General features: G+C 37.4%; 1 protein-coding gene across 3 annotated transcripts; it reads right to left on the reverse strand.

Moving 5' to 3' along the window:
• Nucleotides 1-44,357: 44,357 nt before the first annotated feature.
• Nucleotides 44,358-111,810, reverse strand: LOC124172875 (protein dissatisfaction-like). Of its 3 annotated transcripts, XM_046552378.1 has the most exons (10): nucleotides 111,610-111,810; nucleotides 111,254-111,529; nucleotides 105,953-108,571; nucleotides 80,956-81,150; nucleotides 78,487-78,540; nucleotides 78,327-78,389; nucleotides 74,851-75,025; nucleotides 53,151-53,552; nucleotides 49,881-50,363; nucleotides 44,358-45,652 (listed from the first exon to the last, which is right to left on the reverse strand). In XM_046552378.1, exons 3-9 carry the CDS (start codon nucleotides 106,195-106,197, stop codon nucleotides 49,917-49,919), a joined length of 1,581 nt encoding a protein of 526 aa, XP_046408334.1. In that variant the 5' UTR covers nucleotides 106,198-108,571; nucleotides 111,254-111,529; nucleotides 111,610-111,810; the 3' UTR covers nucleotides 44,358-45,652; nucleotides 49,881-49,916. The 3 variants fall into 3 exon arrangements, with proteins under 3 accessions (XP_046408334.1, XP_046408333.1, XP_046408335.1); XM_046552377.1 differs by having other exon boundaries at nucleotides 111,254-111,810; XM_046552379.1 differs by lacking the exon at nucleotides 78,487-78,540 and having other exon boundaries at nucleotides 111,254-111,810.
• Nucleotides 111,811-114,988: the final 3,178 nt, after the last annotated feature.

Here is a 114,988-nt window from a genome sequence, read left to right on the forward strand (position 1 = left end):
TCATGCATTTTTCTCACATCGCATTGAAATTCTCTCTCTAGTAATAAAATAGAATTCTTTAGTGACATTTTGCATTTTTCTCACTCCGGACTGAAAATCTGTTTCTAGAAATAAAATACATTCTTGGACTGTATTTTTGCATTTTTCTCACATTGCACTGAAATTCTCTCTCTTATAATAATATATAATTCTTTAGTGACATTTTGCATTTTTCTCACTCCGCACTGAAAATCTGTTTTTAGAAAAAGAATACAGTATTGGACTGTATTTTATCACTTTTCTCATATCGGACTGAAAATCTGTTTCCAGAAATAAAATATATTTTTGGACTGTATTTATGCATTTTTCTCACATCGGACTGAAATTCTCTCTTTAGTAAAAAAATATAATTTTTTGCTGACATTTGGTTTTTTTCTCACTCCGGACTGAAAATCTGTTCCTAGAAATAAAATAAACTCCTGGACTGTATTTATGCATTTTTCTCACATCGCATTGAAATTCTCCTTCTAGTAATAAAATATAATTCTTTAGTGACATTTTGCATTTTTCTCACCCCGGACTGAAAATCTGTTTCTAGAAATAGAATACACTCTCGGATTGTATTTCTGCATTTTTCTCACATCGCATTGAAATTCTCTCTCTAGAAATAAAATTTAATTCTGGTGTGACATTTTGCATATTTCTCACTCCGGAATGAAAATCTGTTTCTAGAAATAAAATACACTCTTGGACTGTATTTATGCATTTATCTCACATCGCACTGAAATTCTCTCTCTAGTAATAAAATATAATTCTTTAGAGACATTTTGCATTTTTCTCAAATCGCACTGAAAATCTGTTTCTTGAAATAAAATACACTCTTGGACTGTATTTATGCATTTTTCTCACATCGCACTGAAATTCTCTCTCTAGTAATAAAATATAATTCTTTAGAGACATTTTGCATGTTTCTCGAATCGGACTGAAAATCTGTTTCTAGAAATAAAATACAGTCTTGCACTGTATTTATGCATTTTTCTCACATCCCATTGAAATTCTCTCTCTAGTAATAAAAATTATTCTTTAGACATTTTGCATTTTTCTCAAATCGGATTGAAAATCTGTTTCTTGAAATAAAATACACTCTTGGACTGTATTTATGCATTTTTCTCACATCGCATTGAAATTCTCTCTCTAGTAATAAAATTTAATTCTTAAGTGACATTTTGAATTTTTCTCACTCCGGACTGAAAATCTGTTTCTAGAAATAAAATACACTCTTGGACTGTATTTATGCATTTTTCTCACATCGCATTGAAATTCTCTCTCTAGTATTAAAATATAATTCTTTAGTGACATTTTGCATTTTTCTCACATCGGACTGAATATCTGTTACTAGAATTAAAATATATTCTTGGACTGTATTTATGCATTTTTCTCACATCGCACTGAAATTCTCTCTCTAGTAATAAAATTTAATTCTGGTGTGACATTTTGCATTTTTCTTACTCCGGACTGAAAATCTGTTTCTAGAAATAAAATACACTCTTGGACTGTATTTATGCATTTTTCTCACATCGCACTGAAATTCTCTCTGTAGTAATTAAATATAATTCTTTAGTGACATTTTGCATTTTTCTCACTCCGGACTGAAAATCTGTTTCTAGAAATAAAATACATTCTTGGACTGTATTTATGCATTTTTCTCACATCGCACTGAAATTATCTCAGTAGTAATTAAATATTTTTCTTTTGTGACATTTTGCATTTTTCTCACTCCGGAATGAAAATCTGTTTCTAGAAATAAAATACATTCTTGGACTGTATTTATACATTTTTCTCACATCGCATTGAAATTCTCTCTCTAGTAATAAAATTTAATTCTTTAGTGACATTTTGCATTTTTCTCACTCCGGACTGAAAATCTGTTTCTAGAAATAAAATACACTCTTGGACTGTATTTATGAATTTTTCTCACATCGCATTGAAATTCTCTATGTAGTAATTAAATATTTTTCTTTGTGACATTTTGCATTTTTCTAACTCCGGACTGAAAATCTGTTTCTAGAAATATAATACACTCTTGGACTGTATTTCTGCATTTTTCTCACATCGCATTGAAATTCTCTCTCTAGTATTAAAATATAATTCTTTAGTGACATTTTGCATTTTTCTCACATCGGACTGAATATCTGTTACTAGAATTAAAATATATTCTTGGACTGTATTTATGCATTTTTCTCACATCGCACTGAAATTCTCTCTCTAGTAATAAAATTTAATTCTGGTGTGACATTTTGCATTTTTCTTACTCCGGACTGAAAATCTGTTTCTAGAAATAAAATACACTCTTGGACTGTATTTATGCATTTTTCTCACATCAAACTGAAATTCTCTATGTAGTAATTAAATATAATTCTTTAGTGACATTTTGCATTTTTCTCACTCCGGACTGAAAATCTGTTTCTAGAAATAAAATACATTCTTGGACTGTATTTATGCATTTTTCTCACATCGCATTGAAATTCTTTCTCTAGTAATAGAATATAATTCTTTAGTGACATTTTGCATTTTTCTCCCATCGGACTGAAAATCTGTTTCTAGAAATAAAATACACTCTTGGACTGTATTTCTGCATTTTTCTCACATCGCACTGAAATTCTCTCTGTAGTAATTAAATATTTTTCTTTTGTGACATTTTGCATTTTTCTCACTCCGGACTGTAAATCTGTTTCTAGAAATAAAATACATTCTTGGACTGTATTTATGCATTTTTCTCACATCGCATTGAAATTCTTTCTCTAGTAATAGAATATAATTCTTTAGTGACATTTTGCATTTTTCTCCCATCGGACTGAAAATCTGTTTCTAGAAATAAAATACACTTTTGGACTGTATTTATGCATTTTTCTCACATCGCACTGAAATTCTCTCTGTAGTAATTAAATATTTTTCTTTTGTGACATTTTGCATTTTTCTCACTCCGGACTGAAAATCCGTTTCTAGAAATAATATACACTCTAGGACTGTATTTATGCATTTTTCTCACATCGCACTGAAATTCACTCTCTTATAATAAAATATAATTCTTTAGTGACATTTTGCATTTTTCTCACTCCGCACTGAATATCTGTTTTTAGAAAAAGAATACAGTATTGAACTGTATTTTATCATTTTTCTCATATCGGACTGAAAATCTGTTTCTAGAAATAAAATATATTTTTGGACTGTATTTATGCATTTTTCTCACATCGCACTGAAATATTCTCTCTAGTAAAAAAATATAATTTTTTACTGACATTTTTTTTTCTCACTCCGGACTGAAAATCTGTTCCTAGAAATAAAATACACTCTTGGACTGTATTTATGCATTTTTCTCACATCGCATTGAAATTCTTTCTCTAGTAAAAAATATAATTCTTTAGTGACATTTTGCATTTTTCTCACTCCGGACCGAAAATCTGTTTCTAGAAATAAAATTTACTCTTGGACTGTATTTATGCATTTTCTCACATCGCACTGAAATTCTCTCTCTAGTAATATAATATAATTCTTTAGTGACATTTTGCATTTTTCTCACTCCGGACTGAAAATCTGTTTCTAGAAATAAAATACACTCTTGGGCTGTATTCATGCATTTTTCTCACATCGCATTGAAATTCTCTCTCTAGTAATAAAATAGAATTCTTTAGTGACATTTTGCATTTTTCTCACTCCGGACTGAAAATCTGTTTCTAGAAATAAAATACATTCTTGGACTGTATTTTTGCATTTTTCTCACATTGCACTGAAATTCTCTCTCTTATAATAATATATAATTCTTTAGTGACATTTTGCATTTTTCTCACTCCGCACTGAAAATCTGTTTTTAGAAAAAGAATACAGTATTGGACTGTATTTTATCACTTTTCTCATATCGGACTGAAAATCTGTTTCCAGAAATAAAATATATTTTTGGACTGTATTTATGCATTTTTCTCACATCGGACTGAAATTCTCTCTTTAGTAAAAAAATATAATTTTTTGCTGACATTTTGTTTTTTTCTCACTCCGGACTGAAAATCTGTTCCTAGAAATAAAATAAACTCCTGGACTGTATTTATGCATTTTTCTCACATCGCATTGAAATTCTCCTTCTAGTAATAAAATATAATTCTTTAGTGACATTTTGCATTTTTCTCACCCCGGACTGAAAATCTGTTTCTAGAAATAGAATACACTCTCGGATTGTATTTCTGCATTTTTCTCACATCGCATTGAAATTCTCTCTCTAGAAATAAAATTTAATTCTGGTGTGACATTTTGCATATTTCTCACTCCGGAATGAAAATCTGTTTCTAGAAATAAAATACACTCTTGGACTGTATTTATACTTTTTTCTCACATCGTATTTAAATTCTCTCTCTAGTAATAAAATATAATTCTTTAGTGACATTTTGCATTTTTCTCACATCGGACTGAAAATCTGTTTCAAGAAATAAAATACACTCTTGGACTGTATTTATGCATTTTTCTCACATCGCATTGAAATTCTCTCTCTGGTAATAACAATAGTTCTTTAGAGACATTTTGTATTTTTCTCACTCCGGACTGAAAATCTGTTTCTAGAAATAAAATACACTCTTGGTCTGTATTTATGCATTGTTCTCACATCGCATTGAAATTCTCTCTCTTATAATAAAATATAATTCTTTAATGACATTTTGCATTTTTCTCACTCCGGACTGAAAATCTGTTTTTAGAAATAGAATACACTATTGGACTGTATTTTATCATTTTTCTAACATCGGACTGAAAATCTGTTTCTAGAAATAAAATACACTCTCGGACTCTATTTATGCATTTTTCTCACATCTCATTGAAATTCTCTCTCTAGTAATAAAATATAATTCTTTAGCAAAATTTTGCATTTTTCTCACTCCGGACTGAAAATCTGTTTCTAGAAATAAAATGCACACTTGGACTATATATATGCATTTTTCTCACATAGCATTCAAATTCTCTCTCTATTGATGAAATAAAATTCTTTAGTGACATTTTGCATTTTTCTCACTCCGCACTGAAAATCTGTTTTTAGAAAAAGAATACAGTATTGGACTGTATTTTATCACTTTTCTCATATCGGACTGAAAATCTTTTTCCAGAAATAAAATATATTTTTGGACTGTATTTATGCATTTTTCTCACATCGCACTGAAATTCTCTCTCTAGTAAAAAAATATAATTTTTTGCTGACATTTTGTTTTTTTCTCACTCCGGACTGAAAATCTGTTCCTAGAAATAAAATAAACTCCTGGACTGTATTTATGCATTTTTCTCACATTGCATTGAAATTCTCCTTCTAGTAATAAAATATAATTCTTTAGTGACATTTTGCATTTTTCTCACCCCGGACTGAAAATCTGTTTCTAGAAATAAAATACACTCTCGGATTGTATTTCTGCATTTTTCTCACATCGCATTGAAATTCTCTCTCTAGAAATAAAATTTAATTCTGGTGTGACATTTTGCATATTTCTCACTCCGGAATGAAAATCTGTTTCTAGAAATAAAATACACTCTTGGACTGTATTTATGCATTTTTCTCACATCGCATTTAAATTCTCTCTCTAGTAATAAAATATAATTCTTTAGTGACATTTTGCATTTTTCTCACATCGGTCTGAAAATCTGTTTCAAGAAATAAAATACACTCTTGGACTGTATTTATGCATTTTTCTCACATCGCATTGAAATTCTCTCTCTGGTAATAACAATAGTTCTTTAGAGACATTTTGTATTTTTCTCACTCCGGACTGAAAATCTGTTTCTAGAAATAAAATACACTCTTGGTCTGTATTTATGCATTGTTCTCACATCGCATTGAAATTCTCTCTCTTATAATAAAATATAATTCCTTAATGACATTTTGCATTTTTCTCACTCAGGACTGAAAATCTGTTTTTAGAAATAGAATACACTATTGGACTGTATTTTATCATTTTTCTAACATCGGACTGAAAATCTGTTTCTAGAAATAAAATACACTCTCGGACTCTATTTATGCATTTTTCTCACATCTCATTGAAATTCTCTCTCTAGTAATAAAATATAATTCTTTAGCAAAATTTTGCATTTTTCTCACTCCGGACTGAAAATCTGTTTCTAGAAATAAAATGCACACTTGGACTATATATATGCATTTTTCTCACATAGCATTCATATTCTCTCTCTTTTGATTAAATAAAATTCTTTAGTGACATTTTACATTTTTCTCACTCCGGACTGAAAATGTGTTTCTAGAAATAAAATTCACTCTCGGACTGTATTTATGCATTTTTCTCACATCGCACTGAAATTCTCTCTCTAGTAATAAAATTTAATTCTGGAGTGACATTTTGCATTTTTCTCGCATCGGACTGAAAATCTGTTTCTAGAAATAAAATACACTCTTGGACTGTATTAATGCATTTTTCTCACATCGCACTGAGATTCTCTCTCTAGTAATATAATTTAATTCAGGTGTGACATTTTGCATTTATCTCATTCCGGACTGTAAATCTGTTTCTAGAAATAAAATACACTCTTGGTCTGTATTTATGCATTTTTCTCACACCGCACTGAAATTCTCTCTCTAGTAATATAATATAATTCTTTAGTGACATTTTGCATTTTTCTCACATCGGACTGAATATCTTTTTCTAGAAATAAAATACACTCTTGGACTGTATTTATGCATTTTTCTCACATCGCACTGAAATTCTCTCTCTAGTAATAAAATTTAATTCTGGAGTGACATTTTGCATTTTTCTCGCATCGGACTGAAAATCTGTTTCTAGAAATAAAATACACTCTTGGACTTTTTTTTATGCATTTTTCTCACATCGCACTGAAATTCTCTCTCTAGTAATAAAATTTAATTCTGGAGTGACATTTTGCATTTTTCTCACTCCGGACTGAAAATCTGTTTCTAAAAATAAGATACACTCTTGGTCTTTATTTATGCATTTTTCTCACATCGCACTGAAATTCTCTCTCTAGTAAAAAAATATAATTCTTTAGTGACATTTTGCATTTTTCACACTCCGGACTGAAAATCTGTTTTTAGAAATAAAATACATTCTTGGACTGTATTAATGCATTTTTCTCACATCGCAATGAAATTCTCCCTCTAGTAATAAAATTTAATTCTGGAGTGACATTTTGCATATTTCTGGCATCGGACTGAAAATCTGTTTCCAGAAAAAAAATACATTCTTGGACTGTATTTATGCTTTTTTCTCACATCGCACTGAAATTCTCCTTCTAGTAATAAGATTTAATTATGGTGTGACATTTTCCATTTTCCTCACATCGGAATGAAAATCTGTTTCTAGAAATAAAATACATTCTTGGACTGAATTTATGCTTTTTTCTCACATCGCACTGAAATTCTCTCTCTAGTAATAAGATTTAATTCTGGTGTGACATTTTGCATTTTTCTCAGTACGGACTGAAAATCTTTTTCTAGAAATAAAATACACTCTAGGACTGTATTTATGCATTTTTCTCACATCGGACTGAAATTCTTTCTCTAGTAATGTAATTTAATTCTGGTGTGACATTTTGCATTTTTCTCAGTACGGACTGAAAATCTTTTTCTAGAAATAAAATATACTCTTGGACTGTATTTATGGATTTTTCTCGCATTGTACTGAAATTCTCTCTCTAGTTATAAAATTTAATTTTGGTGTGACATTTTACATTTTTCTCACGTCGGACAGAAATTCTGATTCCAGAAAAAAAATACACTCTTGGATTGTATTTATGCGTTTTTCTCATATCGCACTGAAAAATCTCTCTTTAGTAATAAAATTTAATTCTGGTGTGACATTTTGCATTTTTCTCACTCCGGACTGAATATCTGTTTCTAGAAATAAAATACATTCTTGGACTGAATATATGCTTTTTTCTCACATCGCACTGAAATTCTCTCTCTAGTAATAAGATTTAATTCTGGTGTGACATTTTGCATTTTTCTCAGTACGGATTGAAAATCTGTTTCTTGAAATAAAATACACTGTTGGACTGTATTTATGCATTTTTCTTACATTTGACTGAAATTCTTTCTCTAGTAATATAATTTAATTCTGGTGTGACATTTTGCATATTTCTCAGTGCAGACTGAAATTCTATTTCTTGAAATAAAATACACTCATGGATTGTATTTATGCATTTTTCTCGAATCGCACTGAAATTCTCTCTCTAGTTATAAAATTTAATTCTGGTGTGACATTTTCCATTTTTCTTAGTACGGACTGAAAATCTGTTTCTAGAAATAAAATACACTCTTGGACTTTATTTATGCATTTTTCTCACATCGGACTGAAATTCTATCTCTAGTAATGTAATTTAATTCTGGTGTGACATTTTCCATTTTTCTCAGTGCAGACTGAAAATCTGTTTCTAGAAATGAAATACACTCTTGGACTGTATTTATGCAGTTTTCTCACATCGCCATGAAATTCTCTCTCTAGCAATAAAATTTAATTCTGGTGTGACATTTTATATTTTTCTCACTCCGGACTGAAAATCTGTTTCTAGAAATAAAATACACTCTTGGAGTGTTTATGCATTTTTCAACATCGCAATGAAATAATCTCTCTAGTAATAAAATTTAATTATGGTGTGACATTTTGCATTTTTCTTACTTTGGACTGAAAATCTGTTTTTAGAAATAAAATACTCTTGGACTTTATTTATGCATTTTTCTCACATCGCACTGAAATTCTCTCTCTAGTAATATAATTTAATTCTGGTGTGAAATTTTGCATTTTCCTGACATCGGACTGAAATTCTTTCTCTAGTAATAAAATTATTTCTGGTAGGACATTTTTTATTTTTCTTACTGAAGACTGAAAATCTCTTTCTAGAAATGAAATATACTCATGGACTGTATTTATTCATTTTTCTCGCATCGCGCTGAAATTCTCTCTCTAGTAATAAAATTTAATTCTGGTGTGACATTTTCCATTTTTCTCAGTGCAGACTGAAAATCTATTTCTTGAAATAAAATACACTTTTGGACTGTATTTATGCATTTTTCTCGCATCGCACTGAAATTCTCTCTCTAGTTATAAAATTTAATTCTAGTGTAACATTTTCCATTTTTCTCAGTGCAGACTGAAAATCTTTTTCTAGAAATGAAATACACTCTTGGACTGTATTTATGAATTTTTCTCGCATCGCACTGAAATTCTCTCTTTAGTAATAAAATTTAATTCTGGTGGGACATTTTCCATTTTTCTCAGTGCAGACTGAAAATCTGTTTCTAGAAATGAAATACACTCTTGGACTGTATTTATGCAGTTTTCTCACATCGCCATGAAATTCTCTCTCTAGCAATAAAATTTAATTCTGGTGTGACATTTTATATTTTTCTCACTCCGGACTGAAAATCTGTTTCTAGAAATAAAATACACTCTTGGAGTGTTTATGCATTTTTCAACATCGCAATGAAATAATCTCTCTAGTAATAAAATTTAATTATGGTGTGACATTTTGCATTTTTCTTACTTTGGACTGAAAATCTGTTTTTAGAAATAAAATACTCTTGGACTTTATTTATGCATTTTTCTCACATCGCACTGAAATTCTCTCTCTAGTAATATAATTTAATTCTGGTGTGAAATTTTGCATTTTCCTCACATCGGACTGAAATTCTTTCTCTAGTAATAAAATTATTTCTGGTAGGACATTTTTTATTTTTCTCACATTGGACTGAAAATATTTATCTAGAAATAAAATGCACTCTTGGACGGTATTTATGCATTTTTCTCACATCGCACTGAAATTCTCTCTCTAGTAATAAACTTTAATTCTGGAGTGACATTTTGCATTTTTCTCACTCCGGAATGAAAATCTGTTTCTAGAAATAATAAACACTCTTGGACTGTATTTATGCATTTTTCTCACATCGGACTGAAATTCTATCTCTAGTAATGTAATTTAATTCTGGTGTGACATTTTCCATTTTTCTCAGTGCAGACTGAAAATCTGTTTCTAGAAATGAAATACACTCTTGGACTGTATTTATGCAGTTTTCTCACATCGCCATGAAATTCTCTCTCTAGCAATAAAATTTAATTCTGGTGTGACATTTTATATTTTTCTCACTCCGGACTGAAAATCTGTTTCTAGAAATAAAATACACTCTTGGAGTGTTTATGCATTTTTCAACATCGCAATGAAATAATCTCTCTAGTAATAAAATTTAATTATGGTGTGACATTTTGCATTTTTCTTACTTTGGACTGAAAATCTGTTTTTAGAAATAAAATACTCTTGGACTTTATTTATGCATTTTTCTCACATCGCACTGAAATTCTCTCTCTAGTAATATAATTTAATTCTGGTGTGAAATTTTGCATTTTCCTCACATCGGACTGAAATTCTTTCTCTAGTAATAAAATTATTTCTGGTAGGACATTTTTTATTTTTCTTACTGAAGACTGAAAATCTCTTTCTAGAAATGAAATATACTCATGGACTGTATTTATTCATTTTTCTCGCATCGCGCTGAAATTCTCTCTCTAGTAATAAAATTTAATTCTGGTGTGACATTTTCCATTTTTCTCAGTGCAGACTGAAAATCTATTTCTTGAAATAAAATACACTTTTGGACTGTATTTATGCATTTTTCTCGCATCGCACTGAAATTCTCTCTCTAGTTATAAAATTTAATTCTAGTGTAACATTTTCCATTTTTCTCAGTGCAGACTGAAAATCTTTTTCTAGAAATGAAATACACTCTTGGACTGTATTTATGAATTTTTCTCGCATCGCACTGAAATTCTCTCTTTAGTAATAAAATTTAATTCTGGTGGGACATTTTCCATTTTTCTCAGTGCAGACTGAAAATCTGTTTCTAGAAATGAAATACACTCTTGGACTGTATTTATGCAGTTTTCTCACATCGCCATGAAATTCTCTCTCTAGCAATAAAATTTAATTCTGGTGTGACATTTTATATTTTTCTCACTCCGGACTGAAAATCTGTTTCTAGAAATAAAATACACTCTTGGAGTGTTTATGCATTTTTCAACATCGCAATGAAATAATCTCTCTAGTAATAAAATTTAATTATGGTGTGACATTTTGCATTTTTCTTACTTTGGACTGAAAATCTGTTTTTAGAAATAAAATACTCTTGGACTTTATTTATGCATTTTTCTCACATCGCACTGAAATTCTCTCTCTAGTAATATAATTTAATTCTGGTGTGAAATTTTGCATTTTCCTCACATCGGACTGAAATTCTTTCTCTAGTAATAAAATTATTTCTGGTAGGACATTTTTTATTTTTCTCACATTGGACTGAAAATATTTATCTAGAAATAAAATGCACTCTTGGACGGTATTTATGCATTTTTCTCACATCGCACTGAAATTCTCTCTCTAGTAATAAACTTTAATTCTGGAGTGACATTTTGCTTTTTTCTCACTCCGGAATGAAAATCTGTTTCTAGAAATAATAAACACTCTTGGACTGTATTTATGCATTCTTCTCACATCGCACTGAATTTATCTCTCTAGTAATAAAATGTAATTCTGGAGTGACATTTTGCATTTTTCTCACTCCGGACAGAAAATCTGTTTTTAGAAATAAAATACACTCTTGGACTGTATTTATGCATTTTTCTCACATCGCACTGAAATTCTGTCTCTAGTAATTAAATTTAACTCTAGTGTGACAATTTGCATTTTTCTCACATCGGACTGAAAATCTCTTTCTAGAAATAAAATACACTCTTGGAGTGTACTTATGCATTTTTCAACATCGCAATGATATAATCTCTCTAGTAATAAAATTTAATTATGGTGTGACATTTTGCATTTTTCTTACATTGGACTGAAAATCTGTTTTTAGAAATAAAATACACTCTTGGACTTTATTTATGCATTTTTCTCACATCGCACTGAAATTCTCTCACTAGTAATGAAATTATTTCTGGTGTGACATTTTCCATTTTTCTCACATTGGACTGAAAATCTTTATCTAGAAATAAAATGCACTCTTGGACGGTATTTATGCATTTTTCTCTCATCGCACTGAAATTCTCTCTCTAGTAATGAAATTTAATTCTGGAGTGACTTTTTCCATGTTTCTCTCATTGGACTGAAAATTTTTTTCTAGAAATAAAAAAAACTCTTGGAGTGTATTTAAGCATTATTCTCACATCGCACTGAAATTCTCTCTCTAGTAATATAATTTAATTCTGGAGTGACATTTTGCATATTTCTCGCATCGGACTGAAAATCTGTTTCTAGAAATAAAATACACTCTTGGACTGAATTTATGCATTTTTCTCACATCGCACTGAAATTCTCTCTCTATTAAAAAAATATAATTCTTTAGTGACATTTTGCATTTTTCTTACTCCGGACTGAAAATCTGTGTCTAGAAATAATATACACTCTTGGACTGAATTTATGCATTTCTCTCACATCGCATTGAAATTCTCACTCTAGTAATAAAATTTAATTCTTTAGTGACATTTTGTATTTTTCTCACTCCGGACTGAAAATCTGTTTCTAGAAATAAAATACACTCTTGGAGTGTATATTAGCATTTTTCTCACATTGCACTTAAATTCTCTCTCTAGTAATATAATTTAATTCTGGTGAGACATTTTGCATTTTTCTCACTCCGGACTAAAAATCTGTTTCTAGAAATAAAATACACTCTTGGAGTGTATATTAGCTTTTTTCTCACATTGCACTTAAATTCTCTCCCTAGTAATAACATTTAATTCTGGTGTTACATTTGCATTTTTCTCAGTTCGGACTGAAAATCTATTTCTAGAAAAAAATTACTCTCCTGGACTGTATTTATGCATTTTTCTCGCATCGCACTGGAATTCTCTTTCTAGAAATAAAATTTAATTTTGGTGTGACATTTTCTATTTTTCTCAGTACGGACTGAAAATCTGTTTCTAGAAATAAAATACAATCTTGGAATGTATTTATGCATTTTTTTTACATCGCAATGAAATTCTCCCTCTAGTAATATAATTTAATTCTGGTGTGACATTTTGCATTTTTTTCACTCCGGACTGAAATTCTTTTTCTAGAAATAAAATACAATCTTGGAGTGTATATTAGCAATTTTCTCACATGGTACTTAAATTTTTTCCTAGAAATAAAGTACAATCTTGGAGTGTTTTCTTTCATTTCTCTCACATCGCACTGAAATTCTCTTTCTAGCAATAGAATGTTATTCTGAAGTGTCAATTTCCATTGTTCTCATATCTGACTGAAAATCTGTTACTAGAAATTAATAACAATGCTTGAGTGTCATTTTGCACTTTTCTCACATCGAACTGAAAATCTGTTACTAGAAATAAAATAAAATCTTGGAGTGTATTTTTTCAATTGTCTAACATCGCCCTGAAATTCTTTTTCTAGCAATAATTTTTAATTCTATAGTGTTATCCTGCACTTATTTCACATAAAAAAGAAAAGAAGTATAGAAATATAGCAAGAAGGAAGTAAAGAAAAAAAGAAATAAGGAAATAAGTTAAAAAGGAAAAAAGGAAATAAAGAAATGAGGAAAAAACGAAATTTTGAAAATTGAAAAAGGAAATATATAGAAAAGAAGAAAAGAAATATAGAAATGAGGAAAAAAGGAAATAAAGAAATTAGGAAAAAATAAAAAAAGGAAATAAAAATTTAGAAAAATTGAAATAAGAAATAGGGAAAAAAGTCAGAAAGGAAATAATGAAAAGAGGGAAAATGGTAATTAAAAAAATATGGAAAAAAGGGAATAACAGAAATATGGAAAAAAGGAAATAAATAAATAAAGAAAAAAGGAAAAAAGGAAATAAGGAAAAAAAAGGAAAAAAGGAAATAAGGAAATAAGGAAACTAGGAAAGAAAGGAAATAAAGAAATAAGTAAAAAAGGAAAATAAGAATTAAAGTAATAATGAAATAAGGAAAAAATTAAATAAATAAATGAGGAAAAAAGCAAATAAATAAGGAAGAAAGGAAATAAAGAAATGAGGGAAAAACGAGTTAAGGAAAAAGGAAAAAAGGAAATAAAGAAATAAGTAAAAAGGAAATAAAGGAATAAGGAGAAAAGGAAATAAAGAAAAAAGGAATAAATAAAGGAAAAAGATAAATAAGGAAATTAAGAAATGAGTAAAAAAGTAAATAAGGGAAAAAGGAAAAAAGGTTATAAAGAAATAAAGAATAAAGGAAATAAAGAAATTAGGAAAATAGTAAATAAGGAAGTAAAGAAATAAGGAAAATAGGAATTAAAGAAATAAGGGAAAAATGAAAAAAGGAATTAAAGAAATGAAGAAAAATGGAATAAAGGAAAAAAGAAATAAAGAAAAAAAGGAAATTAACATATAATGTAAAAACGAAAATAAAGCAAATAAAAAAGGAAAAAAGGAAATAAAGAAATGAGGGAAAAACGAATTAAGAAAAAGGAAAATAGGAAATAAACAAATAAAGGAAAAAGGAAATCAGGATAAAAGGAAAAGGGAAATAAAGAAATGATGAAAAAAAGGAAAAAATAATTAATAAGAAATGAGGAACAAAGGAAATAAGGAAATAATGATAAAAAGGAAAAAAGGAAAATAATGATAAAAAAATAAGGGAAAAAGGAAATAAATAAAAATAAAAATAAAGAAATGAGAAATAAAGGAAAAAAGGAAATAAAGAAATGAGGAGAAAAGGAAATACATAAATAAATGAGGAAAAAAATAAATAAAGAAAAAATTAAATAAAGAAAAGAGGAAAAAAGGAAATAAAGAAATAAGGAAAAAAAAGAAATAAAGGAATAAGGAAAAAAGAGAAAAGGAAATAATGAATTGAGGAAAAATGGAAATAGGGAGAAAGAAGAAATAAAGGAATAAGGGAAAAAGGGAATAAAAAAATAAGGAAAAAAGGAAATGTGGAAAAAAAGAAATGGGGAAAAAAATAAATAAGGTAAAAAGGCAATAAAGTAATAAGGAAAAAAGGGAATAATGAAAGAAAGAAGAAATGAGTAAAAGAGGAAATAATGAAAGAAAGAAATGAGGAAAAAAAGAAATAAGTAAAAAAGGAAATAAAGGAATAAGGAGAAAAGGAAATAAAGAAATAAGTAAAAAAAGGAAATAAAGGAATAAGGAGAAAAGGAAATAAAGAAATAACGAAAAAGATAAATAAGGAAATTAAGAAATGAGTAAAAAAGTAAATAAGGGAAAAAGGAAAAAAGGTTATAAAGAAATAAAGAATAAAGGAAATAAAGAAATTAGGAAAATAGTAAATAAAGAAGTAAAGAAATAAGGAAATAAGGAAAATAGGAAATAAAGAAATGAGGAAAAATGGAATATAGGAAAAAAGAAATAAAGAAAAAAAAGGAAATTAACAAATAATGTAAAAACGAAAATAAAGCAAATAAAAAAGGAAAAAAGGAAATAAAGAAATGAGGGAAAAACGAATTAAGAAAAAGGAAAATAGGAAATAAACAAATAAAGGAAAAAGGAAATAAGGATAAAAGGAAAAGGGAAATAAAGAAATGATGAAAAAAAGGAAAAAATAATTATTAAGAAATGAGGAACAAAGGAAATAAGGAAATAAAGATAGAAGAAAAAAAGGAAAATAATGATAAAAAAATTAGGGAAAAAGGAAATAAATAAAAATAAAAATAAAGAAATGAGAAATAAAGCAAAAAAGGAAATAAAGAAATGAGGAGAAAAGGAAATACATAAATAAATGAGGAAAAAAATAAATAAAGAAAAAAGTAAATAAAGAAATGAGGAAAAAAGGAAAAAAGGAAATAAAGAAATAAGGAAAAAAAAGAAATAAAGGAATAAGGAAAAAAGAAAAAAGGAAATAATGAATTGAGGAGAAATGGAAATAGGGAGAAAGAAGAAATAAAGGAATAAGGGAAAAAGGGAATAAAGAAATAAGGAAAAAAGGAAATGTGGAAAAAAAGAAATGGGGAAAAAATAAATAAGAAAAAAAGGTAATAAAGTAATAAGGAAAAAAAGGAATAATGAAAGAAAAAAGGAATGAGGAAAAGAGGAAATAATGAAAGAAAGAAATGAGGAAAAAAGAAATTAACAAATAAGGTAAAATTGGAAATAAAGGAATGAGGAAAAAAAGAAATAAAGATATAAGGAAAAAGTAAATATGGAAATAAAGAAACGACGAAAAAACGACGTAAGAAAATGCTGAAAAAAGAAAATAAAGAAATAAGAAGAAAGGAAATGTGGAAAAAAGAAATGAGGAAAAAAGGAAAAAAAGGTATCAAAGAGATAAAAAAATGGAAATAAATAAATGAGGAAAAAAGGAAATTGAGAAATGAGGAGAAAAGGATATAAGGAAATAGAGAAATTAGGAAAAATATAAAAAAGTAATAAAGAAAACAGGAAAAAAGGAAATGGAAAAAGAGGAAAAAAAGAAATAAAAAATTAAGGGAAAAAGGAACAAAAATGAAATAAGGAAATAAGGAAATAAAGGAAAAATGAAAAAAAGAAATAAGGAAAATAGGAAAAAAGAAAAAAGGAAATAATGAAATAAGGAAAAAAGGAAATAAACATTTCCTTTTTTCCTTATTTCTGTATTTTCTTTTATCCTCATTCCTTTATTTACTTTTTTTCGTCATTTCTTAATTTCCTTCTTTCCGTATTTCCTTTATTCCTTTTTTCCTAATTTCTTTGTCCTTTTTTCTTTTTTTTCTTATTTTTTTATTTCCTTTTTTGTATCTTTCCGTTTTTCCTTTTTTCCTCATTTTTTTCTTTTTTTTTTTTACTTATTTCTGTATTTCCTTTTTCGTTATTTCTTTTTTTTCTTTCTTTTCTTTTTTTTAATTCCTTTTTTCCTTATTTTATTACATCCTTATTTCCTTGTTTCTTTTTTCCTTTTTTCGTTTTTTCCTCATTTCTTTATTTACTTTTTTTCATATGATTCTTTTTTTCTTATTTTTTTATTTACTTTTTCCTTTTTTTTTATTTCTTTATTTCCTTTTTTTCTTTTATCATATTTCTTTATTTCTTTATTCCCTATTTCTTTATTTCCTTTTTTCCTTATTTATTTATTTCCATATTTCTTCATAACGTTATTTGCTTTTTTACTCATGTCTGTTCTTCCTCTTTTTTTCTTATTTCTGTATTTCTTTTTTCATCATTTCTCTATTTCAATTTTTCCTTATTTCCTCATTTCTTAATATCCTTTTTTCTTTTTTTCCTTATTACTTGTTTTTCCTTTTTTTTCTTTCCTTTTTTTCTCCTGTCTTTATTTCCTTTTTTCTTCATTCCTCTATTTCCTTTCTTCCTTATTTCTTTTTATCATTTTTCCCTTCTTTCCTTTTTTCCTCATTTCCTTTTTCCCTCATTTTCCTTTTTTCCTCATTTCCTTTTTTTCTTCATTTCGTTATTTCCTTATTTAATTTTTTCCTTATTTCTTAATTTTTTTTCCTCATTTCTTTATTTCCTTATTTAAATAATTCCTTATTTCCTCATTTCCTTTTTTTCCTCATTTCCTTTTTCCTACTTTCCTTTTTTCCTTATTTCCTTTTTTCCATCTTTCTTTATCTCCTTATTTCCTTTGTCCTCATTTCCTTTTTTCTTTTTTTCCTTTGTAATGCGTAAAGTGCGTCCGGGAAGGTTGGAGGTCGAAGAGCAGGTGGGAGAAGTTAATGTATAAAAAAAAAATATGTATATATATTATGTATGGAAATAATGTAAAGAGATTATTAATTGAAACTATGAATATGTATGTTCTTTTTGGGACTTCAATCCACTTTACTTTCATTATGTAATTAATCATTACACTTGTTTCTTTTGTTCTTCGGTATCGTCTCGCGTGTCCCAAAAGGGGGGAACATTGAGGCCAGATTGCCACTTATGTTACGTGTGTGATGTGTGTTAATGTGTTTTCTTTGTTTTTTTTTATGTGTTTGTGGAGCATGAATGTTGAGAGGAGAGGGAGATAAATTGGAAGTTTACAGGCATGCCGCAGGACTGCAGCGAAGAGATTGGTCCTCTCTGAGGGCAGTCTTAAGGAAGATCGCCACTTTACTTCCGCGGCTGACCACGGCGGAGTAACCTTGGCGACGGGCGGCCAGCGGTCCAACTGCGATGCCAGTTTAAAGACCCGCGCGTAAGGAGAAGAGCGCGCGCGGGCCGAACAGATGACAAATTGTGTCGTCTGCTACGCGGTGTTGGGAAAAACGGCAACACTGTGGGTGCTAGGTAGTCAGCGTGGCGAAGGAAACCGTTCTCTCGCTCTGCAACCTTCCCGCTGGACGCACCTAACTTGAACTCTCCTGACTTGAGATAATTCTCAGTGATGAAGCATGGACTTCGGAGTATGTGGGTTGTAGGATTGTGTGTGTGTTAGCGTAAGGTATGTGGCTGTTGGTTTCATTTTGGTTTAAGGGGAAAGATCAATTTATTGTTGTAATTTTGGGGGAACCCATATTTGGGACTATTCAGTGGACATTGGTCTCCAATTTATTTATTCATGTGTGTGAGGTTCGTCGAGTGCAGGGGTAATTGTGATGTCAGTGAATTGGAGTCGTTAGTGTGGATCAGGGAAAATCTTATTTTGTTTAATGGAATTGTCATTTTGTAGAAAACTCAAAAGGTGCAATTGTCAAATAAATGCCCAAGTTGTGGTACGATTTGTTTTATAGAAGTGATTCTCTTTTCTTTTGGTTTATTGATCCCTTGCGTGAGGTGTCCCGGACGAATCCTCGTGGTTCTTTTAGTTTTAATTAAATGATTTCTCCACTGTTAGCTAGTCGCGAGCAAATTTATGTAACGCGGTACTACCCTCGTCTTTTGGGGTTCTGAGATTTAGCTTGGGTAGTTGTAAGAGGGTACATTATGGCGTTACATATGGCGCCCAACGTGTGGAGCCTCAGGGGTCCTTAGGGGCCCGAGGGTCTCGAATTTGATTTTTTTTGTAGAATGGAGCTTTGCTATTGTTTTGTCGTTTGGAGTTGTTATATTTCTACGTGCTACGAATTGTTGGCGTAATGTCGGAGGGTGGCGTTAGGAGTTGATTGATTTAGATGGGCGTGCGTCGGCCCAAGTAGGTCCAACTCCTCAAGTTAGTTGGGTATATCACCTGCGTAAAAGTGGGTTAGTAGCGGAATTGTTGGAAAGGAATTTAGTTGCAACCGGAAACGTGCCAGAATTGAGGGCTCGTCTTATTGCTCATGTGAGGGGAGAGTTGGGTGAGACTGAGGGTGAAGTAAGGTCGTATGGAGCAAATAGTACCTCAAATGAAATCGTGAGTCAGAACCGACACGTTATGGATATTGTTAGGCGCTGGAATGTGAAGTTTTCTGGGGTAAAAGGGGATAGTGTTGGAAACTTTCTTATCAGAGTGCAAGAATTGCGGGAAGGTTATGGAGTATCGCAGGATCAGTTATTGAGGGGTTTACCAGAACTTTTGAAAGATACGGCTCTTTATTGGTTTCGTTTGAATAGATCCAAATTCACTTCCTGGTCCGAGTTTGAGTTCGCGTTGAAAGATCGGTTTACCGATTATGATTTCCAAGAGCAGTTAGAACGCGAGATAAGGGAAAGGACTCAGGGGCCAAGTGAAGCGTTAGCAGATTATTTGACAGGGCTTTGTACACTGTTAAATAGGTTGGAGCACACGCCCAGCGAGGCGCAGCAGTTGAGGTGGGCGTATCGTAATATGAAACCCGAGTATAAGCTACTCATAAGGCGGGGTGACTTCAATACACTAGAGGAGCTATCTTGTTTGGGGAAGGAATATGAATACATTCAGAAGTTGAAAAGCACTTTTCGTTCCCCACCGAATGCTTCTCAGTCTGTGGTTCCGGAGGCCGCTTATAAACCTCCCACTGTGAGGAAAAGTGCTTCGTCGGTGCGAGAGGTCGAGAAAACCTTTCAGAGTAAGCATGATAACCATGCTATTGAGGCAGTCGCTCTGAATAGGGCAAGTCCGGCCGTGAATCAGGATTTGACCAGGCAGCGATCGCTAGTGAGGGCTAACTCCACGGAGGGGTTGGGAGGCTCGACGTCTTCGGCCACATTAGAGTCTAACCGGCTGCTATGTTGGAACTGCGGTCGAGTTGGTCATAGATTTTCTCGGTGTTCTTTACCTCTCAATCGTTTCTGTTTTGGTTGCGGTCGTCGCGACGTGACGAAAGCTTCTTGTAGAGATTGTCAGTCGGGAAACGGGAAAGGAGTTTCGATAGGAAGGGAATTAGGAGCTCCAACCCGTGGTGTCCCTTCGCGTCATCACAAAGAAAAAAAATAATTAATACCTACTTTCGCAAGGCTCGGCAATTTTCCAATTCGTCTGTTTCGAGTGATGGTAGATGGTATCTGGATTTAGTTATTGGATCCAATAGGTTAAGGGCCTTGGTAGATACGGGTTCCGGAAAAACGTATTTGGGTCTTGGAGGTTTGAGCCTAGTGAAAAATTTGGGGTTATCAATCAACTTGGTGCATGATACGAAGGTAACAGTAGCGAATGGCACTACAGCGCGTGTTCTAGGGTCAGTGAACTTGGCTATTAATTTAAAAGGAAAGACGAAGGTGATGAAAGTCTATATTTTGCCATGTTTATCGGTGCCGTGCATAGCTGGCAAGGATTTTCTTACGCGATTTGCTCTTCTGATAGATACGAGAGATAACGCGTGGAGTTTTAGTTCAGATCCTGGCGTGCGTTATACCTTTGAAAGGGAGATTAAAATGACGGAGCGAATTCAGGGGGTATTTGCATTGAATGAATGGGAAAAGGAAATATTAAAACAATTTTTGGATAAGGAATTCAAGTTGTTTGATCCAATTTCGGGTTGCACTAATTTGGTATCACATCATATTGATGTTGGCACTAATATTCCGATAAAGCAAAGGTATTATCCCGTTAATCCCCGAATGCAGGAAGTAATAAATCAGGAGGTTGACCGATTGTTGAGGGAAGACATTATTGAACCTTCGCAAAGTTCTTGGTCTAGTCCCGTAGTAGTAGTACGCAAGGGAGACGGGAAGTATCGTTTTTGCCTTGATTTTAGAAAAGTGAATGCGGTTTCAAAAAAAGATGCCTATCCCTTACCTTACATGTCAGCTATTCTAGATAAATTGCGAAGTGCGAAATATCTCACGAAAATTGATTTGCATCAGGCTTACTTTCAAATTCCCTTGGATGAGACAAGTAAAGAGATTACAGCGTTTACCGTTCCGGGAAGAGGGTTGTTCCAATTTAAACGGATGCCTTTTGGTCTTACGGGTGCACCGGCAACCTTTCAAAGATTATTAGACAGACTAATAGGTCCGGAGATGGAACCCCATTGTTTTGCATATTTAGATGACATAATATTAGTCACGGAAACTTTCGAACATCACCTTAGGTTGTTAAGCAAAGTTTTTCAGAAATTGAGGAGCGCGGGATTGCAGATAAATAGGGACAAATGCGAATGGTGCTGTCCACAAATTAGATATTTAGGCTTCATCATCAATGAACATGGTTTGTCCGTTGATCCGGAAAAGGTGGGTCCGGTGGTAAATTATCCTGTCCCGCGAAATATACAACAGTTGCGCAGATTTTTAGGAATGGCTTCATGGTATCGGCGCTTTGTGGGTAACTTTTCTTCGATAATCGCGCCATTGCGTCAATTACTGAAGAAGGGAGTGAAGTGGAGGTGGGGTCAGGAACAGCAACGTTCATTTGAGAAAATAAAAGAGTACCTGACTACCACGCCTGTTTTGGCTAGTCCAGACTTTAAAGAAACCTTTTATTTGCAAACAGATGCCAGCTCTGTTGGTTTAGGGGCTGTGTTAACCCAATTTTTAGATGGAGCCGAGCGGGTTATCGCGTACGCGAGTCGCTCATTGTCAGCGCAAGAGCAAAAATATTCGGTGACAGAGAAAGAATGTTTAAGCGTTCTATGGAGCATAGAAAAATTTCGTGTGTATCTGGAAGGCTATCATTTTGTGGTTATAACGGATCATAGTAGCTTAAGGTGGCTACATAAGTTGAATAATCCCAATGGCCGTCTTGCACGCTGGTCATTATCTCTTCAGGGGTATGACTTTGAGGTCCGACATAGAAAAGGATCCGAGCATGTGGTACCGGATGCGTTATCGCGCATACCGGAGTGTATCGATTTAGTTAATTCAGGGGCTGTGGAGTCACTTAGTGCGGACCCATGGTATAATAAGCGTTTTAGGCAAGTGCAGAATAATCCAGCCAATTATCCCGACTCGAAAATTGAAAACGGGGAGTTATATGTCCACCGTGCACAGGCTATAGATCATTTGTTAGAGGGAAGTAGTTGTCCATGGAAATTGTGTATTCCAAAAGAGAGAGTCGGAGGAGTATTGAAAGAAAATCACGATACAACGCAAGCAGGTCATCAAGGGGTAGAAAAGACTTGTTCACGGATTAAACAACTTTATTACTGGCCCGGGTTGGTGTTGGATGTTGCTCGTTATGTCCGTAGGTGTGACATATGTCAAAGATGCAAGGTGGAACAACGAAGACCCGCGGGTAAGATGGGAACTAGAGAGGTTCAGGAACCTTGGCTAGTGGTAGCTACAGATATTATGGGGCCTTTAGTTCGTTCGTCAAAGGGAAATCAGTATATTATCGTTTTTCAGGATTTATTTACTAAGTGGGTGGAGTTAAGGGCAGTTAGGCATGCTACGGCTGAAACAGTCAAGGCTGCGTTTCGAGAGTTAGTGATTTTGCGTTGGGGAGCACCCAAATTTTTAGTTTCGGACAATGGTCCGCAATATGTTAATCGTATTATGTCGCAGCTGGCGGAAGATCATGGCATTTTATTATCATTTACTCCCCCATATCACCCGCAAGCCAACCCCGTTGAGCGGGTTAATAGAGTTTTAAAAACGATGATATCGTCTTTTGTTAAAGAAAATCACAAGAAGTGGGATATACATTTGAATGATTTTTGTTATGCAATGAATTCGGCGGTTCATTCTTCCACAGGATATTCCCCCGCATTATTAAATTTTGGGCGAGAATTGCACATTTGCAGGTCGGAAAGGAGTACCCGAGAAGTAACGGATGCTGTTGTAGTACGTCCAGTTAAAGAGTGGGTTGGGCGTTTAAGGAATTTAAAGGAGTTGCACGATTTGGTGCAGCGTAATCTAACGGAGGCCTACTGTCGGCAGGGTAAATATTATAATTTACGTAATAGAGATCGCGAATATTTCCCTGGTGATTTAGTACTGAAGCGAAACTTCGTTTTGTCTTCAGCCGCACAAAACTTTTCGTCTAAATTGTCGCCTAAGTTTGTGGGACCCTATCGCATTTTACGATCAATCTCTCGCAATGTGTATGAATTGGAGACAGATCAACGTCAAAGTATTGGAAAATGGCATGTAAAAGATTTGAAGCCATACCTGACCCCTAACACATAATTTTTTTTTTGTTAAGTAAGGGGGGGATTTGTAATGCGTAAAGTGCGTCCGGGAAGGTTGGAGGTCGAAGAGCAGGTGGGAGAAGTTAATGTATAAAAAAAAAATATGTATATATATTATGTATGGAAATAATGTAAAGAGATTATTAATTGAAACTATGAATATGTATGTTCTTTTTGGGACTTCAATCCACTTTACTTTCATTATGTAATTAATCATTACACTTGTTTCTTTTGTTCTTCGGTATCGTCTCGCGTGTCCCAAAAGGGGGAGCATTGAGGCCAGATTGCCACTTATGTTACGTGTGTGATGTGTGTTAATGTGTTTTCTTTGTTTTCTTTTATGTGTTTGTGGAGCATGAATGTTGAGAGGAGAGGGAGATAAATTGGAAGTTTACAGGCATGCCGCAGGACTGCAGCGAAGAGATTGGTCCTCTCTGAGGGCAGTCTTAAGGAAGATCGCCACTTTACTTCCGCGGCTGACCACGGCGGAGTAACTTGGGCGACGGGCGGCCAGCGGTCCAACTGCGATGCCAGTTTAAAGACCCGCGCGTAAGGAGAAGAGCGCGCGCGGGCCGAACAGATGACAAATTGTGTCGTCTGCTACGCGGTGTTGGGAAAAACGGCAACACTGTGGGTGCTAGGTAGTCAGCGTGGCGAAGGAAACCGTTCTCTCGCTCTGCAACCTTCCCGCTGGACGCACCTAACTTGAACTCTCCTGACTTGAGATAATTCTCAGTGATGAAGCATGGACTTCGGAGTATGTGGGTTGTAGGATTGTGTGTGTGTTAGCGTAAGGTATGTGGCTGTTGGTTTCATTTTGGTTTAAGGGGAAAGATCAATTTATTGTTGTAATTTTGGGGGAACCCATATTTGGGACTATTCAGTGGACATTGGTCTCCAATTTATTTACTCATGTGTGTGAGGTTCGTCGAGTGCAGGGGTAATTGTGATGTCAGTGAATTGGAGTCGTTAGTGTGGATCAGGGAAAATCTTATTTTGTTTAATGGAATTGTCATTTTGTAGAAAACTCAAAAGGTGCAATTGTTAAATAAATGCCCAAGTTGTGGTACGATTTGTTTTATAGAAGGGATTCTCTTTTCTTTTGGTTTATTGATCCCTTGCGTGAGGTGTCCCGGACGAATCCTCGTGGTTCGTTTAGTTTTAATTAAATGATTTCTCCACTGTTAGCTAGTCGCGAGCAAATTTATGTAACGCGGTACTACCCTCGTCTTTTGGGGTTCTGAGATTTAGCTTGGGTAGTTGTAAAAGGGTACATTATGGCGTTACACCTTATTTCTTAATTTCCTTCTTTCCTTATTCCTTTTTCCTTATTTCCCTTTTTCCTCATTTCTTTCTTTCCTTTTTTCCTTATTTCTATATTTCTTTCCTTATTTCCTTTTTTCCTTCTTTCCTTATTTTCATTATTCCTTTTTCCTTATTTTCCTTTTTTCTCATTTCTTTATTTCCTTTTTTCCTTATTTCTATATTTCCTTTTTTCCTTATTTCCTTATTTCTTTATGTCCTTTTTTCCTTCTTTCCATTTTCCTTTTTTTCTCATTTTTATTTCCTTTTTTCCTCTTCTAAACATTTCTGTATTTCCTTTTTTTCCTCAATTCTTTATTTCCTTCTTTCCTTATTTCTTTATTTCCTTTTTCCTCTTTTCTTTATTTCCTTTTTTTCTTTGTTCCTTTTTTCTTAAATTCCTTTTTTCGTTTCCTCCTTATTTCTTTTTTCCTTTTTCCTTATTTATTTATTTCTTACTTCTTCATTTCTTTATTTCTTTTTTTCCTCTTTCTGTATTTTCTTTCATCCTCATTCCTTTATTTCTTTTTTTTCGTCATTTCTTAATTTCCTTCTTTCCGTATTTCCTTTATTCCTTTTTTCCTAATTTCTTTGTCCTTTTTTCTTTTTTTTCTTATTTTTTTATTTCCTATTTTGTATCTTTCCGTTCTTCCTCTTTTCCTCATTTTTTTCCTTTTTAACTTATTTCTGTATTTCCTTTTTCGTTATTTCTTTTTTTTCCTTCTTACCTTTTTCTTTAATTCCTTTTTTCCTTATTTTATTACATCCTTATTTCCTTGTTTCTTTTTTTCCTTTTTTCGTTTTTTCCTCATTTCTTTATTTCCTTTTTTTCCTTTTCTCCATATTTCTTTATTTACTTTTTTTCATATGATTTCTTTTTTCTTATTTTTTTATTTACTTTTTCCTTTTTTCCTTATTTCTTTATTTCCTTCTTTCCTTATTTATTTATTTCCTTATTTCTTCATAACGCTATTTGCTTTTTTCCTCATGTCTATTCTTCCTCTTTTTTTTCTTATTTCTGTATTTCTTTTTTATCATTTCTCTATTTCAATTTTTCCTTATTTCCTCATTTCCTATTTTTCTTCATTTCTTTATTCCCTTATTTAATTTTTTACTTATTTCTTTATTTTCTTTTTTCCTCATTTCTTTATTTCCCTATTTAATTTTTTCTTATTTCCTCATTTCCTTTTTCCTTTTTTTTATTTCCATTCATCCTTATTTCCTTTTTTCCTCCTTTTTTAATTTCCTTTTTTCCTTAATTCCTTATTTCTTTATTTTCTTTTATCCTCATTTCTTTATGTCCTTTTTCTTTTTTTTCTTATTTATTTTTTTTTGTATCTTTCCGTTTTTCCTTTTTTCCTCATTTTTTTCCTTTTTTACTTATTTCTGTGTTTCCTTTTTCCTCATTTCTTTTTTTTCCTGTTTTCCTTATTTCATATTTTTCCTTTTTTCCTTATTTTATTACATTCTTATTTCCTTTTTTCCTTATTTCTTTAATTCCTTTTTTCTTTATTTCCTTTTTTCCTTATTTCATATTTTTCCTTTTTTCCTTATTTTTTTTCCTTTTTTCCATATATTTTTTTATTACCTTTTTCCCTATTTCTTTATTTCCTTTTTTCGTTTGCTCCTTATTCATTTATTTCCTTATTCCTTCATTTTCTTTTTTCTTTTTTTCCTTATTTCTTGTTTTTTCCTTTTTTCCTCATTTCTGTATTTCCTTTTTCTTTATTTCTGTATTTCCTTCTTTCCTACTTTCCTTATTTCTTTCTTTCCTTTTTTCCTTTTTTCCTTATTTCATATTTTTCCTATTATCCTTATTTTTTATTTCATTTTTCCCTCATTTCTTTATTACCTTTTTTCCTATTTTCACTATTTCTTAATTTCCTTATTTCCTTTTTCCCTATTTCTTTACTTCCTTTTTTCCTCATTTCTATATTCCCTTTTTTCCTTATTCCCTCATTTCTTTTTATCCTTTTTTTCCTTATTTCTTTTTTTCCTTTTTTTCTTTCCTTTTTTCCTTATTTCTTTACTTCCTTTTTTCCTCATTTCTATATTTCCTTTTTTCCTTATTTCTGTATTTCTTTTTTTCCTCATTTCTATATTCCCTTTTTTCCTAATTTCTTTTTATCCTTTTTTCCTTATTTCTTTTTTTTGCCTTTTTTTCTTTCCTTTTTTCCTCATTTCTTTATTACCTTTTTTCCTATTTTCACTATTTCTTTATTACCTTTTTTCCTATTTTCACTATTTCTTTATTTCCTTATTTCCTTTTTCCCTATTTCTTTACTTCCTTTTTTCCTCATTTCTATATTCCCTTTTTTCCTTATTCCCTCATTTCTTTTTATCCTTTTTTTCCTTATTTCTTTTTTTCCTTTTTTTCTTTCCTTTTTTCCTTATTTCTTTACTTCCTTTTTTCCTCATTTCTATATTTCCTTTTTTCCTTATTTCTGTATTTCTTTTTTTCCTCATTTCTATATTCCCTTTTTTCCTAATTTCTTTTTATCCTTTTTTCCTTATTTCTTTTTTTTGCCTTTTTTTCTTTCCTTTTTTCCTCATTTCTTTACTTCCTTTTTTCCTAATTTTTTTTATTTCCTTTTTTCCATATTTTTTATCATTTTTTCCTTATTTCCTTCTTTCCTTTATTACTCATTTCCTTATGTCGTTTTTTCTTCATTTCTTTATTTCCTATTTTCCTTATTTCGTTTTTTCCTCATTTATTTATTTCCGTTTTTACCTTATTTCTTTATTTCCTTTTTTTCCTTATTTCTTTATTTCCTTTTTCTCCTTATATGTTTATTTCCTTTTTTTCTAATTTCTTTATTTCCCTTTTTCTTTGTTCCTTATTTCTTTATTTTTTTCCTTTTTTCCTTATTTCCATATTACTTTATTCCTTATTTCATATTTTTCCTTTTTTCCTTATTTTTTTATTTCCTTTCTTCCATATTTCTTTATTTCCTTTTTTCCCTATTTCTTTATTTCCTTTTTTCGTTTGCTCCTTATTTCTTTATTACCTTTTTTCCTTATTTATTTATTTCCTTATTTCTTCATTTCCATTTTCCTCATTTCTGTATTTCCTTTTTTCTTATTTCTGTATTTTTTCTTTTCCTCATTCCTATATTTCCTTTTTTCCTTATTTCCTCATTTCTTTATGTCCTTTTTTCCTTATTTCTTCTTTTTCCTTTTTTTCTTTCCTTATTTCCTCATTTCTTTATTTCCTTATTTCTGTATTTCCTTTTTCCTTATTTTTTTATTTCCTTTTTTCCTTATTTTTTATCATTTTTTCCTTATTTTCTTCTCTTTTTTATTCCTCATTTCCTTTTTTCCTCATTTCCTTTTTTCCTCATTTTCCTTTTTTCCTCATTTCCTTTTTTTCCTTATTTATTTTTTTCCTTATTTAATTTTTTCCTTATTTCTATATTTCCTTCTTCCTCATTTCTTTATTTCCTCATTTCTTTATTTCCTTATTTAATTTTTTCCTTATTTCCTTTTTTCCTTCTTTCCTTTATTCCTTATTTCCTTTTTTCTCATTTCCTTATTTACTATTTTTCCTCATTTCCTAATTTCCTTTTTCCCGTTTTTCCTCATTTCCCTTTTTTCCCTATTTCTTTATTTCCATATTTCCTTTTCCTTTTTTCCTCTTTTTCTTTTTTCCTTCTCCCTTTTTTTCTTTTTTCCTTGTTCATTCCGAAATATGTGAATCTCCGGAGCTACACTTATTTTCACCATATGCCCGGGACCCAGAAAGAGCCATTATAATCTCAATCAAGAAATCATTTAAAGCAGCGAACGTGGTAGCCATTAAAGCAGACAAAGGGAACGCAACAGTGATCATGGACCAAAGGATTTACATTGACAAATGTTTAGAATTTATTGCAAAAAATCATGTACAACTGTTCGAAAATGATCCCACCAAGAAATGCCAAGCAGATTGTAAAAGTGCTATTTCCAAAATAAAAATGAACCTCACGCCAAGTGAAAAGTGAAATGTAACAGAGATGAATCTTACTGCCCCCAGATTTTGTGGCATGCCCAAAGTGCACAAACCCTCCATTCCCATCCGCCCGGTGGTTTCAGGCATAGGCTCCCCAGCGCATTCCCTATCCATTGTTGTGAAGTGCAAATTCATGGAATATTCCAATTTCCTTGCAAAACACAGTATTAAGAATTCCATAGAATTGACAACATTCTTATCAAAAATAACACCGCCTAAAAATTCTATGCTAGTTTCCTTTGACATGGTGAACTTATTCCCGAGTGTTCCAAGAGATGAAGTGGTGCTCCTGGCCAAGGAAATGCTACACGAAGCTAAAACGCCACAACTCATTTGCGACGAACTAATATCTTTATTGAAAGTGTGTACAAATCAAAATTATTTCATGGTTAACGGAAACTTCTACCTACAAAGGGACGGTTCATTTAAAGCAGCGAACGTGGTAGCCATTAAAGCAGACAAAGGGAACGCAACAGTGATCATGGACCAAAGGATTTACATTGACAAATGTTTAGAATTTATTGCAAAAAATCATGTACAACTGTTCGAAAATGATCCCACCAAGAAATGCCAAGCAGATTGTAAAAGTGCTATTTCCAAAATAAAAATGAACCTCACGCCAAGTGAAAAGTGAAATGTAACAGAGATGAATCTTACTGCCCCCAGATTTTGTGGCATGCCCAAAGTGCACAAACCCTCCATTCCCATCCGCCCGGTGGTTTCAGGCATAGGCTCCCCAGCGCATTCCCTATCCATTGTTGTGAAGTGCAAATTCATGGAATATTCCAATTTCCTTGCAAAACACAGTATTAAGAATTCCATAGAATTGACAACATTCTTATCAAAAATAACACCGCCTAAAAATTCTATGCTAGTTTCCTTTGACATGGTGAACTTATTCCCGAGTGTTCCAAGAGATGAAGTGGTGCTCCTGGCCAAGGAAATGCTACACGAAGCTAAAACGCCACAACTCATTTGCGACGAACTAATATCTTTATTGAAAGTGTGTACAAATCAAAATTATTTCATGGTTAACGGAAACTTCTACCTACAAAGGGACGGTTTAGCTATGGGCTCCCCATTGTCACCTCTGCTATCCGAAATATTTTTGAACAATTTAGAAAAGAAACTTTTCAATGGTGACCACCCCCTCCTAAAGAATGTTCGTTATTGGTTCAGCTATGTCGATGACATACTTTGTTTATGGACGGGAACGAAGAGGCAACTAAGAAATTTTTTACACCTTATCAATGCTTTAAATTCAAATATCAAGTTCACTATGGAGTTACAAGAGGGCAGCACTCTAAATTATTTGGATCTAAATATTTCCATTAAAGACGGCGAGCATAAGTTCTCCATTTACCGAAAGTCAACTTATACAGACCATGACCACCAGACCATAAACGCTGTGAAATCGCATTTATAACAAGGATTTCCAATTCCAAATCACATTTTTAATTTTTTATCACTACGCAATGAAATCGCGTTTATAACAAGAAATTTCAATTTCAAGTCACATTTTTATTTCTTTTATCTCTATTTGGGGAATCGCTTTCATATCAAGTATTTTGAATATCAAATCACATTTTAAATTTTTATTTTTATCTCTACACTGTGAAATCGCGTTTATAACAAGGATTTTAAATTTCAAATCACATTTTTAATTTTTTATCACTACACTGTGAAATCGCGTTTATAACAATGATTTTCAATTCCAAATCACATTTTTAATTTTTTTATCTCTACACTGTGAAATCCCGTTCATAGGAAGGATTTTCAAGCTTGAATCAAGCAATCTAGTCTCCACTGGTCAAGGTTGCTGCAAGCTATCCTATAGGAACACAAGAGTTTTCACCATTCCTTCCCTGAATCAGGTTGAGCTAACAGCTATTCGTATGGTGTGTAGAAGCAGCTGTGTCTGTAGAGAAAAACTTTTGATATTGTCCATTGGCATTTTCTCCAACGCGAGCCCTATCATGCAAGAATACTTATCAGAGTAATCTCCATCGGATATTTTGTAGTCCTTTTATGGGATTGTGACGTGGAGAAATTCAAAAGCTAACTAGCACACTGCTTTGGGCACAATAGATTCATTACCGGAGAAGACTATCTGAGAGTACCACAAGACTCACCATCAATATCAAAGTGTATTGCGGGATGCAGATGAACGGTCCATACATAGAGTCAAACTCACCAGCAGAGGTTGTGAAGAGGCTTGTAGGATCAATAGAGGCAACTAATCCTAATCGTACCACAGATAACTGGTATACTGTTTATCCGCTTGCTAAGCATCTCCTTAGAAAAATCATTACAACCATTGGTACACACAAATAAGCTCTTATAAAAATTTTTTTTTTTTAAACCAGCCTTTATATTTAGATTACAGGGGATGAGCAACGTTTATATATGACACAAAGCAAAAAAACTCAGTAACCCCGAAAAACCAAAAGTGACGTATTAAAAAAGTCACTATATTTATTAAATTTTCAGTGAATGGTAAGCCCCCTATGTTTTAAAATGCCACCCCTATGCTTTTAAATGCCTACCCCTATGTTAAAAATGCCACGAAACACGAAAATCGACCATTTGGAACTTCTTAGATCAAAAACATGTTTTGGGGGGCTATAGGTTGACTGGGGGGTGGTTTGGGGGGTGGTTGGAGAGAAAAAGTTATATTTTCATGTATTGTCATCGGAAATGAAGAAGTGTGCAAAATTTCAGCGTTTTTGCTTCACAGGAAGTGAGTCAAATTTCAGTTACAAGATTTGTACCAGACAAACAGACAGGTTGGTGAGTTGATATAAAGGCTGGAAAAAAAGAGAGATATCACCTGAATTTTTACCAAACAAGACAATAGAGAATGGGGGGGCTAGGGCCCCCTCAGGCCCCATGGAGTTGGCGCCACTGAATGTCTTTCTGAAACCCGTAGAGAGATGACCCTACAGTTTTAAAATACAAAACATCAGATGCAGGAAAACTCTCCAGGCCACCAATACTCATAGTAACATTATTAGGTATCCTTGCAAAGCAAATGGTGAGCCAATAAGAACCTTGTGCATTGTGGTCGTTACCAACAGCAAAGGTAAACTTGAATCCAAATAGAGTTCCAATGGTAACAGCAACCCATACGTTAACAGCTCCAGCTTCAACACAGTATAATCGTAGATGATTTTCTCCACAGGTCTCCGTGGAGACCCTCTTCTTATAGAACGACGTAGAAAAACAATCAAATGTGGTAGGTGCAATAACTTTTCTTGCGGATAGCAAAGTGAAACAGTTACTACCTGCAAAAAGTGTACGTAAATGACGTGACAAAACCTTAAGACATACAAACTGTCAAATATTTTAATTGAGTTTTTGGCATTGTTTTAAAAAATGTTATAAAAATGTTTGAATTGTAAAAGTATTTTAAAAATCTGTACTGTAAGTCTAAACTATGTAAAATTTTATTTAAAAAAAACAAAGTAATGGATCTTTAGTACACTTCTTAATTCGAGCTTTTTGTTATTAATATCAACGGAAAGCCCAGTGTGCCACTGAGTTCCGTGGGTGCCCGCTAGTGTCGGAGAAAATGGCATGCCTGCTGGAGGGTTGAGAAATGGAAAGAAAATAAGATAAGATTCCCCATTAAAGAGGTCTTATTCATAGAATTTAATTAGAGTTCTTACCTATTCCATTGAGTTGATCTTTATCCTGCATTCACACCTCAATCTTCTATATTATTTCTACTGTATAGATCCCTTTTTCTCAACTTTTACGCAACCAAACTCTACAAATGAGGTACCAAAATGCAAAGAATTTATCAGAGAACATGCGACGGCATATATCACTTCCCAAATATAGCTATTGTTTCCTAAAATTGGTTTTTAAATTAAAAAAAAAAAAACAAAAAAACTGTAAATATTCCTGACGTTAACGGCGCAAAAACTGATACATTTGTTCATTTGCAACAATATCTCGCATTCTTTAAATAACTTTTATGAAAATGTGGCTGATTCCACATTCAAGTCTCCTGTTGATACGTAAGTATGAGTCATCATGTGCGTTTAACAGAGAGGATAGTGTAATTACTTCCAATGTTGTGTTTAAAGAGGTCCTCTGACCTCAATTTGTACATGAACATTCCAATTAAATTTGTACATAAGACCCTGCCTTTTTTCTACATTTTAACATTACAAACGCGCCTATCCCTCCGTGGACCTGCATTGAAAAGAGCGGGGGAAGCCTGCTGGGAGCGGGCGCAGCACGCACGCTCGTGTGGTAGAAGTTGAAGAGCATTTTTCAATAGAAGACGCCGATAATCACTTAACTAGGTCCACCACACAAATCCAATGCCTCAGGCTATACGTGGTTGATAAATTATAGCATATATTCCACTGTGAAGAAAAATAAGAAAAAACGATAAGATTCCCAATCATAGAGGTCATATTCATAGAATTCGCCGGGCCCTGCGTTCGTGAAAAAAAAATTAAAATATACGATAGTTTTGAAAACGCAATTTCAACTATTACTGTATTGTTAAGTCCGTGCTAGACAAAAAATAATATTATGAAAAAGGAATAATTACGGCGTAATACGAAGTCTGAATTTAGCCTGAGAGTGGTAGGGACTCAAAATGCTCGAGTTTGTAGATGGGGTATAAAGTTTAATATTTTAAGTGAAGGGCCCCACACTGAAGGTTCGCCCCTAGCCCCGCACCTGCTAGGGCCGGTCCTCCATCCAACATTCACACCTCAACATGATAGAAATTCAATTCAAGTGCCACACGTCTTCTCTTTCCCAAATGATGACTTCTACTAATCTTCAAGCTTTAATTGTCCAGATAACTGACTAATAGCAAAAGCAAGATGAATGTTTCTGTCAACAATTACATCTGCAATTGAAGCAACTGCACAATATTCGCATAGTGCAATGGCGTTGGTTGCTTTTGCACAAAATGTATTAATCCGTACAAAATATTGTTCACACATATCCACAAATAACATGAAGCTATTTTTAAATATTTTTTTCTGCTGCACTGCTCTTTATTTTATCAATGCATGAAAAGTAATTTACACTAAAAGTATGAAATTGTTTGAGGCTTGATTTTATGGAACATTGCTATATCCATGATAAAAACACAAATGGTAATTTCCACATTATTCAATTTAACATTTAACGACCGACCATGGCTTCGACATCTTTTGTCATTATCAAGCAGGGTTCTCACTGTAACTAAATTATAAAACTCACGGTTTTTTCCAGGTTTTCACGGTCTAAACATCATCAAATTCACGTTCTGTTGATAAGCCATTTTAGGCATACATATTGATGATGTAACAATCACCGCTGCACGTTAACTAAAAATTTATCAACCGCGACAGGCGCCTCGAATTCAAATGTAGCAATGAAAGTGCTATTTCTCATGACGTCACCTATCGATATCAAAATTTAGGTGAAGCTTAAGGTTGTGAGTGGCAAAATGGAGGGAGCAGTGAGGTAGGGAAGTAAAGAAGTGTCTGATTTTTCGCCAGACTTAATGAACACTTCGTTCGCCGGTCTTCCAATCACAGGCTCAAGATCAATGTGTCATCATGGCACAAAGACCAATAATAGGGTGGTTTCCTATTATTTTTTTATTGCCTAAATCGAAAGATTATTACTCCAGGAGTACGTATTTCGCGCTTTTAGATTTTTAAATGACGATATCTATTTTTCGCGATTAAATGAAAAGTGAAAAATTTCAAGCGCGCAAAAACGTGACGCGTAAGTAGGAAAGCCCGTGCGACGCATTTCTGGTTCCCCCTCTCTCCTTGTGAAGTGACCTTGATCGACGCTCTGAGCGCTGATAGGACGCAGGATGCTAGCGGATAGCTGAGTACCTTGCTGAATGGTAGCGCTTGGCTTAAAAAAGGTTTATTAATACCTTATCAAACGAAGAAAACTTTCCGACCTTAGCCAGTTTTAATAGGTGATTATTAAGACATGTTTCCCGGAGCTCTGTGCCTCATGCATGCAATGGTAATCTCAGACGATGCATAACTCCTATCTACTCGTATAGAAACTAGGTCCCTGTGACGTCACGTGGAGTGGCATCGCATGGGCGCCAATCTGGCCTTTTTCAAATGAGGATAAAATTGACCATTGCCTTTCGTCTAAACCGGTATTTCTAAAACCAAATAATTTGTGTATTATGAATACACTGATGGTGGGTAACGAATCGCAATCAATGCCTATCGTTTTCTTTGATGAAGGAAACTTCCCTATTGTACTTCGAATATACGTGTGGAGATAAATGTCTCTCTATGTGACTCGACCTTGAAACATGATTTTAATATCTTTTTTTTTCTTTTGATCTGGTCAATTGTAGTTATTTTTCTATAAGTTTGAGGGATTTTTAAGGTTTTAATGACGAAATTCACGGCTGTTTCCAGGTATTTTCACGGTAGATGAAATTCACGGCTCATTCACGGTTTTAAGGTTTTCACGGTTGAGTGGGAACCCTGACTGAGATTAACCATTGGATAATGATAGATAGCGAGACATGATTTACAAATGCAACACTCCTTGAATCAACCATGATATCAATGAATATAAAGGTGAAGATTTAAGCAACTTTTACCGGACCAGTTGTAACATATAGAGTCGAGACTTCATGTACGTCTTCATCCACATTCTGGAGAAAAACAGGCGCAGTAATGAAAATAAAATAACCACCGAAATTAACCATTGGATAAAATTATATAACGAGACATATTTTGTATATGAAACACTCTTTGAATCCACCATAACATAAGTAAATAATAACATAATAAATATCATTAAAATCAATAAGTTGTAGATTGATGCAACTTTTACCGGACCAGTTGTAACTTATAGAGTCGAGACTTCATGTACATCTTCATCTACATTCTGGAGAAAAACAGAGGCAGTAATGAAAATAAAATAACCACCGAAATTAACCATTGGATAAAATTAGATAACGAGACTAATTTTGCAAATGCAACACTCTTGATGTCTAATAGGCAACTATTAGATATACATCTATCCGTAGATGAAAGTAGACAAAATATAGATACAGTTGGCATAGTCGCCAGGCATGGTTCTACGCGTCGCAAAATTTTTTAAGTCCGTAATCACTCGAGTAAGGGACCAAAAAAAATGTCCCTTAATCAAATGTTTAATCGCTTCCATAGCTCAAGAATCGCGTTTTAAAACACACTTTCGGAGATGGATCCAAAACCAGCCATTGTCACCTGCAAATCTAATAGATGTCTAATAGGCATCTATTAGATATACATCTATCCGTAGATGAAAATAGACAAAATATAGATATCTATAGATATCTATTTTCCGTGTGGGTTTGCATAGGCGGATCCAGGAGGGGGGGGCATGTGGATATCAAAATTTAGGTGTACTTTAAGGTCGTGAGTGGCAAAATGGAGGGAGCAGTGAGGTAGGGAAGTGAAGAAGTGTCTGATTTTTCGCCAGGGTCACTGCAACTGCAATACACAACTGCCCCCCCCAGACCCTCAAAAATATGCAAGATTTTTAATTCGGTTCCATTATCATTGTGTTCGTTTTGTATTACGAGATATCCTTGTGCCCCCCCCCCCCCCCCAGAAAGAAATCCTGGATCCGCCCCTGACTCTTTGAATCAACCATAACATCAATAAATAATATCAATAAATTCAATAAGTTGAAGATTTATGCAAATTTATCCAACCAACACTCTCTCGGTATTTATACAAAGGCCAAGGTAGGAGGTGGGGGGCATATGGAATTGGAGTGAGGGGAGTGGGAGGGGGAAATCGTTTATGTGAACAATTGAGTGAAGGCCGAAACCAGAAGACATACAACAAGAGGAGCGTGAGTTAAGGTGATGGTTTTGACGTCATGGGGAAGCTTAACTTTAACAAAGGTGAGTCAGAATAAAATAAAACATCATTAACAAAGTCCATCCCGGCTATTGGCGGTTTCAAGTTTTCCTTAAAATCTAATTTAAACACTTTGTCTGTACAAAGTAAAATATCTATGTCAAAATTGCTAAAATAGTAATTCAGGCATTAATGATTAGCAAAACAAGATTTTCCGTCATAACATATAAAACTTCTTCCGTGTTCATTCACTTATTGACAAAAGTTCTTTGACAAAAGCTCTTTAAACCTTCTACCGGTCTGGCCAGCACAACACAAGCCACAGTCTTCACACTTTAATTTGTACACTCCACTTTTGTCCATACAATCATATTTGTCCTAAGAATTGAATAAAATCTTGTCAAGCGTCAATGGGTTATAAAATGAAATATTGTAATTACTTTTATTTTTAGCGAAGACATTCTGGAGTTTATACGAAATGTTTCTAATGAAAGGCAGTTTGACCCAGCAGGTAACTTTGTCGGGACCATACACAGAGATGTCAGTAACTTTGTGGTTCTTTTGGAGTGATATGGTTTAAGCTTTAATCTTGGTTAAGGTTTAATCATGTCTAATCACAGGGTGTGGAAGCCATTTCTTACTGCTATGGTTTGCGTACCTAGAAGATTAAGATATAACATGGTGTATTAAAATGCTGCATGAAACAACCTTTATTTCATAAAAAAAGTGTTGCATTACATATTGACTCACCCTTGTACATAGACAAAATCGAATGCGCGAAAATGAATCTACTCACGTTGGAAAATTTTTAAATAATTCTTTTATTTAACGCCAAAAAACCATAATCCATATAATTGTGGTCATTACAACTCATGTTAACAGATATCACGTCCAAAGCTATTTTGTTTTAGGTATTAATTTTATTTATTTTTTTACCTCTGACTTATTCATGTCAACTATACACAATTATTTATTTATTCACATTTACAATTTTTTGTTTTACAACCTTTAGTGCTGACGTGTTTTGGTCACGTAACAATGTCATCAGCAATCAATTTCGATACAAAATACATGGTATGAGTATACTCACGGACAGTTCGATTTGCGTGCGACAACAACGCATTCCCTTTCGGAGTACAGCGTGGGAGACACATCGAAAAGTCATGTGACAACACAGTTTTCGTCCCGATCCAAATTCACATTTCTTTGTCGGGGGACAGAACACAAAAATTAAACATTCAACAAGCACGCACAGTCACGCACGCAAGGAACATTCACTCCAAACAAGGATTCGAACGAGATTCTGGTAAATAAAGAGTAACACAATGGGTAGATGTGGACTGAAAATATGCTAGAAGGAAACTTAAATTGTTAGCGCACAGCAGAAGAGAATAAAATCAAGAATGACATTCAAAATAGGTAAACAAACAGTGGAAGAGATGGGTGAATTCCATTTGGGAAGTAGAATAACAAGCGATGGACGAAGGAAGAAAGAAATTAGAACGCCAGAATGGCTCAGACAAAGAGAGAATTCCATTCGAAAGAAAAACCTACTTGGAACTCTACACAGAACAAAAGAATACGTTTAATATGAATAGGCTTACGGGTAAATATCAGCTGAAGGTATCAGGAGAAAGTAAACCAATATTTAGAATGCAGCAGAAAAGAATAAGTAAAGAGCAACATGAAAATACGGAGACAAAAACTGGTACAGGTGGATGAATTCTGTTATTTGGTAAGAATGATCACTAGCGATAGGATAAGCAAGAAATAAATTATCAGCAGAGAATATCCCAGGTAAAGAGAGCATTCCACCAAAAGAGACCTGCTCACAGCAGGAAATTTAAACATAAAAGAGAGGAAACAATTTATCTGAACTTAAATTTGGAGTATGCTCCTATACGGAAGTGAGGTTTGGACAATGACAGCAGCGGAGATATCAAGGATAGAGGCCTTCGAAATGTGGTGCTGTAGAAGAATGTTGAGGATCAAATGGATCGACCGAGGAAGTCCTAAGAAGAGTAGGAGAGAAGTAAAATCGACAAAAATACACAGCCACAAGTTATGATGACCTGATGGAGACAATCTTAGATGGACAAGATTCTGGTAAAGAGGGCAAGAATGGAAGAGGAAGACGTCGAATGAAAAGAAATATATTCAAGAGAATAAGTATTTATGTGTGAAAAGATCAGGAGAATAGAGTGGAGAACTGCATCAAACAAATCTTTGGATTGTTGACTAGTACAGTAAAACCTCTGCGTAGTGTACCTCTTTACATCGTAAACCTCCATACTTCATACCACCCCTACGGTCCCATCTGAATTACATGTAAATTTATAGGCAAACCTCTTTGTAGTGAACCTCTTTATCTCGTAAAACCTCCACTTATCATACCAAGGAGATACCCCTGAGATGGCCTAACTACCTCTGCTATTCGTACCGAGACAACTAGAGACCATTAATGCAGCTGTGAATGCAGCTATGTACATGGAATGACATTTTCAGCAATAAATGTTCCTCTTTTTTTTCTTATATACCTTATTATGCTGTAATTTTTTATGTTAATCATTAGTTGTGGCCATTTTGTTCAATATGAGAGCATACCTAACAGTAAATAAGAAAAAAGGTATCCAACTATCCCAATCATTTTAAGTGACTGTTGAATTGAGAGAGATCACATCATTTTCTCTCGAATCATGGAAAAAATCAAGCGATGGCGCTCGCTTTCTGTAATTATTAAATAATAAATGTGCATATGTTTGCTGATGCATGCATCTTTGTTTAAACACATAAATACAATGGTTTAAAAGACAGTAGTGCCTTACATTTCCAAAGGATATGAAAAAATGGTGCCTATCACTAAAATTTCTCTATAGTGAATCTCCATGGTTCAAATGGCCCAAATTTTGGTCCCCTCCATTACGATATAAAGAGGTTTTACTTTATACAATGATAATGCAAACCGAAGACTTAAAATGAATAGAAATGACCTAGGCCATCGAAATGCAGCCTCAGAGGAAATAGATAAAGGAGCACAAATCTTTTTCTGCACGTGGGAACAAGATTGAAATGGCAAACTCCTGAGATCACGCAATGGCCCTTTCTCAAGGTTGTGTAGAAGCTGAAAAATTGGTGGACCCCTTGGCATGAGTTTCTGATGTCATCAACTCATCTGCGAAAAGGTTACGGCCAGTGATATTTCTTATGAATACCTGAATAAGGGCTGAAAATGAGAAAAATGCGATCCTCTTCATATTTCAAAGTATATCACAAGTAAAACAATTGAGACAGACGTTCCGTTATAATAATTACATTATGATAATACAAAGGAAAGCTAAAAAAAATGCAGATAAAGCAATGTCGACTAGATTATGGAATGTTAAGTCTCTTTTCTGGGACTAGAAATAGAATAGAATAAAATGGAAACCCAAACTTCACTCACACAAGGCTAGGCCAATCGCAACACGCAAACCCAATCACGCAACAGGCAGACGCATACAACTGAGCAATATTGTACTGCTGTCCAATAGAAGAAGAGTCATCATCCTCATCGGTATTCTACAAATTCCCTTGACAAGCAAAAAAAATAAATAAATTAATAAACGCACATGCCTTGTCGAGATAAAACACGTTTTCCGAGGAAATACATTTTTTCGTACATCTACAAATGTTTACAATATCAATATACAATTTCCGTTTCACCATCCACTGTAATTTCTTTCATTTAATATTATGATAATATATATTTTTGTATGTATATATATATTTATATATATAATGCTGTATATGCATTCATTTTTGTTCTGCTCATCTTGCACTGATTCCAACGTACCGCTCAAAAGAGTCTGTGGTCCTTTTTTTTTGGTTCAAATCAACACAATGAATGCTTACAAATTATTGATCAAGTACATATTCATGAAGTGAGGGCTGTTGGGTCACAGGAAACAATATACTCATATCAAACACATTTTTTTTGGCACTTTCAGTCGTCTACAAACCTACTCCTCTTCCCTACACATTCGCCGTTCACTTCTACGCATTTTTCTTACCGATACAACAGCTTCTTAACCTTACTTTTAGCGCCAGCCTTTTTTTTTACCTGGTATACATACGCGAAGAATGCCAGGGCTTTTATGATGAATTTGCACGATTTTACTTAAAATTTTATAAAAATTCTAATACGAATGTGTTGAAGCTAATTTTTTTTAAATTCCAACTTCTAATACTTAAGTCCTTGATTGAAAAGTTCACCTACAGTGCAACCTCGATGAAACGACACCCCACAGTGCACCAATAAACACTCGTTATAGCAAATTGTCGCTTTACCGGAGGTGGAGCAAATAACAGCCAATATGTATACCTGTTGCGAACAGTTATACAGGAACAGAGTGGTGCGGTGACGTAAATTTCTGTCTGATAAACGTAAGCATAAATCCAGACGAAAGGTGATGTGTTTTTGCATCACTAAATTTCCTTACTCAAACAACGACTAATTGTTTGGTGTTTTCTTGGCCATGGTGTCTGCCATCAAATGCTTTCTATTCATGCAACTCATGGACGTGCGGGTATGCTGACGACTGCTTTCTGCCGCCCGAGGAACAAAAGAAGATCAAGCATTCGCGAATGCTAATGCCACAATATTTTCACCAAAATTAACTACTTATTTATCAAACGACAGTTGACCACATAAATTTGGGACTGATCACTCCATTAACTTCATTTCTAACAGATCGCTAGCCATTACAGCGATTAAGGAGTCTTGATGTAAGTTTTTCCGGCGGTGAAACCCTCGCTAAGGCGAGAGCCAACACCAAAAGGTCCTCATAAAAAAACGAATTTTTAAACATGCTTATTATAGGGTCAATTGACAGTTCATCGGCTATCTCTCGTAATATCGGGGGTCTCGCTATAGCCCGTACTCGCTTTAACGAGGTTGCACTGTATGTTGTTATCTCTTCTGTACAACTTGGGAAAAATCTTTAATTTTTAAATTAATTTAAATACACCCGGCCGATAGATCGGCCCGTGGCATTCTTCGCGCATACCCCACGGGCCGATAGATCGGCTGGCTGGCACTGAAAGGGTTAAACCCCTCTGCATAGAAGCTTGCTGCCTGAGAGTTGAACCAAGTGTCAATACCATTCTTGAGTTCCTCTTCGGCTTTGAAACATTATCTACCAAGCCACTGTATCAAGCTGGTTTCATGACACAAATGTCTAACCTTTCCTTCACTCATAACCGTCAGTCCATGAACTAGGCGAAACTCCTGATGAATTTCAGCAACCGACAATCCTTTTCCATACAAGAATCGTACGACAGAATGCACTTCACAGCTGATAGGACAAAGGATTGTAGCGGATATTGTCGTTTGCACGCACGGACATGCAAAGGACTTGTAAAACAAAACAAACGCAGCTGTAACTTCTCTATGTATCGGTAGATGGTGTCTCGGGAAGAAAACTTGTGTTCTGAAGTGCAAATATTTAAATGAAAGACTTGTAAGACAAAACAAATGCTGCTGTAACTTCTCAATGCATCGGTAGATGGTGCCCCGGGAGGAAAACTGTGTTCCGAAGCGCAAATATTTAAATGAAAGACTTGTAAGACAAAACAAATGCTGCTGTAACTTCTCAATGTATCAGTAGATGGTGCCCCGGGAGGAAAACTGTGTTCCGAAGCGCAACTATTTAAATGAAAACAAACCGCACTTCCTTCATGAATATGCCTAGCGATGGGATGCTTCCGTAGCACTTACAGATAACCACCCAAATACATTTTACACACTACGCATCCTTTCCTAATTCCATAATTTACATTTCCAGACATTTCATGTCTTCAAACTCTTTTTTCCTAGCACACAAAAAAAAAAGTATAGATTTCATCTCCCACAGATTTAAAACCTCCTATATTTTATTTCACATTATCCACGAGTGGATTCTTTTTTTTAGTATTGCCTTGAATTTTTTACCCATTTTTCAGGTTTTTACGTTCGTTCCACCGAACACAGTATGACAGTAAATAATGGGAGCATTGCTTCCGACGAAGAGATGCTAATATGACGTCATTTTAAAATGTGCTCCTGGATGGGTGTAAAACTTGGAAATGACAAAGGAAGATATAAAAAAATGCAGATATATCTATAAAATAAAATTTTAAGATGCATTAATGGTCCCATCGATGGGGATGGAATGTGGAGAATCAGAACCAACTGTGTACTGAGAGAGCTTATACAAGTGCAGATTGGAAAGTAATCCATGTAATAAAAATGAATTGCTGTTTATAATCGGGTGTTTTCCCGGCGTAGGTGTTGGATGAAAAGTTCTCGGGCTTTCCACTGGGTAATAAAATCCTTCTCCGCCGACGTTTCTATGTCCATCAGGGGCATCATCCTCAGGGCAACTGAGTGACTTCAGTACTCAGTTGCCCTGAGAATGATGTCCCTGATGGACATCGAAACGTCGGCGACTAGTCAGTACTCAGTTGCCCTGAGGATGATGCCCCTGATAGACATCGAAACGTCGGCGGAGAAGGATTTTATTACCCGGTGGAAAGCCCGAGAACTTTTCATCCAGAATTGCTGTTTGTTAATCCTGTTAAAACTCTAAAACAGACCGTAGTCCGCAGATGGCTTAACAGATTTCCGATTTCCCCTCATACAAGGATTGAACGATACCTATTTATTCAAAAATCAAAAAAACCACATTATCTGCAAAATATTTAGGCATACTTCTGACAGCAAATACACCTTCCACTTTCTTCCCTGAAATGTGCCTTTCTTATAAAATTTTTACAAGAGCCAAGACAAACTTCACACGGTTGACTTGTCGTGAATGATGGCTAGGACAATTAAATACGTTAAAACTTTGCGTGAGAAAACAATGAAACTAAAGTTAAACGTTCACTTCAATATAAATAATAGCACCAAATAAACGCAGAGAGATCGGTATGTTCACATCAGGCCAATGCTCGACGCCATTTTACACGGGGCACTGGATTGTGCACGTTATAAATGAATTTTAATTTCTAAAAATGGCATGGAATTGCAAGAATGCAGGAATGAAATTAGAACAGGGGCTATTTTGCCGTCTCATGCCCATGCATACTGGGACACAACACTTTCCCGGCGGCTGAGCATGGGCCTTGTTCGCGTGAGGAATGTAATAATCAGCAAATAATTAAAAATATGTTAAGATCACAGTCTTTAAAAGTGAATGCATAATAAGTTTTTTCAAAAAAATCACAACCTTAACATCAGCATCTGACTAGATTCATAACAGTACACTTAAAAGACTAGAGGAGTATTTTCAGAGGCCATCACTGCATCTTGAAAAATAAAATATTAACAATACACATTATGCGTATCACACAGCCAAAAATATTGATTGAATGAAAACAATACTGAATTCTACACGTGCAGTGAAGTCCCGATCATTCAAAGTTCATTTGAATGGTCTGAGAAATCTGAATTTGAGTGGGTTGAAAGCCAAGGGGACATGAGTGATATCTTTTTTCTATACTGAGTTGGGTACAGAAATTAAATATAGAAAACAATCGAGATCAATTATATGTTTATCTGTGCATTAGATTTTCGTCTCGATGTCAGCGCAGAAAAGAGACTCACTTGTATGCCTTTGGTTACGAATTTTTTGTGTATTTATTCTAACAATTAACTTCGCGATTTTAAATTAACTTAATTAACTCTGTCGAGAAAAAAATCACTTGTATTCCTTGGCTTCACAATAAGAAATTTTAGATTCATTTAAGAAATAATAATAAGGTCAACCATGTCAAGCCAAACATCATACAAAGATCTGACGCTCGATTTCAGGTTCGGGAGAATTTTTTTCCCACGACAATTAATGTGGAATGAATCTTCGACATAAGTATTGCATTATCTTATGCGGAATGGATTATTGCAACAAAATTGTAAGACTATGCGTTCTCGTTCCAACTCCACCGTACTGACTATCATGAATTTGAACTTTTCAAGTTGCACGCTCCCCTCTTTTCCTTGACAAATCACTGGTAATTGGTAACTGATCTGTATTTCAACGATGCCAACCAAACCGCGGCATAACCGATGCCAAATGTCGCTTAAATTAGGTTTTGTCCTTCATTACCAAAAACTTACACCATCCACCTTTGGGTTCATCGACTCCGCCTTGGAAGTACGTTCTTCTCTGTTTCCCGAACTAAGAATTGTTTTCAGGAAATGTCCGAAACGGAACCTTTTAACTTTAAACCAACCAGACACTGCTTACTTCCTGACATCAAATTCATTATTTCTTCTTCCGAACAATTCAAGCACGATGACACCACTACTTGAATTCTACGCTCTTTCAGCAATGAATAACAGTGCAACACTGAGCGCAGTCACTCTGAAAATTTCAGGAATACTTGGAATGGTGAGTATTTTTCCCAGCGATTTAAAAGTGTTCTCCCCTTACCATGTATCCATACGCTTGAGGGTACAGAGACAGACCAGTTGGTCGGCAAAGAGAGGAATGAACAGCTCAACTGCCTTGCCCTCGACTGGCAAACAGACACGAAGGAGCCTACCACACACTGCAACGCTGTCGAATCGTGGGTAACCAAGTCACCAAAACACTGGGCTGTTTGCTCTTCTTCACTGAACGAGTGTTCCCCTAGTTTTGCAGTTGTTCCAAATGAGCAGGAACGCTCCCAATGCCGGATAACAGCTCACTGCACAACTTTCACTGCTCACAATGTCACCAAACACTGAGCAAACTGAAAGAGCAGTCACTCTTTTCCTAATAGCAGTCACTCTCTTCCTAATAGCAGGCATTTTTTTTCTTTTTTGATGAGCAGAATTAATTCCCGTGTTAGGGAACCGTTCAAATACACAGTTCCCTTAAACTCAGGGAACGTTCAGCTGTCCTGTCAGCGCCACTGATGACACTCCTACTACCATAAGGGTGAAGTTTCACTAATCAACACGAAAGGTCGAAATTACATAACAGGATTACAACATACACATTAACAGCCAATACTTATCAAACTGACAGTTTTTTTCCGTGAGCAAAGATGGACGCAACAACACACATCCATCTAGATTCCTGCAGAGCCACCCCCGTGTTCCACAAGACCACACTTGACGTTGCGTTGCCTCAAGTCTGAAAGGTGGCCCTGAAAATACAGAGAGAATCATCCGTCAGAAGGTTATAATGCTAGGGCCAAGATTCCACACCAGTTGACACAGTTGAATTTTTGTCTGTTGAGCAGTGTTTATAATTTTTAAATGAAATTCTACGATTAATCTTCTACATATATTGTTTCTACTGTATAGATACCTTTTTCTCAACTTATACGCAACCAAACTCTACAAATGAGGTACCAAAATGCACAGAATTTATCAGAGAACATGCGACGGCATATCTTACTTCCTAAATATTGTTATTGCTTCCTGAAATTGGTAAAAAAAAATCGATTCCGGCAAGACTGTCCTCATCCCAAGAATACAGTTAATGCCGTCGGATCCCACCATGCCTACATAATTTTACTCACAGACAATTTCCCATTAAGGTTTCCTATGCGATGACTATTAACAAGGCTCAGGGGCAGACTTAAGTTTGGCAACGCTGCAAGCTGTAGAGTGATATTCACTGCACGAGAGTTGGAGAGAAACAGAGGTCTCCTACACACACTTTCAACTGCCACTCTTCTGTGATTGGCTGCAGGAGTGGGTGGCCCTCTAGCACATTCAAGGTCACCTGCCTTCAGTTCGGAAAAAGGTTATAATGGACTGACAACATAAAGTGAAATGTCTTTATAACAAATGCCACGGTAACGAAATATTCAGTAAAACAAAATTATTTTTATTTATTTATTTTAAGGAGTTGCTCACATAAAGCATCTCTGCCAATTTATAGTGACGCAGTAACAAACATAAAATTCTAACATAAAAAATTTGAACAGAGAGCAGTGGCATAGGATAGTAAAGAACAAAATAGAAGGCACGAGGAAAGGGAGGTGTAGAGGGAGGTTTATTTACTTGCTGAGGAATGGGACATGGCGAGTTTGATAAATGAGTTTAAGGGCAGAAAAAACAGGTCAATATTGTCTGGTAATGAATTGAGCAAGGAGCAAAGGCGGTGTTGGAGTGAGCGCCTAACGAGGGATAGTCTAGGGATAGGCGTATGGAGCAAGGAATGTGTACGAGTGGGTCGGCAAGGCACTCTGAAATTAATGGATGAAAGCAAATCAGGACAATCGATGTGTGAATTTAGAATATTGTGAATAAGTTTTGAGTCTGTTTTAATCCTTAAATTTTAAATGTTTTCCGTCCCGCAAACGAAATTTCCCCTATGACGTAATATTCAGTACAACAAAATTATTTTCTGCCCCTCAAAACGAAATTTCCCATATAACGTAATATTCATTATAACGACGATTCAGTATATCAGCAGTCTGTAGGACATGAAGAAACTCCAATGGCCTTAACAGGGGAACTCGTTGCCGGTATAAACAAAACACTGTGTTGGTATGCTGGAAGGGGAAGATTCGCAGCAGTGACCAACCCCAGCACTGAACTTAAAACGTTGCGTACCGGGGTATTAAAATTCCTAGAATCGCCGAGATTGGAACTATTAGGGCATAATGCCTTTGGTTTAAACATGGTTAAAAAGCAACTTTACCCAATCAAACGTTATGATGCATCAATTCATTATGAATAACGAACAACAACTGAAAACGTACTAATGAACACGTATTGTACGCTTGAAAATTAAACAATTTAATGCGCCTAAATGACGAGAATTTTCGTCATCCGTCTCGAACGTGTTAACTTCAGCAGTCTTCATGGTGAAACAAAACACAGTACTATTCCACAAACTTATACTTTTACAGTCTACTAGTTTCGATGTTTACACCATCATTATCAAGACTAACTGAGCAATAGCATACAACATCCAGCCTTATTTATCCAACAATAGTGTGAGGGAAGGATGTTGGATGGATAAATAAGGCTGGATGTTGTATGCTATTGCTCAGTTAGTCTTGATAATGATGGTGTAAACGTCGAAACTAGTAGACTGTAAAAATAAAAGTTAGTGGAATAGTACTGAGTTTTGTTTCACCATGAATATTTCATCGTTCCACCAAGTAACGCCCAAATCTGTTGATTTTAAGCAGTCTTAGCGAGGCCCCCTAAAACCCTCACGAAGGTTCCTTCGGAGTTAAGAGAGTGATTGGGCATGAGTTTACTTGACGAAAGCAGCCTAAGCAAGTCCCCCCCCCACCCAAAACCCTTGCACAGGTTCCTTCATAGTAGAACGAGTTTTTGTGAAGGGTTTCTGCTAGAGAGGCTGGCATTGGTCACTGCTGCTATGGTCTTCTGCACTCTGCTGGTCACTGATATTCTTGTTCCAGCATACCAACAAAGTGTTTTGCTTGTACCTGCAACGAGGTCCCCCCGTTAAGGCCATCTCCTTTTTATCTACTGTCTGCAGAATGTCGTTACCTAGACAATGTACAGGCACCCCCCGAGATGTGCTCCAGCAGACTCTGCGCAAGTCGAAATTTACGCGAGTCGAACATTTGCGTTAGTGCTTCAGAGATTTTGATCGGTGCGGTGAAATTCTCCGTGGAGAAATTTGCGTTAATTCTCGGTGAAGTTTTATTCAATTCACTGCGATATTCATGAACTCTACCACGTATTCTTACGTTTTTAGATACAAAATCAATAAACATTAATATAGTCTGAGAGTTGCATCTCGAGAAATGCCAATCAAAATGCATAATATTATTCCCGGGTTGACCGATCGCGTTGATTCGGGAAAGTACGGTATCTCAACACTACATTACTTAACTGAATACTTAAATTGATTCATTATGTTATACTGCGATCTAAGGGCACATAGAATGCATTGTCTACCTACCTTAAATCATTATATCTTCTGCCTTTTATATATTATGTTGATTGATGAATCTGGTGGTTTCACTGTCACAGTTAATACACGTAGGAATGTCTAGGATTACGAGCAAATAACACACAAAAAAATACCAGTAAATAACTATATTCTTAGATACATTCACACGCACATTCACTCAATCTTTCACGCACACAAACAAACTTTCATTCTCTCATATCTCAATAAAATACCGAGAAAATATCATCATTTGAATGTTTACTTCGCTGGAAACATCGAAGAGTATTTCCAACGCACGAAGCTAATTTAAAGTGAGCTTTTATTCAGCCAACTCAGTCATTAACGTGCAACAAAGTTAGTGGGGAAAAGCTTTCAATGACACAGTATTCATTTACATTTGCACACAACATGAGAGAACGAGAAAATGCAGCTTAGTAAAATTTTTGCACAATACAACACGGTAACCGAGTCGCCAGAAACATGTAAAAAAAGTATGCACTTAATGTCAACTTTTTCTTCACTTTTTCGCAGCATTCATTACTAACAATCAAAATTTCAATGTCTTTACGTACTAACCAATTCTTTTCCGCAATAAAGATTTCTGCTCGAACTTCTTTTTCTTTTAATTCCACAGATGGAAATGTCCAAATTTAAGGTTACAATTTTTAAATAGTTAAAAGTCGGAGTTCGGGTGTGTATTCTGTATATCAAGCTGTATCGTACAGTAGTGAGCGCAACCACTTCCATCACCAGAAGTGCAAATTTTCACATCAATTGCTGACTTGGGGTTTTATAAGCGAGTTTTCTACAGAAATTAATGAAAATTCCTTTGAGGAATGATAAAAATGGGTCACTTTGTTACGTTTAGCACGTAAAAGACTTGATAACTATTCGTTATTATTTCTACCATTGGGTGTACGAGCGAATATCTACTTCATCGCGCTCGCATTAAAAAATTAACGTAATCACTTGAAACACGGTTATCACTTACGCAAGCATGGATTTACGCGAGTCGAGACATACGTAACACAGGGGGATGCCTGTACATGGAAAAACACTCACCGATACGTTCTCCTTACTCTGGGCAGTAAGCCCTCATTGGATGAGTGTTTGTGAAGGGTTTCTGGTCGAGCAGCTGAGGTTGGTCACTGCTGCAAATCTTCCAGTTCCAGCATACCAACGCAGTGTTTTGTTTACACCTGCGACAAGGTCCCCTCATTACGGCAATTGGAGTTTTTTCATTTCCCAGTCGACATATTCAGTATGACAAAATTATTTTATGTCCCGCATAACGAAATTTCCCGTATAAAGTAATATTCCGTATAACGACAATTCAGTATAACGAACATATTTCGGCAGTCTGTAGGAAATGAAAAAACTCCAATGGCCGTAACAGGGGACCTTGAGGCTGAGGAGCTCACCTTTTTATCTACAGTCTGCAGGATTTCGTTACATACACATTTCACTCTACATGGAAAAACACTCACCAATACGTTCTCCTTACTCTGGGCAGTAAGCCCTCATTAGATGGGCGTGGGCAGCACCGTGAAGTCCTGAAGGGCCGATCGCACTGTCTCGTATAGGGGCCGGTTTTCCTCAGGGGGGCAGTACTCCCCTCCACCGCCCCCTGCTGTCCCCTGTCCCCCACCAGGGCCACACAGCGTCTGCAGCTTGGTGATGTACGAGTCGAAGTTCTCGTGGCTTATCTTCTCGGGGGAGGAGGAGACGGAGGACGAAGAAGACGACGAGGACGAGGAAGATGATCCGTTATTGTTGGAGGGGTGGTGGTGGTGATGGAGCTGGTGCCCGCCCGGAGGCGCCGGCGACGAGTGGTGCATGTGGTGGTGGAGGTTGGCGATCTGGGCGCCCTGCGCTATCTGGTGGTGGTGCACCGTGGCGGGCGATGGGTGCAGGCCCGCCAGCTGCGGGTGGATCCCCGGAGCGCCATTCGAAGCGCCACTCAGCGGAGGCTGTGACGAGAAATTGAGGAGAGAAAAGGGGCGCAGATTGGAATTACAGTAGAAATGGAAAGATCCAGAGAGAAACTGTAGACAGTGGAAAGAATAGAAAGGAAACAATAGGGTGATTTCCTATTACTTTTTTATTGAGCCCGATTATATTTTTTCAATACTTTTCTCATCAAATGCAAAGGTTAGGAAGCAGGAGATCGCAATCAAAAGGTGCGTCGGCTTATGAGTCAACGACCTTAGGATTGTTGACTCATGATTGTGGCACATTTTAAATTTGTTTTGACTCACACGTTTGACAATAGGGTGGTTTCCTATTATTTTTTAATCGCCTAAATCAAAAGATTATTACTCCTGTTGCAAGGGGGCAACAGAACTGCGATATATCGTACAGAAAACCTCTTTTGTTTTGATTTTTCCAGAGCCCCAGTGGTCCAACGGCCTACCCAACATAGAGGCGCTGGTGTAGCCTGTTTTTCTGGGCAGTCTGCTGGGCAGTAATAAACTGGGGGCTGCCATATTGAATCTCGTTGTAAACAAAGGTGATATTGAGGCTTATTGATAGTTATTAGTGTTAACTGCAGACATTTTTATTGCTAACATTGTCCCTTACGATTTTGGAATGTGCTCGATGAAGGATACGAGTCTCAATGATCTTGGTTATTACTAAATTGCATGGGCATGAAATGCATTTGGTGATGAAAATGTGAGTAATTCTGTTTCCTTCATTATTCCATTTTGATTTCAACCTGTGATTAGCTAACCTTTTCTCATGTTTTCAAAATTTCATGGTGTCTTGTATTCCTTATATTTAAATATGTTTTTCATTGTACTTACAGTTTTTCTAGTGTTCAAACTACTCATTAATCGCTACTGCTATGCTTTGGTTTGTTTAATGCTAATCATTTTGTTGGTTATGTATGTAATTTGCTATTTCAACTCTGTCCTTTCAACTGTTTAATTGTCATCAATTGAGCATAATTCATTAAGTGTTCTACGATGTTTACATTTCTTAAAACTTTAATCTCTTTCATTTTGAAGTAAGAACTTAATTTCTACTACACAAATCCCATTTTAGACGAATGTCAATTGTCAATTTTGCCGGCCTCGGTGGCGGCGAGGTAACGTTCTCGCCTGCCAAACAAGAGGTCGCGGGTTCGAGTCCCGCCTGGGTAGGTTTCCCCGGTCCAGGGCATGGTCGTTTGTGTACGTTTACTTGTTACATTTGTTGAACGCCCCGGTGTAAAATGGCCAACAAGAGCTGTATCCGGTGGTTTGAGAATAAAATAAAATAAAAATAAATAAATTAACCGTATTTTTAAAAGGCCAGATTGGTGTTTATAGGATGCCACTCTACATGATGTCACAGGGACTTAGATGCTCAATGAGTAGTAATATAAGAAGTTTTACATCGTCTGAGATTACCAATGCATGCACGAGGCGCAGAGCTCAGGGAAACATCTCTTAATAATCACCTATTAAAATTGCCTATGGTCGGACAGTTTCCTTCGTTTGATATGATATTAATAATCCTTATTTGAGCCAAGTGCTAACTGCTAGCAGGGTAACATACGTTACGCATTGTAGCCACGTTTATAGCCTTGCACCAAGGTGGCCTAAAACGGTGGCAGCCGGAACGTGAATGACGTCACTCGGGCTTTTCCCAGAATTCATACTTAGCCGTCGCGTTTTCGTCTGCTTGAAAATTTTCACTATTCGTTTAATCGGGAAAAATATATACCCTCATTCAAATATCTAAAAGCGTGAAATGCATACTCAAAGAGTAATAATCTTCAATTAAGGCAATAAAGAAACAACAGGAAACCACCCTAATGACAACAGAGTGACACTGCTATCTCTTGAAACGGCAGGGAACTCCCAAGAGCCTGTACTCACTTTAACGTGGTTCCACTGCATAAAGCTAAATATGCTCACTGTCTCAAAGTGGCCCACGTCTCATTCTGACCCACTCTCGTCTACCCTCAATTAACCCTTTCGCGCCAAATTCCGCACCTGTGGGGCGAGGATTTTTTTTCCTCAACTACGAATGCCACACCAGTGCGTCCTGAATGTTCTTACCCTAGCCAACGAATGCCGCGCCTGTGCGGCAGGGGTCGAAAAAAGTGACCGTGGCGGACACAATAGACCCACGGACGCGGTCGCCCCTCACGATCCGCCTTAGCGCGAGCCCAGTCCCATCTTCGGCCGCTCAGGTCGACCCTTTCCTATCCTCTCCGTGCGGTCAACTACTGTTATTTGCAGTGTGTTTTCCACAAAAATATTTGTTGCATACTTTTGAAATCCAATGCTAGAAATGGATTCATCTTTTTTTGCTGACCACATGGAAATTTAAAATGAAATTTTAACGTTAATATCAACTGAGTTATAGACCAACCAGTAAATATACTAAATCCGTCCATATCAACGTTAGAATTTCCTTTAAAATTTCTGCACGCTCAGAAAAAACATGAAATTCATTTTGAATTTTAAAAAATCGATACGAACAACAAGTATTTGCATATATTCTGCGTTAATAATTTAGCTAGTTGACCGCGGACTCGTGCTAGGAAGGGGCTTTTAATCCCTCCAGGGTCTGGGACAGAGGCCTAGGAAAAGGATCGGCGCCCCACCGAGTTGGGTCCAAAAATGTTTCGGGAGGGACCCACTGCCTTTAGTCGATGCGGAAAGGCTTCGTACAGAGGAGTAAAGAAAACTTTCAAGAGACTCGTATTGAGGAAGAATTTCCTTCAACGAAGGTCCGGCACGAAAGGGTTAATCCTGGTAACTTACCATCCCAGGCATCCCCGGGTGCTGCAGTGCCTGCAGCGAGTGGTGATGTGGCGAATGGTGGTGCATGGGATGGTGCTGAGCACCACCGTGGTGCAGGTAGTGGTGCGGGTGATGGTGAATAAGGTTGGCAGCACTGTGCGTCGGGCCCATCACGGGTGACGAGGGGGCCATGCTGCCGTGCGGGTGGTACCCCTGTCCCTGGGGACTTCCGCTCCCGTTGGCGCTGCCGTTGTTGCTATTGGCGGTGCCGGGAGGCGTCTGGTGGTGCGTCGGCACCCCTTGGTTCCCGTTCCCACCGCTCGAGGGCAGCCGGACGTGTTCCAAGAGCGTTATCACGTTGTTGCGCAGGCTCTCGTAGTATTCGTTCAGGTTCGAGCTGCGTTGCGCTATTGCTTGCGTCTCCTGGGGAAGACATAAAGAAAAAAAGCTCACTTGATTAGACTCAACACATTGCGTACCTAAGGGTAAGCTTATGTTTAAAATATAACTTTACCCAAACATACCTTATGATGCATCAATTCATTACGAATAACGAACAATGACTGAAAACACAATAACGAATACCTATTGTACGCTTTAAAATTGTTTAGGTTGTCGTGCCTAAATGACAAGAATCTTCGTCATCCATCTGGAACGTTCGGGGAAAAAAAATGACGAGAATTCTCGCCATCCGTATACGCAACGTGTTAACGTGGCTTATGATCAAAAGACTTGAAATTAATTCTCTCATCATTTAACCCATTATTTCCCAGACTGTATGTAGCGGTTTTCACTTTGGTTTTTTCGTATTCTCCAGTTAATTTTGGCCTAATTAAGATATATTTTCATTATAAAAAATTATTTTCAAAGTAATATATGATTTTCATAATGTTGCGTTTACTCAACGCTGGGAAAACTCCGGTAAAAAATTAAAAAACAGGTTTTTAAAACTTAGGTTTTATCTTTTATTTTTTATCGTGATTTGCATAGTCAACATCTTCGCCGTGAGTTATCAGTATTCCTTTGGTAAAATGCTTTGTTCTGTCTTGATGAACATGCTGAGGTTTGTCCTTTGTCATAGGGCGTCCCGCATGTGCGCACCGATTGTTATGCCAAACTTCATCAGTCTGTATTTTGGAAATCTCTTTCTGCCCCATTAAAATTCTTACGATCGCAGGTCGTAAGAATTTTAATGGGGCAGAAAGTCTAACAGAGGAATTGCTTTACCCGCCACTAATGTGTAAAATTGTGACGCAATCACCACTCTATCTAGCCCATTTATGAATAGAGTCCACAACCATTGCCCCTAATCTGGATAAGGTAACATGCTACAGAGTTATCGTGTACCCTGAATGTAATCATTGATGACATTTGATTGCAGAATCAGATCACTCTTATTCAGCCTCCGTTTGTACCTTTTCGTCCTTACTATGGGTTCAATATTCTCGTAAGTTGAAGCAAAGGTATATACAGAATTATCATACCCGGGACAGTTTCGGACCCGAAGACCGGAGCTGGAACGTGCCCGAAACTGTCATCCGCAAAATATGAGTCAACACGGAAATATCCCGGAAAACAATCACCAAGCAACTCACTGCGGAAGCCTCCATATTAAATATATTTATGTATTACTTCACGTTCCTAATGAATAGACAATATTCATGTTTATTCAATGCAAGCCAAGATGCTGCATCAACCTCAAAAGTAGATGTTGACATCACCTGGCATTTTATTCTTCATGTTTTTGAATCTTTCTAGAGTAAAGAGGGCTAGATAATTCGATTCTGTTGTCTTGTCTGACATTCATTACGAGAAATTAAACTGTTCCCTGTACCTAGTCTACAGTCCAGCCCGTGAGAGTTGTCTGATTACTTTTCAAAAGAAACAATTTTAACCTCATTTGAAAAAGGCTAGATTGGCGCCCATGCGATGCCACTCCACGTGACGTCACAGGGACCTAGTTTCTATACGAGAAGATAGGAGTTATACGTTGTCTGAGGTTACCAATGCATGCATGAGACGCAGAGCTCAGGGAAACATGTCTTAATAATCACCTTTTAAAACTGGCTAAGGTCGGAAAGTTTCACTCGTTTAATAGGGTATTAATTATCCTTATTTAAGCCAAGCGCTACCAGCCAGCAAGGTACTCAGCTACCCGCTAGCATCCTGCGTCCTATCAGCGCTCAGAGCCTCGCCCCAAGGTCACCTCATTTGCGGCAGCGGGAACCAGAACGACGTCACACGGGAGTTTTCCCGGCATTCACACTTACCCGTCGCGTTTTCGCGGCATTGAAAATTTTCACTTTTCATTTAATCGCGAAAAATAGATATCGTCATTTAAAAATCTAAAGGCGTGAAATACGTACTCCAGGAGTAATAATCTTTCGATTTAGGCAATAAAAAAATAATAGGAAACCACTCTATTTGTGGATTTCTCCATTTTCCGTGTTATCGTTCGTTAGAGCTGTACCGTTCATGAATGAATCTATCAAAATGAACGATTCAAGGGTAAGAACAGAATGAATTGAGCCTACGTTTTCCGCTCGAATCGTTCAAAATGAACGATTTGATGGAAGATTCAATCCGCCGAATCCAAATCGTTCAAAGTGAATGATGGAAGATTCAAATCCTCCAAGTCGTTCAACAAGGGATAGAACTGATTAGAGATGCCTTTAATTAAAATAAAAATTAATTATCACTGTGAATTGCTATTCGTCGTAATATTTGAAATAGAGTAGGTTGACAGGTTCTTACGGATACTAGAGCCGTGTCGTTCATGAACGAATCTTTCAAATTGAACGATTCAAGCCAGCAACACTTGCCAGCTTGTCTTTGTTGTCAGAGGTGACGACAGTTTCGCCAGGATTCCACCAGGCGTCTTCAGGTCAAAGTGGTGCTTTCGGTGTTTTTGCCGCGTATATATAGCTCTCCCTTCTGGCGGCCGCGGTGTTGTTGGCCGGTTACCCTTGCTGCTGCGCCGTGATTGGTTGGATTTCTAAACACTCTCTTCCAGGCGTTGGTTATATTGTATCCGTCTTCTCTATTGAAATTTTTGTGCGTTTTCATGGTCTCTGTTGCCTCCCTAATCAGCCTGCGGTAATACCTCTTTTCTTTTGCGATGATTTTCGTCAAATATTATATAATGCCCAGGCTCACTCCATGCATGCTCTGCAACTGCTGTGAGGTTGAATTTCTTGTTCTGTGTGGCCCTCTTGTGCTCCTGCAGGCAGACCTTCATGGATCTGCATGTTTCACCGATGTATTCGAAGAAACTCTATACCCAATCCTATTTTTGCCATGGCTCACTTGCTTTCTACTCCATATTTGACATCCCTATGACATTCACCTTCAACTGCTGATCAATTGTCACACTATATCCCTGAGATGCAGATGGCATATGAATACTGGGAAGGAATGCAGCCTATGTGTATGTCAGTCTCAGACCCTTATACGATTTGATTGTGTTGATGCTCTTCATACACTACACAGTCTCAGCTCCATTTCTCCCCTGTGAACACTGATGACCTTAAGGGTGGACCCTTCAGCTGGAAGTCAGTTCGCCTGATAACCTACGACAGCAACAATGACATCTTAAACCATATTCCTGTACAGTTCGACCTGAAGACGCCTGGAGGAATCCTGGAAAAACTGTCGTCACTTATGACCGCAAAACGTGGCGATAACCTGGAAAATGGAGTAATCCATAAATCTGCATTCGATTAAAGGTGTCCTTGCCTTTTATTTATCATAACCTGGGGCAAATGCCCCTGCCTGCAGATTGATTGGTCCAACACAGGCCAGAGTTTGAGAGCTAATGCCCAAGCAGGAGTGCCAAATCTCTCAAATCCATTAATGGTCAGCGGTTGACTGAGGACTACTGTCGGCATCACAATAATGTGCCAATGTACTTAGCAAATTTATATCTGGACTTCAGGGCATTCCATAATAATAAATAATACGACACTTCAAAGGAAAATTTATTCTCAATTCTAATTTATTTTTTGTTTTATGAAAAATTTAAAAATGTAGACACGCCAGTGCAATGAATGACTCTGGGCACCGTTAAAATTATCCATTTTGTCAACTTCGTGAACTTTGTAACTCGACCTAGGGAAAACTACTACGTCTACAACATTCTTCTTCCATACTAGGTTGCAAACATTAATGCAGACAAATAAAATGACTTTTGCATATTTTTAGAATGCATATTTTTTTGTACAATAACAAAAATGTTAGAACATTATCTAGTCCTACAGTTTACCCCAAAAGAAAAAATAAAATTGATAGAAACTCTTCTTAATTATTACAGACATGCAAGGAGAACACATGAGGTTTGGCAACACTGTTCTACAAGCAGATTCACGATGCTGTTTGCCGATTGGCAAAGGGAGAGTCACATTTCGAGAAACTTTCCCAGGTTTCCTCCTCAATCTACATTATAAAATTCACGGTTTTTTCCAGGTTTACGCAGTCTAAATGTCTTCAAACTCACGGTTTGTAGATAAGGCATTTTAGGCAGAAATATTGATGACGTAAAAATCATGGGCCGCAAGTTACCTACAAATTTAACAAATGCAACAGACACCGTGAATGCAAACACAGCAATGAACGTGCTATCTCTCTCCTGAGGTCCACAAATATCGCTGGCAAAATTCAGATCCAGCTAAAGGTTGTGAGTGGAGAAATGGAGAAGAGAGCAGGGTGCCAGAGAAGTGAAGAAGTGTCTGAATTTTTGCAGTGTTAATGAACACTTTGGTTACCAGCCTTCTGGCTTTGACACAGGCCTAAGGTCAATGTGCTGTCATGACTCACAGACCAATAATTGCACTTCGAACACACGCGTGCAGATGAATTCGTGGCCATGTTTGCACGTGACTGACCTTTGAAACATGATCGAAACGTTCATTTTTCTTTCAATCCATCTACCGTAGTTCCACGATCGTAGAATCAAGATTGAGAGATTTTTAAGGTTTTATGAATGAAATTCACAGCCCTTTCCAGGTTTTTTCATGGTATGCAAAATTCACGGCTTATTCATTGTTGAGTGGGAAACCAGTTTCCCTCCCCTCATCCCCACTTGCTTCAGCCACACCTGTTCACCCACAAAGATAAAGTGAACATAGAACAACTAGGAAAAGACCAATAGCCGCTGAACACTAGCAAAGTCCACCACCACTTCTACGAAGATGCTAGAGGATAACTTGAGTTGAAGCATGACCAGTGGGTCAAACCACGCAGAATAAAATTCACCCATGGATAACCCACAGGTTGATCCGATAGCATTCTAAAGGTAAATAAAACACCACAGTCGACATGTTACATTTTATACAAGGATTGCCATGAGAAAAAATTTCCCTGGACCGGGAATCGAATCACGTACCTTCGGCTTTCCAGGCCACCACGCAGACCACTACGCTATCCAGGTTCTATAATGGCAATTATACCGAGGCTCATGGTACTAGGTGTTAGGCCCTCGCGGTCCATCAAGGATGGCAACACGAGGGAGAAATGACTTCCACGAAGCCACAATAATATTTCCAATCCTACCGCGTGAACGGTGGTGAAATATACAAGAATTGCCATGAGAAAAAAAATCCCCTGGACCGGGAATCGAACCACAGACCTATAGCTTTCCGGGCCAGCGCAGACTACTACGCTATCAAGGTTCTTTAATTTCCATGGCAATTATACCGAGGCTCATGGTACTAGGTGTTAGGCCCTTGCGGTCCATCAAGGATGGCAATGCGAGGGAGAAAGGACTTCCAAGAAGCCACAACCAGTTGAGAGCCTCAAACCTGCACTAAAGCTGCACAAAGCGGTACGTGTAATATTTATAATCCTGTCGTGTGACATCGTATACAAGAATGTAGGTTCGAAGATTTTCGCGGCGTTGATTAGATGATCTTTCCATTCTATTCAGGTTTTCACCGCGTTCATTGTGTTTTAGTGACAACGATTTCGCTGACATTGCAGTCAGCGTATTCAGGTTGAAGGTGAGGAAATTGGAAAATTTTTCCGTCTTTTATAGGCATGAGAGATGGACAATCGGCCAATGAGAGAGCAGCAGTGGATTAGCAGCCGCCGCCGCATATATAAGGAGGAAAATTTTATGCCTATAAAAGGCGGAAAAATTTTCCAAAAATTTTACCTTTGACCTAAAGACGCTGACTGTAACGCCAGCGAAACCGTTGTCATTAAAAAAACAACAAACGCGGTGAAAACCCGAATAGAATGGAAAGATCATCATATACAAGAATTACGATTAGAAAAAATTCACCCCCGTTCACGCAGCAGGATTTGAAATATTACACATGCTACATTTTTTTGGATACATGGATTTATATGGATAAGTTTATAATTTACCAGTGCTCTAAGTATAATATACCAACATGTTAAACCTCAGGCAATACTCTTCAGTTTTCAGCACATCAGTTTACCATTCATGCAAAACTTGAACCATTTTGAGGACAAGATAGGAGTGTAGCGATCATGAGAGGAATATACAGCGTAATACATAAATGATAAAATCAGCTTAAGACACCAAAAAGTGCAAGTACTCAGTGTGTGGGTCGAAACTAAACTGTTCGAAGGAGAAGCACATGGTCCCTTCGGTGCGAAACATACCGTATTTCTCTGAATATAGTTCCCCTCTAATTTTGAGGGTTCAGTTTCGGGGGGGAAAGCGTTTGAATATTCCCCCCCCCCCTAATTTTACCTTGGGCATTTTTGGAAAAAAAGGGGCACTATATTCAGACAAACATGGTAATCTGTGTTTCCTTTCGTCCCAGAGGTTTAGTTAAGTTTCGACCCGAAGTAGTTCAGACTCGTTCGACTTTCGTTCCAACATTTCACTTTTGGGAACAAAACTACTGAAATTTCACAGGTTTTTACTTTCGTTTTGTTTCGATTGCTATCCCTGGCTCCTAGATTCTCACTGACGGAGGCTTTCAAGGTTAAAAATGTCGGGATATGGCAATTAGTCTCTCACCCATTGCGGTTTCTCACTTAACGAGGCATCACTGTATCCCTCGCATACCTTGTCCCCTTGTCTCAGGTGCGCTTCCATGGCCGTGATGTCCGATCGGAGCCTCATCATCTGAGACTCGACCCTCGCGTTCTCCCGCTGCAGCTCCGAGATCTCCGCCTCCAGGGTCATCAGGTCCTCTCCCCCGCCCTCTCCGCCCCCTTCTCCCCCACCCCCTCCACCACCCTCTCCCCCGGATGCCGTCGACGGAAGCAGATCCATGCCTAATAAAGAGAAGAAATAATATTGGTTAAATGAAGTTACACTAGAACTTCTTCAGTACATTTTTGGAAGAGACCACAAAAAATTATTGGATTTAACTCTTCTTTTGCTCCATAAATAACTATTAGACACAGTATTAATGCAAATCACTTAATTAAACGAAAAAAATGTATTTTTTATGCATGTTAGCACCAGTTATGTTCTAAATAGTATATGATGGTAACCCCCAAACCTTTCCACAAAGGGGTACCTATATATTCCAGAATTATTACAGGTTTTTTTTGTTAATTTAAATTAAATTAACCTTGTTGATTAAAATTAAAATTTACAATTGCTCAAACTCTTCAATGCCACCCAAGTCTCACATGCAGTTTCCTTGTCCATAATTTTTTGATGGAAATCATCGGTCACTAAGCTGTCTACCATTGACTTTGCAAAGCTGTTCACCTTACGGTACAAATCAGACTTCATCTCGTGTTCCTTGATTTGTTTATCTGTTGCACTTTCAGCCAACCCGCCTGGTTTCTCTAACCTTTTTGCCAATGACGTCGACAGCACCTTCATGATGATCCAGCAAATCACGAACTTTCCTCTTCCACAGTGGCCAGTCTCTCTCACCCGTCAGCAGCTTGATGTGTTTTGCTAAATCCTTGTTGAATTTACGTTTCAACTTCTTTTGGCTTTCAGTATTAACTTCAACAAAAATGAACATGCTATCCAGGAAAACGCGCTAACCAGGGAAGTAAATAATAAAAAATTGGGGTAATTGCAATGCGTGGAAAAGTTGTTATACAGTAAAACCTCTATGTAGTGAACCTCTTTACATCATAAACCTCTATACTTCATACCACCCCAACGGTCCCGTCAGATTTACATGTAAATTTATAGGCAAACCTCTTTGTAGTGAACCTCTTCATCTCGTAAAACCTCCACTTATCATACCAAGGAGTCACCCCCGAGACAGCCTAACTACCTCCATAGATCATGTTGGGACAACAAGAAACCATTAATGTAGCCACGATTACGTACATAGAGTGTATTCACGTGATTTACCGTATATGTATTAAGAGGACAAGTTTAAAGAAGTCATTTCTTCTTTCTCAATGACATTTTCAGCAATGAATGTTTCACACTTATTTTTTTTTTTTTCATTTTAAACACCTTAAATATGCAGTAATTTTCATTTTAATCATTAGTTGTGGCCATTTTGTTCCATATGAGATCATACCTAACAGTAAATAGGAAAAAAGGTATCCAACTATCCTAGTCATTTTAAGTGACTGTTGAATTAAGAGAGATCGCATCGTTTTCACTCGAATCATGGTAAAAATTAAACGTAGCGCTCTCTTTCTGTTGTCATTAAATAATAAATATATGTTCACTAATGCATGCATGTTTGTTTAAAAATATAAATATAATGGTTTAAAAGACAGTAGTGCCTTCATTTCCGAATGATATGAAAAAAATGGTGCCTATCACTGAAACCTCTCTATATTGAACCTCCATACATCAAATTGCCCAAATTTTGGTCCCCTCCATGACGACATAAAGAGATTTTACTGTAATTACTTTTACTGGGTGAAGTCCTGAACTCTTTTCACGTTTAAAATCAAGAAAATTAGCACTGAACAGCCAAAAAACTACCACGTGAATTAAAATCACTATGTTTTCATAGATTTCCCATAGGATATTGCATAAAAACGTCGTCATTCTCCCGTGATTTGTCATTTATGTATAAAGAGGACAAGTTTAGAGAAGTCATTTCTTCTTTCTCAAAGACAACTCGCAGAAAATGACGAAAAACCTGACCTATGTGGTTGTTCTAAAAAATCATAAAAATTGTACTACATTTTCTATACCATCATAATCCCGGGTATAACCTTTACTATTATAATTTATAATCCTGGCAACAGCCTTACACATTTGTGCTCAAAATGAACCCATATCAATGAATATATTGATTGATATATCGATATTGATATAATGATTGTAAGACATTTGAAGATTATTATAAGCAGATTTCATCTACATCTACATAATACCCCGCAAGCCGCCTACAAGGCGTGTGGCTGGGGGTGTTAGGACACCAGCTAATAAAAAAAAAATGAAGGGCTCTAACGAGGTTGGGACTAGCATTTATTAAAGTCCTTTATGGTTTGGGGGAAAAACAAATTCCGATATTTATCCATTCGGCAAAACATCTCTTAATTTATCGCTTCTATCAGACCTGGAAATATAGTGTGGCTCTAATATTATGTTCTCTGTGTCGCTCTTAAAGATATCCATTCTCAATTGTTCAAGCACTCTAAGCCTAGCGCGCAGCCTCCGAGTCTCTAGCGGCTCCCAGCCTAATTCGCTTAACATCTGGGTAAAGCTGTCTGTACGCCCGTAGCAGTTTTTGACGAAACGCGCAGCCTTCCTTTGTATTTTGTTCAGTTCGCGGATTAAGTCTTTCTGCACCGGATCCCATATGCTCCCTGCATATTCAACGTGCTTATAATTTATATGCTCTACAGTTGAAATTCTCTAAAATAATTTTTCACTGTAGTCTGCTTTCTATTTCTTGTACCAAGATTGAGTAATTTTGCGTTAAGTTCCACGTCGATATCCAAAGCATCGTCTGCTCCTTGCAATACTTGCCAAGTATTGACGCGCATACTCCTTGCATTGAGAAATGGATTTGGATGCATCACCGTCGTAGAAAGAGATATGTGAGATGAATGTAAGAAGGTCAATGGCTGATAATAATCAAGTAACTAATGAACGATTTAAGTTATGATTTTTTTTCAGCTTGAAATTGGACTTCCATAAAGTAACACAGCCTTGTAGCCTTACAGCCTTAAGTAATTCGCACACCTTCCGTAACGTGTGTGAGTGCCGCCTCCCGGCATTCCTTGCAAACAACCACGTGTCAGTTGCAGTTCTGTATCTAACGCTTTACAGTGGATCTTTAAAATGTTTAAGATTATTGAATCGTCCGCCGCGTGTGAGATTCTGTCAGTGATATGATTTTTGACTGCAAGAAACATGTCGGCTGCAGACATTCACCGTCAGCTTTGTGAAGTGTATGCTGCTAATGCAATGAGCGAAAGTAAAGTGCGGAAATGTGTCGGAGAATTCAAATTAAAAATGCTCCCGATGACGAAGATGATCCTTCAGGATGGCAGATCGTTTGGACCAAGTTGTCCCTCAAAAATAAACTCATTTTCTACAAGACGATGCTAAAACCATACTGTCTGCCTGGCTGACGGCTTCCAAAATGCAATCATCAAAAATACAAAAATAAATGAGTTTTAAGCTTAAAATTTGGGTGTGAAATTGGACTTCCATATAGTAACACAGCCTTGAGGATGGGAGACGAGTTGTCTCCCGAACGTATGCTTGCATAAAAGCATTAACCTGGCTGCAAACCCGAGAAATATTCGTCAGAAGTAACTAATGAATACGGTGGTTTCCTATTATTTTTCTATTGCCTAAATCGAAAGATTATTACTCCCGGAGTACGTATTTCGGGCTTTTAGATTTTTATATGACGATATCTATTTTTCCCAATTAAATGAAAAGTGAAAATTTTCAAGCGCGCGAAAATGCAACGGGTATGTATGAATGCCGGGAAAAACTCCGCGTGACGTCGTTCTTGTTCCCGCTGCCGCAAGTGAGGTGACCTTGGGGCGAGGCTTGAGCGCTGATACAACGCAGGCTGCTAGCAGGTAGCAGAGTACCCTGCTAGCTGGTAATGCTTGGCTTAAATAAAGATTATTAATCCCCTATCAAACGAAGGAAAGGCAAGAGTTGTTGATTACTAACAGGATAAGATGAATCAGTCAAAGAGACAGTGCATAATTTGAGATTAATAAGATCATTATTAACATATTATTGTTATTTATGGAGCAGAAGAAGAATGAAATCCAATGAACACTCAAGTCAAGGTAAATGCATCATGCATTTGCGTTTGCGTCCTAACTGTTCAACTACAAAGACAAACAAGCACATCACCCACCTGCGCCATGCGCTCCGCCCTTGGCGTACGGGTTGTCGTCCCCGTACTTCCCCTGCTGTTGCTGCTGCTGCTGTTGTTGCTTGCGTTGCGCCGTCGTCGAGTGCGCCACGGCAGCTGCCGCCGCAGCAGCCGCCGCCACGGCCGCAACTGCAGGGGGGCCAACACGATTAGCGTTACCACCTTTGGGGGAATGCAACCACCGTTTATTAATAGTGGGATTGTGAAAGGTCACTCCTACTTAACCCGTCAGCGCCCAAAGTTTTTTTTTTTTAATTCACACACATTTCGCTTTAAAAAATGTGATACATAGGAGCTCAACACAATGAACACAATTCAAGCTGACTTAATAATTGAGAAAACCTTCTACTAACAAGGAGACGTCGCCAAAGTGATATTCGGGATCTGCATGCGGATGTTATTTTCTGAAACTATATAGGTAAGGTAGAAAAAGTGTCACGGCTGTCTTCCACATAGGCCCGGGTTCGGGAGATATTCGCTTGTTAAGACTTCACGCAACATGACATCCCTTGAGTAATCGGTGTGGTAAGGCACAATTCGGAGTTTCCTTTAAAATCCATAAATTGATATTAAATTTAAAAAATCGCGAATTAACTAAATAAAACGAATGGGGTTAAAATGTAACAGTGACTTCAAAAATTAGAAGAGAGAAAAACACGGCCGTAGTTAAGAGGTAGCGATTACTCAAGGGATGTCATGCTGCGCGAAATCTTTACAAGCGTACAGGCGGTCCTCGACTTTCGTACAATTCGCACTTTCGTACGTTCAAAATTGACACCTTTTACTAGACTTCCGTACGTTAAATTCGGACTTTCGGATGTTGGTCTGTAATTTTTTTAAATTCCGGCGATGTTTACTACGCATCCCAACATGCAATTGTTTCAAATGGCAGTATATGCGAACCTATACAATGAAGGGAATTGTTGTTAGTTGACTCTAATCTAGGTGATTTATTTGGGAGAGGGACTGCCTGCTATAGGCTCCTTCATCAAGAGAAGAAGAAAGCCTTCATTGGAGATATTTTTCAAAAGAAGTTGACTAGACATCATCGAATAGCTTTCAATAAAACTAGTAAGATCTTCTTTCTAATTGTGTTTTTTTGTTTGAGTGCTGTTTAAATCAAGTACACCTTCAGCAACGATATTGCAAAATTGCACGAAATATCACCCGAATTCCGTTTGTCTTTTGTCTTTTTTGAATAACATGCGAAATATACGCGAGCACGAATGTCACCTGCCGAATGTCGAATTTTGCTGTGAAAATTAAAAGGTATCCAGAGTGCGGGTTCAACAATTACATTTTCTTATGCTTCTTGATATGTCTTTTTATTTATAGTGGACGTAATAAGTAGAATGTCAACTTAAACGGCAAGAGAAAGTTTCACTCGATAGCCAACGGAGTTCTTGTTTTTTTTTTAACTTTTATTTACAGTTTCTGCATATTTTTGAAAGAAATTAGATGATTTAAGGAGTTTAATTAATATATTATTAATTTTAAGTCAATTTAAATGAATTCCATGAAAAAAAAAGGTTTTAGTACGTATATTCCGCTCTTTTGGAACGTAACCCCTAATTAGTATGGAAGTCAATGGTTCGACTTTCGTACAAGTTTTCGGGAACGCATTGTGTACGAAAGTCGGGGACCGCCTCTAGTTTCATTTAATAACACCCGCATGCAGATCCTGAACATCACTTTGGCGATGTCTCCTTGTAAGAATGTGCACCGAAATGTACACTAAAATTCACATATTAAATGCATTGCAGGAGTATTGGCTCAGCACTGCAATGGGTGCCGTATGGCACCCGTGAGCGTTGACAGGTTAAAGGGAGATTTTACAAGAAATAGGCAATAATTTATGGGCAGGGAAGACTGGACGTGAGATTCTCGTTATCATACGTCAATGGTGGGGCTCATAGAAAAAATTAATGTGGAATCTGTTGATATTAACGCTAAAATTGGTCGATGAGAGTTGTCCTATGACTAGAGGCCCGTGAAAGTGGTTTCATTTTTTGCTAAAATTCGTTTTAAAACCATGCGATTTCGGTGTTACAGAAAATCTTGGCGGTGTTATCATAATGCTACAATTTTTCCACGTTCAAGGGCGTTTAATTATTTTATGGTACACTTTTCATGAATACTTATATTAAGTATTTTACATAAAATTTAACACAATTTCAACTGTACAAAATTCCTGATAAAACTAATTGAAGGAAATGGTTCTAGTTATATTTGTGCAAGGTATATGAATGGTTCAAGTATGTAGTCTTGGTGAATACGATCAGAAAACGGCATATCCCCACTACCTTCTATGTGTATACTTCAAGAGCCATTCCAGAATTTTTGGGTTTTCAAGTTTCTCTGAACTAAATAAAGCCTTTAAAAATGCTTCAGTAGTAACAACAACACGCTCCTCCTTCGCTTTCTTTGACTGAGTGCTCAAATGATAGCTGTTGTTTTGCTGGTCCCCTATCTTTCGCACGTTTATGTGTATTGCTGCTGATGTGCTTTAACAACGTGTCACATTTTTCAAATTCAAATCGCAAACTTTGCAAAATAATACGCTGTCTTTCACCTATACTCAACGCCCCCCTAATCGGTATCTTTCAAATAATAATCAGAATCATATACTATTTAACCAAATGAGGAACATTGTAATAATTAAATTAAAAACAATGACTAATAAATAATTAAGTTCTCTGTGTCGTGAAGTTGTACCAACGGTAGACCAAATGAAACTAAACCCCTTCTAGCGTTTCCCTTGTGCAAGAAAGGCTTGGAAATATTTTTCAACAGTTCTTACTTTAAAAAGTAAGGAAACACATGGTTTAAATTACTTCCATGTGCGGGAAACAAAGTAAACTTTAGAAGCGAAGCTTGAAAACGAAGACAAAAGAAAGGTTAAGGAACCTTCGCATTTGTCACATTGTCAGGACCCTCCGGCGCCCCCCTGCCGCCCCCTTGGCTCTTTTCGCCCCCATAGACTACAGCAACGCCCCCCCAGGGGGCGGTAGCGCCCACTTTGGGAACCACTGGTCTACATCATCTCAGAGAACATGATGAAGGAATCACCACTTATGTAGGTTCGACTGAGAAACGCATGTAGGGGGCTTTTGCTATGTAGGGACGGATATGTAGGGTAAACTAAGAATACGGCCCATAGACTCACCGGGTGTCATGACCATGTTGCCTGTCGGTCCCTCGTACTTGATGTTTGCGGGCGGCGGCGGTTTGTGATGGTGGTGGAGGGGATGGCCCATTTGCGGCTGGTGGTGAGGGTGCAGGGCGCCGTGCTGGTGCGCATGATGGGCGTGGTGCTGAAAGCAAACAGAACGTGAAACGGGAAATGTGAACCACGTCGATTCACAACAGGAGGATTTCACAGGAAGACAAGACAGTAAACATAATGATCACAGAAAGCTCGTATAAATACACTTACACCTTGAACATAACACGAATTCACTTACCACAGTTTTTTCGCTATAACACTATTGGTCTTGAGATTTATCCCTATTTGCTCGAGAAATCTTTTGAACCTGGATCCCTCGATTTCCGGCCGAATACTTTAGCCTGTTAACCCTTATGCTGCGGGAATGTTTTAGAAAGGTCTGCATGGTGAGTGTGGGGAAAAACGTTTTTAAACATTTGACCAGATTTTCTTACCACTGACAGCCTTCCCTTAACACGTTGCTTACCAAGGTATTAAAATTCCTAGGAACGCTGAGATTGGAAATATGTGCCCAATAGGGCATAATGCCTTTGGTTTAAACATGGTTAAAAAGGTAATGTTTAGAATATAACTTTATCCAATCAAACGTTTTGATGCATCAATTCATTATGAATAACGAACAACAACTGAAAACGTACTAACGAATACGTATTGTACACTTTAAAATTGTTTAGGTTGACACCCCTAAATGACGAGAATATTCATCATCCGTCCGGAACGTTCGGGAAAAAAAATGACGAGAATTCTCGCCATCCGTACGCAACGTGTTGAGATTTTATTGCCGTCCTTTCCGGGGTCTTGAACTCGGCCCAACCTAGTGGCAGAGAGCACGAAGGGGTCTTCCGAGGACTGGATACCCTCACCACGGGGAGCGCTACCCAGATTATCCCTTCTCTAAGAGAGAGAAAGAGCTCCCTTTTCTCCACGGCGCATTCACCATGAAAACTATTCCAACGAATCCTTGCATTTCCAACGAATTTATTTATCTTCCCGTTGTCCATTAGCCGGGGAAACTTATTTCAAAGCATTGGTATCTCTTTCTTAAACTATAGGTGGTGGGTCTTCCGTCCCTGCATAATTACCAAGGACAATCGTTGAAAATTTTGATGTTACTTATCTGCTACACTCATGTATCATTACTGCATTATTATGTTTATTGGCATACATTTTGTTATTTGATGGTGGCTCAATTCTGGTCCCATGACCTTGGAGACCACCTAAAGCTCCTTCTCTTGTTTTTTGTATAAAGATGTAAAAACCTAATGCAGGAGTAATAACCCACATAGCAACGAACCTCTCAGAGACGTCTCACTATGGTCTCGAATGACTCGAATATCACGTATGTCTCACAGATGTCTCGGAGATGTAATCGTGAGACGTTCAGGAATTTAAAAAAAAAACGTATTTAAACGCCATCAATGCCTTCCATATATATTTTTCGGTGAAAATCTGCAGTTTTGATTATTAAAATCACGACATTTAATATGTGTTTCTTATTTTCAAAAGCCGGGGAAACTTATTTCAAAGCATCCATCACAAAATTTGTCGCTAAAAATGATCGAGAAAAGTAGGCCATAACTGTATAATTTAAATTTAATTATTTTTTTGCCTAAATTTGAAGCATACCATAGTACAAAGTCTAATGAGACATCTCAGAGACTTATGTGAGACGTATCAAGAGATGTCACATAGACCATTTTTTTGGACATAGTGACATCTCAGAGATGCCTCTGAAGCTTTCGGAATGTCTCTGAGATGTAACATGTGATATTCAAGACGTCTCAGAGACGTATCCGAGGCGTATTTCTGCTATGTGGGAAATTATTAAATAAAAAAATAAACATATTACAATCGTGGTCTGTCATCAGGGGGCAGGGTGGGCAGTCCCGGATTATGAGGGTCACCACCTGCTAGACACACGGAAAAATATCTTCCATGCACGTGTCCTGCACACAGCGGCAGAAAAATTTTGACTCACCCGCAGCTAAAGGGATAAGCTACCGAAGCGTCATTCTCCTCTGTGGAAATCTGTGGACTACACTGGAAAAGGCGGTATGGACTGCTGAGCATATTGTGCGAATAGCAGTCCAAGTCGTGCACACGACACCACAGCCGGAGAGCAAAGCCCAGACTTTAACACAAAGAGGTGTTCGCTCTAGACTTGTTTAAGTACACCTGTCAATATATACTGGCTGTGATAATGACTGTAACTATGGATACATCCTAAACAAGAATTACCATTACCACTCAACATACAAAGTAGGAAAAAATTCTTAAAAACTAATTAAAATGGCTACACATAAAATAATTAGTAATAAACCATGGATCAAGTTTTGCATGGAACGGAACCGAGGTTTGACTATACAGTCTGGGGAATCATTTTCAATTAAATGTAATTAATGAAAATGATAATTCATGTTTACAAGAGTCGTACACATTCATTTATAACAGGTAATGATGCCTTACCTTTTACAATCACACACAAAACATGCTACAATACATTTTGCTGCTTGCTGGTCACTGCTTAACAGAATTCATGACCATAATAAACATTCCTGTACCCCTCTCCAATGTTTACCATGGCTTATGAACCTAATTACATAATCACATACATACAAATCATTCTTGCAAATCGCCATGACAGTTTTAAACATTCCACAGAAACATAATGGATGCAAATAGCAATTACAGGCATACGAATATTTCATTTAGGACTTTTTTCGTGTTTTAAGGGAAACAATAGTGATTATAATTGAAGCAATGGACTTAATGCCTTCTTCACTTAAATTTCATCCTATGAAATTATAATTCCTTTCCGGCAACATCTAGCACAGATTTCAAAGAATATTATTTTGCTAGTTATGGAATAGGAGGTTTGTTTGAATTAGATAGGCTTCAACACCTTCAGAAATGAAAACACATCATAAAAAATTCCTCGTAATGCAAAAACTTCAATAATATTCTCATTCCGTATTATCTCGGACACCGAGGTTAGTTGTGCTCCCTCTTTTTCTGGGTTTATAACCCTACCAGCGGCATTGGTTCGTGGTCAACTAATGCTTTGTTTATATGAATTAGCTGTATGGACAATAGGGTGGTTTCCTATTATTTTTTTATTGCCTAAATCAAAAGATTATTACTCCTGGAGTAGGTATTTCATGCTTTTAGATTTTTAAATGACGATTACTATTTTTTGCGATTAAATGAAAAGCAAAAATTTTCAAGCGTGCGAAAATGCGACGGCTAAGTATGAATGCTGGGAAAACCCCGTGTGACGTCATTCTGGTTCCCCCCGCCGCAAGTGAGGTGACCTTGGGGCGAGGCTTAGAGCGCTGATACGACGCAGGATGCTAGCAGGTAGCAGAGTACCATGCTAGCTGGTAGAGCTTGGCTTAAATATGAATTATTAATACCTTTTCAAATGAAGGAAACTTTCCGATGTAAAACGATGTAAAACTCCTATCTACTCGTATAGAAACTAGGTCCCTGTGACGTCGCGTGGAGTGGTATCGCATGGGCGCCAATCTGGCCTTTTTCAAATGAGGTTAAAATTGACCATTGCCTTTCGTCTAAACTGGCATTTCTAAGACCAAATAATTTGTATATTATGAATACACTAATGGTGGGAAACGAATTGCAATCAATGCCTTTCATACTCTTTGATGAATGAAATTACCCTATCGTTGCTTGCACGTAAATTGCAGACTTCGAATACAATTCCCCATTTTATTCTGAGAATTATCAATTTCAAACATAACTCTACCAATAATATTAATGCATTTAATCCATCAACAATTTCCATGCTGATGTTATGCTGAAATGAGGATAAAAGTTAATGTCTATCGTAGAATTTCGCTTAAAAATTGTAAACGCTGCTTAAAAGACAAAGAATTCAATTCTTAGTTTATATTTTTTGAGAAAGGGACAAATATTTATTTCGAAAACTGACTGAATGAACAATTGCATGACCATGGTCCCTTTCCACAAAGAGGGGTGATATAAGACGAGGGACCCTGGTACAGTAGATTACGTTCAATGGGTCCACCGGTTACTTGGGGCAGCCGCTTAATTGGGGCAGATCTTGAAGAACAGAACCAAATAGAGGAATATCCCAGAGTATTCTCCGCTTAATTGGGACAGCATGCCGCTTTATTGAGCCATGAGTCGGCGACATAGACTCTATACTCGGGACCAAATTAAAACTTTTTGTTTTCAGAATACTATTTTTTTGTATTTTCCTCCTTTGATTTACTCTTATTTTTCACAAATTTTCCTATTCTTACCCTATTTTGAAAGCTCTTGTTGTTATACTATCCGCAAGAGGATAGAAATTTTCTTTAATAGGACTTAGTAAAAAGCATTCATTCAGCATCACCCAAGGCTGTGAAAAATATTTTCAACTAAATTGTTATAATTCTTAAAAATGATAATAAATTAACTAAACTCACTGATTTATTAATCAAAATAATAGTTTAATAAACTTATGTTGCATTACCAACATTCTTTAGTCTTCTTTCTATCATTTCAACATTTGTTTATGCCCATATATAGGATACTTTGCCTAATTGGGGCAGCTGCTTAATTGGGGCAAAGTGCACAAGTCCCAATATGTCCCAATTAACCGGAATCTACTGTACCTGCTCTCGGATTTTGAGGGTATGGCCTTAAGTCCCGCTTTGTTGGGTCTGGGAAACTAAGGCTTTGCGAACACGCGGCCATAACAAAAGGGGCACAGTAAGGAAACTTATATTTTCGGCTTTCACTCGCCTGCATAGGAAAATCTCTGATGAAAATTTGCTGATTTTGTCTCCCGGTTCAAGACATCCCAAGATGGCCTAACTACCTCCGCAAATCGTACCGAGACAACTAGAGACCATTAATGCAGCCATAATTACCTATATAGAATGATACTTTCAGCAATAAATGTTTCACTCTTATTTTTTTCTTGTACACCTTTAATGTACAGTAATTTTCACATTAATCATTAGTTGTGGCCATTTTGTTCCATATGAGAGCATACCTAACAGGAAATAAGAAAAAAAGGTATCCAAGTATCCGAATCTTTTTAAGTGACAGTTGATTTGAGTGAGATCACATCGTTTCCTATCAAATCATGGTAAAAATCATGCAATAGCGCTTGCCGTCTGCTATCATCATCATAAAAAATATATGTTCACTAATGCATGCATGTTTATTAAAACGCATAAAAATAATGGTTTGAAAGAAAGTAGAGCCTTTCATTTCCAAAGGATATGACAAATTGGTGCTTATCACTAAATCCTCTCTATAGTGAACCTCCATACATCAAATTGCCCAAATTGTGGTCCCCTCCATTACGATGTAAAGAGGTTTTACTGTAGTTAATTGCACCAACGGGGGTGGCATATACCACATTAAGATCATCCTGAGAGGCAGAAATCACTCACCCTTATGCCACGAAAGCGCGAGAGTTTTTTTTTTCATTTTTTTCAGGGAATTTTTCAGCCTTTCTGTTTTCTGCATTTATGCTGACACACAAGGCCGTAGCCAGGGGGGGAATCAAGGGGGATTGATGCCCTTCCAAAATGAAAAAAAAAAGATACTTTAGGCTTGCTTGGTGCTCACACGACGATATTATATAGCGGCGCAGGGACATATAGCAGTCCAATGCGACTTAATTCAATAATTATCTAAGCGAATTTGTAGGTGCAGTGTGCGTAGTTGTAGTGCAGTGTGTGAAATAATAGTGCTGTGAATTAGTAGAGGTGAGTGACTTATGAGCCTCCTGAGGGATCGCAGAATTGACATCGACACCGAGGAGTTAATTCATTTGTTCGCTGCAAGAAAAAAGCTAGAAGGCTAAATTCAATTTTATAATAATATTTTTATATTTTCCTTTAAGGGTTTATAATAAATGTGTATATTTAACCGTATACGCTATTTTATTATTTTCTTAAATTATTTATTTTATTGAAATATTTTCTGGCTAAGGCCTTGCCAACACATCAGTTGTGGATTATTTATCATAATAAAGTGAAATAAGAGCATAATTTGCAAAATCACTTCGTACAGTAAACAACAACGATGAGTTCACAAACAAAAATAAATTACACGCAATGATACTAAAAGAGCCTGAAGAGCACGTTAATTTGCACCTTGCCGGATTGGTTGCATACTATGACGTAAAGGGGGTCTACGCATAGCACGTAAGACATCATTTAAGTTTTGAACTAAATTAATAATGGTGCTTTACACTTTAAAGTTGCACCGCTACTTCCTCATCTACTTTAGAGACAAAATATTCACTCTTGTAACACAAGGAATAGAAACAAATTAAATTTACCTTACTACAGGTTATCCACATCTTTTAACAACTACAAGAGCATAGGGATAAGAATATACAATAAGTTACCATGTACTACGGTATATATACCTGCTGATAATTTCAAAAATAAAATACTCGAATGGCTTGTTGCAAGACCATTTTACTCCTTGCAGGAATTTTTTGAAACAAAAACCTAGGGACTGCTGGTCTTTTATAATTGCTGTCAATGTATAAAAGAAATTGTATATGTATTTGCACCACTACTATATTATACGAGCATGATGCGCACACTCCCAGTGGGCTTCCCCCGCTCTTTTCAATGCAGGTCCACCGAGGGATAGGTGCGTTTCTAATTTTAAAATGTAGAAAAAAAGAGGCAGGGTCTGATGTAAAAATTTCATTGGAATGTTCATGTACAGATTGAGGTCAGAGGACCTCTTTAAACACAACATTGGAAGTAATTACACTATCCTCTGTTAATACTTGTTTAGCGTTTTCCTTAATATTTACAAAAATATTTTGAAAAGATCTTACCCTAGAGAATGCTACATAAAGTTGGCCATGAGAGAATACAGGGTCAGGCAGGAATAAGCCAGCTGTTTGCAAAGTCTGACCCTGAGCCTTGTTAATGGTCATCGCATAGGAAACCTTAATGGGAAATTGTCTGCGAGTCAAATTAAAAGGCATGGTGGGATCCGACGGCGTTAACTGTATTCTTGGGATGAGGACAATCTTGCCGGAATCGATTTTTTTTATTTAAAAAAAACAATTTTTGGAAACAATAGCAATATTTAGGAAATAAGATATGCCGTCACATGTTCTCCGATAAATTCTGTGCATTTAGGTACCTCATTTGTAGTTTGGTTGCGTATAAGTTGAGAAAAAGGTATCTATACAGTAGAAATAACATAGAAGATTATGACTCACCTGCAGATGATGGTGTAGAGCGTGATGGTGATGGTGGTGCAGTGGTCCCCCACCAGATGGCGTTGACGAGGGTGTGTTGGAGGTGGACGACGATGAGGATGCCGAAGACGAGCTCGCTCCCCCATTCTCCATCACACGCAGCTTGTTCCTGTTTGCTATCGGACATCCCGATGCACTGACGAAAAAGGAGCAATGAAGCCACACATGAACATCCAGCTCAATGAATTTCATCCATTGCAACACAAAACAATTTAGTCACTCTTGTGTTCAAGATTCATCGTGGAGGTTTTCGGGGTTGCTACCGCGTACATAGGGTGGTTTTCTATTATTTTTTTATTGCCTAAATCAAAAGATTATTACTCCTTGAGTACGCCTTTCACGCTTTTAGATTTTTAAATGACGATATCTATTTTTCGCCATTAAAAGAAAAGTGAAAAATTACAAGCGCGTGGAAACGCGATGGCTAAGTAGGAATGATGGGAAAAAGTCCGTGTGACATCATTCTGGTTCCCACTGTCGGCGTGTGAGGTGACCTTGGGGCGAGGCTCTGAGCACTGATACGACGCAGGCTGCTAGCAGGTAGCAGAGTACCCTGCTAGCTGGTAGCGCTTGACTTAAAAGAGGATTATTATTCCCCTATCAAACGAAGGAAACTTTCCGAACTTAGGTATTTTTAATGCGTGATTATTAAGAGATGTTTCCCTGAGCTCTGTGTCTCATGCATGCATTGGTAATCTCAAAGGATGTAAAACTCCTATCTACTCGCATAAAAACTAGGTCCCTGTGACGCCACTTGGAGTGGAATGGCATGGGTGCCAATCTGGCCTTTTTCAAATGAGGATGAAATTGACCATCAACATTCGTCTAAACCGGGATTTCTAAAACCAAATAATTTGTATATTATGAATACACTAATGGTGGGTAAGGAATCGCAATCATTGCATTTCGTTTTCTTTGATGAAGGAAACTACCCTATTCATCTCTGTAGACGACAATTTTGTCGGCATTGCAGTAGGCTTCTTCAGGTATCTTGCGACCCATCAGAGGCTGGTGTCTTCTCATTGGCTGGTTCAGGAGGCCCGGGTGGCCTCTCATTGGTCCACATCTCCCAGCTCTGTGCTGTCTCTCTGGGTTAACTCTTGAGGACTCTTCTCCACGTGTTAGGAAGAGTGTATAAGAGTATCTAAATTCTGATGGGGTGTATTATGCCTGTTCTACACGCTCGGATCAGCTCATCCGGCTTAGCTCAGCCAAATCACTCAGCGCGAACACATTCTTAACGAGAGGCTTAAATCGACCCCTCGCCATCTGATGGCAATAACTGAAAGTCTAAGAACACTTGAGAATCGGCGAGTGCTGAAGCATTTTATGGAAAAATTTCTAGCAAAGCAGATGATTACCGGATTTATTTTGGCAGATCAGTGTATTCCCGACTTATTATCAGTGGTACTTCTACGGGAGGAGATGAATTTAGAATAATTCAGATGATTTTTCGTTTAGGACGATAAAACTTACTCAGGTTTTATTACAGGTTAAGTAGAGAATTTTGAAGTTTTTACATCGAAAAAAGTCCTAAATATATATTTGGTATATTACGACTCTGTTAATTAAATGTTATGACTGTTTTGGATCATCAATTGAATGGCTATGAAGGTGACCGCGAGAAGATGGCAAGAACGCTGACGAGAAGGCGACGACGGTAAAGGCTTTCAAGTTCCTTGTTCCAAATACACGCGCCATGAGAGAGAGAGTTGATGACAACAGCGCAGCGTTTAACGCTAAGCGCTGGAGGTCCCAGGCGAGATGATCCGACCCCCTCGGCTGAGCCGTGGCAACGCCTCCACACGGCAAGATCAGCCGCCAGGACGGCTGATCCCAGGCGCTGAGCTGAGCGTGTAGAACAGGCATTACGGCCGGAGCGCGTAGCCAACATAGAAGTATCTGGAGGGGGCATAAGCGCTCTGAGGTGAAGCCAGGCATAACGGTACTTTTGCGCATTTAGCCATCATGCTCTTCCCCGCTTCGTCGATTTGCCGTAAGCTTACATGTTAAGTAAATATTGTTTTTTTCTGAAACCAGTGGCTACAGAGGTCATATAAAGGTACGTAAATATTTATTAGTGTGTTTATTTTAATGGATATTATGCGTGTAAAACAGGCATAAGAGACGGGCGATACCACAGATCTTCACTTCATTGACCGGAAGAAGCCTGCTGCAATGCCGGCGAAACTGTCGTCTGCAGAGATTAATCTACGCGGTAGCAACCCCAAAAACCTCCACGCTGCATCCTAACCACACCACGAAAGTCTGCACAAGGATTGTGTTCAAGATTATTTGACAGAAACTCTTGACTATATTTCCAGGTTCGACAGAAGCGATAAATTACAGCAGACTGAATTATCCAGCTACGGTTTATCGCGGCTGCGGTTGCCGATTATACGTGCATTATTTCCACTCTCACTCAATATTTTCTGAAACCTTTAGAAAAAAATAATCAAGGATAATAATAAAATAATAATTTAGGATGATCGAGAGTCTGGTGTAGTTATAAATAAACTGGATATGCAAAAAAATAATAAAAATCAATTGGTAGGTGAATTACTATCTTTAACCCTTTCTAGACGGTGGAGTTTTTGTCTCAGCATGACTGCTGTACTGAGCCCCAAGAGACTCTTCTTTCTCGTGGTACGAAGCAATTTTGGAGGGCATTCGTTAAGAAGGGTCTCGCTGAACCTTTTTCAACCCCTCCAAGCAGGGACTCCGCATTATCTCGGACTCCGAGAGTAGTTGTGCTCCCTCCTTTACGGGTTTACGACCATACCTGCGGCAGTGGGTCGTGGTCAACTTATGTACTCCTTATATGTATTTAGCAAATGGATAATTGTTGCTTGCACATAAATTCCAGACTTTGAATTGAATTCCTCATTTTTTCTGAGCACTGTCAAATTTTAAACGAAGTTCTAAGGTCAATATTAATGCATTTAATGCAGCAACAATTTCCATGTTAATGTTTATACATAACTCGGGATATAAGTTAATACTTATCGTAGAATTTCGTTTAAAAACTGTAAACGCTGATTAAAAGACAAATAATTCAATTCTTAGTTTATTTTTTAGGAGAAATGAATAAATATTTATTTCGAAAACTGACCAGATAAAAAATTGTACGACCGCTGTCCCTTACCGCTAAGAGGGGTTATAAAAGACGAGGGGTCCGGGTACCTGCTCCCGGATTCCGAGGGTAAATCCTAAACCCCACAGGGTTGGGTCCCGAGACAAAGACGACGTAAACCCGCCACCGTCCTAAAAGGGGGAGAGCTAGAAAACGTATATATATGGCTTTCGTTCTCCTGGCCAGGAAAATCTCACACGTAAATATACGGCCGTCAGTCTCCCGGGTCAGGAAACATCCTTACGTATATATACGTGTATAGAAGGGAAAAGGTTAAATGGTCAATCTTTGCGCCTGTACTCACCTCCTGTGAGAGAGGAACTTCCCCGTTGCGTGTCCTGAACCGTCGCAGCCCGGGATTGGACACCTGCAATCCCACGGGAGAAAACAAAGGAAAGTTATGAGAAAATTGCGACGGAGGGGAAGAAAACGCCCTCAGTGCAGCGTTTACTTTGCATACGTACCGTACCGTACTCTTATCCACTGAGGCGAACCCATTCGAGAACGGCCCCATCATTCTGAAAGTATGTCCACACTAACATTTACAACAGAAAAAACTAGAGAAAACCAAGCACTCACACACTCCAAAACCCTTGCCTAGAAAACCATCATCCTTGACCATTATAAGTGTTAAATTCCTTGGGGTGTATGTTGATTCCATGTTAAAGTGGGATGTGCATACCACTAATCTATGTATAAAACTGAATTCTGTAATTTATTCGAAATTAAAAAAAATTTTTTTTAACAACAAAGCAAGCAAAAATCCATGAATTTTATTTTTTCAGGTGGTGGTTCATACCTTAAGGAATATTAGAAATAATAATTTAGCTTGATTCAGATATTGCCTCAGGTCAAAATTTGATGTTTTATAGAACCATGTTTTTGACGCAAAATTTTCTAAAATCTAATGAAACGTATGAGTTTAGAGAATTTCCAATATCCCTTGTGATATTTTTCAATCAGTTTTTGGAATCCTCATGACTTCTATAGTAAATTTTCATAAGCATTGGATGAAAACTATGGCTGAGACAAATTATTTCCCTCTGGAGGTACAAGTGCCTCTGGAGACCGCATTCATTGAAAAACTGCAGTTTTTCCCAAACTTCAAATGGTCGTGAAAAAAAAACTATTAGAGATAGCCAAGAAATATTTTACACTGTTTCATTCCTACATGGAAGGATGAAAATTGCCAAGTTTCATAAAAATTCGAGTCCGTGGGTGTCATGCCTGGATGAACTGACATGGAATGACCCCGGTATCTATTTTGAAAAACACTGTTAGCTTAGAAATTTTAAAAACCTTTTACTACGGACTATTTTACCCACGTATATCTTATGGAATAGTCTTGTGGGGATCAACAACGTATTTAAATAGTGTTTTTGTCATCCAAAAAAGTTTGTAAGAACAATCTGTAAAGTGCACTATAGAGCTCACTGCAGACCACTGTTTCTGAGATTAAATCTATTAACAGTACCTTCTATTTATGTTTATCACTCTGTAATTTATGTTAAAAAGCACATATCAGATTTTGTAAAGAATAATGAAATCCATTCCTACGACACTAGGCTAAAATATGATATGCATGTGATGTCATCCTGCTCCACTAAACATCTAAGGAGTCCGAGAAACATTTGCATAAAACTTTATAACAAATTACCAGCCGATATAAAACATTAACTCACATCCTCAAAAACCCTTGCCTAGAAAGCCATCATCCTTGACCATTATAGAGTGACTTTAGATAGATACAGTAAAACCCCTTTGTAGTGAACCTCTTTACATCATAAACCTCCTAAAAACAGAGTTGTTGATCAAATCGATTTTTGCGATCCGCCCTAGCGTCCACGTCTAGGGTGCCCTTTAAAAAAGACATACCAATATTCATATCTTTGTAAATTACAAATCTACAAGGAAGGCAACCATGCTGATCAATGTCCCCCTGACGGCTAATGAACATTTGCTTGACACATTTTTGAATTTGCATCGGGACAAAAAGTTATTTCGGGTGATCAAGATAAATGGGACACCCTGCATATTTTTACTCAGTGGCATAACCAACGACCATTCTGTCCTGTCGATTCTCTCGTCTCGAACGAAAGAGCCCTCTCTCTTCCGTGAATGTTGGTTTTAAGGAACCATTCAATGTCTTGCCTGGAGTTAGCAGTAAACAAATGACAACCAAGTCAAAACATGGTCCACTGAGCTACATTTTTTAATAAGTCTTTAGGAGATGAAATGAATTGCAGAATAAAAAATGTAGAGTGCCATTTAAAAAAGACATACCGCTGTTCATATCTTTGTATATAACTAAGCTACAAGGAATGCAATAATGCTGATTAATGTCCCTTTGACGGCTAATGAACATTTGCTTGACACATTTTTGAATTTGCATCTGGACAAAAAGTTACTTCGGGAGGTCAAGATAAATGTGACACCCTGTATTGTGATACCACGACAATCTCTTAACAATGAAATTGCGTACCCTGAAGCTACTTACCAGAAGTTTATTTATAGCTCATGTAAATTAATTTTTACAACAAATTCACTCATCTGTCTCTCCTAGGAACCCATCGCTCCCCAGGCAAAATCCATCCCAATACTGCCAACTTAACGAATAAATTCGTCTCAACTTCTCGCAGAAAGTTTGGGATGACATTGTCACCCAGAAAAGTCTTTGATTACACTAAAGGGCAACCATTTCGTTCTTTAATACATGCCACTTGTTTTTGACCGACCTTAGGTCTCTGAATAAGAAAATAACTTCGGTTTTTATGCATCTCGTAAAATTTTTAAGGTGAAAAGGCACCCTCTCTTTGTCTTTTTGTCCTGTATAGTGCTAAAAGTATGAAAATCAGATGGTGAGCAACGCACGTCATTTCACCGCAAAGGGGTTGGTACAATAGGGTGGGGAGACGATCAAAAGGAAGACCGACCTCAGAGGTTCCGAGTCCTGTCCGTCCCTCGGTTTGCTCTTTGGTTTGTTGGCTCTGGGGCATCCCGATAGCGAGCGGTGGGACGAGTAGTTGCCCGTGACGTGTCCCGAGCCATCGCAGCCAGGCGTCGGGCACTTCAGCTCCTGCGAGTGCGCTTGCACAGTCGAGCGATCGGCACGGGGGCATCCCGACAGACTGAAATTTAGAGATGAGAAAAAAGCAAATTAATGCATAGTACAGTAAAACCTCTACGCAGTACTTCAGAAAGTATTTCTATTTTTGTACCTAAGTATTTCTCTCACAAAATAATATTTAATAATATTCATCATCACAAAAACAGTGCAATCAACATGAGTCCAACTTAGGGATCACTAGAAATAAGTACTTGACTCTCAAATTAGACAAGGAAGGACATTTTTATCTGCTAGAAGAATATGTTATCAGCCGAAAGGAAATCAATAATAATGACGCTAAAGAAAAAATATTTTCTCAATGAAATTAAGCATAAGAAAAGTTGAATTTACATCCCTTGGGCATAATGGAGAAATGCCAGCCAGAATGCCAATAATTTAGCAGCCTCCACCCTTAACCCTTTCGAGACGGCAGAGTTTTCGTCTTAGCATGACTGCTGTACTGAGCCCTGAGAGACTCTTCTTTTTCGTGGTATGGAGCATTTTTGGAGGGCATTCGTTAAGAAGGGCCTCGTGGAACCTTTTTCGACCCCTCCACGCAGGGACTTTGCATTATCTCGGACTCCAAGAGTAGTTGTGCTCCCTCCTTTCTGGGTTTACGACCATACCTGTGCCATTGGTTCTCGGTCAACTTATGTATTCCTTATATGTATTTAGCAAATGGATAATTGTTGCTTGCACGTAAATTGCCGACTTTGAATTGTATTCCTCATTTCTTCTGAGCATTTTCAAATTTTAAGTGAAGTTATAAGGTCAATATTAACGCATTCAATGCAGCAACAATTTCCATGTTGATGTTTATACATAACTCGAGATATAAGTTAAAATTTATCGCAGAATTTCGTTTAAACATTGTAAATGCTGTTCAAAAGACAAATAATTCAATTCTTAGTTTATTTTTCTTGAGAAATGAACAAATATTTATTTGGAAAACTGACTGGATAAACAATTGTATGACCGCTGTCCCTTACCGCTGAGAGGGGTTATAAAAGATGAGGGGTCCGGGTACCTGCTACCGGATTCCGAGGTAAACCCCACAGCGTTGGGTCCCGAGACAAAGACGACGTAAACCCACTGTCCTAAAAGGGGGAGAGCTAGAAAACATAAACGGCTTTCGTTCTCCTGGCCAGGAGAATCTCACACGTAAATATACAGCCGTCATCTCCCGGGTCAGGAAACGTCCACATGTATATATACGTGTGCAGTAGGGAAAAGGTTAAGCTCTATTTAATTAGAAATTCAGAGGCTATCGCTAACTTATACCCTTCTGAGATTGCTGTAGCGCACACAAAAATCTTACAATAATGCACCATTACTTGCGAATCTGAATTGAAACTCATATAACATTATTCGTCCCACAATTGTATACCTTCGAATGCTCATTCGACAGAAACAAATGCCTACCTGATACGACAGCAACTGTAATACCACTGCTGAAAGATTGAATGTGTACCTAAGTATTTCTCTCGACATAATTTTGGACAGTAAAACGTCGCAGTAAACAAAGTAAATCTCCATTCCAACAAAGATGTTTGGCACGATCAATTCACAATGCAGAAAATGTCCTCAACCTCACGAAAATGCAATTAGAAATCAAGCGAAGTAGTGCCCACTAACATCAAATATCAACTTCCGAAAACACCGCAATGCTCTATTTTACAAACAGAAGTCATCATGAACTTAAATTTACAAATGGCACCCATACACATGAGGTTAAAAAGAAACAATAATCATAATTATTAAACACCGATAGTTTCCTGCAGTGCAAGGTTTAAAATACGCCAAAGACAAGCCGACAGGAACTCAAGAGGGCCAGAAAGTCATTAGAGCTCATGAACAAATCATTGTCAACTAAATAAATCAATGAAAAAAGATAAATATGCAATAACAAGCTGTATATTCTACTCTCTAACCTTAGAGAACAACATATATTTACAAACGAACGTAATATTTGTAATACCAAGGACAATAGCACATAGCAGTAAGTGAAGCCCATGAACTCAAGAACCACGCAACGCCATACAAAATTACACCTTGAGGGCCCATACAGAATGGCACTGTAATGCTACAATAGTACTACCCGAAAATATAAAATCAATAGAGAAATTGGAAAAATTAAAAAAAAAAGAGTAAATTTATTATTGATAAACGAGTGTCATTATGATATAAATGAATTCCTAGGAAATTGATTATTGTAAGATAAATTCATGTGTACTAAATGGGTTTCTGATGTATAATATTACACTATGCTGTGATATAGGTACAGTGAGTCCTCGTTCTACGTCACCCCGTTTAACGTCATTTCGCGATAACGTCACGAAATTTTTGAGACCGTCATTCGTTTATCGCACCTTCGCTTCGCGATAACGTCAAGGCTTTTAAATTTCGCGCGAGAAAAAAATGCGAAGCGGCGGGCGTTGCAGGTTGTTCGTTTAGTGGGCGGTAATACAGTCAGTCTAAACGAAGTGTAAAACGGTGTGTTTATTGATGATTGCGATTGCGGTTTTAGCAAATTTTCTGCAAAATGAATTCTTAGGTAGGTGCGCAAGGTTTTACTTGGCATAATGGTTTTCAGGAACCTAAAAAGTGATTTCAAGGAATTTTTCCGTGTAGAACTCGGAGTTTATGTCGTCACTTTTTTCGCCGTATTCACAATAATTATGGTTCCTGTAACTGCGACGATGTTTCAGCGATGATGATGCCCAGGTGACGCTCGCCCAGGCGACCACCATAGCGGAGCCGAAAAGGAAAAGGTGGAAGATACAAAAATGGGGAAGGATTTTCGTCAGTGCTGCTATTGCCGTCGATGAAGACAGGAACTCATATTTATGCCGTAGCTTGGCATTCTCATAGTAAAAAATGCCCCAGATATGATACGCTAAAATTTTTTCGCGTAGGAATTGTGAGGTTCAGGAGCCGATATTCACTTTTTACATTGTTTCTTATGGGACATTTTGTTTCGATTAACGTCATTTCGTTTATCGTCACATTTTTCAGGAACGGTAAGTGACGTTAAACGAGGACTCACTGTATGCGTATTGTAACAAATGATTTAAGATTTATATTTGACTTGTCCTATACTTGTAACATACCAGTCTCAGGACCAATTAAATTTATTATTATTATCATCATCATTTCTCTGAGGAGCAGAGGCGGCACCGCATAATTTGTGAGGAAACTTTTAGAAACCACTGTACGTGTACTGCCATAAAAAAAACCAATATCATTAAAACAAAACTAAACTGGCTTATTATATTATGTACCCTTTTAATACTTTGAGCGACAAATTGGTAAAGAAAAACAATTATGATCTTAGTATGAAATTCAAGGAATCAAGCGAGACGGAGTGGAATTAATTCATAATGAAACAATGACTTGCAATTTTCCACAATAATAAAATTTACTTCGACTCGAGTTTCGATGTTATGATGATGAATTTATGTAAATGATGTAGTATCCCATTTGTACGTACTAAGAAAGCTATCTGTGGCTTTAAAACAATGACTCTAAGGCTTTATAACAAGCTTACGAAGAACCTAAAAGCTCCTATGAGTTTGTCGACTTTCAAAACTAAGTGTAAAAACTTTTTATTATCCAATTGTTTCTACTCAGTTGATGAATATTTATCTTTGTAACTGCCTTTGTATTTAAACTGCCATTTTGTATATAACTTGATTTTGTATTCATGACGTGCCATATACAATGTATGTACAATACTTGTCGTCTGGCAAATTAATAAATTATTATTATTATTAGTAACATCGAAATTCGAGACGAAGTAAATTTTATTATCGTGGAAAATTGCAAGTCATTGTTTCATTAATTATGATCTTAGGTTTTCCTGGCGAATCAGTTGCAAAAAAGTTTCTCGGGGTTTCCACCGGTTGATGTCGTCCATGTCTCCCGACGTTTCGATCTGCGACTGGCTGATCATCCTCGGGGGATCTTCCGAACGCCGTTCTTCGAAAAATTTCCAGTATATACAGTGCAACCTCGATATAACGACACCCCACGGTGCACTAATAAACACTCGCAATAGCGAATTGTCGCTTTACCGGAGGTGGAGCAAATAATAGCCAATATACCTGTTGCAAACAGATATACAGGAACAGGAGTGGTGCGGCGACAGATAAACATCTATCCGATAAACGTAAGCATAAATCCAGGCGAAAGGCGATGTTTTTTTGCATCACTAAATTTCCTTACTCAAATAACGACTGACTATTCAAACAATTTATAAGCGCCGCACTGAATAAAAATCATGCAAAGCATTGTTTCGTCAATCATTATATTTATTGAACGACAGTTTACCACATAAATTTAAGACTGAGCACTCCATTAACTTCATTTCTAACAGATCGCTAGCAATTACAGAGGTTAAGGAGTCTTGATGAAAGTCTTCTGGCGGTGAAACCCTCGCTATGGCGAGAGCCAACGCCGAAAGGGCCTCGTAAAAACGAATTTTTTAACACGCTTATTATAGGGTCAATTGACGGTGCATCGGCTATCTCTCGTAATAGCGGGGGTGTCGCTATAGCCCGTACTCGCTTTAACGAGGTTCCACTGTACATACACTCCATCCGAGGTCAGGTGTAACCTGATTGGTTCGGGCGTGTTGTGGTTTTCCCGCCATTTCTGTTGTATATATAAATGGACTTCAATATTGGTCTCCAAACATTGCTGATATTGAAGCCCGTGCCCCTGTTGAAGTTGTTGCGGTTGATACGGATCTGAATGGCTTCCATCGAACCGATATAGCTGCCCACTGCCAACATAGGTGTGCATTAGGGCGGATCGGAAAAATCGATTTTTTTCAAATGTAAAAATATTTCATCACTTCTCTAAAAGTTGGTAACATCGATTTGTTTAACCCCGACGAGGCGCCTAATAAGGGACAAGTCGTCTCACTAAGCTTCCTTTATTAGCTTCTACCATCTTCCGATTTATATTATAAAAGATAAATGACCTCCTAGCAGCATACGCGGGATGAACTTTGCTGTATTGGAGGCGTGGGAGGGGTAGAAGCGAGCGGGGAGGGGAGGGGATCGGCCTGCGGCTCTTGTATCCGCGACGCTGCGTGGGCGTTGGAATATTTTCTTCGCGGGCGCGGACTCAAATTAGGCATTTTGTGGCTAAACAGTGGCAGATACGTCAAAATGCTCGAAATTCTTGCCCTAATAGGACATTAACTCGGCAAAATCTATAGAAAATGACCATAAAATACTATATTTTTCGAATTTCGACCTTCCCCCCCTAAATTGCATTTGAGCGAGGGTCAGGGGTTCACCTAGAGGTCTCAAATTTTTCAGGCCTTATTTTTGATCGGTCCCACAACTTTTTTTCATTGGGCCAGATGGATTTGAAAAAAATCGATTTTTCCGATCCGCCCTAGTGTGCATCTGGTGCTGCTTGAATTTATAAGGAATTGAAATTCATCTGATGCTCAAAGACTTCGCTATAGACTGAGAAGAAAATTCAAGAAAATTGGGGAAAGTTTTGTATTGAACAAATTATGGTGCTTGGACTGCTTATGTGTTTCTGACTGTTTCATGTCACTTTTGAGGTTGGCATTTTTGTAATTCTTGTTTCACGACATATTTATAATACCAGGGCGTATTTAAAAGTATTGTCTCCCATTTTTTAATAAATTAGAAAATCTATTTATTCTCCACTTTCTCAATTCTACTCAACAATGTTTGGAGACCAATATTTAAGTCCATTATATACAACAAAAATGGCGGGAAAAACCACAACACGCACGAACCAATCAGATTACGCCTGACCTCGGATGGAGTGTATATATACTGGAAAAATTTTGAAGAACGGCATTCGGAAGATCCCCTGAGGATGATCAACAAGTCGCAGATCGAAACGTCGGGAGACATGGACGACATTAACCGGTGGAAAACCCGAGAAACTTTTCTGAAAAAGACTTATATTTCCCAAATTTAATGTCTGTAGACTACGATTCGTCATGTCCTTGGAAAGTCCAACATGGATTTTCAAAGATGTGTTTATTGTATCAACAACTTTACTAAATGATTTATTACAAAATCTAACATAAAACAAGCCACAACAACATAAACATTCCAAAATAGTCTTTTTGGGTTGCTTTTGCTTCACATCATCAAATAATATTCCACTTCACCATTCTTGTTTTTAAGAAATGAATGAACAATTAAACTTTGTTTTTCCACAGAATATATTTACAGTAAAACCTCTATGTAGTGAACCTCTTTACATCATAAACCTCCATACTTCATACCACCCCTATGGTCCCGTCAGATTTACATGTAAATTTATAGGCAAACCTCTTTGTAGTGAACCTCTTTATCTAGCAAAACCTCCACTTATCATACAAAGGAGACAACCCCGAGATGGCCTAACTACCTCTGCAAATCGTACTGAGACAACTAGAGACCATTAATGCAGCTGCGATTACGTACATTGAATAACATTTTCAGCGATAAATGTTTCATCCTTACTTTTTTCTTATATACCTTTAATATGCTGTAATTTTCACGTTAATCATAAGTTGTGACCATTTTGTTCCATATGAGAGCATACCAAACAGTAAATGAGAAAAAAAGATATCCAACTATCCTAATCATTTTAAGTGACTGTTGAATTAAGAGAGATCACATCGTTTTCTCTCAAATCATATTAAAAAACATGTGATAGCACTTGCTTTCTGTAATTATTTTGTATATAGGTAATAAACGCTGGCCTCGGTGGCGGCGGGGTAACGTTCTCGTCTGCCAAACAAGAGGTCGCGGGTTCGAGTCCCGCCTGGGTAGGTTTCCCCGATCCAGGGCATGTTCGTTTGTGTACGTTTAATTGTTACATTTGTTGAACACCCCGGTGTAAAATGGCCAATACGAGCTGTATCTGGTGGTTTGAGAATAAAATAAAATAAAAATAAAATAAAATAAATATATGTTCACTAATGCATACATGTGTGTTTAAACACATAAATATAATGCTTTAAAAGACAGTAGTGCCTTTCATTTTCGAAGGATACGAAAAAATGATGCTCATCACTGAAACCTCTCTATAGTGAACCTCCATACATCAAATTGCCCAAATTTTGGTCCCCTCCATTACGACGTAAAGAGGTTTTACTGCAATATTAAACCAAAACTAAACTGGCTTATTATTTTATGCACCCTTTTATTACTTTAAGTGACAAATTGGTAAAGAAAAAGAATTATATTTCCCAAATTTAATGTCCGTAGACTACAATTCGTCATGTCCTTGGACAGTCCCACATGGATTTTCAAAGATATGTTTATTGTATCAACAACCTTTACTTAATACTTCATCATAAAATCTAACATAAAACAAGCCACAACTACATAAACATTCCAAAATAGTCTTTTTGGGTTGCTTTTGCTTCACATCATCATATAATATTCCACTTCACCATTCTTGTTTTTAAGAAATGAATGAACAATTTAACTTTGTTTTTCCACAGAATATATTACCATGGTTTCAACGTTCCACGTCATCTTCATGCGAGAAGTACAGTGGTCGATCATCTTGACCCTTAACTTGTGGCGCTGTTTTTCGAGGCGTTAGCACTGGTGCGGGGACATATCAGATCCCTAAATGATTTATTCAATCCCTTAATAACTACTGATATTTTAAATAAACTCGATTGTTTCAGGCTTAACTTTGTGAAAATCCATTGTAAACAATAAATAGTTATGCTACTTTTTCACACGATACATTCAAGACGACCGGTTTCGTCGCAGAGACGACATCATCAGGTACAGAAAGCGTTATTTTCACAGTTATTTTCTTGTTTATTCGTTGCTATTACGCGTTGTTAGGGGAGGGTTGCGTTGGGGTTGAAGCTGAAGCTGAGTAACACTCCAACCCCAACGCAAACCCTCCCCTACCAACGCGCAATAGCAACCAGATAAACAACAACAAAATAAATGTTATAACAGTAGATTCCGGTTAATTGGGACATATCGGGACTTGTGCTCTTTGCTCCAATTAAGCGGCTGCCCCAATTAGGCGAACTATCCTGTATATGGGCATAAAAAAGCGTTGAAATGATAGAAAGAAGACTGAATGACTGAAAGAATGTTTATAATGCAATATAAGTTTACTAATCTATTAATTTGATTAATATATTAGCGTTAGATTAATATATGAGTTTAGTTAATTTAATATCATTTTTCAGAATTATAACAATTTATTTAAAAATATTTTTCACAGCCTCGGGCGACGCTGAATGAATGTCTTTTACCAAGTCCTATTAAAGAAAAGTCCTATCCTCTTGCGGATAGTATAACAACAAGAGCTTTCAAAACAGGGCAAGAATAGGAACATTCGTGAAAAATAAGAGTAAATCAAAGGAGGAAAATATAAAAAAATAGTATTCTGGAAACAGAAAAAATTAATTTCGTCGCGAGTATAGAGTCAATGTCGCCGACTCATGGTCCAATAAAGCGGCATGCTGTCCCAATTAAGCGGAGAATACTCTGGGATATTCCTCTATTGGGTTCTGTTCTTCCAGATCTGCCCCAATTAAGCGGCTGCCCCAAGTAACCGATGGACCCATTAAACGGAATCTACTATACATGCTTCACGATAAGACTCAAGCATTGTGGGGGCTCCCTAAGCTTGGGGCCGCCGAACTGGCCAAACCGCCCCTGTTCCCCGTTCGTAAAAATTAAGGGAGTGTGGGAGAATGGGGAGGTAGGTAGGGTTGATGCATGTAAGCTGACTCCCTGCAGTGAAAGGTGGGCAAAATAGGGAAGGGTAGGGGAGAGTGGGAAGATTACAATGGGACATTAGCTGAGTAAACCATGGTAAATAATATTTCTAAAATAGTATGACCAGGGTTTCAGCATATCATGCTCTCATCAGGTAATCATCAAGCTATCATCAGGTACCTGATGATAGCATGATATGCCAAAACCCAGGTCGTACTATTTTAAATAGAGTGTGGAATAGAACAAAACTTTTTGTTTTATTACACGATGAAGCAGTTCCACAAATTAACGCCGGAGACTGTGTCTTATATTAATATTTCTAATCCTGCCTCATGAACGGCGATGAAATTTACAAGAATTGCCATGAGAAAAAATTACCTGGACCGGGAATCGAACCACGAACCTTAGGCGTTCCAGGCCTCTCGACAGACCACTACGCTATCCAGGTTCTTTAATTCCCATGGCAATTATACCAAGGCTCATGGTGCTAGGTGTTAGGCCCTCGCGGTCCAACAAGGATGGCAACGCGAGGGAGGCCTTTTAACAGACTTCCAAGAAGCCACAACTGGTTGAGAGCCTCAAACCTGTGCTAAAGCCACACAAAGCGGTACATGTAATATTTGTAATTCTGCTGCGTGAACGGCGGTGAAATATACAAGAATTGCCATGAGAAAAAAATACTCCTGGACCGGGAATCGAACCACAGACCTTTAGCTTTCTGAGCTACTGCGCAGACCACTATGCTATCCAGGTTCTTAAATTCCCATGGCAATTATACCGAGGCTCATGGCACTAGGTATTAGGCCTTCGCGGTCCATCAAGGATGGCAACGCGAGGGAGGCCTTTTAACAGACTTCCAAGTAGCCACAACTGGTTGAGAGCCTCAAACCTGCGCTTAAGCCGCACAAAGTGGTGAGTGTTGTATTTCTAACCTGCCGCGTGAACGGCGGTGAAATATACAAGAATTGCCATGAGAAAAAATACTCCTGGACCGGGAATAATCGAACCACGGACCTTTAGCTTTCTGAGCTACTGCGCAGACCACTATGCTATCCAGGTTCTTTAATTCCCATGGCAATTATACCGAGGCTCATGTTACTAGGCGTTAGGCCCTCAGGGTCCATCAAGGATGGCAACGTGAGGGAGAAAGGACTTCCAAGAAGCCACAACCGGTTGAGAGCCTCAAACCTGCGCTAAAGCCACACAAAGCGGTAAGTGTAATATTTCTAATTCTGCTGCGTGAACAACGGTGAAATATACAAGAATTGCCATGAGAAAAAAATTCTCCTGGACCGGGAATCGAACCACGGACCTTAGGCTTTCTGAGCTACTGCGCAGACCACTATGCTATCCAAGTTCTTTATCCCTTTTAGTGTGCCGTGCCGATATATCAGCTTTTACTGCTCGGCTGAAAAGTCCGGCGCGCCGATATATCGGCTCTTACGTTATTGTTGCTAAATTTGAGGATATTGAAATAAAAAAAAAAAACTTATAAATCAGTAAACGTATAAAAATGTTGTGATTGTTGTCCAATAAAATTAATCTCATTAATTAAAAAAAACCGCTTAAAGATATCCAAAAAATTAACTATATAGTGTTTATTTTTCCTAGTTGCTACATTTTATTAACCCATTATTTCCCAACCTGTACTCAGGGCTTTTAACTTTGGTTGTTTTGCATTATCAGATTTATTTTGGCCAAATTAAGATGAATTTTTGGAATAAAAATCTTTTCATCATATGTTATGATTTTCATAATGCTGCGTACACGCAGCAGCGGGAAAACTCCGGTAAAGAAATACAAATAAAGTAATTTTTAAAAATTAAGTTACATCTTTTATTTTTTATCTTTATTCGCACTCTCGACATCTTCGCCGGGAGTTATCAGTATTCCTTTGGAGGAAATGCCCCATTCTGCCTTTTAACGGACATGATGGGGTAGGTCATTTTTCATAGGGTGTCTCGTATGTGCGCATCGATTTTTATGCCAAACGCCATCAGTCATAAAAATACAATTGCATAAATGATAATGTTGGTGAAAATGACAAAATTAGAACTGGAGATACTTATAAAAAGTCAGTAAATCGAAGAAAAAATTATTCTGAAGCAAAAACTTGTTCTGAGAATTAGAATTCAATAATGCTGCCTTAACGCAACGCTGGGGATCAATGGGCTAAAACACCCTCCGCACTTTTCGACTGTACCCCGGGAAGAAGGATAGCACTAGAAGGGTTAAGCATTCCGCATCTCTAAGCTTAGCGATTTTCAATATTCCTTATGTAGCCACCTTAACGTAGACTTTTCTAGAACATCTAAACATTTGCTTAGATTAAAATTACGTAGGAATACTGAATGTTTAGAGCTAAAAAACTCTAGCAGCTCACTATTTCTTTAGAGCCCCACAAATGAAATCTTAAGGCCGTTTTGCACGGAAATGCGCAGTCTGACTTACGTGTGAAGGCACAGTCAATATTGCGTCGTGTAAAGCGGTGAATTGCTAGAACACATGCGAGAATGCGTGGATGCGAGACGGCAAAATAGCCCCTGTTCTAATTTCGTTCATGCATTCGCGCAATTCCACGCCGTTTTAGAAATTAATGCAGCTCTAACCTGCGCAATTCCGTGTACCGTGTAAAACGGCCTTTAGAGCAGAAAAAATGTTATCAACGCAGAATATCCCGAAAGGAACTTACAAGATAAATGAGGAGTTAAGAAGCTATAGGGTACATGAGATTTTTCTTCCCAACAGCGTTAAGTAAAGATAACTGTTATAAGAAATACGCAAAACTTGGTTGCCAAGGCATACAAGTGAGTCTCTATTCTGTGCTGACATCTAGTGGAATATAAAATAAGTGCTAAAAATTTAATCGATCTCGCTTGTTTTCTATACCTAATTTCTGTACCTAACACTGCATAGAAAAGAGAAATCACCGCAATTATACCGAGGCTTACCGCGGTAGTGTTCTAATAAATATATTCTGTGGAAAAAACAAAGTTTAATTCTTCGTTCAAGATGACCAAATTCAACAAAGTATCGCGAGAAACCATCAATTTCCAAGAAAGAGGACAACGAGTGGGTCACAAGACACAAAATGCTTTGATTCAAAAAAAGGCTTGCCTTCTGTGCGTCGCGTAGTTGCCAGATACGTGGCCCATGCCATCACACCCAGCTGTCGGGCATTGTATCAGTTCCTTCCCGTCACGACCTCGCGGGGGAATGAGGGCTGAGGAGGAGGCGGAGGAGGTGGGATTTGTCAGGAGGTGTGTCTGCTGTATCCCCAGGGACGCCTGTTCCACCTTCCCGTGAGGCCCCAGTATAGTCTGTCCCTGATACTGAACCCTCTGCGGTGACATGTACTGTATGTAGCTGGCGTTCGGGGCGTGTCTCTGGTGTTGTGGCGAGTCTTCGGGACTGTTTTGCATGCATGAAGAGTGCAACGGGATGTTCTGGTGTGATTGCACCGGCGAACGGTACCCTTGATGGCTGGGGGAATCGTCCGGGGAAGCCGGACTGGAGGGGCACTGTTTGACGTTGACATGAGGTGAGCCGTCGTCATTCTGTCTAGTTTTCAGTCTGGTCGTCTCGTCTGCACCGTCCTCACGGCGCCGGCAGGGCGTCAGGCTGATGCTAATCCCTCCCGGTATCCTAGGAGGGGACACGTTCCGCGGCACCGGGGACCCGTCCCGCGTGACCCTAGACCCCTGCTCCGAGAGCTCCCGTTTGATCGATATCCCTGCCCCCTGGTGGGAGTGGGGGGAGACGTTACTGCCGTGCTGTGTCTGCGGAGAGGGAGGTGGGGAGGGTCTTGAGCTAACGTCACCGTGGAGACGTTGACGCTCGCTCGGGCCAGCCGAGTTGGAGGAATCGGAGGAGGAGGAAGAGACTGTTCTTGCGCGCCCGTTCCCGTGCGCGTAGCCGCCGACATTGACTGGAGTGGGGGGCGGTGTGGGGTTTGTCGTGTAGATTGTGAGCCTGTGTTTGTCGTGGTGGTGGTGGTGGTAGGAGGGATTGGGGGGGACCCGGGAGGGGTCGAGGTGAGAAGAATCCGTGTGGTTGAGAAGTGGGTATCGCGCGTCGCAGAGCCTAAAAGCAGAAGAGTTTTTGAATCAATCAAATGAGTCCAAAATAATTTATTTCCTTTATTTTTTGTTTTTTTTCTTGCCATACTTTTTTTTTATTTCTCATGACATTAATCATGCCATTATTAATTATTAATTATGTATGACAAAGTTATGGAAGCAATTTTAGAATTATTACAGAAGCAAACTTCGAGTTAATATTTCATGGAAGCCTTCATTTTTGATGAATTTAAAAAGTCTGCAAATTTCACAAAGATGATTTCTGTGTGGTTGAAGAGGGGGTATCGCGCGTCGCAGAGCCTAACAGCAGAAGAGAGCCAATTTTTGAATCAATCAAATGAGTCCAAAATAATTTATTTCCTTCAATTTTTTGTTTTTTTTTTTCTTGCCACACTTTTTTTTTACTTCTCATGACATTAATTTTGCCATTATTAATTATAAACCCTTTTGCTGCTGTTCAATCTCCGAAAACCTTCTCCTCACATGTGGCGAAAAGGTTAAAATGCATTTCGTGGGCCCATGGAACAGGTACCTCTGGGATGGGTGTGGTGCACCCTCCGAAAGGCTGCTAATCCGCGACCCTATCCTCAAGGAGCTCACCCACGCAGGACCATCTCCTCGACCCTACCAGCATTTGGGGGGCCTACCTCCCGAAAAGTGACCGCTCTGACTTAATTTTGAAATTCAATCAACCAATCCGATCATCATAAAATGATTTTTTGCATCGCACAACTGACAATCAAGCAATCAGGTACATCTTTGAACCGTGTTTCTGCGATGAAAAATAACGATTTTGTTTAATTTGCTAAAAACGTGGCTGCGGACCACTGGAAAATGGCCATTTAAGCAAAGTTAACAAAGCCGTTATTTCTCATCGCAGAAACACGGTTCAAAGACCTGCTTGATTGGCAGGAGTGCGATGAAAACAATCATTTTTTGATGATTGGATTGATTGATTGATTTTCAAATTGCAGTCAGAACGGTCACTTTTTGGGAAGAGACCCCCGCTGGTAGGGTCGATGAGACAGTCCTGCGTGGCTGAGCTGGTCAAGGATTCTGAGTCCCGGATTAGCAACCTTTCGGCGGAAGTGCTGACCTCATGGCAGGGACGAAGGAAAAGTATGTCCACAGCAGTGAAAGGGTTAATTATGTATGACAAAGTTATGGAAGTAATTTTAGAATTATCACAGAAGCATATTTCGAGTTAATATTTCATGGAAGCCTTCATTTTTGATGAATTTAGAAAGTCTGCAACATTTCACGAAGATGATTTCTGTTGCATGCTTGAAAAGCTTTCTGTACGTTTAAAATTTCTTGTTAACAGGATTTATTTTCTGAAAAAAAGTTCGCATTCCTTTTTCATAGTATTCAGTTTGTTTGCTTGGTTTTCATCACGTGGACCAACAGTATCTAGAAAACTAGTTTTATAGTTTGAAAAGTCCGGCTAATAGCGATGAAAATAAAGCTATTTAGTATGTTTATGAGCTAGTTTCATAATTGAAGATAAGATTTCGATAATTAATCTGTGTTCAAGTAGTGAAAAAAAACAGGAAGCCGAAGAGCCAACAGTTGACGAAGAAGGAAAGAAATATTCAAATTTTAGAAGCGAAAGTATAGCAAGGTAATTATGGAAGTAACGAGCGTGATGCACCCGTTCCCAGCGGGCTTCCCCCGCTCTTTTCAATGCAGGTCCACAGAGGGGTAGGCGCGTTTCTAATTTTAAAATGTAGAAAAAAAGGCAGGATCTTATGTACAAATTTAATTGGAATGTTCATGTACAAACTGAGGTCAGAGGACCTCTTTAAACACAACATTGGAAGTATTTACACTATCCTCTGTTAATAATTGTTTAGCGTTTTCCTTAATATTTACAAAGATATTTTGAAAAGATCTTACCCTAGAGAATGCTACATGAGAGAATACAGGGTCAGGCAGGAATAAGCCAGCTCTTTGCAAAGTCTGACCCTGAGCCTTGTTAATGGTCATCACATAGGAAACCTTAATGGGAAATTGTCTGCGAGTCAAATTAAAAGCCATGGTGGGATCCGACGGCGTTAACTGTATTCTTGGGATGCGGACAATCTTGCCAGAATCGATTATTTTTTTTATCGATTATTACTATTTTATTTTATTTTTTAAAAACCAATTTTAGGAAACAATAGCAATTTTTAGGAAGTAAGATATGCCGTCGCATGATCTCTGATAAATTCTGTGCATTTTGGTACCTCATTTGTAGAGTTGGTCGTGTATAAGTTGAGAAAAAGGTGTCTATACAGTAGAAATAATATAGAGGGTTTTTTAAAGCAATCATTCATTAAAAATTTATTTTTTTAAAGGCCATTTCCATAACTTTCCAGAATACTTCAAATTTGTGAAATTCATTGCATACATAACAGTCATCTCCAGAGAGATTACGATCATTGGATGCGCAGAATAGTGATGGTAACTTGCAAGGAAAGGTTAACATTTCTATAATTTTCCAGAATACTTCTAATTTGTGGAATTCATTCCATATGTAACAGTCATCTCAAGAGAGATTACGACCATTAGATGCGCAGAATGGTGAGGGTGAATAGCAAGGTCACACACATAGCACATTTAAGCCGGTCTATGCTGTACCATGACAAGTAGACGAGTTAAGATCAGGAGGCAACGTTGCCAGCCCATGGTCAGAGATTAAAACAAAAGGCTGCTTAGAAGGTTATTGAAAGATAACAGATCCCTAGAGAGAGAAATATAACGAATAAGAAAGAGAACTTCCAAGATTTCCTGACTTTTTACCTCCTAATGACAAAATACTATGTATATGAAGGAACGCTTGTGGGTTGTACATGGCGGACAGCAATTACCCAATAATATACTTGCAGCCTCAAAATAAACTGTAAGGCCCCTTGCACACACACCGATTTTGGACGGCCGGTAAAATACCGGCCGATATTTTACTGGCGAAGTGATGCTTGCTCACACGACGGATTTTTACCGGTCAAACGTTAAGTGCTATATTTTTGAGCCGGCGCAGCCGATCCACAGTGACAATGGCCAGCAGCTAACCGGCATTTTGCCAGTGCTGGCGCGTGGTCGGTGTGTGTGCAAGCTCCAATGCTCTCCCATTGTTCACTATTGGAATGTGGACGGCCGATATTTTACCGGCCGTCCAAAATCGGTGTGTGTGCATTGGGCCTAAACCAATGAAATGCTTACGAGGTAGTGATGGACTTGGTTGATCATTCTCGTGATCCCAGTCACAAGTCACCATTCACTTGAGTGACTCTGTCATGACAGGCATGTCATGCACGAACGGGTTGTGATTGTGGAGAGTGGATAGCAATCAAGAACGAGTAGGCAATCACGGCCCTTTTGCCACTTATGACCCCCTGATCGCTTCCTTCATAATGGCGACTACATACATGTTACTCCTTATAAATCTTGTCATCCAAAACACCTTTAAAGCATACCGGGACTAGCCACCGTGATAAGTTATACGGGAGTCACCCGCAATGCACAATCGTGCGAAAGATCCATAGGAAAAAAATCATCCGCCTTGACCGGGATTCGAACCCAGATCCCCCAATTTCCGGTCGAGGGCTTTAGCCAGTTAAGCCACCGAGGCGTCATTCTTCCCTGTGGACATTTTCGGACGCTACCGGACTACGTGTTGCTGGCCTGCTGAGCATATGATGCCACAAGCAGTCCAAATCGTGCGCACAGCACCACAGCCGGAGAGCAGGCCTGGAAATAGAACACAAAGAGGTGTTCGCTCTTGACTAGTTTAAAGTATACCGGGACTAGCCGCGTTGGTAACTTTTACAGGAGTCACCCGCAATGCACAAACGTGCGAAAGATCCATAGGGAAAAAATCATCTGCCTTGACCGGGATTTGAACACAGATCCCCCGATTTCCAGTCGAGTGCTTTAGCCAGTTAGGCTACCGATGCGTCATTTTTCCCTGTGAATACCCTGTGGCTACTAAGGCGGATGATTTTTTCTCTGTGGCTCTTTCACATGACTGTGCATTGAGGGTGACTCCCGAATAAGTTATCACTGTGGCTAGTCCCGGTAATGCTTTAAACTAGTCAAGAGCGAACACCTCTTTGTCTTCTATGTCCGGGCCTGCTCTCCGGCTGTGGCGCTGTGCGCAGGATTTGGACTGCATGTGGCATCATTTGCTCAGCAGTCCAGCAACACCTCGTCCGGTAGTGTCCAAAAATATCCACAGGGAAGAATGACGCCTCGGTATCTTAACTGGCTAAAGCACTCGACCGGAAATCGGGGGATCCGGGTTCGAATCCCGGTCAAGGCGGATGATTTTTTCTCTGTGGTTCTTTCATCCAAAACACCTGATTATCTTTATAAAATGATTACACATGTCACCAGAGTGAAACTTGTAGAATAGTAAGAGCTAGAAGATGATTTCAAATTCCAAATTGCCGAACTACGGTGTACCATTTGTCAGCCTTAAACACTGTCATAAGAATATGGAATGAAATACCGGACGACATTGTTGACTGTAACACTGTAAATCAATTCAAAATGAAAATGTACGCTTATGTAATTGAAAAATATAATTGTAATTACAGTAACGCTATAAATCATTAATACTGTAAAATTTTATTTTCACTTTTTCTTTGTTGTTTTCACTGCTGAGTCTTATTTGTAAAATGTATTATGTTCCATAGGGCAAGGTCCTAGAACAATAAATATATTATTATTATTATAGTACTAAATAGAATCTATTATAAGTACAAAAGAACACAAGAGGTCCCTACAAGCGTTTCTCAGTCGACCCTACGTGAGTGGTGGGGGGTGATTCCGTCGTCAAGTTCACTGAGATGACCTAGATGATGGCGCAGCGCCAATTGTCCACCCTGGTGGCATAATGGGAACGAACTATGAAATTAGAAAAGACGTCCGATAATTTTCAGGCGTGTTGTTAGGGCAACGGCTCAAAGTAAATAAACAATCGGTGTCGTCCGCCAGGTCGTGTCGGTACCTTATTATCGCTACAAATACTCTCATATCGAGCCAAAAGTAGAGCCTTATTGTCTTTAAATTACTTCAAAAGCGGTCTGTACAAGTAGTACGGTCTGTAGTAAGTACGGAGCAAATATGATCATTGACGTCCGAACTTATGTTGCATCATCAAGGTTCGTCATTCGCTTTTACCTTCCATAGTTAAGTTTATTATGCGGCAAATAGCGGCATGAAAATATGCTTCCTAAAAATGGTTTGTGTGAGCTTGTCTCCCTTAATATGCATTACAACGTAGATTCTTTAATCAAAATGATTAGCAGATGAAATTTGGCCGCCATGTTATCGTAGGGTGGAGGGCTGGTTCGGTAACCCTACCTTAATTAGGGGCCGTTCAGGGCCGTATTCTTAGTTGACCCTACATATCCGTCCCTACATAACAAGAGGCCCCTACATGCGTTTCTTAGTAAACTCTACATTAGTGGTGGGGGGTGGTTCTGTCGTCAAGTTCTCAGAAATGACGTAGATGATGGCACAGCGCCAATTTTCCACTGTGGTTGCGTAATAAGACCTAACTATGGAACTAAAAAAAGACGTCCGATAATTTTCAGGTGTATTGTTAGGGCAACGGCTCAGGGTAAATAAACAAACCGTGTCGTCTGCCAGGAAGGGCCGTTTTAAGGTCATTGAAGGCCCTCCCCGACTTCATTTTTAATATTTTTCAAAAATGCACCCACACTTCTTTGCGATTTGAAATCTAAATGAACATACCGCATTGTTAATTGTTCTGTGCAGACTCTATGCAGTGATGATGTAGTAATTCCGGTGTTACATCATGCGCTTCGCATTCGTTGTTTATTGTTAATCGTGTGCTTCTTTTTTCTTCAAATTTTTTATAAAAGAGTTTTAAAGTAAGTTTCCTTTTCTAAACTCAAATTGATAAAAACGTATCTTCAGTCAACGACGGGACAAACACGACTATCCTCCCTGGCATTACTTTCAATTGAAAAGGATTTGATGAGGGAAATGACATTTGAGGACGCCATATGTGACTTTGCTAAGGCAAAGAGCCGAAGAGTTAACATACTGTAATTTACAGATCTACAGCACTGCAGCTTGACTTACTCAGGTGCACACGGTTATACATAGTTACTTTAGTACAAATATTATTAAATTGTACTTGCATTCTGAACTTGTTTTCACTTTATGTTCTGGCTTTTGCGGGCCCTCGAAAAGTCCGTAGGCACTAGGCACAGTGCCTACTGTGCCTAATTGATGAAGCAGCCCTGCCACCAGGTCATTTTGGTACATTAATTATTGCTACAAATATTTTCATATTGAGCCAAAAGTAGAATCATATTGTCTTTACATTACCGTATAAGTGCGTGTAAGAGGCGCACCTTTCTTCCCAGAGATTGCAGCCAAAAATGTGGGTGCGACTCTTACACAAACTTTTCATCATTCCCTCCTCCCCTTCACCGGTCACAAGTCCAATGCGAACTTAGTGGCCTTGATTTTCAGCGTGAGTCTGTCATCTGAAACCCAAGGTCAAAAACAAGTGGCAAGCAAGGGAGTTTCTCCCTTAGTGACGTATTTTTAAAATACTCTTGTTTGCTTTCCTTACTTGTAAGCATCATGCCATCACGTAGGTAGCTCAGAGGTGAACATGGAAAAGATCGCACAGAGTTTTACACCCCAGAGGGCACGCTAAATTTACTGCCATGAGTGGGCATCCCACGGCATTTATACTGCAAATAGTAATTGCATATCAAACGTAGAGAAACATGTAGTTTTGAAGGAAAATACCTGGTTAAAAGTCAACATCTGTCTTGCCGAGTAATTTCCATTACGCTAAGGACCTGATTTTTCAAAAATCATTTTCAGACGCTACTATGAGGTTTATTGCAATTAAAAATTATATTGGTGTCAAAACCTGCGGTTTAAAAAATTTAAACGAGTGTGCACATTGTTGGACTAACTGGTGGATAGAAGAAATCCGAAATGTTTATAAGTGAAGAGAGCTGAAGGAGAGGTCGAGGGGAAGGAGTGCACTCCCTCCATCTGTCAAGCAACGAGGCTACGAGCAAAGGAGCAAGGGAGGAACACGTCCGATCTTCCATGTGATGTCGTTGCCTTCAAAGCGAAGGGGCAGCAATGTGATATACGCAGTTTGCATTGACTGAGATTTCCAGTCCGTATCATCTTGTTTGAATGTGCTTATGCTTGAAAGTCATTTCTGACTGTTAGTTGTTAGTTTAACACGTTGCGTACCAGGGTATTTAAATACAGTGCAACCTCGATATAACGACACCCCACGGTGCACTAATAAACACTCGCTATAGCGAATTGTCGCTTTACCGGAGGTGGAGCAAATAATAGCCAATATACCTGTTACGAACACATATACAGGAACAGGAGTGGTGCGGCGACAGATAAACATCTATCCGATAAACGTAAGCATAAATCCAGACGAAAGGCAATGTTTTTTTGCATCACTAAATTTCCTTACTCAAATAACGACTAACTATTCAAACAATTTATAAGCGCCGCACTGAATAAAAATCATGCAAAGCATTGCTTCGTCAATCATTATGTTTATCGAACGACAGTTTACCACATAACTTTGAGACTGAGCACTCCATTTACTTCATTTCTAACAGATCGCTAGCAATTACAGAGGTTAAGGAGTCTTGATGAAAGTCTTCCGGCGGTGAAACCCTCGCTATGGCGAGAGCCAACACCGAAAGGGTCTCGTAAAAACGAATTTTTTAACACGCTTATTATAGGGTCAATTGACGGTGCATCGGCTATCTCTCGTTATAGCGGGGGTGTCGCTATAGCCCGTACTCGCTTTAACGAGGTTCCACTGTACCTAGGAATGCCGACATTGGAAATATGTGCCTATTAGGGCGTGATGCCTTTGGTTTAAACATGGTTAAAAAGCTAATGTTTAGAATATAACTTTACCCAATCAAACATTATGATGCATCAATTCATTATGAATAACAAACCACAACTGAAAACGTACTAACGAATACGTACTGTACGCTTTAAAATTTTTTAGGTTGACGCGCCCTAATGACGAGAATCTTCATCATCCGTCCGGAACGTTCGGGAAAAAAATGACGAGAATTCTCGCCATCCGTACGCAACCTGTTAAGGTTAGCGGCAATCTCATTAACTACATTGCCTCGATTGATTCTTCCGCTAAGTGTGCACTGCTGAGCAACACCCAGAAATCTCGCCGAATGGCTTCAGCGTTGACATGTCTTGACCTGACATGCTGATAAAAGAGAATTTTTTTATACATTGTAGCTACTGATGAGACGGATTAAATACAGCACTCATGAATCAAAGCAAAAATTGCTACAATGGATCCTCAAGAAGGCTAACAAAGAAAATTAAGGCAATCCTTTCAACAATCGAAAAGGTTGTGCTACCGTGTCTTGGTTCAAAAAGGTGATTTGCTCATGGATTTCCTGCTGCCGCTGACGACGTTAACACTAGAAATACCGGACTTGATATCCCTCCTAGAACTACCGAACGGAGTCATACTGACTCCTACCTCATCATTATATGTTTTTGCTGATTATTTCTGCTTTTATTTATTTTTGATACATTACTTAAGATAATCATATTTGTTTGATATGCGAAATTCGAAAGTATATCAGGCGATCGCGTATATCGCGAGGAGTCAAAATGACTCCACCGGTAGTTCTAGCATTAATGAAGCTGCTCACTGTGAAACATTACACCATTGTGGCTACAGTATGAATCAGTGTGAAACATTACGTCCATTCCCATTTAAAAAAAAAGAAGAGACATGCCGACTTCTGGAAGTGTTCTGATCCATGAAAGCACCCGTTATCTCAGCGCTGATGCAGCCCAACTGCTCCTTGAGCAATTTCAATGGGACATTTTCGATCACCCGCCGTACAATTCCAACTTAGTGCCATGTGACTTCCATCATTATGCTCAAATGAAGATATGGCTAGGAGGGAAGTGTTACCAAACGGGCGATGTGATTCAGGAAATAGGGGAAATTAATAGGAAGTCATTGGCGGCAACATCCTATGAAGAAGGTATGGTATAAGTTATCCACAGGCACGACCAATTCCTCAATCGCCGAGGTGATTATGTCGAAAGGACACCATAAGTTTGCTCAATACCTAGCACAGAAACAATTTTTAATGACTTTGTCTTCCGCTCATGACCAATTGTAGGTTGAAAAAAGAACATACCTTGAACGTCGTGTAACCAGATTTATAGCATTTGAACAGTTCAATAGAATGCCTAATGGAATAGTATCTTAGGATTACTGACTATGGATGATGATGAAACTCTTTTCTATTTTTTTAAAAACCTATTTTAAGCAGTGTATTCTTTTTAACCCAAATACAGCAGACTCCAGATTCTACGGCTGTGGTTTATCGGGGTTGCTAATTATCTGTGCATGATTTTCACTCTTGCTCCATTTTTCTGCGATATTTATAAAAAATAAAATCGGATGCAAAATAACCAGAATTACTGCATTTTAATGCTAGGATACACTGGGCATATTACTTCCGTTAGAATCCCCTTCGTAAAACGGAAGCAATCGTGCGCTAGCTACATTCACGGGAGCACCGAGTTCCAGATTTCCGAGCATCGCCGTGCGCAATCGCACTCAATGATCACAGATCTGCATGCCGGGCAACTTCTGCTAGATGCGGTATGGTGCCCAACCGTGTAGTTTCCGACGTATTTGCCGCATATTTACACTGAAATCTATGATATTTGTATTATATTATATTAGATGTATTTAAAAAAGAATATATTACAGGAGACTGCGATTATCCGGCTGCGGTATATCCATGTTGCAGATTATCGGTGCATGAATTTCACTCTCGATCAATATATTCCGCTGATGCACAAAGGTTAAGAAAAGACTTTGCAAATATATTTATTTTGTGAAACAGCTAAGTCTTTTCTTAACCTTTGTGCATCATGAAGGAGTTTCACCATGTTACGCCAACCACCATCACATTTAATTTATTCCGCGATCTTGATAAAAACTGAAAACTGACGCAAAATCATAGAAATTACTGCATTAATGCTAGGATACACCTGGATTATTATTTCCGTTACAATCCAACTCGTATAACGGAGGCGATGGCCCGCTAGCTACATTCACGGGAGCACCTTGTTCCTGTTTTCCGAGCCTCGCAGTGCGCGACCGCACTCCGTGTTCACGGATACACGTCCCGCAGCAGTTGCAACCCGGGCAACTTGTACAAGACGCAACTACGTGGCTTGGTGCCTGACAGTGTAGATTCCGACGTCGAGCAGTGGTTTAAAAGCATTCGTGCAAACCACTTTTCTGTATCCGTTATCACACAGCCACGGATGTGTGGTTTTCGAAACCATGTCGTACATGGAGCACTAATAATACGAGTACAACCATAATATGCCGCTAAAAAGATAGCAAACTGGCAAAGAAAGCTCTCATGGAGTCCAGGATGTACCCTAAAATAACAGAATAACTGCATAAATAATAATATATTGTTTTTTATGTACAAACAACTGTTGAAAACAATTTAAACTTTCATGAATGCATGTTGATTTTGACAAAAATCAGTAGTTATTAAGAAATTACATAAATAATTTGGGTACCTAGTATGTCCCCATGCCAGTGGTTAATAATAAAAAAAAATCAAAAGTTTAATTCGGGAAAAAATTTTAAGTGCATGGTTTTTATAAACCTTCAAAAATCGAGTTCCTATGCTTTTGGTACAGACAGACCAGCAACAATGCAAATGCGCCTACAACAGACTCCATTTTATCCAGCTCCAGCCTATGTGTGCTGAGGATTATCTGTGCATTATTTTCAATCTCTTTCAATGTTTAAGTGATCTTTAAAAAAGTAAAATCAGATGCAGAATCACCAGAATTACTTCATTTTAACCTTTTCCCTATAAAAATATGTGGCTTGACGTTTCTTGACCCGGGAGATGAAAGCAGCAAATTTTTTTCGGAAATAGGGTGGTTCCCTATTATTTTTTTATTGCCTAAATCGAAAGATTATTACTCCTGGAGTACGAATTTCACGCTTTTAGATTTTTAAATGAAGATATCTATTTTTTGCGATTAAATGAAAAGTGAAAATTTTCAAGCGCGCGAAAACGCAACGGCTAAGTATGAATGCTGGGAAAAACTCCGTGTGACGTCGTTCTGGTTCCCACTGCCGCAAGTGAGGTGACCTTGGGGCGAGGCTTTGAGCGCTGATACGACGCAGGATGCTAGTAGGTAGCAGAGTACCCTGCTAGCTGGTAGCGCTTGGCTTAAATAAGGATTATTAATACCTTATCAAACGAAGAAAACTTTCCGACCTTAGCCAGTTTTAATAGGTGATTATTAAGACATGTTTCCCTGAGCTCTGTGCCTCATGCATGCATTGGTAACCTCAGACGTTGTAAAACTCCTATCCTCTCTTATAGAAACTAGGTCCCGGTGACGTCACGTGGAGTGGAATCGCATGGGCGCCAATCTGGCCTTTTTCAAATGAGGATAAAATTGATGATTGCCATTCGTCTAAACCGGTATTTCTAAAACCAAATAATTTGTATATTATGAATACACTAATGATGGGTAAGGAATCGCAATCAATGCATTTCGTATTCTTTGATGAAGGAAACTACCCTATTGTTTACATAAAATTAAAATATTCCATTAATCAGATAAATTCCTGTTTGAATCCTTTAAATTTAGGAAATCACAATTACTCGTCGAAATCTTGGGTTTCCTGCTGCATAGGCGACCAAGTCAAACATTCCCACATTCATCGTTTAGTATTCCAGGTATTCGAAATTCGAGGTATTAGAGGAAGGATGGAATACGAAAGTGTCTCATAAGAAAGTTTTTGCGGTACAGCGGTTCACTCCGATTACTATATTATTACTTTGTCTCCCCATCATCAGCCAGGATAATATGGAGTGTGCTGTAAGGGAGAAAAATTGGTGGAGAGAATGGGTTTTCATACGGTGCTTTCTCTGACCTTAATAAGTCTCTCTTGTGCAAATGCTCAAGGCTGGATTGTGGAATGATTATCGGCTTGCTCTCGGGGATACTCTCTCGCCTGATGACCGGAACCACTTCCACCGACGGAACAATCTTCTCCTCGTCCTTCTTCTCGTCATCGTCGCCGTCATCCGGTCTCCTCCGATCCGTCTCCTCTTCTTCCTCCTTCTTCGGGGACACCTCAAACGCCTCCTCCCCCACTTCGTCAGCCTTCAGCACCATCTTCGTTCGCGGAACCAAACTAATGCACAAGTGCCCCAAACGTCGACGCAACACACTCGACCACACCTGTTCACCAGATCAGACGTTCATTTAACGTCTTCTCGAGACAACACAAAACATTCAGTATTTCACCCACCAAGATATTAACGGACATAAAAAAACTAGTGATATTGCACAATGTTTCCGTTATTCGCTGCGGGTCACGCTCTGATAATTCACCGCACTATAAAAAATAACCGGCAAAAACTGAACTGTGCTCAGGTTTTTCTACTAATAAACAGTTTTGCAGGCCGCTATACACTGTAAAATTCACACAAAGGATGATTTATGATGTAAAGTTGGCTATTATTTTCATATTTCACAGTTTCTCGAAGAGGAATATGCAGATATCTTGTTCCAAACTAACAAACAATTGACTCGCATACAATTTCCAGATTATTTGCATTTCTTTGAAAATATATGGAGATAATATTCACAATAAAGTAACAGATGAAGTAAAGAAAACTATAATTTGTGATATTTTAGAGTTCCCTGATGTGAAAAATAGATTACACCAAGTAAAAAACAGAGTTCCATAGGAAACTAAACCATAAATAGATATTTTGGATATTTGTTCACTGTTTTAGAGAAGCTACACAGGGGAAATTCTATTGAGGTTAATAAAAAGATTGAAATCGAGCTGTGATAGCAAATATATCAAAGTTTTCCTTTCTAGAAAATTGCTAAAATTAGGCTTGAGATATCCCATATATTGATAGCTCTCACAGTTACGATAGGAATGTAATGTGATTTGACTATTTTGCACGAAAGGTACTCAATCATCAACCTAGCCTCTAATATCAATTATTTGTCAAGTTCCTCTTCCAAAACCAGTCTGATTCCTTTAGCATATTTCAATGCAAAAAATAGTTCTCATTAGAAAATATAGCATTACAGTGTTGACATCTCCAATCTCCCAAATTTACATGAATATCATGGTGAAATAAAATATTGAGAGTAAAAAATATGCATCCACTATGCTGGTGGTTTCAGACCTATATTTGGCTGCTATTTTAGAACTCCCTCACGGTCTGAATACTAGACTAATATTCTTGAACCTTTCTTCCTGACTTGCAACATGAATGACTAGCTGATAACACTTCGATGAATGGGTCTAAAGATAGATTCTTTCGCAATGTCATACAAAAATAGAGTGCACGACAGAAATTTGCTTCTCACTTTTTTAATTATTAATCTTGAACGTATTTGACATCAAAAGAGCCAATTGTACGAATTATGGAACGATGATTCTTTTTCTTGCATTAAAAATTTAAATTGCTAGCGTAAAGCATTTAGTTAAAGCTCAACTTTTCAACTTGAAACTCGATTTTTAATTGCATTCAGTCATTTATTTTATAAAAAATTATTGTATTTTTTCATCACTCTCATCCAATTTGAAAGTGAATGACAGTTTAACACCACCTACTTACTTGACAAAATAACTTTGGTTCAAAAGAAAAGGTGAAAAGAAGCGTTTCCACACAAAATTACGTTAATTCTTGTAATTACTATTCCAATATCTGTGCTGTATAGCACGTGCAATTGAGCAAAAAACGTTGTACCAAACTTTGCGGCAAAAAATACTTCGGCCACTTCTTAGAAAAAAATATTGAGTACTCAACAAATCACTTGGTTCTATCGAGAAGCATTTACTTCTGAATCTTATTATCTCGGGCGATCAAGCAAATCTATTGCTGAAAATTAAGTAAGCTCATATAGCTAACCAAAATTTATAATCCTTGATATAAATTATTGACTTAGCATAAAATTATTGCACATTGAACTCAGGTACATAAAAAAAACTTGGGTATTACATAGTCATCCAAAAAGATATACATATATTTTTAGAATATTAATAAAATTACTCCAAAACAAAATTAAAAAGTCTACGCATTGAAAAGGTACTGCTAGAAATACTATAAAGCTTCAGTGACTAGTTTATTGCGGGAGGCAACGAGCAAGATTTTTATGCTTGAAACTGACCTCTTTATCACATTCTGAGTTACATAATCTGTAATTACAGCTCCTGTAGAGGCTAGTCATGTAAGGAATCTGACTACACAAAAGAGGTTATGGCATAAAATAGCTCTTTCACCAAGAAGAGAATATCAGATAAATATTCACAATCATATAATGAGTGTTCTCGTTGAACAGATCATTTCGTTGTTCCACGTGGGGGATAAAGCAATCCTAACTTATTATGGGATCGAAAATCAGTTTAAGTCATAGACTAATTTAAATGGTGTGCACCACATTGTATTCCATGTTGGTTGTTGCACAATATTATGCACACGAAACTGTATGTAATTCTATTCATACTCAGCGTGTGGAGCACCTAAAAAAGAAGAAGGCAACGAGGAATAAAAACATCTCTTGAATGATTTTTTAAAAAATCAGATACGCTCACTCGTGACCACAGGAAGTTTTTCACAGCTAAGAAGATGATTCAGTTTTACACGATAAGCTCTTTTAGTAACATTAAATGAAGATAATTGAATATGAAAATTATGTTTAGTGCAGGGAAAATTATGTTTAAGGCAGATAAATCTTTCTCGCTTTCCGAAACAGCATTAGCTGGATATCCCTCGGTTTTTGAAAAAAGAAAATAATTGTTGCTTCTTTTCTTTTTTTAACATTTTTTGCAGAATTTGTAGAACATGGGACGTGATTTACGATTTTTTACACCGACTAGTAATGATGACACAGGTAATACTTCTAAGCATTTGCAGAATTTGAAACACAAACGTATGTAATTTTAAATTGAACGCTGAGCTAAATACGCCAATAGAAAACGTAAGCAATTTTAATCTCGACTATTCCAATCGAGGCAAAAATGGCGATAACAACCTTCATCAGCTCGCAAATGCTCCTCTTCACTTAAATTTAGCCCCTGAGATGCAAGAAAAAATTCATTGAACAGTCAAACGGGCATTTTATTCTAATCCAAAGTCTTACGGGCAATGTTGTCATCAAAAATAGTTAAAATAAAATCCTTAAAAAAACACCGAATGACTCAACATCACAAAAAAAATTACAGACTTGGCGAAGTCTTGCAAGTTTTATATTATCTGGAGGTCTTAAAAATTAAGCGTAGGGGAAAATTTGAAACTCTTAAAAGTTTTCGTATCCCAAAAAAATTTCCACGCGGTTGGTAAGCAGTAAATTTTTCTCAGTGAGTCTTTTGAGCATTAAAATAAAAAAAAAACAATCAGCAATAGTCTTAAGACTTTGACTACAGCGGAGAGAGATAAGTAATGTTTCTCCTTATATCATTCATTTATTTTAAATTGCTATCCATTCCGCCAATATACCCTACCAAAACAGGGCTTTTCAAAGATAAGTACGCTTACATTCGGGGTGGTTGCTATGACGACAGCATGAATAAAACGCGGCGCATTGTATATCTCTCGTACCATAATATTCGGTTTCTTAATTAGATATCAAATACGTTGGATTTTGAAATAATATATGTTGAATGCAAAATTGTTCAGGGAGGTTAGAATATTGAATTAGAAGCATATTCGAAATCAAATACTGATCGGAAATATACGTAGACAATCGTTAGCGTAAAAATGTCAACTTTCATACGGCAGGAATAGTTCCATCTGATTGTGAGTCCTGCATACAATAACATTCAAAGTTACTTCGGTTTACTGCGTCGATATTTTAGGGAGAAAAATGTAACTCGATGCCTTAACGTTAGCTGACCATCCATTCCCGTCTCGTTAACTGGATAGAAATCCGGGCGTATACTTTTCGAAGTTCAATAGGTATAACCTGACTTTGAATAGCATATACTACAATAAATATGTTTACGTTAATACCTAGGGCTCTCATTCAATTAGCTATATGATAACATAATTGAGCTATAATAGTTATCCAAACGCAATCCATCCATTCTCAGCATCAACAAAGCAATTACGGCATTGATAAACATCGAGAGAATCCATGATTATTCGAATTGATTTACTGCCATTAAATTTATGAATGCACAGTAATATTAAAAATCTGATTGCTAAATGAACTCACAGATAAACAACGGGAAAGTTAGTCAGAAGATGCATAATTAGCCGGTTTTCTCTATTGCATCACAACCACGAGATATTAGCATTACGATAATGGAAAATATTATCTACAAAAACAGTTGCCATTCTCTCATTACTGAACCGCAGCACGAGATAGCCAGATAAGCATATTACATTGGGATATATTAAAACTAATTACATAATAATGCCAAGATTGCGTAAATTATGATGGTTGACTTTACTGTCGCGGTTTGATCTCGTAGAAAGCGAGACAATTTTAAGACGAAAAAGATAAGCTTCTGAAGAAATCGGACTTAAAAAAAGATATACAATATTGATTAACCTATAGAATGGTGAGAGAGCACATTGATTACTTAATCCCGTAAAATCTTGGAGTATTATAATAAAAATTTCGCATTGAAAAGAAGATACCATGCTAAAAATTTCTTCTCCGAACCTCATTAAACTAATTTAAAAGTCAACCAATAACGAAAATAAAGATAACATTTAGCAAAAAATGCTCTACAATAATGTTTCAACACATTAGGGCCACTTTAAATTTGAAAATGACGTAAAATATATTGTACCGAATGCATTATGGAATGATAAAATTTTTGAGAGATCCATTAAATTAACGTGATATACATACGGAAAGTAATTTAAAAACATGGCATGAAAAACTATCGCAAATGGCAAGCGTCAACTAAAAATCATCGTTCATCGGCACACAATTCACGGAAAAGTAAAATCCTACCAAATAAACAATGACGAAATTAAGTTTTACTATGACAACAGGTCAACAACAAAGCAACATCACGCGTAAACAGGAACTAAATTTGGGTTTTATAGAAGGAAAATTAATTAACACGCCTATACGAACACCTGTTTGTGTACTCGACACAAAATTAAATTCTAATACGTTGAGAGCTTAAATAAAGAATTTCTTTAACAACTTCCTGTGGTCACCGAAAAATTTGTCATCATGTACTCACCAGCTTAAAACTCGACAAATTGCACGACAAATCGATTAATTGGCACACTGAAGTAAGATCTTGGAATGAAATTCAAAGATAGGAGCAGAGGAGTGGTAAAAAGCTACCTAAGACGACACACGAACGTCTTACAAAGTCTCCGAAAGCATATTCAGTCACAAAACACTTTCCACAGAAGCATTTCAAGATTACTTCCACTACATTTGAAACAGAAACACTTCACAGCTCTTCAACATTCGGATGGTCTTCCATGGTGATTCAATTACACTTGATCAACTTTGTAAGAAAGCAACAAAATCGCCATCATTCATCGCTAACAGAGATGAATTCTTGAAAACGACGAGTTTTCGGCTTACCTTACACGATATCACAACACAGACAGAACAAACACTAAGCAGATTGGATTTGGCGACGAATACTGACGGTTTCTTGGAGACGAGTATGAACTTGAGACGTCTTTGCAAAACTTCGGAAGACAGGACCGAAAGAGCAGTCTTAGATTTTTTGAAATAATTGTTTTTTCTTCTCCAACCTACAGCGCACAAACACACTTCGCGACCGCTTCCCGCGCACTGCTGCGATCTGACGGTCAAAATGGGCATTTCCAGGAACCTTGAAAAGAGTGGGGGAAACACATGACGCACGAATACCGCAATGCGGAGCGACGAAACGAGAAAATCAATACGAATCGTAAGATGGCGGCCCATTCGAAGTGCTTCTTCTGCGTTACACCATTTAATATGTTTCCGAAACGCACAGGAAAATCATGGACAAGCATCATGAAGAAAAATATGTAGATTGAACAACCAGCAGCGTATATTTATGCCCGTAAATACGCATATAGCATCAGAGAAAGAAGTTAAATTTACCAATACGTTTCTCAGCGGCTGAAGCATTAGGACATATTGATTCATTACACGTTTACCTTACGTTAAGCGTGTCATATTTGGAAAAATAAAAACAATTTGATACTATCATTACTTAAAAAGTAACGAAAATAGTACCTACTCAAGAACCCGATAATTCTTTTTTTTAAAGAAATATAAAACACATGATCTGCGCAAAAATTTCAGCTTAAAATGGAGTATTAATTTTTATTCTCAGCAACAATTTCTCAATTATTTACAACCAATTTTCATTTCCGACATGAAATGTCACATGATGTAAAGGATGGAAATTTCTTTTGAGCTTAAAATGTTTACGATATTTAATGTAATAATACATGGGTGCTATGGGATACATTGGATTACGTAGAAAAAATCTGGCGCAAGCATCTGCATTAACACATTAATTACCCCAACCAAGCATTTTTAATTTCAAATCTGCGAATTTTTGTTTCGAACAAGCCTCCGTCTGCAAGTAAGATATAATATTTGCTCTTTACAGGAATATACAGTTTTGATTCGATAGAGGTTACATTATAAAGATCCACGACTTAAAGGATATTTTAATTTATAACCGTTAAAATGCGCCCGCGAAACACAAAATGTACTCTCTCCTTATAAATTTATAGGTGATATTGTTTAACGATGTACTTTTGATAAAGAGATTATTTAGCGTTTCCAACTTTTTCCCGGTTTTCCACATAAAAGAATAGATTTCAGAGAAACTTGTGTTTTTTGGAGACAAGAGCCAAATGTGATTTCAAATGTTTGTTTAACCTGAAATTTTGTGAAATTTCCCTCGAAATTATGCATGAAGTTTTCTGCTTTCATTGGCTGGATACCCTATCAGAAAGGACGTTAAAATATTTTCTTCGTCAAAATGAATAGATATGAGAGAAAACAGGGAAGTTTCCTTCATCAAAGAAAACGAAATGCATTGATTGCTATTCCTTACCCACCATTAGACTATTCTTAATATACAAATTATTTGGTTTTAGAAATCCCAGTTTAGACGAATGGCCACGGTCAATTTTAACCTCACTTGAAAAAGGCCAAATTGGCCCCCATGCAATGCCACTCCGCGTGACGTCACTGAGGACCTAGTTTCTATACGATTAAATAGGAGTTTCACATTGTCTGAGATTACTAATGCATGCATGAGGCACAGAGCTCAGGGAAACATCTCTTTATAATCACACATTAAAAATACCTAAGTTCGGAAAGTTTCCTTCGTTTGATAGGGGAATAATAATCCTTATTTAAGCCAAGCGTTACCTGCTAGCAGGGTACTCTGCTACCTACCAGCATCCTGCGCCCTATCAGCGCTGAAAGCCTCGCCCTAAGGTCACCTCACTTGCGGCAGCGGGTACCAGAATTACGTCACACGGAGTTTTCCCAGTATTCATACTTAGCCGTCGCGTTTTCGCGCGCTTTAAGTTTTTCACTTTCCGTTTAATAGCGAAAAATAGATATCGTCATTTAAAAATCTAAAAGCGTGAAATATGTACTCCAGGAGTAATAATCTTTCGATATAGGCAATAAAAAATAATAGGCAACCGCCCTATTGTGTTTTTTGGAGACAGAAGCCTGCTGTAATTTCAAACGTTTTTCCCAATTAATCATCCCTCGCAGAAGGTGTCCCATTCGTAGATTAAGTCACCTAAAATATCTTACTTAGTTATTTAAGTTATGTTGGAACCGTCAAAATCCCACATTTCCCAAAGCTTCCTCACCTGAAAACTTTAAGGCTGTCAAAAGGCAACGCACAAAACCTCTGTCACCAAAGCAACGCCACTCCGTCACCATGGCAACGTACACAATCCCGTCCGCTAACAATGCCGCGCGCCCGATCAACAGTCTCTTTTGGCGATGGCAACGCTGGGCGTTCTTTTGACACCTAGCCAGGATGAAGATTTTAAGAATGGACGCTTAATTATCTAATTGAGGGGACAGGCACCAAAACAGCGAGGACAGCACAGAGATAATAATACGTCTTTGAGAACACTTGAGAACAAAAGAGCGTCGGAAAGCGTTTGAAAACAAGGAAAAACAACTGAAAGCAGCCACTTGAAACAGTTCAAAAAGCCTTTATCATTAAAAAAAAGTGTTTTCGCTGTGCAACTGTTTTCCCACGCGCTCATGGAGATTTCCCGCATCATTTCGACACTTAACAGGCCTTTTTAATTCTTTCGCAAATTTGATTATTTCCCCAGCCTTTTGATACACTCATTTGCCTCGTGCACTTGAAGGATTTACGAGAACTGCTAAGCGAGATGAAAAGAGCGTACGTTTTTTCGTCACAGAATAATGAATCAATTAACATTTTAAAGAGCTTCCTTGCCGATTTCATAAGAGCAGAAAGAAATCAAAATTCGTACTTTTGCACAACGATTGCATTTACCCGACTGTGTCGGTATTTTTGTGTAATTTTCTCAAGGTAATAACAATTCATGTCATGGGAGTAAACTTGTAAAAAGCACTGAAATCAGGGACACTCAATTAACACTCTAAGAGCTTCCTTGCCGATTTTATAAGAGCAGAAAGAAATGAAATTCGTGCTTTTGCACAACGATTACATTTGCCCGACTGGTGTCGGCATTTTTGTGTCATTTTCTCAAGGTAATAATAATTCATTTCATGAGCGTAAACTTGTAAAAAGCACCAAAATCGGGGACGATTTAAAAGCGATTTTTTCAGAAACTTGATAACTTTATTTGCTGCATCACGTGGCTATAAAGATTGGTGCCTCTAAAACAATGCAACACTTTTAAAGCGTACAATATGTGTTCGTTAGTGCGTTTCAGTTGTTGTTCGTTATTCATCATGAATTGATGCACCATAACGTTTGATT

Source organism: Ischnura elegans (assembly GCF_921293095.1).
Source record: "Ischnura elegans chromosome 13 unlocalized genomic scaffold, ioIscEleg1.1 SUPER_13_unloc_3, whole genome shotgun sequence".
Lineage (NCBI taxonomy): Eukaryota > Metazoa > Arthropoda > Insecta > Odonata > Coenagrionidae > Ischnura > Ischnura elegans.

Excerpts from the sequence above, each read along its gene's own strand:
- LOC124172875 (XM_046552378.1), bottom strand. The coding sequence starts at position 106,197 with ATGGTGCTGAAGGCTGACGAAGTGGGGGAGGAGGCGTTTGAGGTGTCC. Across the intron at positions 81,151-105,952 it reads CACAAGAGAGACTTATTAAG|TCTGTCGGGATGCCCCCGTG; the intron begins GTCAGAGAAAGC and ends TCTAAATTTCAG. Across the intron at positions 53,553-74,850 it reads CTCTACACCATCATCTGCAG|GAGACGCAAGCAATAGCGCA; the intron begins GTGAGTCATAAT and ends TGTCTTCCCCAG.